Source organism: Anolis carolinensis, chromosome 1, assembly GCF_035594765.1.
Source record: "Anolis carolinensis isolate JA03-04 chromosome 1, rAnoCar3.1.pri, whole genome shotgun sequence".
Lineage (NCBI taxonomy): Eukaryota > Metazoa > Chordata > Lepidosauria > Squamata > Dactyloidae > Anolis > Anolis carolinensis.
In genome coordinates, this window is record NC_085841.1 from 34,861,143 (window position 1) to 35,000,655 (window position 139,513).

A 139,513-nucleotide genomic window follows, 5' to 3' on the forward strand; every position below is an offset into this window, starting at 1 on the left:
TATCTACATTTATGCATTCAAAATGTTTCCCAACTTTTTAATTTGATAGGTATATTGAAACATCAAACATCATCAAAGAATAACAGAATAATAATAATAATAATAATAATAATAATAATAATAATAATAATAATTTATTTTTCTATTCCACCACCATCTCCCCGAAGGGACTCAGGGTGGCTAACATGGGGCCAAGCCCAAAACAAGAACAAAATATGACAGTTAAAACCAATATAAGTAAATAAAAACAATATCAGCATAACCTTCAGATATAATAGACAAATTAAAAACACAAAATACAAAAAACACCATAATGACCAAATAGGGAAGGAAGTAAAAATGAACATCACCATCAATGGATAAAATGGGGGCAATCAAGTCAAATCAGGTGTGATTTCAAGAACGTTAGTAGAGTGCCTGGACAAATGTCAGAGCATTTCCTGAGATAATTTGGGTAGGATAGGCAGGAGGGGAAATAAAGTGCGAAGAAACAGTACATCAATGAGAGGAGTCTAACATATCATTGATTGTTCAAATGCACATTTGAAAAACCATGTTTTAGCTGTTTAATAAAGGCAGACAGGTTTGGGGCAAGTCTAATCTCCCTAGGAAGGGAATTCCAGAGCCATGGGGCAACCACAGAGAAGGCCCTCTCTCTCGTTCCAACAAGTCAGGCCTGTGATAGTGGAGGGAACGAGAGGAGAGCCTCCTCAGAGGATCGAAGAGATTGTGCAGACTCATAGGGGGAGAGGCAGTCGTGAAAGTAGACGGGTCCCGAACCGTTCAGGGCTTTGTAGGTGATCACCTGCACTTTGAATTGGGACCGGAAAGTGAATGGTAGCCAATGGAGCTCCTTAAACAGGGGGGTTTAAGGTATTGGTTATCAATAGTCATGAAGGCCCAGGATTTTTATGAGAAATTTTTAAAAAATATATAGATTAAGAAGAAAGATCAGAAGACCAAGGAGAAAGAGAACATCCAAGAATGCAAAAAAAAAAAAAAGATGGCAACCCCAAGAGATCCTGGATAAGAAAGACATTCACCAACAGCAATAGGCCACTCCATATGATGAAGAAGAATGGGAGGACAAAAAAGGGAAAAAAGAATAATGAGATGATCATGCAGTATCTCAAGAAAGAGGACCCAAAGATACTTTTAAAAAATATAAATTGATTGAATTCCCCACAGAAGAAGAGAAGAGCTTTTTGTTATTAGCAATTACTGGAAACAAGAAGAAATTCCCATCCAAGATTTACAAATTACAAAAATGATGGATCTGGCAGAAATTGAGAAATTAATCAGGTTTATACAATTGCTAGACACTCCCAAATTAGAAGAAGTAATCTACTACTGTAATAGCTAGAGATAGACAAACTGACTAGGCTTATATAATCACCAGATCCATCCAAATTTGAAGACGAATGGTAGCCTTTTGTTGACTATTTAAAATAAGAAAAGAAAATTAAAATATTGGGTTTTCTATAGTATCAAGGAAAATTAGTAGTCCAGGGACGTAGGTATAACAAGAAAAGAAAAAAGAGAGAATTTAGTGACATGAATAACAGGATCCCCAATGATATCCTACGGATTCTGGAAAGTTAATATACCAGAGATAAGACATTTTATGACATTATGATATTATGAAGCAAAGACAGGGTTGTAGGGGCTTTCTATTTTCAATTTCTCAACTTTTCTATCTCCTTTGTTTCAAAACACTGTACACCCACTTTTCTATCCTTCTGTTTCAGATTAGAAAAGAACTGTTCTTTTTCCCCTCTTATCTTTTTTTTTAACATCATAGAAGCATTTTTTCTATTAGATAACAGTAAAAGAAAACAAAGATGTAAGATGTAAAAAATTCCCCTGTTCTATATCCACTCTTGTACCCTTCCCCATTCCTCATATATTTGCAATACAAATTATATGGGGGTGGGGCACTCTTATTTGTAAGTACATTTTACTAAAATGTATTATATCACATATTTCCATTTAATGAAATATCTAAGCAAGTAAATCTATATGGAATAACAAAATGTTGGATTGAGGTGTGAATTGGATGAGTCAGAGCTGGACTACAAAGTGTCAATACTTCGTTAAACTTTGGTCTTCATTTCCACATGGTAAAACTTATGCTTATTGATCAAGATAAATCAGTATAGATATAGGCCAAAATAATGAGGGAAAGAGATTTGCTTTTGAAATTGGGACTTCTTTTTCAGTTTCTTGAGGAATGAATCTAAAGGGTTTAGTTCAAACCATATGTCTGGCTCCACTCAGCATTGTCATTTTAATCAACATAACAAACTTTAACTAAATGGAAATGTACTACAGGGACATGGCTTCAACACAGCTCACTTTGCAACTGAAATACAGACTTTTTTCATGAGGAAAAAGACTAATTAATTATCCGAGTTATTAAAGTCATTGTGGAAGGATAATATGCGAGAGAGCAGATGAAATTTTCCTAAATCAGTCATCTATTATTGATTAGCATAATCTACCTGTAATAGATTAACTGATTAATCAATTACTAATATGTTATTAATAATAGATTACTAAATCTGTTATTAATAATATATTGCTAAATCTATTATTAATAAGAGATTACATTTATTATTATTAACAGATTAATACATCTGTTACTATATGTTTAAAGCAATTGGATCACCTTTTTCCAAATTAACAATGATAAACAAACTTTCCAAATCGGTCAACATGGGTAACAATAGTAAAGAATGGAATAATAAAAGCATAGTATAAATTAACCAAAGCATTAAAATAGCCACAGAAAATGGCCTAGATCAGATGAAAAAGTGCTCTGAAAACATAAGAAAATACTTCTGTTATAATGCCTACTGTTCAGAATCAATTAGTATATTGGAAAATATAGTACTTTCAGACAGATGTGAATCATGTGCCTGGTTTTCATTTTTGTGTCCTTCCAAACCATCCAAGAGTCCTGGCAAACACACACCTGTTAAATTAACACTTAACTTTGAAAGGTTTTTTCTCTTTTGATAAAGCACTTATATCCTATGCAGTAAGCACCTTTTTTACTGCTCAATTGGATCTCCGAATTTCTAGGACTTAGAACTGCTAACTGCCTTTAGGTAAAGTTCATGATGTGTGTGTACTAACCATGTGTGATTCATTAAAATGGTTCTAAAGTACTTACAAAACTAGGGGGCACTGGTGCTTAGTTTCTAAATGTTTCTGAATTTTTGGTGGTAAAACTTTGGAACTCTAACAAAACTTACAAAATTTCATAATTTGTTAATGGCGGTTGCAATTGCGCAATAGGGGAAACATCACGATCAGTAGGGAAACATGAGGGGGCTCATTTTTGAGTTATCATGATGAAACTTACTGGCGCAGGCTGTTGAGCAACCAGCTGCAGCCAGCTGCAATGAATCACTCTGACCAGGAGGTCATGAGTTCGAGGCCAGCTCGGAGCCCCGTGTTTGTCATGTCTTTGTTCTATGTTAAGGCATTGAATGTTTACCTTATATGTGTAATGTGATCCGCCCTGAGTCCCCTTCGGGGTGAGAAGGGCGGAATATAAATACTGTAAATAAATAAATAAATAAATAAATAAATTGATACAAAATATTCCCCACTCTTAGACCACCAAATTTTAGAACATTTGATGATCCACTGTTTTTAGGGAATTTTTAAAATTTATATGAAAAATATTTTTTTTAAAAAAAAAATACAAGATCTACCTCCTTGAATTTTCTAGAGAATGACACAAGGTAACCCCCAACTTTCAGCAATATTCATACATCTACCGATTTATGGTATTTTTTTAAAGTTTTAACAAAAACTTTTTTAAAGGCATATCATTTAATGTCTCTCATATTAACCAATAGAAGAAACCAATATCAATCTATTCCTCATTTTCATAGAATCCTACAGTTGGAGAGGACTCTCTAGGCCCATCTAGTCCAACTCCCTTCTTTCAGGTAGAAGGGCACCATCAAAATGATGCTATGGCATGTTGCCTCTAAACTAAGAAATAAATTATTAACATGCCTCTAAATTTATTAATTGGATCATCAACAGATTCATTCCAGAAACATGATGGTACTACTCTATCTCTTCTAATTGAAGATTACTACAAACAGTAATATGACAGACCAAAATCAATCCATACTTTTGAGCCAGCTGAAAATGAAGAGTAGGAGAACATTTGACTGGCCTTGTATTGGTTGAGAGAGTGTTACTTTTTAGACCAGTGGTTCTCAACCTGTGAGCCCCCAGGTGTTTTGGCCTACAAATCTCAGAAATCCCAGCCAGTTTACCAGCTGTTAGGATTTCTGGGAGTTGAAGGCCAAAACATCTGGGGACCCACAGGTTGAGAACCACTGTTTTAGGCAGAGGTCACAGAGATTGATCATACTGATAGTTTAGTATGTCAAACTCTATGAAAAACAACAAGCTTTTTAAAAGGGCTTTGTATTGGTTGAGAGTGTGTTACTTTTTAGACAGACAGAAGTCACTAAGATGTTGAGATGTATAATACTGATAAAATAGTACAGTAGAGTCTCACTTATCCAACACTCGCTTATCCAACGTTCTGGATTATCCAACGCATTTTTGTAGTCAATGTTTTCAATATATCGTGATATTTTGGTGCTAAATTCATAAATACAGTAATTACTACATAGCATTACTGCATATTGAACTACTTTTTCTGCCAAATTTGTTGTCTAACATGATGTTTTGGTGCTTAATTTGTAAAATCATAACCTAATTTGATGTTTAATAGGCTTTTCCTTAATGCCTCCTTATTATCCAACATATTGGCTTATCCAACATTCTGCCGGCCCGTTTATGTTGGATAAATGAGACTCTACTGTATATCAAACTCCTTGAAAAACAACATGCTTTTGAAAAAGGTCTTTGTATTGGTTAGTTGGTTTGTTGGGTTGAGAGTGTTACTTTTAAGACTTTTAAATTGTGGCTTCTTGATTCTCCACTAGTTCTAGTATGCACGCACTCACACGCACACACAAACAGGTCACTCTTGCATTTTTAATAATAATGACTGAGAAAATAGACTAACTCCTTGCAAACGCTTTTAATTACAATTAAAATATAACAAAAACATAGAACTAGACAAAAATGAAATATAGTTCAATTTAAAATGTTAAAGAAGCTTTCAACTAGCAGCAGCTAATAACATTTTTCAAAAGAATTTGGGACAGCATAGCCAGCCAGGGGCAGCTTGCTAATCTGAAAATTTAAACTATTAAACTTTAAACTAAATTGTAATTCAAATAAAAACTATTTCCAAGCCTTTTCTGCCCGCCCCAGAGGAGGACAATTTTTCCTCTCCTTTCTTCCCAGCTTCGCTTGGCTTTTCTGACTACTTTCTTTTCTCTCTCTCTCTCTCTCTCTCTCTCTCTCTCTCTCTCTTTCTCTCTCCTTCTCTCTCTCTCTCTCTCTCTCTCTCGCTCACTCTCTTTTGTTTCATCTTTCTTTCTCCCTTCTCCTTCTCCCTTGATGTTCTCTTCCTCCTTGCCTTGCCAGCTCGCTACCCTCCACCCTCCTCAGTCCCTTTCCCAGCAAGAATGAGGCTTGCTGCGGTGTGCTCTGCAATTTAAAGGGTAATGGTGGCTGCTCTGCAAATGCCTCCCTCCCTCCTAAGGTAAAGGTAAAGGTTTTCCCCTGACGTTAAGTCCAGTCATATCTGACTCTGGGGGTTGGTGCTCATCTCCATTTCTAAGCCGAAGAACCGGAGTTGTCCATAGACACCTCCAAGGTCATGTGGCCGGCATGACTGCATGGAGCGCCATTACCTTCCCGCCAGAGCGGTACCTATTGATCTACTCACATTGGCATGTTTTTGAACTTTTTTATTTTGTGTCAAAAAAAAAAGCATTGCATAACAAATACATTTTAAAATGATGAAAAAAAGGAAATCACAAGCAACTAAATAGTTTTAGACCAAAAGTGGGCAACAGCAAGCACATTGTCCGTAGCTTTAAACAACTCCTCCTCCATACATGAGGCAGGACATTGTGGGCAAGCATTGTCTTTAGATCTGCCCACTCTGCTTCTGAGTCTGTTCAGGGACTTCCAAGTTTTTGAACTGCTAGGTTGGCAGGAGCTGGAGCTAACAGTGGCCGCTCACGCTGCTCCCGGGGTTGGAACTTGGGACCTTTTGGTCTCCAGCTCAGTGCTTTAACGCACTTCGCCACCGGGGCTCCTATGTAACCCTGATTGGCTGAGAGGCAAGCCCACAGTTAGGCTTCACCTCTCAGCAGGGCTTGGTTGCCATGTGAATTTTAACTGCATCACAGCTACATCCGAAAAGATCTGAGGCATAGGAATTGAAGGCTTCCTATGGTTCAAATTCTTAATGTTGGGGGGGGGCAGCATGCAGGCACATCTGAATTCCCTTCAGAAGTGCTGCACATTCGGATAACTTACGAGTCCTGAAGATATTCGCACCATATGCACAAGCCTAGTGTGTACTTTATCTTGGGGGAAAGGATCTTCCAAATGCTGAGTTTTTCCAATGCCTTTCCCAACAACAAGAAGGGCAGGGGCAACAGTCTTCTCCTCCTGAGTTGTCTTTAAGGGCAGTAATCAAGGCTGGAATTCACAAAGGGTGGGATCCGCACAGCAATGATCGAAAATGGGTATGAAGAACCGAACACAGATGGGAAATGTACTCCTTAAAAAGAAGCAGTGTTGGATCCAAAAGTAACCTAAAATATTAACCAGAACAGATAAGGCCAAGTAGAAGAACATGCATTTGTTAGAGACAAACCCTTCGCCTTCAGGCTATAGCCATCCTTATTTGTCTGATTTCAATTTCAAATAAATATATTACAAAATTAGGAAAAAATGCAACTATGAATACTCAGAGCCTTATGAAGAGATACTTTGGTACAGGGACACTGGCAGAGTCTGGGATATTATTTACTGTTTAACACTACATTCCCCAGAATTTCTCAATGAGCATTGCCAGTCAGCCAAAACCCTAACATTTCCAAGCAGTCTTAAAGTGACATCTACACTTATTTAGTTGATGTTTAAAGCAGCTTTCATAATAACTTTTCCATGTGTCCAGAGACTGGCATGGAAAAGTGCATGCTTTCAGATATGAGCTGGGAGGTTTGAATAATGTTGTTAATTGTGGTTGAAGAAAGGTTGTCTTATTCTTCCATACCATTTCAACAACAAAATGCCCCCAAGACTGTTGGCCTTTTCATCAGTCACCCAATTCTAGTGACTGTATCTTCAAAATATTTAAGGGGGTTGATTCCTTAAATCACTTGGGTAAATATTTTGCTTTCTAAACATTTAAACCACAAAGGCCTCTTTGTTTTGGTCAGCTTGGCATTAGTCAACAGACTTTTGTTGCAAGTCATGCCAAGTGAAGCTTAGAGACAAATGAAACAAGTCTTTTGTATAGCTTAGTGATGTGTATGATGGTAGCCTAAATACCCCAAGGAATCAGATTCTGTCTGATCTTGAAAGCTAACTAAAGCCAGACCTGATTAATTTTGTATTGGACACTGCCAATGAAGGTCAGATTATATTCAGAGGAAGAAAGTGTTAAAACTACCCACCATTCCTTCCCTTAAAAAGTCCTATGAACTTCATGCAGCTGTATGCACTTTCAAATTGACAGGCAACTTGAAAGCACATACACATAGAATATGATGATATGCTTAACTGTCCACAACCAAACAGCATGTGAGTCTTAGATCAAGATCACCCTACAGTTAGATTAAAGGTGGCAAATGCTAATGGGCAGCAGATGCACACTCTAGGCATTCAGTCCTCTTGGATGAAAAGTGGTATATCCTACAATATGTAAGTATGAGATACTTTTAATTCTGTCCCATTGTAAAGGTTGACATAAGGTTCAAGAAGCTTTTGCCCATGCAATAGAGAAGGCACCATATTGCATTTGTGTTTATCAGCAAAATGTGTTGAGTCTGCCCTTTCTACTTAGAAGTATGAGACACATTAATATGAAAGTTCTTTCAAAGTAACAATCAAAATAGATTGGGTGGGATAATGGACAACGTAGTAGGAAGCCCCTTGTTTCATAAATATAATTGTCCTTGGAGATATTCACAGTCTCTAAAGAGTCTGACACCTTAGAGGTCATATCTCTAATAGGGTGTAGAGGTGCCTTATTTTGGCTTTTATATCAGTGAATATGATTAAACTCCTGCTGTTGTGCTAAATTTCAAAGATTATAAAAAATCAAGGGAATTAAAAAGGTCACTGCAGTATTTCATTTCAATAGCAAATCTTGAGAAATAATGTACACTTTCAAAGGAGACTGCATTGAATAAGTTCTTTGAAAGAGACCCTGCCATGATTTCCATTTAGGGAACTCCACTTTGGTCTATCAAAATGAGCAGATCTCTTTTCTGTACCCTCCTCCCACTCTGAGGAAATGGGAAGTTCTCCTGCTGTCACCTATTCTGTGGGAGAGTTTTCTTCTCCATCATATCAGAAGAGAAAAGATAGAGAGTTCAGAATCTCCCTCCAAATGTAGTGTGAGAGAGATCAAACTGGAATTTGAAAATATTACCTTTTTTGTACATTTCCCAAACTTCACAGTTAGCATGCTCCAGTAGTCAAGATGGCTAGGGGATTCTGGAAAGTGTAGTCCCCAAAAGTAATATTGCCATGTATCACTTTCCAGAGGCGGCCCTAGGTAATTTTGGGGGGTAGGCGAACCAAATCTTGGCAGCCCCCCTCGTATTTGGCGCCCCCCCACAAACCAATACCTGAGGCTGAGAGCTGGAGAACGGCCGATCAAGGAAGACCAGGCTCCAGGAAGGCCTAGCTCTTCTAGAGAGATCTCATGAGGTCTCGTTAAGTCTTGCAAGGTCTCCCTAGAACAGCTATGTAATGCTCCTAGGCAGCGCGAACACTGGGAACCAACATGGAGGCCAATAAACAATCTAATATCTTTATTAAAGCAATAAAAGTTTCAAACAAAAACAAGTTGAATAGATAGTCAAGCAGTCGACCTTTTAGGAAAGATCAAAGTTAGTCCAAAAAATGAAAGTCTTATGTCCAATATTAGAGTCCAAAGTCCAAAATCCAATAACCGAAACACACTCAAACTTAATGGAAGTTTGAGTGGGGAAAGAAGCAAAGTTCCTCAGGAAAATACTTGAAGTAATAGTCCAGAGCAAAGTTTCAAGGCAAGGCTAGGGCTGTTCGTGATGGATCTGAAACGCAGTCCAAACTTGGCAAGGGATGGGACGCAACGCCCGGTCTACTCAAGAGTAAGCACGCCAGCAGGCTGCTTGGAAATTCAGGATCAAGAGACGATGTATTCTTCCTTCAGAAGTTCAGTTGACACCGCAACAGAGATTCTCTGCACAGAACTTTTATTGAAGTCCAAGAGCTCCCCCAAGCAGGTGCTTGACTCCCCAAATCTTCCCAAGAGAAACGAGCTGCTAACAATGAGGCGCCAGATGCCTGCCTCCCCAATTCTTCCCAAGAGAACTGGCTTAGCCACAATCGCCTAGCTCTGCTAATCTCACACTTCTCCTTAAACTTTGTCTTTGAGAGCAATCTGTTTTGAAAGTAGCCCTTCTATCAAACTCCAAACTCTCTGGAGATCCGGGAAGAGCTGGCAACATCTCAAGGGCATTCCTAATTGGCTCTGGCACGGCAATGTCAACAGGAGACATCTGGAAAGGGATTGAATCTTGCTGCGGTGGGAAAAACCCAAATCCTCTTCAATTTGATCAGCAATGGCTGTGGGATCAGGGGCCAAAGGTGCCTGAAACATCACAAGCTAGGCCTTCCTGGAGCCTGGCCTTCCTCGTTCGGCCATTTGGCAGTGATGGTCCCCAGCGGCGGCGGCGGCAGGGACCATCGCTCGCCAAACAGCAGAACGAGGAAGGCCAGGCTCTTCTCAGGAGACCTTGCGAGACCTCGCAGGTCTCCTGAGAAGAGCGAGGCCTTCCTGTTCGGTGGCGAGCGAGCCGATGGTCCCCACCGGGGGGGGGGGGGGGCCTCGGCGGCACCCCCGGGGACCATGCGCTGCAAACGGGGGCATAATTGGCTTCCATGGTGGACCAGCTCTGTCACTTTCAAAAATACTCCCTACACTGTTCATTGGATCAAGGCCTTCTCACATCCTAGTTCACTCCCAATGTGATACTGAATGGGGAATACAGTATAGGGTGGGGAGGAATACTTCTGGAGGACAACATTTTGGGAAAGGCAGCTATAGATCACTTTTTAAACCCTGAATAGTTATGGAAAATAGTAATGTGGAAAGGATTCAGCAAGTCCATGTCTAGCAGAATAGCCCTCCACATTTGCAGGTTTAGCTTTTGCAGAATATTTAAATATTTTGATTAATCTCTTCTAGTGGAAGTTGACAATAAAATCATACTGGAAGACCTGGAGATTCATATAGGGCAGTGTAGTCCAACCCGCAGCCCGCGGGCTGCATGCTACCCACCAATTCATTTTTGTTGGCCCTTAATGGAATAATATTTTAATTTAGCATTTGGAAAAAATCGTTTATCCTTCTTACTGCTTTAAGTTTTTAAGAAACGGCCATATATCAGCCATATTGAAACTTCACTCTTTGACCGTTATAATCCGTGGCATGCCTACTTGGCCCTCGGGTAACTAAAGGTTGGACCACACTGATGTAGGGAACACCTTTCTAGGTCATTCATTGGGATTTTATGGTTAACTTCTACAAGTCGCATGATTCTCATGTTTGACCTAGGGAATTGCATAATTTTCTTTGAAGATTTTCAATTTGTTTTGCCTGGTATTCATCTTGTAAACCCCAAGTTGTTGCTGCATAAGAAAGATAATACATAATCAGGTTTTGTTTCTGTTTTGGAAAAGTAAAATGGTTTTGTGCATGGCATTTCATCATCATTCATCATAGTTCTTTGCTGGGAGTTTTTCAGTTTAACATATTTTATAATGATCAGAGAAACACACCCACATGACATGAAATGACACATGGGATGAGGAAGGAAGTGAAGCCACAATAGTCATCATTATAAATGTTTATAGGCATACCTGACGTCTTATCTAAAGTTAATCCTGTTAAAGGACATGTTTTATGCTGTACACCTCTTCAAATATCAATCTAATAAGCACCAAATGAAGCTGAAGACAATGCTGTTATTTTTTTTAAATAGAGAAAAATTATTAGAATATGATAATTATACTGACAGTTTATATGCTCAGTCTAATCAACTGAGCTTCCAATTTGTCATAATGTACACTCGCTCATATATTATTGCTTAAATATAGCAACACTTCTGCTTCGAGAGGCTGTCAATCATGCCGGTGCCCATCATTTTTCTTGATTTGCATTTAAAAGACATATTTTAACTCTGATTGAAAGCTCACTATATTATACTGACCAGAACTCTGTTGATGTGTCACGCTGGGGTATTGGTATGTTGTCATACTGTAGTGTATTTTTTAAGTTTGCTGTGACAAGAAGGCAGAAAAAGCCATTTCTGTTGCCATGCAAAGAGAAATTTGTCAGCTCCCAAGCATCCTAAGTGGGTCCTCAATGCTAAAAGCCCCCTGAGAGGTCTATCTTGGAAAATCACCCATCCTAGTGTGCCTTGAAAAACTCATCTGGAAGATTGGCACTGCTGGGAAACCAGCACCTTTCTCTCTGAATGCCAATGACAAGGTAGCTTTCCTTAACTCCCCTTTGCTGATATTGCATCAACAAACCACCCCCTTCTTTTACTTCCATAGGTGTGCTGCTATTGAGGATGTTGGTCATGGAGTAAAGTTTTATTGAATTTGAGACTACCATTTGATTTATGTCAGTGCCAACTTGACCATATAATCATGCTGGAGATCCTAGAAATGCTAGGTAGGTCTCTCTTTAAACATTTTCTCCAATGCAATTCTACAGTATGCTAGTGGGAGTGCACAAACTTTTCAGGCCCAACAGCTGTATTTGATGTTGACTTGGAAAATAGAGACAAGAACTGTGCATATACATATCATCATCATCATCATCATCATCATTTAATTACTTATTAATCGCCCTCCATCCAAGATGCTCTAGGCGATTTACAAGATAAAATTGTAAAGGATAAAAATACATACATACAAATATTGATAAAATTAACATAGATTAAAAGCTCTAGTAAAGAGCCAGGTCTTGAGTGCTAGGGTAAAAGGCCCTAACTTATGCATGGCTCTCATATAGGGCGGCAAGGCATTCCATAAGGCAGGGGCAGAAATAGAAAAAGCTCTGTGTCTGGTCCTTTCCAAGTGCACTTCTCTAGGACCCGGTATATAAAGTAAGTCACGTTGGGATGGTCGTTGCAACCTCTGATGATGGCAGAAGAAGAGACGATCCCTAAGGTACGATGGGCCCTGGTTGTAAAGAGTTTTAAAGGTCAGAACTTGCAACTTATATAGACCACGGTAATCAGTTGGAAGCCAATGCAAATGCTGCAGCACTGGTGTTATATGGCATTTCATGGGTGTTCTTGTGGGTAGCCTGGCTGCCTCATTCTGAACAATACGGAGCTTTCAGGTCGTAGACATTGGAAGGCCAACATACAGTTACAATAGTCCAGCCTAGACGTGACCGTGGCATGGATGACTGTTGCCAGAGTCTCATCAGATAGATAAGGTGCCAGTTGCCTCGCTTGTCATAGATGGAAAAAGGCCTGTTTGCTAGCAGCAGCAACCTAAGCTTCCATTGTCAGCAGCGAATCCAAAACGACACCCAAGCTCTTAATGGTAGGTGAAGGAGATAGGGCAGCACCATCGAAGGTGGGTAGCAAATGGGTCAGACCAATCAAGCGGCCATGCCAAAGAATCTCAGTCTTCGCCGGGGTCTACTAGCACATAGCCAGTTCGACAGAACCTCTAGACATAAGGTGAAATTGTCTGGTATTGACGTTGCTCCAGGCTCCAAGTGCAGAAGGAGTTGGGTATCGTCCGCATATTGATAGCAATTTAGGCCGAAACTCTGAGCCAAACTAGCAAGGGGTCTAACGTAGATGTTGAAGAGAAGACCACCCCTAGAATACTAACAATAATCCCATTTTCCCCCACTTCAGCCCAGCCGATGCACTACATTTTGAGAAAAAAATGGAGTACTGTCCCATTGACTTTATGGAGGGGACAGTGCTAAGGGAATACCTGAGGGCTTCCTGCAGTCCTACAACTATAGATTGTGCACTTCAATGGTAGTGAGGAACAACTGGTTTACCTATGTTGTTGTATGCCTGCATCATTTCTGAGTTATGGCAATGCTAAAATGGCTGAGACTGAGCAGCTTCTGTGGCCGAGCAGATATTCAGCATCATAGCCCAATGCTTTAACCTGTGCACCATGCTGACTGTACTTCATAGGAATTTCTTTGTGAAGTACCAATTTCTTTGTCAAGCACAACCCAGATAAGATGGAGAGGTTCATGATGAGTGATCCAAATAAGGATAAGCCTGGAGCCCTTTTAAAATGCTGGAAACAAAGCAGAATTAGTGCATGATAAAAGCCTAGACTGGAACATCTTATACCAATATTGCCAGCGACTTCCAAAGCACCCAAGTTATAGATCAGTTCTGGGGTTTACTCTGAACTCTAGAGAAGTTAGCCGAGGTGCCTAAATACACTCCTGAAATAGGTCCAGCAGCTTGAATAATTCCTTTAAAGTTTAGATGCAAATCTAGAGGATGTTTAACACTTTACTGACATGGAAGTATTATTTGACTTGGGGGAGATGTACATATAGTTATGGTTTCAATAGATGATGAACACATGCAAGTATATTTCAAGAAGGACAAATTGTTTTTTCATGGAGTACCATCTCGATCCCACCAACAGCAGAGGCTGAGCCAACAATTCTGAGAGAATAGCAAGCTAGAGCTGAAACTTGCAGATAGATAGCAAGAAGCTCCATCACTATTGCTGTCTTGTGAATCCATGTACGTATTTGACTTAATACTAATTATCTTGATACTGGTAGTGAACCATAACTAATGTTACAAATTTGCAAAAATTAAAAGAACATCACCTAAAATATCAATGAGTCCTATGATCAAGGTCATTGCAAATGATATAGATCTTGTCTAAGCACTTAGATAATTTAGGTATAATTGAAGGAACTCTTTTCATCAAGCATCAGCTTCTAACCCAGGATTTTCTTCCTCTTGGACAAGCTACAGCAGTGCATTGACTATTTTAGAATATCAGCTTAAACTAGTCATCTCTTCTACTTGAACAAATGAAATTTACTTTATTTCTGATAAACAATTTCTCAGTAGATTGTTCCTTTTAACCAAGCAAATAAAGAACTACTTCTGATAGACCACAAGAGCTAGCATGATATAGAGATTTGAGTGTAGGACTGCGACTCCACAGATAAAGTTTAAATCCCCACCCAGACACGGAAACAAGTCACACTCTCATCCTCAGAGGAGGGCAAAGGCAACCACCCTCCAAATGAGTCTCCAGGATAGTTGTAAATCTCACACCCGGATGCTGTTTTTGTACAACACCACAGGCTTCAGAGGGGAAGAGAGTTGAAGAAAGTCTAGCCATGCTAAAAGATAGTCATGACCACAGCACTGCTTTTTTCGCCTGCATCTTTTTTCTGATGTCAATCAGTTCAGAATATCAATCATATAAAGTAGAATGCATCAGTTAGGCTATACTCCTGACACTGGAGGTGGACACAAATACTCATGCAACTAGTTTCTGAATAGACATTGTACTGTGAATCAGGCTTGCAAGTGTGTGTGTTGCTTCTGCTCTCTGTAAAATGATTGCCTGGAACTAGAGAAACCAAAGAACCAAGTCACAAATAGGAAAGGTGGAAGCATAAACAGGAAGCCAATGTGTTTAAACATACTGTACACCAATAAGAAAATGAGTTGAGGATGGTTTGCTTTAGTTTGGTTTCAAGAGAGCTCAAAGGTATCTGGATGGAGCCTGCTGGTGAAAGTGGTCAATTTTTTCACCTTCACATTTACTCTCGCATCTTCTCTCAGTAGATCATTCCCTGGGCTGAAAGAAATAGGAGGCAAACGTGGTGCAGCGGTGCATGTCTGCTCAGCTTATTAAAATGGGAAGAAGGCAATATTTCACCCCACCCCCAGAAATAAAAAAAGGAAAGGAAAAGACAGACAAGTAAGAGAGACTAATCCATCTGATGAAATTAGCAGGCAGAGTATGTAGCTGTTTGAAATGATGAACGAGGTTGAAATAGCTACACAGGCTAACATCTAGTGGGATAATTACTCCAAGCTCTCGGGCTAAAATCTGTCTTGGAGGAACTGGGAGGCTTTGATGACTCAATTTCTACAGGCATGCTTATGAAATACATAGTAAAAGCTATTAAAACAGAATTGTTCTTGGGTGGTATTCTGAGACTGGGCTACTGACCCCATCAGGCTGTTTTTAATAAGCTGCATGCAAGCGTTGCTCCCAGAAGTGGCAGCAACGTTGGCTGCCCACCTGCTGTGCTTTAACCACCTCCTCGCCTTACACCCTATTGTGAGCAATTATTATGTTTCTAGAATGCATCCTGTTTTTCCTCCATATAAAATTATATCAGAAACTCTCCATTAAGCCTCGACTGCTGCCTTATCTGTTCTTCCAATTTTAGTTTTAGTCTGCATGTTATTAACCTGTGCATCCTGTTAAGGGGATAACATGCTTTAGCGGCAATCGTCTCTAGTAGCCTTCATTATCTAAAAAACCTACTGCAGAAATGAAATCATTTGGAAACAAAAATATTCCGCAACATTGGCTATATGAAAATGTTTCACATACTGTTGCCCCTTAATAAACATTAAATTGCAGTCATAGCTCTATTTTGTAGTGATCCAAGGGCTTGAATGTCCCCCCCCCCCCCAAAGTTCTCATCAACCCCAGCCATCTGGTAATTGGGGAGATATGGGATTGCCAGTTCAGGATCATCCCAGGTCATGAGGTTTCTGAACCCGAGACCTATAGTGATGCCATTAAGCACTATGCATGTACCAGTTCACAACATATCACACAAAATATACATTTGGCCATCCACATTTGTGGGTTCGACTTTTGCAAATTTGATTATTTGTGGATTTAAATCCTCCATTGTACTTTGATGGCCAACTTCCACTGAAAGTTAACCATAAAGTCACACTGGATGGCCTAGAGCAGGGGTCCCCAAACTTTTTAAACAGGGGCCAGTTCACGGTCCCTCAGACTATTGGAGGGCCGGACTATAGTTTGTTTGTTTTTGTTTTTTTAAAAAAACTGTGAACAAATTTCTATGCACACTGCACATATCTTATTTTGAAGTAAAAAAAACAAAATGGGAACAAATTTATTTATTTATTTATTTATTTATTTATTTATTTCCAGCATTTATACCCCGCCCTTCTCACCTGGGGGACTCAGGGCGGCTTATTTATTTATTTATTTATTTATTACATCACTTCTACCCCGCCCTTCTCACCCATCAGGGGACTCAGGGCGGCTTACAGTATAACCATACACATTAAAAACAGTTTTCATCAAATTTAAAAATCCATCAAGATTAAAAATTACAATAAAATTAAGAATAGCCATTAAAATATACATAATTATACATTTAAATATACATTTAAGGCGCTTTCCATGTTCATGTGGGGTCTGTCAGTAGGTCATATATTCTTATCTCATTTTTGCTGCTACTCATGCTCAAATGCCTGGTCCCATAACCACGTTTTTGTCCTCTTTCGGAAAGACAGGAGGGAGGGAGCCTGCCTGACTTCAATGGGGAGGGCGTTCCATAGGCGGGGAGCCACCACTGAAAAGGCCCTGTCTCTCGTCCCCTCCAGCCGCACCTGTGAGGCTGACGGGACCGCGAGCAGAGCCTCATCTGACGATCTTAAGCTTCGAGGTGGGTCGTAGCAGGAGACACGTTCGGACAGATAAGCTGGGCCGGAACCGTTTAGAGCTTTATAGGCTAAAGCCAGCACCTTGAATTGTGCTCGGTAGCTAATTGGCAGCCAGTGGAGCTGGCGTAACAGAGGAGTAGTACGCTCCCTGTACGCCGCCCCAGTTATTAACCTGGCAGCCTCCCGTTGGACTAATTGAAGCTTCCGAACAGTCTTCAAAGGCAGCCCCACGTAGAGTGCGTTGCAGTAGTCTAAACGAGATGTAACAAGGGCGTGGACCACCGTGGCCAAGTCCGGCTTCCCAAGGTACGGTCGCAGCTGGCGCACAAGTTTTAATTGTGCGAAGGCTCCCCTAGCCACTGCTGAGACCTGGGGCTCCAGGCTCAACGATGAGTCCAGGATCACCCCCAGACCGGCTTACAACAGTTGGCAACATTTAATGCCAAGAACATAATAATAGAACAAAAACAGTACATAGAATCAATCAAAACTATAAAAATACATCATTAAAATACATTATAACAATTAAAAGATATGTAAATTAGATCCATTTGTCTAAAAACCTTCAGCTTTCAATCGGACCATGTCAACGTTATCGTATTACTCGTTAAAAGCTTGTGCACACAGCCATGTTTTCACAGCCTTTCTGAAACCCAGAAGAGTTGGGGCTTGTCGGATATTTGTGGGGAGGGTGTTCCACAGCCTCAATGTTAATTATTATTATTATCATCATCATCATCATCATCATCATCATCATCATCATCATCATCATGAAAATAATAAAGAGGGTTGGAAAAGATCTCTCGGGCCATTTAGTCCAGCCCCCTCCTGCCTTTGTCTTCTACAAGCAAAGCACCCCTGGCAGATGGCCACCCAGCCTCAATGTTAGTAATAATAACAATAAAAATAATATCAAGGGTTGGAAGAGACCCCCTGGGCCATTTTGTCCAGCCTTCTTCTGCCTTTGTGCACCATAAATTAAATAATAATTAAAATACCTTTGTAAACACAAGCAAAGCTCCAACTCCAGGCAGGCACAGGGCAAGGAAGGAGGTGGGAAAGGCTTGTGCAGGGAGAGGGAGGAGCCAGGAATGGCTGCAAATGCTTTTGCAGGGAGAGGTCAGAAAGGGCTGCAAAGGCTTGTGCAGGGAAAGGACGGAGCGGCGGCATGCACCTTCCTGGGGGGTGGGGAGGAGGAAGCCACTGCCGTAGGGGCCGGATAGATGCCTTCCAGGGGCCCGCGGGCCTTAGTTTGAGGACCCCTGGCCTAGAGATTCGTAGAAATAACATTTTTCTAGAATCTCTTGGTTCCCCTTGTGATTTAATGCAATTACCCACTTAGTAGGTTATGACAAATGGAGCACTCATTAATCAGAGGTGGTGAGACAGTCAGGTGATTAAATAGGAAATCTGGTTTAAACCACAGAAAACAGCTGCTTTTTAAATTTGTTTTTATAAATATTTTTATGACAGTTTGAGCCCTCACTCACATTTTGGGCAAAGGGTTACAGCCTGTCTCAGCTGTTTCTAATATTTCCCTATATGAGGGTGATGATATTTTAAGATTTGCAGGGAGGACTTTCTGATGACACCACCACAATCACAGACACCGAAACTTTCTTGGTGGCTTCTCCCACTCTCAGGGGTGGCTTGGTTTATGGTTGCCAGAGTGAAAACTGTAGAATTCAGAGTTTCAGCAACTGTTGCTTTTTGTAAAGAACAACACCTGCTTACATTCTTTCTTCTCCGGTATAATTAAAGGTATAGGAACCCTTTCCAGTTTACAATCTGGCAACCTCAATTGATTGGCCCATTCTCCTTTCTTTCTGCTGTCAGGCAATTACTTTTTTACTTTGGCATTTCCTTGGCTCATATTTTGTTGTGACAGAATAAATATAAGAATAATTTAAAGTATGATAGAAAAGATAAAAGCACAGCACACCCCATGAAAAACTTTCATGGGGTGTGCTGTGCTTTTATCTTTTTTATTATACTTTAAATTTGTTTTAAACCATTTAACTTCATATTATTAATAGAATGATTTTTTTTTCATTTGGTAACTCATAATATTTAGTTTCAATTTTTTGCAAGCTGTTTTCAGTCCTCTGCTGTGAGAATAACAGGGTATGAATAAAATAAGATTTAAAAACTATTTGTAAAAATTATTTCAAGTTTTGGGGGACATGGGTTCTCTAAAGTTTCTTTGAAAATTGCCAAAAAACTATCAGGGGACTCATGCAATCCATGAGTGACATTTTCCTTACCCATGGAAAGAAAAACTGTGGACTTTTAATCCAAAAGCCTTGATGATATTCTGGTGAGTAATATCATGGTTAAGAACCATTACAAGGTCTGCCATCCCTGAATTAGTCGAATCCTCTTTAAAGCATTCTCTGTGTTATGAAATATCATGATCACTTCTTGCAAAGAATTCAATGCAATCATTTTGCAACCATCATTATTACTGAATGCTTCAAAATACATTTTAACCGAAATAAAACACTTTCATTGAATTACCAGATTTTGCTGCTTTTAGACTACAATCCATCAACTCCACTAATCATTATAGATAACTTCAGTGTGGCTCAGACCACTTTTCTACTTCATTCAATATAGTATATTATGAGTGCCATGGTTCTGCATGCAATTTTGAAGTTCTTTTCAGAGGAGACGTTTGTCCATTGAAGTTAGTCACATTAGATAGAAAATGGGACATTGTAAAAATAACTGAAAAAGTGTGCTGTCAGAGAATTAATTGAGACTGTCCTGCCAAATTGATACAGTAAAACAAGTAGTGAGGAACCTCAAATGCAACAAAATTTTTAGTCACATATAGACACACAGGAAGTATGTTTGTCCATTTGAGAGTCATTAGGGGTCAAAGGAGACAGCAGTTGTGTCCCTCTGAGGCCATAGTGGTGATTTGGCTCTCAAATCACTGAAAGTTGTCCACAGTTTGTTCCAGTTCTATGGAGTGACTAGCAGTGTTTACAGCTTGGAAGTACCTTTATATTCCTTTCTTTTTTTTCTGAAGTAAAAAATAAAGGACGAAATATATTCTAACAACCTTAAAGCTAGTGCATCCACTTTGCCCATTCCTTGAGATGTCTAGTTTTGCCATGATGGCATAGACTTTCATTACATCCCATTTGGATTACTGTAACATGCACTATATAGGGCTGCCTTTGAAGAGTGTTCAGAAACTACTCTTGGTACAAAGAACTTGCAGCCAGAGTACTATGTGGGGCAGATTACAGGGACTGTGTGACTCTCTTCTCCATCAGATCCACTAGCTGCCATTTGTCTGTAAGTACAATTTAAAATGGGAGCCCCTGATGGATTAAGGTACTGAGCTGCTGAACTTGCTGACCGAAAGGTTGGCAGTTTGAATCTGCGGAGCGGGGGGAGCTCCCGCTGTTAGCTCCAGCTTCTGCCAACCTAGCAGTTCAAAACATGCAAATGTGAGTAGATCAATAGGTACTGCTCTGGCAGAAAGGTAACGGCGCTCCATGCAGTCATGCTGACCACATAACCTTGGAGGTGTCTACGGACAATGCTGGCTCTTCGGCTTAGATATGAAGATGAGCACCAACCACCAGAGTCGGACACAACTAGACTTAATGTCAGGGAAAACCCTTTACCTTTTAAAATTCAAAATGCAGGTTATGATTAAAACCCTGTGTAGCTTATGTCCAGGCTGCTTGACAGACATCTCCCCATATGTTCCTCAAAGTGAGGTAGATATTTCATCGTCATCATCCTCACCTCCACCATCAACATGTCACAGATGAAAACAGGGGAACACTGGCCAAACAACATCACTGTGATCCAGGTGGCAAAACTTAATGATTTAATCCTGTCCTCTCCTTCTTGTTGAGTTAATTGAGTGCCTATGGCTTCTTCACTTTAATTTCAGTTTGCAGCCATTGAAGTAAATTCAGAATAAAGGAGGAAAGTGGGATGAGGAAAAAGAAATTGGGGCATTTTGAAAGCAACTAAAAAAGTGGGATGACAGAATATTAACCAGATTGTCCTTGCCAAATCAGAATATTTAGAGAATATGACTTTGTCATCATCTTCATCATGGTGATGATGATCATAATCATCAGCATCTCTAGTGCAATGGATTAAAACTAGCAAGAGTCAGCATAAATGAGATGCAGTGTGAAATGATTTTGAACTTTACCATAAGGTCACATTTTCTTGGGGATATGGCACCAAGCCTATATGTTTCTGATTAGATCGCCTGTCATGAGTTCTTCCTTGCATAGTTGTTTCAGTAACCCATCGTTATCCTTCTGATTGTTCTAACCCATTATCTACTTAGTCTTGTCTCATGCACGTGCCACAGCAAGAATGTAACAGAAAGGTTGAATCAGAGGCAGAGCTTTTAATAATAAACAGATTAGCACCTTTCTCAAATATGTACAAATAAGCAAGCAATTTGACATCATCCACCGCAGAAGTTGTATAGGAGGAGAACATACTACAGGGGTCAAAAGAGGTTCATAAGCGAATTTCACTTCCAGGACATTGAAGAATCCCTTGCTTTGCTTTTAATTCAGTCCTGGATACATTCTGTACTTTTTTTTGAAAAAAAAAAAGAATTAATTTATGATCTAAAATCTGTAAGAATATAACATTTGAAGAAGTTTTTACTGCCAGAGAGGAAGTCTATTTCTTCATTCCCCTTAGAGGAGCTAACCAGTTGAATACTTGCAGTGGAACTGCATCCTCCACTCCTGAGAGTATCACCTGTTCCTAGTTTAAGGGAACAGGAAATGTCATGCAGCACATACAGATCTGTCCTCCGACAGATGGAAATAGCTGTAGGGAGCTACTTCACTGCATTGTGTAGGTCCAAGTTACAATATTTATTTATTTGTGCAAGAGATTATTGAGAGATGATAATTCGCTATCTTCAAATATCTGAAGGGCCATTAGCATGGAAGATATAATAGGCTTGTCTTTTGCTGCCCAACAGGGTAGGACCCACACCAATCAATCCAAATTACAAAAAAGGAGATGTTGACTAAACACAGGGTGAAGAAAATCCAGTGGTGAGTGCTGTTTACCAATGGAATGGACTAGAAGAATACTAATCTCTTCAGGCTCTGCAATTCTAGTGCTTTTTCTGTCTCAGAAATTCTATGACTTTTGATTCATATGCTTCATGCACTGATTTGCTGTATGTGCCCATATTTTGGGCATATCAGTTGCCACATATTTTTGTCATTAGCTGACCAGGATTCCTAGTTTTCATTTAAAAAGAGAAAAGAAACCAATAGTGCTTTCAAACAAGAGTTTTTTCCAGTGTAGTCACCTGCTTTCATGTACGGAATGTTATTATCTGGAAAGGATTCTGGTTGTTGCACCCCCCAATTGCACCCACACTTACTGCAGTAAGGAGGCCTTCCTGTTGACTGCTATATTGCTAAGGCGTCCACATGATTCAGAACACCTGTCATAAATAGTTCAAAAAACAAACAAATCTGTTTTGTTAGTGTTTGTTCTTTAAGTGTGGATTCCCACAGAGAAAACAATGAAGGAGGTACCCAACTTCTGTGCAGGTTTATTTAATGTGGCTGCATCCTTACGCATGTGCTCCATTCCTCCAATTGTTATAATGCCTGAGCAGGTCTCTAATGCACACACAACTAGTGTGAGTAGTTATCAATTTAAGAGGGAATCTTCATACCAACAATGCATGCACGTGTATCTTCTGTGCTGGATTGCTCTATCATTTATGAGTGGAATTTTCACAAGGGGAAACAAATCATGCTCTGACTACGTACAGTATTACTTTGCCAAACATCTGAAACTGCTAAGAAGTTTGATGTTATAAATGCAGAGCATAGAAAAGGATCAACCCTGTTGTTAGACAGAGTGAGGTGCTGATGGTTGGTGACAATTAACTTGGAAATGAGTTTGAGAAGACAATGGTGATTGTTGATTGTGATGTCAGAAAGACATTTTCTTATTGGTCGAAGTTGTAGCATATTGTTGAGTTGTTTTACATTGAAAAGCTGAAAACCAACTGCGAGCTTTTTCTTAGATAAAATATTTCATGTTCTGCAAACAAGATTATTAACTCTATCCCCCCGCCCCTTTCACATGTGTCTTTCCCACTGGCATACCCAATGTGGTTCAATAAGAGGAGGCAGGCAGATACAATCACAATGTCTATGACCTTGGAACCTTTCACAATACACAATTATAGTGCTATGGTTCCATTTTAATCCATGGCAACATCCTATGGAATTCCAGGATTCCAAAAAATGTTCCCTTGAACATTAATGTGGAATCACAGTACTGCAAATATGTAATATGATATAGTCCATGTACATACAAACTTCATTGTGCACATTCTGGGAGTATATCTGTTTATTTAGATCAAGTAAAATAACATGTGCTTAATTAGTATATTTTTCCCCAGAAATTAATGAGACAGTGGCAGAAGATCCTCATAGTTAATTTATTTCACTCCATAGTCTAGCATATGGAAATGGAGAACATGAAAAAGGAGATCTGAAAGGCACCTTTATGAAAAACAATTGATTTGCTTCATTTCATTGAAATGGCTGGTGCTTTGATGGTTCATATTTACAATAGCTTGTCCTGTTCTTCGGTGGAGTTGATATGTTGAAGTCCTTAGAACCATAAACTTGATCAGAACTTCCTGGGTAATAAACAGCGAATTGAAGATGTTGGCCCCCTCCTCACAATGTTACTGCAAGCCCAGCTGCGTGCCAATTTGTAGCTAAAGACATCAAGAAATGTGTTCTTCATGCTCAAATGCCCTTGGAAGTTGAAAATAGTTCCTGGAAGCTCAATATGCAAACTGGATTCAGAGGCTGAAAGAATTTAGAGATGAAAAAACTTACACACATACACAAAAACATAACACCCTGACCTTCCCTGACAAAGGGTAAAGCTTGGACAAATCCATTACTATTACAGACAATGGGGGAGCTTTTCAGAGCTCAAAGTGCAATGCTTATTCAGTCTCTTTCACTTCCTTGGCAGAAAGTTCAAAGAGTAAGACTGGAGGACACTAATTGCGCATACACTTTTCCTTTCAGATGAGAAAAACAAATATGCACATGCAGATTTAATAAGACTAGGGTGGAAATGTTCAGAAGCTGTGGGAGCAGAAAAGAAAACTGGAAGCAACATGAAGTAGAAAAAAAAGTAATTCTCTCTCTGTTGGTCTCACTGCATCTGAATCTTGCATTAGATTTTTAGGATTAGGTAATACCAAGTAAAATTGTTTCATATTTTATTTTCTATACTATGGAATATATTTTTGTTTTTCAGAAGAACAAGTATCATCCCAATGCTGTTATGGTCATATTTTTGCTGAATTTCTCCTTTTCCAATTAAGTTAATAGAAGGTGTAACTTACCTTTCATCCACACTGCAGAATTTTAGCAGTTTGGCACCACGTTAGCTGCCATAATTCCATCCTATGGAATCCTGGGATTTGTAGTCTGAGGTGGTTCCTGAGCTCAGACAGAGAAGGGTAAGTATCTCACAAAACTACAAATCACAACTTCAAAAGCACTAAGCCATGCTAGTTATGTAATGTGGTGTCAAACTGCTATAATTCTGCAGTGGGGATACAACTGTAGAGAATATGAATCCCATCAATTCTGTAAAAGAGGATCCAAAAAGTCCATTTTATAACTATCTTTTACATTGAAACCTTTTATATTTCCCAGCAGTGCATTATAAGATTTTTTTAAAAATAATTATAGCAAGAATAGGGACCATGTTGCTACACAACTCCTTTGCCTTTTAGCATGCATCTAATTAATAGGAGTCCAACAGCACTTGGCATAAATGTTCATATATCACAAGAAACATATTGTATTGGGTCAATGTCTCTTCTTATTGTTATATTTATTATATCCTGCCTTTTTCACAGGTCAGGACTTTAGATGGCTTTACAATAATAAAAGCAAAATAACTAAAAATTCATCTCATACAAAAGTTAACCTTCAATAAAATTAAAACCAGTTGAGATTCATTCTTTAAGAAGAAAACAACAAATAGACAATATGGCACATCTGCTGTGAGTTGGTTCCTAGTTGATGTTGTTTATTCCACCAGCCCACACCAGAGCTACCTGTCAACCATCACCATCCCCAGCTCCTTCAAGGTCAAGCCAGTCACTTCAAGGATACCATCCATCCATCTTGCCCTTGGTCAGGCGCTCTTCTTTTTTCCTTCCATTTCTCCCAGCATCATTATCTTCTCCAAACTTTCCTGTCTTCGCATTATGAACTTCATCTTTGCCTCTAATATCCTTCCCTCCAGTGAGCAGTTGGGCATTATTTCCTGGAGTATGGACTGGTTTGAATTTCTTGCGGTCCAAGGGACTCTTAGAATTTTCCTCACCACAGTTCAAAAGCATCTATCTACCTTCACTAAGCTTTCCTTATGGTCCAGCTCTTGCATCCATAGGTTACTACGGGGAATACAATTGCTTTAACTATGTGAACCTTCATTGCCAGTGTGATGTCTCTTCACTATTTTATCGAGGTTGGTTCCAGGAGCCCCCATAAATACCAAAATCTGTGGATACTCAAGTCTTCCTATATGTGTAGTATGCTTTATATAAAATGTAAAATCAAGGATAATCTTTGAATTTTTAAAAATATATATTTAAGCTGTGGGTGGTTGAATTGTGAATGCAGAATCTGTGAATATGGAGGGCCCTCAATTCCCTTTCTCATGTTGCTTTGCAAACGTTAACTCCTGGGAATGCACTACAGTTCCCTAGCAAAGAATTCTAAGTATCTCATCAAACGATGCTTCTACACACTATCCACCCCCGGGGCCTATGATACTCTGAAGTACAAGTCTTTACCTATCTTTTAATTGATTATGTCTACCTTGCAGCCCTGATTACTGTATTGGACCCCTCCATGTTAATTGGTTCATTTTTGATTTGAACTTTTTTTACTGCTATTTTATGATATTGTTTTTATTATGTTTATTTGTTCATGCCGTTATATGTTGTATTGACAACTGACTGCTTTGTACATGCTGGAAACTGCCCTGAGTCCTCTCAAAGGAGATGGGGCAGTATATAAATAAAGGTTTATTATTATTATTATTATTATTATTATTATTATTATTATTATTATTAATAATAATAATAATTACAGATTCCATACGATGGAGCCCTGCTAATTATACTGGTATCAAATTGATAGCACTTCATCTTGCATATACATCTTAACTGAACATCCTTAAATGAATAAGAGCATGGTACTTTACTGTATTTGTATGTGTATGAAATTCACTTATCTGTATTATGCCTTTAATGTCTATAAGCGACCTTTGAAATGATCCCATGGGTGCATATATAATTATGGAAATTTACTACAGGTGTGGTTATCCATGTACCTCTTCCAGGGGGAAAAACAATAAACCAATATCCAGATTTCTCCCAGAGCCATCTCACAGACACAACATAACAATATATTCTGCATAACTTTTATACATTTATTATATCCCTACAGAATAGTTACTGGGAGCAAGGGGAATCATATCATAGTATGACAGAAGAGGCCTTTTGTCTTAAGGGCATGTTTATATATTTATAGTAATAGATCACAATCATTTTCTAACAATGTCATTTGTCACTGTAGCATTTTTGGCAAGACATTTCATTCTGGATACTTTTTAAATGAAGAATTTTAATGGTATTTATTCTAGAGAGACTATGAGCTTGTGACTTTCACCAGCACTAATTGTTGCAAAATCATGACAGATTTCGAAAAAGTATCTAAGTGAAGTAATTTAGGTTGGTGGGGTTGGTAAAGGTTAAAAGTACAGAGGGAACTCAGGACACTGAGATGACTTTGGAAACACAGATCAAAAACAAAGAGACTGGAAGTATAATTAACTCCATTACTGCTCAGTCAAATGAAAACATCCATGACACCCTTTCTTATTTATGACAGCAGCAAATAGCTCTATTCTCTGGCTGGTTATTACTGTAGGACAGCATTGGTTCAACGGAAGATGAAATGGAAACAAGGCTGCTAATATATATGTCACTAAGATCAGGTTATAGATACAAGATTTATGCAAAAGTTGTATTTTAAAAATCCCCAGTAGCTTTTTTATGTCTTCATTTCACAAACCTTTTCTAATAGTAAACAAAATAGCTTTAGATCCAATTTTGCATATAATATTATGGAATTATAGATGCTTTCTCTAGCTGACTGCCACTGCATTTCTATTATAGGAATATTTGGCCAACCTCTATAATCTAACCTCCTTCTTTGACTCACACCTGGATTTAAAATGAGCTACTTATATTTATTGTTACATTTATAATTTAGTAGGCAAATGGCTTCTAAATTAGTAGGTGCTGAATTTTTTTTAATACATTGGAGCACACAGCATACAAAGACCAATTTTTAGTAACATTCCATGAAAAGGAGTGTAAAAATTAAAAAGTCCACTATAGAGGTCTGCTTTATTGCCATGAGCAGTACTGATCTGGATTTTAAAAGCATCTGTAAGCTTTAAATGTTTGTTAAAAAACGACAGTTCTGAAACTTGATCCTAGAAAGTAACTTGTTTGCACTACTTCTCCCAGAATCTCCCACTGGCCATACTGTTTGAGAAAGGTATAGGAATTATAGTCCCAAAAGGTAACTTTTGCAAGTGATGCCTGAGAGGTGTAACATTATTTTTCTCTCAAACATGGACTATTGGATAGTGTGTTCACACTAAGGACTTCATCCCATGAGTGGCGGGAAAGCAGAGGGAACTGTCTTACTCTGCTCCCTCTTATCTTTCCCTGTCTACTGGGATGGCCAGTCATCCTTTCTACACCTTTCTATACCTTTCCTCACTATCTTTGTGACTTCTGCAGTTTTGAGTTGGGTAGAACCTGTCTCCTGAAAACAGAGTCTTCCCCTTGCTTCCCTGTGCTGTCACCACACAGTCTCACAGAGTCCTTCTGGAAGTTGCTTTGCATCATGTGATCGCTCCTATGGGACTCTGAATCAGCAGTACAGGGAAAGAAAGAGAAAACAGTCTCAAGCCAGCATGGGATGAAGTACTAAGTAATGGTCACCAGGATTTTGACACTACAAATAGAGGAGGTAATGTAAATAGTGGTTAAGAACTGTAAGCCAATATGTATTGAAACCAAATGTTGTGTGTGCCATGAACTCACTAGGAACCTCATCACACTAGAGCTTGGATCCACTTTAAATCCACTTTAGGGAGCAGGCTTTAAACAGCTCAGTCAGACAGCTCATGGGCCTCACCAAACTTGGACTACTGCAACGCACTCTACATGGGGCTGCCTTTGAAGATGGCTCAGAAGCTTCAACTAGTACAACGGGCGGCAGCCAGACTAATAACAGGAGCGGCTTACAGGGAACGTACTACTTCCATGTTGAGTCAGCTCCCACTGGCTGCCGATATGCTACCGAGCCCAATTCAAAGTGCTGGTTTTGACCTACAAAGCCCTAAATGGTTCTGGCCCATCTTACCTGTCCGAACGTATCTCCCCCTATGAGCCTTCTAGAACTCTTAGATCATCAGGGGAGGCCCTGCTCTCGGTCCCACCAGCCTCGCAGGTAAGGCTGGTGGGAACGAGGGACAGGGCCTTCTCGGTGGTGGCTCCTCGGCTGTGGAACACCCTCCCCAGCAACATACAGCAGATACCAACTCTCCTAGGCTTCAGGAAAGCCTTAAAGACATGGTTGTGCACGCAAGCTTTTAATGAATGAGAACATGGACTTTACATGACCTGTATGAAGACTTGAGGATTCTGGATGAATGGATGTTGTTTTTACATTGTTTTTAGGCACTGAATTTTTGCCTATTTACTGTAAGCCGCTTTGAGTCTCCTCGGAGAGAAAGGTGGGGTAAAAGTGATGTAAATAAAAAATAAAATAAATATAAATCCCAGAATTCTGCAGGAGGCAGAAACCAGATTTAAAGTGGATTCATGCTCTAGTGTGATGAGGCAGTAGGTAGCCACTAAAAAACTCAACCTTCATCTCACATTACTAGGGATGATATTACCAATGCAGCTTACTGTAAGTAATAGAGCAGGTCAATTGAACCTGTTCACACTTTGGAATGATATGGGAAAGGATTTTCTGGTTGGACTACATGGTTGTCTTCCTTTACCCCAATAATATGTATGCCATGCCTGTATCAAGACCTGCAGGCATTTATAGGCATATAGAAGTTGCTCTGGGGAAAAGTTCTGGTTAGTTTAGGATTGGCCCAGATTGTCTTTCTGTGTAAAATGCCTCATTATGGCTCTGTCGAACATGTAGCTGACAATATTTATCTATCATCTATCATGTTTATCTCCTACATAAAGGTAAAGGTTTTCCCCTGATGTTAAGTCCAGTCAGGACCGACTCTGGGGGTTGGTGCTCATCTCCATTTCTAAGCCGAAGAGTGGGCGTTGTCCGTAGACACCTCCAAGGTCATGTGGCTGGCATGACTGCATGGAGCGCCGTTACATATCTGCCTACTTTTCACTGGTAGTCAGACATGAATAGACTGGTTCATATGGATAGTAGCCAACAACCCTATTGTTGTGTCATGACTATTTACTTGTGAAGTTTGGTTGTTGATAGCAGATTCTCCTCATAAGAGTGGAGGATAATGCATGATGGTCCAAAATTTCAATGCAGGTCACAGAGCTCTTATTTAGTGGACGGAAAGCCCTTATTTAGTGGACGGAAAGCCCTCATTTGCACCCCCTTCATAGCTACACCTCTATAGACAAACCAGTACACTGTGGCGCAGCTGGCTAGTAACCAGCTGCTATAAATCACTACTGACCGAGAGGTCATGAGTTCGAAGCCCGGGTCGGGTTAAGCCTCCGACCATAAAAAAAAAAATAGCCCCGGCTTGCTGTTGACCTAGCAGCCCCGAAAGACAGTTGCATCTGTCAAGTAGGGAAAATTTAGGTACGCTTTATGCGGGAGGCTAATTTAACTAATCTACAACACCATAAAAACTGCTCACGAGGAAGAGAAGAGGAAGAACAGCCACCAATGCACGGTGAAGCAACAGCTCCCCCTGTGGCCGGAAACCATGAAGCTGGAAAGATGTTAAAAATGCCTCTGTGTCTGTCTAAAACTGAATGTTGTTTGTCTGTTGGCATTGAATGTTTGCCATATATGTGTTCATTGTAATCCGCCCTGAGTCCCCTTCGGGGTGAGAAGGGCGGAATATAAATACTGTAAATACACATCTGCTGAGCTGTTTGGCTTGGCAAATCATTTTTCACCCATGTCACACTACCACAAACAAGTAGATGCAGACACTTTTAAAATTCCTTATTAATACTCTCATTACAGCTTTATGAGGTAACTATGCCGACAGAGGAGGGCTGGGCATAAATTGGAAGAGAGTGTCTGTGCCTTTAATTAATTGTATAGAAAAGAGGGATTTATCGTTGTTCCTTCATTATTGTATGCCAAGCTGCGGCTGGTGCTCATGTTCTCTCTGCTACACAGCTATTCACAGCACAGGCAGGCAGGCTCTTTTCTTTTGCACTGGTTTCCATATGGATTTATGGTAAAAATACAGAGCTCTGTTGTCTTGTGATAGTATACAGACATGCTGACATTAGCAAGAGAAAAGCAGCTTTCATTGACAATCTCTATTACTTGGTTATTTATGTTACTGCCAGGGACTACACTGTTCACCATTGTGAATGCAACAGTAATTAAAATGATGCAATGTGTACATAATGAGTATGTGGTTTACTGCACTTGAGGGGTTATGTTTATGCATATCCAGAAAATATTTTAACTCCCCCAGGTACACACATACACACACATCTAGATTTAGCTATTTTTTCAAGCAAAATCATATAGGCAGATTCTAGTGAAGTGTGATCTAAGTGTGTGCAAACACATGCAGAGACCCCCCAATGTCATAAAACCTCTAAAAGGGGGATTTCATGGAGACCTGATAATTTATAATACTCCTGCAGGTTTCAATTATTCAGACATTCATACCCCAACAAATTGAATAATGAATGGAGTAATGAATTGAACCCTGACAAGATGATAACAGAAAATATTATGTGTAGTCACCACACAATGGAGCCCACATATGGAGCAGGAAAGAGAGAGAAATATGCCTCTATGAAAGAACTTCTGCCAAATCCAAACAGTATGCGAGATGGGGATGGGTTTAGAACTTAACCAACCAATATTAGAGACACAAGCTACAGCATATTTGATGGTGTCTAATAATAAAAATCTTAGACAAGTTAGTCTGTGTTTTATCAGGATGTCTGTTAAGCATTTCATTGCACTGGCCATGGTGAGAGAGAGGAAGGAAAAAAGCTATATAAATCTTTAAAACACTGTTGCTTCAGGCTTAGCCTTGGTGGCCTGTTGAGATTGCAGCAATGCTAAAATGCTCATGGTCTTAACAATATTTAATACCTTTCCCTCGACAGAGTAAGGCTTTGTTTTATTTTATTTTTTTTAAAAAAAAACCTCTGATAAACATCCTTTGCAAGAAAGTAAGATAAACAACACATAGGTGTATCTCTAAGCCAGAAATTTAAAAGCTGAAGGTTAGGCTCACATAATCAGCAGAGTTTGTATTCAGAACTGAATGTTAGAACTATCCTGCTCTTGACATGAAGAAATAATATATTATCTCCATATTAAAAATAGGCTGCATGTGGACATGCTTTTGATTATTCTCTGAGCCATAGAGTTTTGTATGTTTGACAGGGACAAACCACTGGGAAAAGGAATGTACAATATTAATACAGTTTCAACAATTAGCATAGTTTCAACTCATAAACTGGCTTGGTTAGTTTTCATCATCATATAGATTACGACTATTCAAGAGGCTTTTTTCCTGATAAAAAACCCCTGATTTTTAAAAAAGAACAAGTCTTTTATAAAAAAAAAATACACAAATGTTATTTTGCATTTTCTGTGGACAGGAATTTGCTTTCAGAATAAACTATTTTCTGTTCCTTACCTGTTACAATGGACTCTAACGTTTCTCTGCTACGTTAGTCTCACATTCTCTTAAAGGAACCCATGTTTTTCTAGAATTTCTAATGCACTTGTTGGATTTGCAAATGGAACAGGGTGTCATGATAAATTATGAGATGAGATTAACAATGAATTCATGTAACAAAACAGATGTGGTGATGTGTATGCACAAAACTAGAGAGAAGGACTATTTGTTAAAATACACACAACACACTGCGGCATTGCATCAAATGGCAAACACAGAGTTCCTATCCTTATGTCTGTTTTGTAACCTTAATGGCCATTTGTAGGGGGAGAGATGTCAAGTGAGAAGAGGGTGTTCATCTTTCCCAGCGTACATAATTTGTTTACTATTTATTTACGATATTTATATCCCACTCTCTCTCACCTCAAAGGGAACTCAGAGCGGCTCACAATTATCCTCCTCAACAACATTAAGCCCATTTCTTCCTAGCTGGAAATAAAGGTTTCCAGAGAGAAGTAGAGTTTCACTTTATTAAACTCTCAGTTACTACTCTCTTATATATACCTCTCATGCCTGCTTTCACATCATCTCTATAAACATACATTAGGCATCACATGTTTACTACAATATAGACCCTAAATTACTTTGGGCCAAGATATCTTGAAGACTCCCATATAAAGCTGCCAGAATTTTTTAGAGGAGACCCTGTTGCATGTTTGAACACTTATTAAGTTAACTTGATGAGTACATATATCAGGGCTTTCCAGGGCCCTTCTACACATGCATTAAAACCCAAGAGGAAGTGGGTTAAAAGGGGATGTTGCTAAATGATAGTCATCAAAGTGCAGGAGGAATCAGGAGGAATTGGGTTAAGGGCTGGAAGACATGTGTTTAAAAGGTGCCCTTTAAATCCAATTCTTCCTGAGAAACAGGCACCTTTCCATGCCTGTGTATCCTAGCAGGCATGGGAAACGTGTGCTTTCCTTCACTCCCCCCGTGTGGACTCCTCCACAGCACGTGCATTTCTGAAAAGCCTAAAACAGCTGATCAGCTGTCAAACAGAGACACAGGTGGCTCAGGGAAGCACAAATGGAAAGCAAATACAACTCTCTCAAATTCTGTCTTTTGCAATCTGTAATGTTAAACAGAGCTTGAATTAACAATTGGGGGAATCCAAGGGAGGTTTTTTTTAATTGCGCAGTTATAGGTTGGAACTCATATACACATATGCACATCTCTGGAGTGATTTTTTTTTTTAAAAAAAAACTTCCACCAGATGTCCTTTTTCTACCACCTTAATCCACTTCAAAAAATCGTTGTGAGGATGGCGGGGGACTATACAGCAGGACTGACAGGTCTGTGTTTGGACTCACTTTGAGGTCCCGCATTTTAAAAGTTGACTTCCTTGTCCTGCATTTTGGTACTGTCTGGAAGTGCCCTCTGTTGTCAGATTCCTTACCCAAAGAAGTTACATCAATCCCATCTCCTTTAAGCTTCCAATTGGCAGTCAAAACAATGCTGTTCTTCATGGCATACAATGTTTGAAATTACTCTTTTAACTATTTCAAAACTGGAATCTAGGGTTGTTTTTAGACTGCTTTTAGGAGTTTTAAAGGAGTATTTTAATGTGTTCTTATCTCTATGTTGCTTGAATTGGTTTTTATTTGTTCATTGCCTCAGGAGCCCTTCTGGGCTGCAAGGCAATGCAGAAATTGTTTCAGTATATAAATATATTGAATAATAATGTAGAGTTTTGCAATTAGTGAGCATACTCTCCAACATTTTGCAGATGGAAACCAGGACATGTGATCAAGATGGCAAATGTTATTAATGACGGGAAACACACAAGCTAAAAGAAGCAGCAGAAGTTTGCTTCTGCCTGAACCTTCTGTGAAGAGCAACTTTCCACTCCTGTCCTCTCCTTTAGCTAAGTTAATAGAGGGCAATTTTCTTTTGCATTTTGAACTCAGTTTGCAACAACTAAAATGAACATAAGACAAAGGGGAGAATCAGAGGAGAGAATTACTGCTGAGTTTTAAGTGGGACTGTTGGAGGGTATGAGATGGTGAGAATACTTAAGAAAAATCATTTTTGAAGGGTTAGGGTTGCTGCAATTATCTGTTTCACTGTACACCATGCATTTTGAAGCCCCTTTAACTACCCTTTAACTACCACATAGAATCCTGGGATTTATAGACTGGTGAGAAGCAAAACCTCTCTGGCAATGAATTCTAATTACAGATTGAATATTCTTTATCCAAAATGCTTGGGACCAGAAGTATTTGGGGTTTTGTTTGTTTTATTTTTTATGGAATAATTATACTTACATCTATATATATAAAAGAGTGACGGCATCAGGGCAGCGGACAAAACAACAAAACTACAAGCCCCCCAACCTCCAAATTTGACAACACAACCCATCATCCACGGCTCTAGGTTGATACAACAAAAAGAAAAGAAAAATAAAGTCCCAATTAGAGAGAGAGGAATAATTGTTTTTATCCAATTGCTGCCAGTTACAAGGCTAAGTTCCGCCCACTTGGTCTCCTAGCAACCTACTCAGCCAGGACAGGCACAGTTGGGCCTCACTTAGGCCTCTTCCACCGATTATCTAATTTGCACTGGATTATATGGCAGTGTAGACACATCGAATCATAGCATCAGACAGTTAGAAGACACCCCTAAAGGCCATCCAGCCCAACCCAATTCTGCCATGCAGGACACAATCCAAGCACTCCTGACAGATGGCCATCCAGCCTCTACATAATAATGATGATGATGATGAAGATGATGATGATGATGATGATGATGATGATGATAATAATAATAATAATAGAAGCATAGAATCCAAGAGTTTGGAGAGACCCCTAAGGGCCATCCAGCCCAACCCTTTCTACTATGCAGCAGGACACAATCCAAGCATTCACAACACATGGACAACGTATAAATACTATACAATACTACACAGGGACATAGACCCCCTCTACCCTCACCACTTTCACAGTACACAAACAACCAAATGCATACTAAACATAAAGGCAATCATACAACAGACATTCAATACCACCACTACCTCAACAATTTCTCACCAACACAACCAGACAACGCCACAGCAACGCATGGCCGGGCACAGCTAGTGTACTACAAAATGAGATATCTTAGAGATGGGACCCAAGTGAAAAAATAAAATTCATTTATATTTCATTTACCCCTTATATGCATATTCTGAAGGTAATTTTAGACACAAAATTACTCCCTTTTGTGCTGTTTCTCCAGCAGGCATGGTGAAACGGTTTCCCCATCATACAGGGGAAACAGCACCCCAAAAAGGGCAGAAGCATGCTGGCTATCATGTTGTGGGGAATGATGCTTTCATCCTGGTTGGGGGCAGAGCACAGTTGGAAGTCGCATGACAACGTGTGATGGCTGCCATGGAGCTCCGTCCCTGGAGAAGGCTCTAGGTGTCCTAGGACGCTTATTTTCTGCAATGTGATGTGGTCAAAAGTTTGTGTACAGTGAACCATCAGAAATCAGAGATATTACTATCTCAACCATGTTTTGAAATATTTTGCATTTGGGAATTCCAGATAAGGGATTCTCAATTAAGCTGATAATTGCACCAATCTAACCTCTAGTTTTTGGAAAAGGAGATCTGCCTGGTTTTTCTGCTCTCGTGTCTGTGCCTGAGCAAATCTCCCCACAAAATACAGAAAGTATTTGTAATTTGGCCATTATTTTTCACACACAGCTTGAATGTACAGCTTATGACCAAAAGGCTGGTTCCGACTGCTTAATGGGAACAAATATCCACAAAAGGAAGAATATGGCTTTCAGCCGATGTCCTTATGCACTGCCTGCTGTGGTAATTGCAAGCGGTTCTCACTGTCGTTCTTCAGATCTTGTCACAGATTGTTCAGAGGAGGCTTGCTGCGCTCTGATAAATGTTCAGCATGGCGCTGAAGTGATTCCCCTGCCCATGGTAACTCTCCAAAGCTGTGAAGTACTTTGAGATCTGGTGAGATGAAAAGACTCCCCACCCTACCAGCTCTGAATTTCAGCTTATTATGTTATTTCAGATACCCTTTGGAGCTTCAATCCTCCTGTTTCCAGAAGAGACAGTTCATTCTCACAAGGCATGGACGCTTGGAGGATTGGACTCATGTGATTCCTATCTGACCCCAAATGTAAAGATAACAACCCAAGTGTCAAAAGCAGAAGAGAGCTCAAGGGAAAGAGTACTTGGAGGAGGTAAAGATGCTTTCATTGCTTCTTGGGGAGCTTCTCTCTTGCCTCAAGATAGTGTTAAATCATCACTGTCAGGGATGACTTTTATCCCAAGGGCTAATAAAAATTATCTCAAGAGGATTTATCTTTTAGTTCTCGCCTTCTTGGGTGCTCAAGTCTTCACAGTCTGTCTGTTCTACCTTTACCTCTCCCAAGGCCACTGTGTAAATCAAAAAGCAACAAGGGTGCTCAAATGAGGGGAAAACCTTGCTCCTTCAGAAATCATAAATATCGATTTCTATGGCCTAAGCATGCCAACTAACACTTCAGTAACTTTGGACATGCAGCACTTATTAGATTATAATTAAAAACATGTAAAAAAATGACAGACACAAAAGTTCCACCTTCCAGAGCAACAAATTCTGATCATAAAGCTTCAGACTTGCTAATTTGATTATGAATTCATTCAAGGCATTTATTTATTGCCTCTTCATGCCCTACCCCAAACCAATAAACACTCAATAAACTCTAAATCCATCAAATAGTTAAAAAAAAATTAGAGACAATCCAAAATCTTATTTAAAAAAAAAAGACAATAGGTTTTAAAAAGTTAGACACCACAAATCCTATGTGCACTTCCCTAGGAGTTAATCCCACTGAACATTGTGGGGTTTCCATCTGAGTAAAGATGTAGAGTGCTTCTCTATGAGTGTCATATTTGTGAGGTGCAGTTGTGGAACTGCAGAATACACCCATTATCCTGTCTGGACAACCAAAAGGGTAAAAACTGTCACAGAAAAAAAAAGAATACCGATAACTTGAGCCCATCTCTACTGTAAGGGTACATGAATGTCAGAGATCCAAAAAACTTTCAGCCTTGGCTGCATTCATTTAAATGTATCTACATTTTCTTCCTGCCATTTTTCATATCTAACTTTTATTTTTGCATGAAACTTGGGGCAGATTGCCCTTTGCGCTTTCTCTGAAGTAGGCCTTTTTAATGCATTTTTATTGTGCATACATTTAAAAGGTATATCTATATTAGTGTAATTTTCTTGTAGACTAAAGGATCTTTGTGCACATATTTCAAAGATACAAAATTTTAGTTTCACACATTTATGCAACTAAATGGGAGAAAAGTCTGCAACCTCAACAGATTTCTCCCAGTAACCGGAAACTAAAAGATGCACAGGCTGATAATTGGATGAATTTGTTTTTAAAAAGAAAAGGAGAAGAAAGAGATAAATTAGCATTTCTTTATCATTTTTAATAAGTGTATTAATGTAGAGGTTATGCTGTGGAGCAATAAAAGTGACAGGCCATCAGAATTGGATTGTATCTGCATACTGCTTTTCAGCCTCTATAAAGTTAAACAAAGGTGGTTAATACTATGTTTCAATTTCCTTTCCGTTTGCAATACAGGCAGTCCCCAAGTTATGAATAAGATAGGTTTTGAAATTTTGGTTCGTGGAATTGGTGATAAGTTGAGATACCTTTTCCCCAAGTGAATTTCCTTTCTGAGGGATAGATTTCTCTCAGTTCCTGCTATCAGCAGCTGTCTCATCCTCATTCTTAACTATGAGCCAATTCTAAGTCAGATGTTTGTAACTCAGGGACTGCCTGTATTCAGGACAAAATATCCCTAATAATTTGGAAGAAAAGATTTTTCTTATGAAATGGAGCTGCATCCACACATCACAATATGCCACACATGCATCCATTCACGTCTCCTTCTGCGTTTTGGAAGATTCTAGTTTCTTTATCTGTTTAAAGTGGCCATGGCTATTGGTGCATCTGGTCCAGGTTTCTTCTTCTTCTTCTTCTTCTTCTTCTTCTTCTTATTATTATTATTATTATTATTATTATTATTATTATTATTATAAAATTTATTTCTACCCCACCACCATCTCCCAAAAGTGACTCGGGGTGGCTTACAACAAGCACTCATAATGTAACAATATATAAGGTGCAATAAACACAGATAAATCAATATCAAAGGAAAACATAATTTACATAATCAATACATAAATCAATACCACAATAAAATTAATCAACCCTAAAATGTTACAGTAATGAATGACAACTAACCAGTCATATAAAGTGCTTTCAGTGAAAACCAATGGGTCTACAATTAAAGCTTTTTGGGCTCTATACCTATTGGAAAGCTTGGTTAAAAAGCCAAGTTTTTAGGTTGGACCGAGAACATTGGAGGGTGAGGGCTAGCCTAATTTCCCTGGGGAGGGCATTCCAGAGCTGGGGGACCACCACCGAGAAGCCCTCTCTCTCGTCCCCACCAACCATACTTATGAAGGCAGTGAGACTGAGAGGAGGGCCTCCCCAGTGGACCTCAGAGTCCGGGCTGGTTCATAAAAAGAGATGCGGTTGCAAAGATAGGCTGGTCCCGAACCATATAAGGCTTTGTAGATAATAACCTGCATTTTGAATTGGGCCTGGAAACTTGTCAGCAGTCAGTGGAGCTGTTTCAATAGAGGCATAGTATGCTCCCTATAAGCAGACACAGTTAGCAATCTGTCTTTAGTCAGAATGTTAATGAAATTATCCGAGGCGCAGAGCTCTAACCCTAAAACAAGTTCAGTGCCTTGGATAATTCCTTTAATGTTAATGCTTGAACAGGGAGCTGATTAAATGGTATATTTTACATAAAGAATTAAATCTTCATTGAATATTTGATACTGCAGGACATAGAGTATCTTCAACATTGTTATGAGATGCTGGCATGCTTGGTTTGCAGCCTCAAGTGACACAATATAGTCTGTTGACTCTCCTTTTTTCTCTGGGATTTATATAAATGTCTAAAACGGCCACTAGGTTTTAGACATTTTTTTGTTACCCCAGCATTCAGTTTGAAGATCTCAAATGGGGTTGTGACCCACAGTTTTAAAAGCTTTGATATATACTATGGCCAGTGCATTTTGTCTATGGGCTTAAAGGGGGGATTAAATATTTTATACTCTCTGGTTACAGCATTTACTCAAGAAAATGCTTTCCCCAAACCATAATATATGATGAGATGGCAAACTAGGCTGGTAGTATTGCTACCATATCAGTACAGACTGAGTCACTTGCTAAAAGACGGTGGCTTGTCTAACACTATCCAGAGATTTTATAGAAGATTTGGTAGTTGCATTGAAGACTTTGAGGCTCACAGCCCAACATTTTCTAGAATAACGCCTACAGTTTCCATTTTGCAAACTATCGTTTAGTGCATTTTTCTACGTTCTGTTATATCAGCAGAGGTTGAGTTGCCTTGGAGGACCAAAAGGTTCCTAAAGAGAACCTACTGGGATGCAGCCATAGCACAGCCGGTTAAACCTCCAGCTACAAAGATCTTGCCGACCAAAAGATTGACAATTCAAGCCTTGGGCGGGGTGAGGTCCCGCTGTTAGCCTAGCTTCTGCCTACCCTAGCAGTTCAAAAACAGCTGTGAGAAGATAAATAGTGAGGAATAACATGCCGGCGGTTTGATTGACAGACTCCTCAGTGTGGAAAATGGAACAAAAGCACCTCCCCATGGCCGAGTCGAGCACAGCCTCCAAATGCCAGAAATGAAAGAGGGAAGCCTGCATCTGTCTGTCTCTGTCAATTGTATAATGGCATTGAATGTTTGCCATATACAGTAGAGTCTCACTTATCCAAGCCTCGCTTATCCAAGCCTCTGGATTATCCAAGCCATTTTTGTAGTCAATGTTTTCAATACATCGTGATATTTTGGTGCTAAATTCGTAAATACAGTAATTACAACATAACATTACTGCGTATTGAACTACCTTTTCTGTGAAATTTGTTGTATAACATGATGTTTTGGTGCTTAATTTGTAAAATCATAACCTAATTTGATGTTTAATAGCCTTTTCCTTAATCTCTCCTTATCCAAGCTTCTGCCGGCCCGTTTAGCTTGGATAAGTGAGACTCTACTGTATATGTATCTGTAATCTGCTCTGAGTCCCCTCAGGGAGATAAAGTGGAATATAAATAAAGTGTATTATTGAAGTATATTATGCTGAATAAGCAAATAATCAAATCTGTCAGAGTTTAAATCTGTAAATGTTAGAGCCAACTGTAGCTGACAAATAATGCAAATTTAACTCTTACAATGAATACAATCAGCAAGTTGACTGGTTTCATATCAGCAGTATAAACAGAAAAACCAGAGATAAAAACATATCTTGTGATCATTAGGGCAGATCTACTTGCTGGCACATTATAGAAAATGAGTCGCTTTTTAGAAAGGGCTTTTAATTGCTTAATCTAAAAAATGTGGACAATGGCATACGTGTTTTATTTTAGGGTCTATCTAGCTCACTCAGAAAATATAATGGAGCTAATTTTCATTTAGTATAGGTCTGTGCAGTTCCTAAAACATCTAAATGGCTATTAATTTAATCAGGTAATTTAACTATACCTCAGAAAAGGCCACTAGCTAGTTGTCACGCAATGATTATGAGGATGACATTTCTATCCCATGATGCCAGAGGCAGACTTTGATACATCATTTTCTTTTTGAAGGTTAAACTCAGATAACCTGCCTTTGGCATTTAATTAGCTACATATTAAACACTCTTTTAATAATAAAATGATTAAAAATTTTATTGCTTCTCAAATGAGGCCCTTTTAGATAGATTTAATGACTTGGTTCGAGCGCTGTAGTTTGTGAACCAAACCTTAGGCCAGGATGTGTTCTAATGATATGCTCTACAGCTTGCAAAATCTGTATTTTATTCAAATGGCTGTCATAATCATTTTGGGTAAAACTTATAATGCTATCTTCTGTATTTTTAAGTCGAACTGCTAAATGTCATTGAAAAAGAACACAGAACCTACTGAATCCAATTTCTTTTATTTTAAAATGGATGAAGTCCATTCTTAAAAAAAGATGGAAGAATAGTGAGATTTTTAAGTGGGATGCTAGCAACACTTATCATTCTGGAACAATCTTCACACACACACACCTTTTTTTTCTTTTCTTTTTTGCAAACTACCAGCAATGAAAAACCATGCATTATCTGGCAATTCGTATTCCTTATTTAACATAGAACTACTAGAATTTTAATGAAAATCTGCAGATGAAAAGCCATGGATTTTCACTAGATTGGCATAATATAAGTCATATGAAAGAAACAGATCAACTGTGGCAAAATGGAATATAATTGGTAGTAATTGATGACTGCAGCCCATGATCAAAATTTCTATATTGGTTGAAAAGTAACTGCTTTCCTGCTGCAAATAATTTTGGATGACTGATGGTCTCCAAAAGGGGATGTGGAGTCCCTCACAGTTTGAGTCATGTACATACAACGAACAATGGTCATCCAAGCCCATAACTGTCAACACATATGCACACACAGACTGTACAACTGTCTCACATTACACCTAGCTTGTCAACAGTACATGAGTCATATTAGATATCAAGCTGAACATGAGTCAACCATTTGATGCAATAGGTAAAAATCCCAGTGTGATTCTAGACTACATCAATATCAGTATTGTCTTGATCGAGGAAAGTATAGTATCACAAAAAGCCAACATGATTCTAGGATGCATTCAATAGTGTTGAAATCAAGGGAAATCATAGTCCCACTTCATTCTGTTTCAGTCAGACCTCATCTGAAATACTGTGTCCAGTTTTGGGCATGGCAATTCAAGAAGGATATTGATAAGCTGAAATGGTGTCCAGAGAAAAGTGAGCAAAAGGATCAAAGATTTGGGAATCAAGCCCTATGGGGAACGACTGAAAGATGTAGATATGTTTAGCTTGGAGAAAATAAAGCTGAGAGGGAACATAATAACCCTGTTTAAATATATGAAATGATGTCATATTGAAGAGAGGGCAAGGTTGTTTTCTGCTGCTCTGGAGATTGTTGGTTAGGATCAAATATAAAAAGCGGACCCCCCTTATTTTTTTCCACCTTCTGGACCATGAAATTGTCTGAAAGCTAAGTGAGGAATTTGTATCCTGATATTCTTCCAACAAATATCAGGATACTTGAAATCTCACATTACTACTACATGTCTCTTTTCTGAATACTTGGTCATCTCTTCCAAGAAGGCATTATCGAAAATTCTCAGTTTGACTAAAGTAAATCCTGTTTTGCTTCCCCCCCCCCCCAATGTTTACCCCGATACTCTCAACAAGGCTTCCAAGATTTACATCATGGATCTCCTTAAAGGTGTAAGCATTTTTTTTTACAAATGATGTTATTTCTCATCATTTCCAGTTTGGTCTGTTTCTCTGACATAGGTTATGCTCTCCTAATACTACAATCTAATCATGAGACTCATCCCACCAGTGATGTCTATTGTATTATATTTGCTTTGTTGTGTTAAGAATTCAAGTTCATCTTGTTTATTTCCCATGCTTAGTTCATTAGTTTAGACTCTAGAGACACCAAAGACCCTTAGCTGCTTGTTTAAAGCTTATTCCCTTCCCACTACTGAATTATACTTCTTGCCTATTGTGTCCTGATGAAATTCTGTTTTTTAGAATATTGTCTTCATCCCAACATAGTTCAGTTTAAAGCCCTTCTGATCAGGTTTGAAAGAGTCATAGGAAAAAACATTTCTGTCCACCATTGAGAGGTGCAACCATTCTTTGCCAGAAATCAAACTTCATTAAACCATCATCCAAGAAGCCAAATTGTTCCTGCCCGTACCATCTGCAAAGCCAGTTATTCACTTCCATTAGTCTTCTTTCCCTTCCTGGGCCGTATTCTTGAACTGGGAGGCGAGATGAAATGTTGACCTGTGCCATCAAGGTCCTTCAACTTCCTACCCATAGACTTGTAATTCCTTGTTATTACTGTACTTGAAAGCTACACCTTAATTTCCACATGGCCCAAAAGGAAGAGGTGATGTCAGCGGGTTTGACAAACCTTGTCAGCCTCTCTGTTACATCACAAATTTTTGCTCCAGGAAGATGCAGTATGTTGCATTTTCTGCATTATTCAACTCAGAATATACTGTTAACTGGCATGCTATTTATCTGTAGAGTTTCACATAGAGTTCTCTGTTTTTACCTGTCAACTTAAGAAAAGCATCAAGCAGTACTGTGTGCATATATAGAACCTGCATGAAAAAACTGTATGTTAAGCAAAGCCAGCAGTGAAATCTGTGGAATGTGAAAAGTACGAGGGTTGAATGAAAAGTAATGCCTCCACCTTCGTAACTCCTCGACAGATGGCAGTACTGGTATGCAGCAGGTACTGGCTTGTTCAGTAGACTCTCCTCTACAGTTTCATTTGGTGGGAAGCCTTAGCATTGAACGGTTGTGTTGTTAAAGTGTGAAGTATGGAACCCTGCACAGATGGTCAGTCAATGTCACTTAAGCAATGTGCAGTCATTGAATTCTTGACAGCAGAAGGTGTCATCCCAAAGGAGATTCATCAGAGAATGTAAGCTGTTTATGGTGATTGTGTTGATGTGAATACTGTGCGTTGTTGGGCAAGTAAGTTTAAAGATGCTGAGGTGGGAACATTTGACTTGTGTGACAAACAAAGAATTGGACGTTCTGTGACAGCAACCACCGAGTTTCACAAGCAAAACATTGACAGATTGATCCAGGATAATCGTTGTATTACTCAGAGAGAAATTTCAAGCATAATCGGCATTTCACGAGAATGTGTAGGTCACATTATTCTTTGCTTGGCTTTTGGAAGATCTGTGCACGATGGGTACTGTGAGATGCTGGTTGCGGAAACAGAGTGTCAACTTGTTCTGTGACGGCTTCAGAAAACTTGTTCATCATTGGCAGAAATGTATCCAATTGTCTGGTGATAATGTGGAAAAGTGAATAGTGGCAGTTAAAGAGCACATTTTAAGGATTATTTCTGCGTTTGATTTATTAAAATATTCCCATCCAAACCCAAGTAACAAAGGTGGAGGCATTACTTTTCATTCAACCCTCGTACATGGAGAGGGAAAGCAGGTCTGAGAAAGGTCCTAGAATGCTGCTAATTTATGCTGGAACTGTAAAATCTCATTAAATATGGAAAGCCTGCAGGAAGAGTTACAGAGGCACCCTCCAATCACTGAAAAGTATTACATTTGCACAAGATATCAGCTGTTCCCGAGTGGAAAAAAGTAGATTTGTTTATGTTTTGTTCTTCCCAGCATGTAATGCAGACAGCAAATTGCAAGTGACCAGAGTTTCCACTTTATCATAGGCCTCCTGTGATAGTAAAAGAATTGAATTTGGTCAAGCGATCTCTCTCCCCCCCCCCCCCCCAACCATACAACTGTTTTAACAACATATTGGTACTGAAATCTAACCAAATAAAGTTTCCTAAACCCTACTTTGGACTGAAAAACATAAACTTTTCCTAGCAATATCTGAAATTTTTACAACACTGAGTATCATAAAATATCCCAGTCAGGCACTGTGATAGGAGAGTTATAGTAGAAAGAGTTTGAAAGCCAGAGGGAAAGAAAGGGGGAAGGAAAGTACTGAGTGCACTTAGGAGAAATGGTAGTAGAAAGAAAAAAATGAGAGAGGAAAAGAGTTCTTGAGGAGGAGAGAGAAGACATAGGTAAGCCAAGATAATTTGTGAAAATAATAATAATAATAATAATATCCTCAGCTGCTGTAAGAAAATCGCACAGACAGACTACAAACAGAGGCACAACTATGTGGCCCAAATGATTCATTGGAACTTATGCCACAAGTACCACCTCCCAGCAGTAAAGAACTGGTGGGATCACAAACCTGCAAAAGTATTGGAAAATGAGCACACAAAGATACTGTGGGACTTCCGAATCCAGACTGACAAAGTTCTGGAACACAACACACCAGACATCACAGTTGTGGAAAAGAAAAAGGTTTGGATCATTGATGTTGCCATCCTAGGTGACAGTCGCATTGACAAAAAACAACAGGAAAAACTCAGCCGCTATCAGGAGCTCAAGATTGAACTTCAAAGACTCCGGCAGAAACCAGTGCAGGTGGTCCCGGTGGTGATGGGCACACTGGGTGCCATGCCAAAGGATCTCAGCCGGCATTTGGAAACAATAGACATTGACAAAATTATGATCTGTCAACTGCAAAAGGCCACCCTACTGGGATCTGCACGCATCATTCGAAAATACATCACACAGTCCTAGACATTTGGGAAGTCTTCGACTTGTGATTTTGTGAAACGAAATCCAGCATATCTATCTTGTTTGCTGTGTCATACAATAAAATAATAATAATAATAATAATAATAATAATAATAATAATAATAATAATAATAATAATAATTTATTTATATCCCGCCCCCTCCACTTGAGGACTCGGGGTGGCTTACAACAAAAAATAATATACATAGTATCAATCACACTTACAATCCAAAAGGTAAAATCATAGCAAACGGATCAAAAGAACCAATCAAAATACATAGAGAAAATAATCCCAATAAAACATATCAATTATAGTTCATAATGGAAAAGGAACCAGAAAAGGATGGCAAAGATGAATACAACTAAGAATTGTGAGGAGGGTGGAGAAACAGAATTAGAAAAAGAAAAACAGGAAAAAAAGGAGAAGACATGTTGCCAATAATTGCATGTGAGGAGGAAAAGGGAAAGGGGGGAATGGGATAAGGAGGAAGAAGATTTTATTTATTTATCGTGTTAGAAGCGAATTCAGGGTACAGTTATAATGTATTTAAAAACACATGAGAGAAGCCTCCCCGCAGGATCATAACACATCCAGGCATCCCCTGGGCAACGTCTTTGAAGATGGCTGATTCTCTCACACCAGAAGCAACTTGCAGGAGGAAGAAGATGACAGAAAACAACAAAAGGGAGGGATTCAGGGATGGAAGAAAAGATATAAATATAGCAAGGCATTGTAAGGGCTACAGCAGGGAAGAATGAGGATGAGAGAAAAAGGATGGGAAAGGGAACAGAGGTGGAGGATATGAAAAACAAAGGTGAAACCAAGGAGAGAAAGGAATTAAATGTCTGATTGTTGAAAAAGAGTGACATTCATAGCAATGTTGTGGATGGGGTGCAGCCCACATGCATTTTAGATGAAGAAAGGAAATTGTACTGTGGATTTAAAAGAGTAGAAAAACAATGTTAACATTGGACCTCATCAGGTGGGTTTAGGGCTCTGTTCATGCACTTCGGAAATGGAGCTCCCTAACTGGGAGTCCCACACAGGCCATCACATGACTTAAGGGCACTTCCGGTGGGGCTCTGTTTCTGCAGCACATAGAAATGGAGCCCAGAGTCCATCTTCAGGAGTGCTACCTGACTCTAAATGGTTTGAAATGACAAAAGACAGAGAAGACGGGGAAAGGACATGGGATGACTGGCCATCCCAGAAAACAGGGAAAGATGGTGGGGAACAAAGTAAGACTATTCCCTCTGCTTTTGCCCACTTTCCCCCTGCATGTGGGATAAAGGCCAAAGAGGCAGGAAAAACCACAAAGCAACAATTCTGTAGTATATTCAGTGACTCCTAAGGTAGTAATTCTGTGATAAGGTCAGCATTTTCCCATGCTGACTGAGCAGACGTGTTGCCCTTGGATAGAAAAACTCTGATAGGGGAGAAGAGGGGTGAGGAAACAGCCATGTGTGCTCAGAAGCCATCCTAAAGGGAGAGAAAAAGAAGGGATGTAGCAGCACTTTGAAATAAACCCACTTCTTAGCATGTGTAAATCAGTGCTCAGGTATAACACACATTTGCCCAGTACTGTGAGTGGGATGAAACATATCCAGACAGATGCAAATCATGATCCTTAATCTACATTTTCAAAGAGCTGCATAATATGATACAAATATTTCAGATCTTATATTGGTTAGTTGTTATGTGAAAGCAATAAATCTGCTTATGTAAAATCAAATTCCCAGGGTTCAAAACTCTCTGAGAAGTTTCTTTTTGTTTTATGTAGTGAGAATTCTTGTATGAATAGTACCTTTGCCCGGCCATGCATTGCTGTGGCTTATGGGAATCATTTGTTGACCAGGTGGAATAGCAGTGAATAGCCTTGCAGACTAAAAACCTGGCCGTTTTCTGGAGTAGCTGGAGTAGTATCCTCATCAAAGAGCCGCTTTGAAGCCTGGCTACTTCCTTTGTAGGGGAATCCTTGTTTGGCCAGATTGAATTGCACTGAATAGTCTTGCAGATTAAAGACCTGGCTGCTTTCTACATAGGGAATCCTTGCTAGGCCAGGTTGAATGGGACGGAGTAGCCTTGTGGCTTCAAAGCCTGTGGATTTTTCACCTAGGGGAAATTTCGGTTGACCAGGTTGAAAAGTACTGAATAGCCTTGCTGCTTGCAAGCCTGGCCGCTTTCTACCTTGCGGAACCCTTGGTTGGCCAGTTTGAATAGCAATTAATAGTCTCGGTGTGGTGGGGTGAATGCTGCAGTTAGGCATCTTGATTAGCATTTAATGGCCTTGCAGCTTCAAAGCCTGGCTGCTTCCTGCCTGGGGAATCCTTTGTTGGGAAGTGCTAGCTGGCCCTGATTGTTTCCTTTCTGGGATTTCTAATTTCCCTGCTTTCAGAGTGTTGCTCTTTATTTACTGTCCTGGTTTTAGAGATTATATTGTGCCGTATTATACCACAGTAATTATTTCATATTATATTTATAATCTTATACTATCTGCTTAGAAGTGGATTATATGAGGCCCCTTCTACACAGCTGTATAAAATCCACACTGAACTCTAGCTAATCCAGTTCAAAGGAGATACTGTGGATTATCCTGCCTTGGCATTCTGGGTAATATAGCTGTGTGGAAGAGCCTTGAGTCTACACTGCCAGATAATCCAGTTCAAATCAGATAATCTGTATTTTATAGGCTGTGTCGAAGAGGCCTAACTGCTAGTGCTCTGAGTGCCATCTTGGCTGAGGGAGTTGCTAGAATATGAAGGGGGCGGGGCCTAAAGACAGTGCGGGGGGGGGGGGGGGCTAAAGGCAGCAGAGCCTACTTTTGTAACTGGCAGTTAAGGGGAGAAAAGCTCTTCCTCATCCTCTGTAATTTGGACTATTTTTCTAGGGGTTTTTTTATTGAAAGACATATTTTGGATGACTATGTCTTTTGTGGCCAAATTTGGTGTGATTGGGTTTAGTGGTTTTGCTGTTTATTCCATAGTAAAACGAACATTACATTTATATATATATAGACTAGCTGAGCCCTGCCACGCGTTGCTGTGGTGCAGTATGGTGGTATGGGAAATAAAGTATTGAGGAATTGGTGGTAGTTAAGGTAAAGGGTAAAGGTTTTCCCCTGACATTATAAATGGGTTAAATAGCTGTGTGGAAGGTCCTTGAGTCTACACTGCCATATAATCCAGTTAAAATCAGATAATCTGTATTTTATAGGCAGTGTAGAAGAAGCCTAAGTGAGGCCTAACTCTGCCTGTCCTCTGGGCTGAGTGGGATGCTAGGAGACCAAGTGGGCGGAGCTTAGCTTTCTAACTGGCAGCAACTGGACAAAAACAATTATTCCTCTCCCTCGAATTAGGACTTTCTTTTTCTTTTCTTTTTGTTGTATGAACGTAGAGGCATGGATGAGGGGTTGTGCTGCCAAGTTTAGTGTTTCTGGGATGTGTAGTTTTGTTGTTTTGTCCTAGGCCGAAATTTCATTACTCTTTTATATATATAGATATGCAGTGTGCCCTGAAACTGTTGTCTTTGTACATACCTCTGCTAATGGATTGGAATGTAATTCAATTCAGCAATTTCCCTTTCTAGTCTTCCTTTGTAATTTACTTGTTCAAGGACTGTGACATGTAAATCGTGCACTGTATATCCAGGAAAGCTGAAATGTTTGCAACTCGTTTTTGGGTTTATACATTTGTATCAATTAATCCTCTTGTGTAGTGAATGAATGTCTTGTCTGTCCAATATCGAGTACTGTATAGAGGGGATAGGATGGCATATATCATATAGGAAGAAGTGTAAATAAATGTATCTCTGATGTTGTGAGTGATGTTATTGGCCCTGAAATATCACTCAAAGAGTAGATATGGGGACAGAAATGCATCTCGATTTGTGGCAGGGTCTTGTCCCTACATGACCATCTTATGTTACGTGTCCTGTTTTAATGAGCAGAATAGATTTGGATGCTATCTGTAGTCCAATAAAAGCCTCCGTCCCACAGTGGCATAGTGAATTAAACTGCTGAGCTGCTGAACTTGCTGACTGAAAGGTCAGCCGTTCGAATCCAGGGAGCGGAATGAGCCTCCGCTATTAGCCCCAGCTTCTGCCAACCTAGCAGTTCGAAAACATGCAAATGTGAGTAGATCAGTAGGTATCACTTCTGCGGGAAGGTAACGGCGCTCCATGCAGTCATGCCGGCCACATGATCTTAGTGCTGTCTACAGACAACGCCAGCTCTTTGGCTTAGAAATGCAGATGAGCATCAACACCCAGAATCGGACACGACTAGACTTAATGTCAGGGGAAAACTTAAACCTAAAACCCATAGTTTGTGAGAGGGCTGTGTTCTTCTCCAGAATTGGTTGTAGTGCATTGATGATTCATTTGAGTAGTGTCAGGTGGGTCATATTGCATTATATCCCACTCCCACAACAGTATGATTTGTACCCGAAGCTTTAATATCACTCAAAGCAGGATTTGAAGAAGTGGGATGTATTGATTGATTGATATATTGATAGTACCACTTTTCCTGCAAGATTGAAATCCAAGGCAGCTTTCAATTAAAAAACCAGTACAATTAAAAGTACAAAAAGTAAATATTAAAATAGAATTAAACCTTTTACAATATTTAAACAATGCGGCTCTGAATAAAAGGATAAAATGCAATCAAAAAGATTAAATGCTCTTAAAAACAGATCAGTTAAAATAATGCTCCTGGTTTAAATGCTCATGCTAAAATAAAACAGAGTTAATCTTAAAGGTGTTGTTATATTTCTTTTTTCTTCTTCTCTTCCTTCTATTTCTATTCCAGCTATTTCTTTGAAAACAACATATGGAATTGGTACCTTGTTGGAAAGCAAAATCCAGGAATCCTTAGGACACATTGTGCTTTACCCATAGAAAACAGTGTCATTATTCCTTAAAGCTTTGCTTTTTCCGTCTGGCAAGTCAAGTTTTTTTGGTGAATTTTTGAGTGATAATTCGATAGGATTAAATTACACTCATGTGTCAGCTGAACCTCACTAATGAGGCACAATTTCAGTAAACTGTTGACAGAACTGTCTGGAAGGCTTCTTTAATTTACCAACACAAAACAACATGGGAAAAGCATTAGTCAGGTAGATGAAGATGAATAAGCAGTGGGGTCTGGGGGGCATTTTGCATTAACACATGACAACCTCAAAGTGTTTTTGTCATTTGCGCTACTTAGCCCGAGGCCGTTGCAGGAAAAAAAACTGGTACCTGTTAGTGTGATTGACTTACCAAAGCAACAGAAGGGAGATCTATGTAGAAAAACATGTTGGGGCAGAAGGGGAAGCACAGCCTTTCTTCTTAGGGAAAGATGGGATTTGTGAGAGGATGCCTTAAAGAATAGAAAAGTGTAAAGAACTTTTAAAAATATATCATTCGTCTTCAATCAATCTCACAGATAGGGGCTTTCATTTTCAAAGTTTCTGAAGATTGTTTGCATGAAATACTTGTCCATGCTGCATTTAGAGGGAAGTTTGGTAGGGAAATGTAATCTTTTGGTGTTCTGAAATGAAGAAGAGGAAAAGGAAGGGCCTTCGTGTCCTCTCATAAATTCTGACTCTATCAAGTTAACAATAAACTAAATCCCAAAGAGTAACTAGGTTCAGAAACCAGCAACAAAACGAAGGTTATTCATGAGGTACTCTACCAAAAATGAAAGAAGATAATATGTGGGAGATTCGTTTAAAATAAGGAGGGGGGAAGATCTACAAAAACATACATTTTCACATTATGTTTACATGCAAGTATATGAACCATTTGGAGATTAAGATCATCTGGGGAGGCCCTGCTCTTGGTCCTGCCTGCTTTGCAAGCGTGACTGGTGGGGACGAGAGACAGCGCCTTCTCAGTGGTGGCCCCTCAGCTGTGGAACTCCCTCCCTGGTGACATTAGATCAGTCTCCTCCCTCATAGCCTTCAGAGGGAAATTAAAAACTTGGCTTTGGGATCAGGCTTTTGGATAATAGCTTAGTGCAATAATGGATTTGGCACATGTGCAATGATTACAGCCTCAGACTACGAATTTTGGATGACGTGATTTTAATATTGAATGTAATGTTTTTGAATGTTAATATGTATTAATTTTAATCGATCTATTTTAAGCTTATTTTGTATGTGTTAAGGTATAGAATAATTGCCATATGTAAGCCGCCTTGAGTCACCTTTGGGGTATAAATAGGGTAAATAAAGAAATAAATGATTGAATAAAACATCTCTACAATTTTCTCTCAATTGCAGGAGGAAATTAAGATTTTGTGCAGTTCTCAGGATGTATTTGCACTCTGTGAGATCTTTCAGGGAATTATCTTACATGGAAACATACATGGCTTTTTCTGCCAAAAGAATAGTGGATTTTGCACAGAACGTATGAAGACTGGCCTAAATCCTATTGATAGTTCCAACTAAGAGTAAACCTATTGAATCAGAGGGATTTACTTTCCAGTTGATCCATAATTCAACAATTGGTTCAGTGGGTTTCCTCCAGATGGGAATAACCAATTAGATTCTGATCAGTTTCTTGTGCAGGAAATATATTTTCTGAGTGAGAAATATACATACCCTTCATTTGGAGGAGACAGTCTTGATTGATCTTCTGTCATCCCACCTTTTCAGGTGCTTTCAAAATGCCCCATTTTTCTCCTTCTCCTCCTCTCAATTTCCCTCTTTGTCATCAGTTTACTTCAGTTGCTGAAAACTAAGTTCAAAGTGCAAGAGTAGCAAGAGGGTGGAAAAGAGCAGGCAAACTCCTGCCCTTCCCAGAAGGTTCAGGCAAAAACAAATAACTGTACCTGCTTCTAGTTGGTGTTCTCTTCCTTATTAATAATGTTTGCCATCTTGGCCACACTCTGATATTGCTTGGCCACATATATCCTGATTTTCATTTATAAAATGCTGAAAGGGATTAAAGAAATGCAGCTAAGGAAAAAAAATAAGATTGCTATATGTCAGAAATGACTTGAAGGTACACAACAACAGCAACAACACAAGAACAATAATAACAACAAAAATGATACAATGACTTTCATAAACATTTTTCTGATGCCCCATTCTATTACCATTTTTTTTCTAATTCTCCCTACGGAAGCTATGGGGAAAGACAGCACTTTGATGCATTGAATCTGAATGCCAAACACAGAAATGTCTCAAATGAGGAATAACCTGCAAGGTGTAGCAAGAAAAAAAAAGAAGTGAATGCTTGACATGGGAAAGCTCTTTCCAAATTGTTTCTGAGGACCCCCATCTGCACCTTGGACTCCTGGTGACAGCTGATTGAAGGCACCAATGCACTGCAGTGACATCAACAACAAAAGAGAAAAATTGAGCCATGTGTCTCGGGTAATGTATCTTGTTTAACAGCCTTGCAGACTTGCACAGAAGAAGAGTGGTATACATTGTTTTGGACTCATCCAGTTTTATTTCTTATGTGGATGCAAATCCCTTCATGGTGCAAACCATTAAATTATTATACTGAACAAACAAATGAGAGCACAGGTTGATTTGTGACATGGCACTTTTTGAAAACTTTACCCTTCTAGAGCTTCCCCCAGTGGCTTTGGAACTACAAATCCCACAATCCAAGAGCAACTAAAGTTCAAACCTTAACATAGATTTTAGGCAACAAATCAAAATGTGAAGTGGGGGAGAGAAAGAAGAAAAGTTTTTTTGCTCCAAATAATTTCAATGTAAGCATATGTCATTTTTCCCTTGTTCTTTTCTGGGGTTTTTGATAATATGTGAGGTTCAGAATCAAAACTGATTTGAGAGATAGATATTGATTGCAGGTCACCAAGACGGTTCAAAAGCATCAGAACTTGTAAATGTTGCTTTTGTTGGAACATAATAGTGCCTAGGACATTCTGGGAACTATAGCCAAAAAGTACCTTTTCTATGTTATGGAATGCATGTTTCATGATCAGGGAGTTTACCCACCACAAACAGCTTGCAACTCTTTCTAGGGAGAAATATATAATGCATTTCTAGTCATCACCTGTCAATAACTTTCTGCCAAGATATCCCTTCACTGCATATACCAAAGTAAATTATTGAAAAGTCCTGTTTCCAAATGGCCTAAAACATGATCATAGAATCATAGAATAATAGAGTTGGAAGAGACCACATGCGCCATTCAACCCCCTGCCTTGCAGGAAAAACACAATTAAATCACCCCTAACAGATGGCTACCCAGCCTCTGTTGAAAACTTCCAAGGAAAGCGCTTCCACCACATGGGCAGTGAACAGATAAAGGCAGAAATTGGGTGTCCTATTTATTACATCTCATTTACATAGCACATGTACTGTCAAGGACAGAACGCCACAAGATTCAAAGTAACAGAGTTTATTAGATTACAGAACTCAAAAATGACCGTAAAACACAAGGGCCAGGCAGTTTTTGCCTTTAGGAGCAAAAAGGGGCAAAAGTAAATGTTCAAAAGATAAACCGGATTAAACCGGAGTTTAATCCGGGTAAAAACAAACTGCTTGCGTCAGCCTGGGTATAAACGAAACGAAAGCCAAGGAACAAAAGATACAAAGAATGCAACTAATTGGCAGCAGATTCCTCTCTGCTGCCAACACTGTGCTTAGAGTAACTTGCGTCGCTCCCCCACACACACAGCAGACAGGATCTCCAACACGAGTAAAACAGCCAAGGATTGTAGCAGTTGAGTAGACCAGTTCCGTTCCGTAGATCAAAGCCAGAAGCAGACGTTTGTAGTTTTTCCAAGTCCAAGAAGGGGGGAAGACAAGCCGTGGTCAGTTCAGTCCGAGTTCTTAAAGCAGGAGATGGCGTCCGTCAAGAAGACGACGGAGGGTCAAGCTAATAAGAGTAAGCACAGGTTTGCACAAACAAATGCCCACACAATCCCTCCCGCCGTCTGACCCTGGATTCCAATCAACTTACGTCACAGCACAGGAAAGCACACAAGTCTTCAGGGAAGCGTCCCACACACACACGGATCCCAAGCGTTTGCCCAGATTACCTTGCCCAACGCAATTTGCAATTGCTCTCAAGCCCCATTTTATGCCAGTTACAAATCTTCATCACTGTCAGCTGTCCTCCTTAACCCGGGCGTTTCCTCATCACTTTCCTCGTCAGAGCTGGAACACCTCTGACTACGCCCAACAGCATCTCCAGCTGTGGATCCCGTCCCATCCCTCCAGCTAAACCATGGGTCTAATCCTGAAGGTCCCCATTCATCTTCTGTCCCATCATGGCCAGTGGCACCCACTTCCTCCCTTACCCGAGTCCAATCCATCTCATCCTCCTCTGAGCTAACCAGCCCCTCCTCCATTCTCTCCGTAAACCCTTCGAAAGACTCCTCGTCAGATGGTGCTGCAAATATGTCTCGCAGTCTTTTTCTCTCTCGCTCCTCGAGAGTATCTGACTCTCGAGGAGTCTTACGCCCACGTCTGTCAGTAACAGAGCCATGAGGCTCAATCATAACATGTACAGAAAACTTTTTGGAAGCAAAACCCTTTGCAGTCAACTCTTCTCATTCCCTGGGCTTAGGATCCCCACAATATTTTCTATCTACATGAACACCTCTCCAGAAATCTTAACCCTTTAGCATAACTCTATTGTCGTCTACACCACCAGAATACCACAAGACCTCACCGGAAGAAATGTCTGACAATGAATGCAATCCTACATCATGCTTATGAATTGTATTGCTCCCGAGATATACTATTATAAAGCTTCTCTTCCATGGGGCTACTCACTAACAACAACAACAACAACAACAACAAAACAACATTGCATGGAAAGTTCCTTGACAAAATTGAAGGAAAAGCTGATAAGGAGAAGACCTGGCTATGGCTCACGAATGGGACACTGAAGAAGGAGACAGAAGGCCTGATCCTTGCAGCCCAGGAGCAAGCCATCAGAACAAATGCAATTAAGGCCAAGATCGAAAAATCAGCTGATGACCCAAAATGCAGACTGTGCAAGGAAACCGACGAAACCATTGATCATCTCCTCAGCTGCTGTAAGAAAATTGCACAGACAGACTACAAAAAGAGGCACAACTACGTGGCCCAAATGATTCATTGGAACTTATGCCTCAAGTACCACCTTCCAGCAGCAAAGAACTGGTGGGATCACAAACCTGCAAAAGTATTGGAAAACGAACATGCAAAGATACTGTGGGACTTCCGAATCCAGACTGACAAAGTTCTGGAACACAACACACCAGACATCACAGTTGTGGAAAAGAAAAAGGTTTGGATCATTGATGTTGCCATCCCAGGTGACAGTCGCATTGACGAAAAACAACAGGAAAAACTCAGCCGCTATCAGGACCTCAAGATTGAACTTCAAAGACTCTGGCAGAAACCAGTGCAGGTGGTCCCGGTGGTGATCGGCACACTGGGTGCCATGCCAAAATATTTCAGCCGGCATTTGGAAACAATAGACATTGACAAAATTACGATCTGCCAACTGCAAAAGGCCACCCTGCTGGGATCTGCGCGCATCATCCGAAAATACATCACACAGTCTTAGACACTTGGGAAGTGTACGACTTGTGATTTTGTGTTACGAAATCCAGCATATCTATCTTGTTTGCTGTGTCGTACAATGTTGTTGTGTCAATAATAATAATAATAATATAAGTTTATTTTTATACCCCGCCTCAATCTCCCCCGAAGGGGACTCGGGGCGGCTTACATGGGCCAAGCCCGAATAAAAACAATAATAATATAAAATACACCCATAGACAAAAAAACTACACAATTATAAAATTAAACATTAACCTACAAAGATAAAAAACAAACTTAATAAAACATGAAATTAAAAAAAACTTTACCCTTCACATAGATCCTGTGACCATTTAGTGGCTGGGAATGGGAGGGGACACCAGAGTAGCAGCAGTCTGCAACTGTGTTGTTGTAAGAAAAGAAAAGATGTTGCTGAGAGAAAATACCAGCGGATGATGCCTGGTCTCTTGGCTATTTTTTCCTGGCTACAGTACTTCACTGGATGTTGTCTGAGTATGTACTGCCACTAAATAGCTATGGGGATAAAATAGTAGTAAAATGCTTCATGTATTTCAAGGATTATGGCTCTTTGCTACTTGTAGCACTATCTGGATTTACCTCTAGTCATCTTCTTCTAACCAGTGAACCACAGTATTGCCCAGATAAGCAGATTAACATCACACCCAAGGATACTACTTTAGCCTTATGGACTGGAGGTCCAGGAAAATTAAATTGTGGGAATGAGCATGCTATTATGCTCATTCCCACAATTTGTGTCCTGTTTCTTGGCCTGTAAGTAAGTGTAAAGTATGTGCCTTGAAAGAAACTCAGCTTATGGTGACCTGATAAATTCTGCTTGGTTTTCGTAGGCAAGGAATACTCAGAGGTGGTTTCAGTTATTCTCCTTCTTCTGCAATTATTTGTTCTGTTATGTATTTTAGTTTTGTATTTTGTATTGTGTTTTAATTATATGTTGAACTTCTTGTTCTCTGGCTTTCTCCCCATGTAAGCCAGTGGGCAGATTGATGCGGGTTATAAGAAATTTATTATTATTATTATTATTATTATTATTATTATTATTATTATTATTATTATTATTATCAACACAACGACGTTGTATGGCACAGCAAACAAGATAGACATGCTGGATTTCGTTTCGCAAAACCACAAGTCGAACACTTCCCAAGTGTCTAGGACTGTGTGATGTATTTTCTGATGATGTGTGCAGATCCCAGTAGGGTGGCCTTTTGCAGTTGGCAGATGGTGATTTTGTCAATGTCTATTGTTTCCAAATGCTGGCTGAGATCTTTTGGCACAGCACCCAGTGTGCCCATCACCACCGGGACCACCTGTACTGGTTTCTGCCAGAGTCTTTGAAGTTCAATCTTGAGGTCCTGATAGCGGCTGAGTTTTTCCTGTTGTTTTCCATCTATGCGACTGTCACCTGGGATGGCAACATCAATGATCCAAACCTTGTTCTTTTCCACAACTGTGATGTCTGGTGTGTTGTGTTCCAGAACTTTGTCAGTCTGGATTCGGAAGTCCCACAGTATCTTTGCGTGCTCATTTTCCAATACTTTTGCAGGTTTGTGATCCCACCAGTTCTTTGCTGCTGGGAGGTGGTACTTGAGGCATAAGTTCCAATGAATCATTTGGGCCACATAGTTGTGCCTCTGTTTGTAGTCTGTCTGTGCGATTTTCTTACAGCAGCTGAGGATATGATCAATGGTTTCGTCGGTTTCCTTGCACAGTCTGCATTTTGGGTCATCAGCTGATTTTTCAATCTTGGCCTTAATTGCATTTGTTCTGATGGCTTGCTCCTGGGCTGCAAGGATCAGGCCTTCTGTCTCCTTCTTCAGGGTCCCATTCGTGAGCCAGAGCCAGGTCTTCTCCTTATCAGCTTTTCCTTCAATTTTGTCAAGGAACTTTCCATGCAGTGTTTTGTTGTGCCAGCTGTCAGCTCTAGTTTGTAGTGCGGTTTTCTTGTACTGGTTTTTTGTCTGCTGTGTTTTGAGGAGTTTCTGATTTTTGACTTCAATCAAAGCAGGTTCTTCACTTTGCTTGACATATTCTGCCAGGGCATGTTCTTCTTCTTTGACTGCTTGCTTTACTTGTAAGAGTCCTCTGCCCCCTGATCTTCTAGGCAGATATAGCCGGTCAACATCACTGCGAGGGTGCAGTGAATGATGAATGGTCATGAGTTTTCTTGTTTTTCTGTCCAAATTGTCCAGTTCCACCTGTGTCCAATTTATAATGCCAGCAGTATATCTTATGACAGGTATGGCCCAGGTGTTTATGGCCTTGATGGTGTTGCCTCCATTGAGCTTGCTTTTGAGAATTTTTCTGACCCTTTGTGTGTATTCTTTGCTGACCACAGTTTTCACATGTTCATGCTTGATGTTGTCCAGCTGTAGTATGCCCAGATATTTATAGGCCTCTGGCTGGTGACACTTTATTGTTTGGCCATTGGGCATATTTATGCCCTCACTTTCAATGATTTTTCCCTTCTTCAATGCCACTGTCGAACATTTGTCCAAACCAAACTCCGTGTTGATATCAGTGCTAAAAATTCGGACAGTGTTGGTCAGAGACTGGATTTCAGTTTCCGTTTTCCCATATAGCTTCAGGTCATCCATGTACATCAAATGTGAAATTTTGTGAGAATTCTTAGATATTTGATAGCCGAGATTTGTTTTTTGTAAGATTGTTGACAGAGGGATCATGGCAATAATGAAAAGCAGAGGGGACAATGAATCTCCCTGGAAAATTCCTCTCCTGATGTTGACAAGTCCATAGCTTTCATTTCCAACAAACAGTTCAGTTTTCCAGTGCTCCATCATGTTTTCAATGAAGGTGCCAACGGTTTTACAAATCCCGATGGCGTCCAGGCACTTGATGATCCAGCTGTGTGGGAGTGAGTCAAAGGCCTTTTTGTAGTCAATCCACGTCATGTGAAGATTAGCTTTTCGGCTCTTACAGTTCTCCAGAATCATTTTGTCAATCAATAACTGGTCTTTTGTGCCCCTGCTTTTCCGTTTGTTGCCTTTCTGTTCATCTGGCAAGATGTTTTTTTCTTCAAGATAGTCTTGAATTCTGTCAGCTATGATGCCAGTCAGTAGTTTAAACATAGTGGGCAGACACGTTATTGGCCTGTAGTTTCCTGGTGCTGCTCCTTTTGCTGGATCCTTTTGTATCAGGTATGTTCTTCCAGTTGTTAGCCATTCACTGATACTTCCTTTCTGCAGCATCTCATTGAATTGTTGGGCCATTTTTCCATGTAAACTAATCAGATGTTTGAGCCAAAATCCATGAAGTTGATCACTACCAGGCGATGTCCAGTTCTTGACTTTTTGCACTCGTTTGCTGATCATTTCAGTTGTTATTTCCATCTGTTCCATTTTGTTCTGTGAGAATTTTCCTTCAAACTCCTTTATCCACCCAGCGTTTTTGTTGTAGTTTTTATTATTTTCCCAAAGTTCTTTCCAGAACTTTGTTGTTGCAGTTTTCTCTGGCTTTATGGTTACTGTATCTGTTGTTTGGTTCAGACTCTGGTAGAACCGTCTTTGGTCTGATTGAAACAGTTGATTTTGTCTGTACTGGATGATTCTGGCTTCATACCTTTCAATTTTTCTGGCTGTTGCTGTAATTTGTTCTTTCACGATTTCCAAAGCTTCTTCAATTTTTCTGGTGTTCAGCCAGTACTTTCGGATCAGGTATTGCTTGATTTTGTCATTCTTCAGTTTCCTCTCTTTCATATTTTTCAGGTTACTTGCATCTGATCTAAGCTTTTTGATTTTCAACTCCAGCCTGACCTTCCACTTTGGTTTTCCAGTCGATTTTCTTTGGGGCTGCCTTGGTTGTAGGAGCCCAAGCTCTTCTGTTACTATCACTGCTGCACTGTAGGCAAACTGGTTTGTTTGTTCAATTGATGTTATTTGGACAGTGGAGAGTGCTGCATTCACATCTTTCATGAGAGGCGCCAGGTGTCTCTTGGGCACTGTTTTTAGAGTTGGGAGCCGCTGTCTTATTGCATTTGCTGCAGCATGAGCCATGATCTTATCCTTGAGCTCTTGTTGTCTTGCTGTCAAGGTTCCTGGTGGTTCAACAGATGTTTCAAGTGCTGGTTCATGAAATTCTTGCAAAAGCGCCACACTTTCTTCTGGTTCAATCTGTTCCACCATTCCAAGTGTTGCTGGAGTCTCTGCTGCTGTCTGTGCTGTGGTCTGATGGTAATCTACTTTGCAAATTTTCTGGATTTCTTCGAGTTCAACTTCACTGAACACTTTGTTTCTGATTATGAATCTTCGTTGGTCAGCCAGTCGGGGTTCTGTTATCTGTGAGTCAGGGTACTCTTGTTTCCATAGCTGATGCATCCTTTTTTGGTAGCCACGCCTTTGAGGTTCAGATTTGTAGTAGCATTTCATAATTGTGCGGTTTTCTGGCATTGTATATTTTTGCCGCTTCTGTGACTGTTCATTTGGGTTTTGATGATTCCGTAGCCCACTTGTCGATGGATGTCCAGAATCAGCAGCATCCACCGCGGTCCTTTTTATCCTGGGCGACGACCGAGCCAGTATAGACTTCGTTTGGGTTTGATTCTCCATAATGCTAATGGGTTAGGTGCTCTTGGTTGTGCTCCTCAGCTGAGGCCTCTCTGGCTTGGTTGGACCTGCCGGTAGTTACACTACCGCCAGCACAGCCCTCAGTCATCATTGGAGCAGCTAAGCCCCCCCACCACGTCAAGGTGGCACCTGCGGGGGGGTTATTATTATTATTATTATTATTATTATTATTATTATTATTATTATTTAACTAATAGCACCTGATATTGATTAATAGTCCCCAAGCACTAATCAACCCTGCTTAGCTGCCAAGATCAGATAGGATCCGATGTCTTTAGAGTTTTTTGGCTCTCTGTTTATTAGTCTACATGGCAGTAAGGTACATATCTACCTTTTTTGGAGAATCCTTCATATTACATAGACTTCTCTTAGTATAAACTCATTGCTTCCATGTGCTTTTAGTAGAGGTCCATCACAAGATATTGACATTTCCTATCTAACACTGGATCACTTTCTACAGACTTTACATAGTCCAGGCAGTTTGCTCAGACAGACACTGCAGGGTCATAATAAGAACTTTATTCTTATATTCCAGCACCATCTCCCCAAAGGCACTCAGGGCAGCTTACAAGGGGACCAAGTGCAGCATAAACAAGAATTACATAATTAAAATATATAACAAATAAACAATAAAATTAAAACTATTAAAACCAGAAAAATAAAAATATCATAAAATACATCATAGACAATGTATAATACATATTATCTGCTATAAGGAACATTTTGCGAACTCATAAGACACAAGAAAATCTTCACTTTAAGCTAAAAATAACTTGAAATAACACAACTATGCATTGGACATCAACTTTTACAATATCAACTTCTATTCATCTTTTGAATAAATATATATATAATTTTAACAGGATTTTGGGGGGCATTAACAATGTTCACAAAGTTTTTGCAATATATTTCAATAATTCAACTTCATTATTGTTAGAAAGAGTAAACTCTGCCTATCATACCAAAACATATGAAGGCAGCTGTCTCATGAATTCTAGGGATTGACTTGAAAGCAATACATGTAAAAGTATCTAAGGGTCTTAATAGGCCATGGGTCAAGCTGTAGCTGCATCATCAGGAGTATCATCCAGGTCAAGGGAAGTACTAGCCCCACTCTATTCTGCTTTCCTCTTTTGTACATGGGAGAAGATTTAGGGTTGTAGGCACAGTGTTGCAACTTTCTAAATGATAATTTCTGTTAATCTATCCAAATGTTTCTTTTAATCTTCAAAAATTGCAGTTATTATACACCCACCCACACACATATATGCATATCCATATATATATATATTAGACAGACACTCAAATACATCCAAAGAAAGATGGGAACCTAATTTGTTGTATCAAGAAACTATGCACAGAACTACAAGAAATAAAGTCATGAAATCTCTTCAATGTTTCCCACTTTACAAGTCATAGGAATTCCAGTCTGAACAAACCACCATGAAAACTAAACAAAGAATGTACAGTCAGAATAGTGTAATAGCCACATTAGGTGTTCTTGCTGATACTATGTTGGGTGTGCGCTAATTAGCACCTCCTTTGGTACATTAGCAACAGCAGCATTTCACAACATAAAATATATTATATATATATATATATATATATATATATATATATATATATATATATATATCTAGTACCACCCTCTTCTCCATCACCACCATTGTCCCACACATGTGAGGTGTCTGAAACAAAGAACCTCCTCTGTTCCTGGAGGATCATCACATGAACAGCAACTGTGAGATAGCATCGTTGCCCCTCATGTCAAAACTTTCCAAGGGTAGGATAGAGCTCTTCCTGAGACAATTATCCCACACATACTGAGTAGACAGAACCAAGGATGGGCTGGATAGAATTAACATGCTGCTCATACTTCCATGATGAGTACACATTTTGTCAATTGGGAAGCATCTGACTGATATCTCTAGTGTGAGGGAAAATTGGGTCATTATTATTATTATTATTATTATTATTATTATTAAACTGCATTTCTATCCAACTCTTCTCACCCCACAGGGGACTCAGAGCAGCATACAACATAAATTTAGGCGAAAATTCAATACCTCATTATACAAAGCAAATAAAACATAACATAAAATCAGTAGAAACAATTGACATATAAATACAATTTAAAACCATTAACATTAAGATATTAAAACATAAAAACAGTATTTAGATACATACAGATACATACATACACATATATACACACACACCCCATCATGATCTTCTTTGGCTGTCTTGGATGGTGCTGTGTGACTGGGCCCCCACCAGCATCCTCCTTTTATGCCCCAGCCTCTGGAGGCAGCAGGTGTTTCTGCTGGGCCTTGCTTCAGCCAGGCAGTCAGGGGCAGGGTCTGCAAGGAGCCAGTCACCAGGAGCTGAGGTCAAAGGCAGCCTGCAGCAGACAAACACTGCCCCTTCCTCCAAGCTTCCTGCTGTTGATGTTCCATGGCTGTCTTGGATGGTGCTAATTCCTGCTTCTGGTTGTCATGTTAGCTATCACTCACAGGAGAAGGTGGAAATGTTAGTTGCTTCCTGAATTAGCAGGAGAACAGACCCTTGTTGATTGCAGTGGTTGCTGTCTAGAAAGTGGGGATTGGGAGAGTCAACTATATAATTATATTGGTTATGTGGCAACATAGCTGACAGAGAATTCCGGCCTATATTTTAATGGCCTTTTTATATTTTAAAATTAATATTTAAAATCACAATCTAATTTTAAAATCAATAGCATTTGTTTATTAAAACTTTTGTGACACTAACTAATTTACAGAAGTTCATTTAACAGTGTTTATTGCTGACACATGGTAGCTAGCCACCAGTCTATGATTCTTCAAAACATGAAGTTGAAGCTGATAAAATATAATTTATAATTACCATGAAAAGGTAAAATTACATATTAAGGGAAATATACATTCTCTATGTTTAATCTGTTATTCTTCTCACAATGAGATTTCCTCAGAGATACATACTTCAGCAATCAGACGTGCAAGTTAAGCCCACACAAAGCTAAGAAGAACCACAGACATCTTTCACCACTTGGGGGAGCAGACCTGCAAAAACATAATAAAGAATCCTAAAGAATCAGCAACCTTTTCAAGAAGTATCTTTGCTGGCAAACCACCATGTCATAGTCTATTCTGCTGGTCTGATTTCAGCTGGAATACTGAGTCCAGTTCTGGCACCACAGTTCAAGAAGGATATTGACAAGATGGAACATGTTTAAAAGCAGTCAACCAGGATAGTAAATGGGCCAAAAAAACAAGCCTTATAAGAAATGGCTTTGGGATCTGGGTTTTATTTACTTGTGACCCCTTTCTGTCTGAGAAATTTTTACGTGACCCCAGGTATATAGGTATATAAAACAGACATAAAAAACTAAACATGTTCTGATAATTAATTCATATTTCCAAGGCTTGCTAAATAGGCTGATTTTTTAATGAAAAAGCTGAAGCATTTCTGCTGCAGAGTCCACTGTAAACACTGCACCTTGTTAACAGGTTTAAGTAAATGTCTAAAACAGCCACTAGGTGGCATTCAGAAACCTTTTACTGTTAGTACATCTTTTGCAACCAACATTTTCTCTTATGGGACTGCATTTGTCATAACCTGCAGTTTATTAAGCAGTGGACTAGAATACAGACCTAAGGACTCAAATTACAAGAAAAAGATTCCATTTAAACATTAAAGCAATTGCCTTGACTGTAAGAGCTATAGACTAGACCAGGGGTCCCCAAACTAAGGCCCGGGGGCCAGATGCGGCCCTCCGAGGTCATTTACCTGGCCCCCGCCCTCAGTTTTATAATATAATATATTGTATATACATATAATATTGATAATAATATTATAATGTAGTACAATATAACACTAATAATAATACCATATAATAATATTAATTATATATTCTATATTACATATAATATTACTAATAATATTACAGTATAGTGGTATAGTTCAATATAGTAATATATAATGCTAATATTGTGCTATGCTAATAATATTATATATTGTATGTACATATAATTTGTAAGCCACTCTGAGTCCCCTTTGGGGTGAGAAGGGTGTGATACAAATGTAGTAAATAAATGCAGTAAATAAATAAATAATAAATAAATACATTTTAGACTTAGGCTCGCCCAAAGTCTGAAATGACTTGAAGGCACACAACAACAACAACCCTAATTAACTTGACTATCTCATTGGCCAGAAGCAGGACTACACTGCCCATTGAAATCCTGATAAATGTATGTTGGTTAAAAATTTTATTTTTAAATATTGTATTGTTCTTTCATTGTTCTTGTTCTTGTTGTTGTTGTTGTTGTTGTTTTTGCACTACAAATAAGACGTGCAATGTGCATCGGAATTTGTTTGTATTTTTTTTTCAAATGATAATCTGGCCCCTCAACAGTCTGAAGGATTGTGGACTGGCCCTTGGCTTAAAAAGTTTGAGGACCCCTGGACTAGACTGTCTCGGGTGATGAACTCACTTTTTTAGTGAATTTTCTATAGAGACTGGGTGACCTCCTTTCAGGGGTGAGTATTCTTATCTGGTAGAGGATGGGACTATTAGTCCTTGTGGTCCCCTCCAGTCCTATAATTTTAAGCATGATGAAATGTTCTGCTTGTTTTTCATTTTTCACTCAGTTCTTCCACTGGGCTTATATCAAGGCCCTTACTGCATGTATTTGGTTATATCACCGATCTTCTATAGGTCTCAACTGGATGTTTTGCCTATCAGTTAGGGAGTCAAATGTCCTGGACAAGGTTTCAAGACTCTATTTGGAGTATTCCTCTGTCATACAGAAATGTAATTTTGTTTACTATTGGGAATGTTTATTACATATTTTAATCAAACCCAAGGATGTGAAATTTGAAAAGTAAAAAATCTAGCCGACAATACAATAGGTTTACACATCTAGTCAGAATGCTGCATTGACTGGAGAGATAAGGTTTTGCAGAAGGAGGTACTGAATATTTACTTCACCCATTCCAAAAGTTATGCATGTGTTACTTCCAGTAATACCAAGTCATGACAATATTATTCTAGATACAAGGGTTCTAACAGATTGTTTATGTTTTTGCTTGTCATATTGTTTTATTATTTTTGAAGTCTATGTTCCATTTTGAGTATTGTTTGTCACTGAGAATCATAGTGCAAAGATTCTAAAAATAAATGCTAGCATCCCATCTGGCATGAACAACAGAATGACACACTCAGAACAATTTAGAAAGCAGAGTGAGACAGAAAATAGGAAAGTAGAAAGAAAGAAGCTGAACATGTTCTTCCATATTTATATGAACTTATTACTCGTATGTAAATTTTTTATTGATGTGGGAAACCTAAGCTACATTCTTTGGTTCGCTAATCTTGAACTAAATGCATGCATTCATTTACATAGGATACATGCAATTTTCCTGTATGAAACAGAATTCTTTTGCATAATTTCAGATCTTGCATCATGCATGTATCTAGGTACTATATAATTTTTACTAGTGCTAAATTTGTAGAGGTTTTCTAGAGGTGTATCAGACTCCGACTATACAATGTCAGTGATGCCATTTTTTATTTTGACATCTCTTTTCACACTGCTCCTGTGAAGTGGCATTGCAGGTATATGGTTGGTTGGTTGGTTCTCACCCACCCAGGCTGCTGGGCTAAAGCAGTTGGCTCTACATCTGCATGATCCATCACGTCCAGCCTCCAGCATATAAATCATCTCACGGGGTTTCCGCTCTTGTGCTTAGACAGTGACAGATCTAGTTTCATCTGGGTCCTGCAACCTCATCGGCTTCCCCTTTCCCCTACGGGTAAGAAGTAGCAGCAGGGACAAGGAAGAGCATTTAGGCTGCAGAGACTCAGAGTCCCATTCCCACAGCCATCATGCCCTCCATAAATGGAGCATATAGGGAGTAAGCCATAGCCCTATAGTCTTTTCTTCGCTTTCATTTATGCTTCACTGAATACAGGGCCTAATCATTGCCCTATATGGTCCGTATGAGGAACTATAGCAACATTCAGAAAAGTTATAAGCTTGTCTGAATTGTTATCTATAATTGTTAAGAACCAAACTACATGTTACATGCAGAGATGGAAATTTTCCTGCCTCTGTAAAAAGGAAAAGGCAGTAGAGAACTGACTGAGAGAAGCACTACTTGGATGGAACTAGTTCCACATAATTAAAAACTTGAAATTACTTATCTCCTAACAGGTAGGATATATCTAATGTATCTTAAAAAGTATAAAGTTGCTTTTGTGTAGAAATATGTTTTAACTATATTGTGTTTATTTTCATTAGTAAGCCTTGCCTTGAGATCTGGTTTGAGGGTAAAGATGAAAAATACATAAAGTGAAGAATTACTCCTATTACTATATTAAATTAAATTGTAATTAAATAAATGATGATGTTACTCCTTTGTAATGGAGCTATTATTTGGAATTATTCTGCAGTTACAAGGTGTGGCCTCAATAAAAGGTAAAAGCATGAATATGAGAAAGTTCAAGGGCTGCTACTTGCTGCTGATTTATGCAGGTGTGTATTTCATTATATCCTGCTTTACTTTCACATGGCGTTCACTGTGAATGTTAAAGCAACAAGATACCTAAAACAATCTGTAATGTGTGTGAATTATACAACAAGCAGCATACAATATTAATTTAGAATAGTTAGAACATACTCTGTTTTGCATGTTCAGGTCACATCAAGCTAGCAGTGCCTCTTACTCACTACCACCTCAAGTCCAGTGTTGTTGCACCCATAGGCTGCGTAGGCACCTCAAAACCACATTGGAGCCCCAGAATATAAGCAAGCAAGCTGTTTATTGAAGATTATATGCAAGCAATAGCAAATTAAAGTTCAGAGTCAATAAAATGGGTTTAAATCCACAAAAACAAAGTACTTGAAAATCTTGAAGCAAGAGTCTATAAAAATCACTCAAAGAACATAGTCCAAACTGGATATCAAAGTAAGTCCCACAAAAATATCATGAATAGTCCAAACAAGATTTCAAGGATTAATCCAAAGCATGAATCAAGCTGGAAACACAGAAAGCAATGCTGGAATGCAAGAACAAAACTTCAAGTTTAGTCCAAGGTACAGAGTGCAAGCTGGAACACAAGGCAAGGGTCTTGGCTGGAACAAAAATCCAAATTGCAAAATACTGGAGCATTCAACTGGAAACACAGGAACAAGCAAGGCGGGAACTTGAATCAAGATACAAGGCTGCAGAAATACACACAAAGCAAAGATCTTCCTTCTTGGATTTGCAACGTTACCACCTCTGACTGTGTCAGAGAAAGCACCCCTTCTTATAAGGGAAATTCAAGGTCCCATCCCATGAGAAGGTTATTCATTATTTCATTTCAAAAGCAAACGCCTACTCCTCCTAACATGCTCCTTTTCTTTTACTCAACTGAGTTATCGCTCTCCTCCTGTCAAGCTCATTATCACTCCCCACCTTATCAATTCCAACATCCAAACTAGAATGTCCATCTGGCACCAGGAGATTCGACCTTGACTGCTTTGAGGAATGAGGTTCAAACTGCCTACTTGCAACCATTCTCTGGTCCCAGAATCCACTAGGACAAACTCTGGCTGCATCTCAGGCCTAAACCCAGAGTCCTCTGGCAAGGCAGGTGCAGGGACAAACTTTGGCTGCACCTCTGACAACGCGGGTACAGGGACAATAATAGGCTGAATGGGCCCAACCTCAGGCTCACCTGACTGCTCAGATGGAGGCTGGGCTACAACAAGTGTCTTGTGACAATCTGATTTCTTTTTAAAAATAACTAAAAGTAAAGATTTGGACATTGTGGCTAAGGTACTTATGAAACTTGAAATGTGAAACTAATTGTACTTTCATAGTAATATTGCAAGCTCAGGAGAGAAAGGCTATCTAGACTTCGTTCTTGGGTGGATTTTCCCCTTTAAATGGTGAGGAATGGCAGACACAGGCTGAGATCTTTAACAGAATAAATGCCACATGCCACATAACCCTTATTTTGAATGGTATCATGAAATAACTGACTGCATAAATGGAGACCCTTTTAAACTGCACATTAATAGCATTATATTATTATCATTACATACCACTTTTTGTCTCTTAAATGAGACTTAGAGTGGCTAACAAAGCTCAAAACAATACAATGTACATATAAACACTAAGAGGACCTCAGGGCTCAGCCAGTTCATACTGGGATATGTAATCTGCCAAATAACTCGGGCCTGAGCAATATAGTGCTTTATAAGTCATAATGCCACATTAATTGCCATGTCTGCATCCTACAGAATGCTGGGATTTGTAGTTTGAGCAGGCACTAGAACAATCTGACAGTCCTATAATTTCATCAGCTTAGATTGTGTGTTCCTGAATGGCAGGGGGGTTGGATGGTCCTTGTGGTCACTTCTAACTCTATGATTCTCTGAGAAGGGCCACAGTTCACTAACACAGTATAAGCCAAGTAGTAACAGCCCAAGTTATAAATTATTTCTAAATTACTTACTTCATTCTCTAGTTTACAATTTTCACTCCATGCACTTTTGGCCCAATTCGCTTTTATGAGTTTGCTCAGGTTTTTTTAACTATGTGTGTTAATGTAGACATGTTTGTTATTTTACTATGTTCAACAGGTAGAAGTGTATTTTACTTGGATGTGTTTTATTTACAAATGATTGTAATCACCTGGGGTTGGCCCCATGTAAGCTGCCCCTAGTCCCTTTGGGGAGATTGAGGCGGGGTATAAAAATAACGTAGTAGTAGTAGTAGTAGTAGTTGTTGTTGTTGTTGTTAAATATTAGATAAGTGTCTGTGTGGCAATGAACTTTCTCTAGCCTCTACTCAAAAGTTGAATAAACTATCCAAGAACTGACTCTGGTTCCTCAAAATAAGTTCAGCACTCTGGATAGTTCCTTCAAGACTTAGGTTCATTTCCCCATAACCATGAAAACCATTAGCTACCACTATGTACATGAGTCATTCAGGCATCTGGCAAAACCAATATTTTCCTCTCTCTCTAGCAACCCCTGGATAAGGAAGAAGAGAGAAAAGGGTCTGGATTGTCTGCTAGCGAGCGCTAGTGTTGTTGTTGAAAGGAAGTGAGCTAAAGCAATGCTGCTCAAGCTATCTGATGTGAGGACCAGTAAATAGCAACAACAACAACAACAACAACTTTATTTTTATATCCCGCCTCCATCTCCCCGAAGAGACTCAGGGCAGCTTACATGAGGATCAAGCCCATGTAATTATTTTCACCAAGGCTCCAAGGCCCATGCTCGCATCCATTGGCTGCAATTGTTTCTTTCTTTGCCACAAGCATGACAGGGACCAGCAGCTGATGTCTCAGGGTCAATGGATCATTATTCTGAATAGCACTGAGGTATTAGAGAATTCCAAGCCCCAAGTTCTGGGATATCAGAGGCTGGAGCCTGAGCAGTTAAATTGGTGTCAACCTATCTGTTATAACTATCATATGGACATACTCTCTGTGTGCCTAAGAATTGCACATCATTATATCTGTATAATTATAGTTCATGATTTTTCAAATCTTGGCTCAATCATTAGCTAGAATGGTGATTGAAGTCAAGAAATCGGCAGACTAGGATTTAGAATAATCTTTTTGAAGGAACTAATCAAAATGTATAATTGAACACTAAAGTTAGGATTGTTCATGCCATTGTATTTCCCATTTATTGACAGTGAAGAAAGCAGATAAAAAGTGGGGAAAAAGTACTATAGAAACCATAGCCTGCGAGAAAGACCAGGAAATTGGTCCTAGAACAAATGAAGCCTAAACACTCCCTAGAAGCCAAAATGACTAAACTGAGTGTCATACTTTGGCCATATCATGGGAAGACATGAATCACCAGAAAAAACAACAGTCCTTGGTATGGTAAAAGGCAGAAAGAAAAGAGGAAGTGCATGATAGGTGGATAGACTCAATCAAGGAAGTCTGCCAGACCTCAGCAAGGTGGTTGATGATAGGATGACCTGGAGGTCTCTTATTCATAGAGTCAACATAACTCAAAGCATATTTGACAACAGTTAATAAAATTATGCATTGTGTATGTATTGTTTGGTTTATTTCAAAGTAAACACATCCAGGTCTATACTGTAAAAATTCTAATTCATTTCCTACCAGAGGTGTCTTAGCAAACTTCTCATAATGTCATCAGGATGGGTAAAGTTATGGGACTTGCAAGATGTGGCTATTATGCTAAGTCTTGGTTGTTCAAAGGAGAAAAAAATAAGATTATGACATGTGGGGTAAAGTATCAGGTTGTGTTTATTTTTAAAACTGCATTGAAGCATTTCCTCTGAATGATCCTTTCCTTGTAAGAAAAGCTTGGAATTCTGAGACAGGCATCTTTGCTTTCTGTATCAGTCAGCTGCCAGGAGAACTATTTTATACTGAAGACACTGTGTTCCTCTGGATACCAATAAACTATAACTCCCACCAGGCATCACTATTGGTCAGAGTGGCAGAGTGGGATTTAGAAATACAGAGCTCAGCATCATTTGGAAGTTACCCAGAGCTGAGTTAAACATGTCTACCAGTTATTTCTTTCTAAAACATGGCCCAGCTACAAGTTGGATGGCATTTAGTATTTTGTATTTGCTCTAATTAAGAGAGAAGGAACAAATGAAAATACTTTTGTTACTGGAAAAGGGAACGAAGGAGAAGTTGGCAGGAGTGGGGGGAGTTAGAAATCCTATCATAAATTTTGAGTTCCCATAAATTTCTGATAAAGAAATTAAGTAGGCTCAAGTTTAATCACACCACCCGTAAATCAAATATCAAATTTAAACCAACGAATTACAGAGAGTCTTCCCACAGTCACTTAGCATTGATAAATTAGTAATGTAATATTAAATTATTCATACCCTTTCTCCCCCCTCCCCCTCCTCCTTAGGACTATAATGATATACTGTACACAGCAGTGATAATTTACTTAGGCTGAGTCCATTCATTTAATTATGCTGCTAAACTTGGTAGGCCAATTGGTCATCATGAGAGTTTCCAGGCAAGCTAATCACAAATATATAGAACATGTCCCTTATTGTCCCCAGCGGCTAAGTGCTAAAATGCTATTTAGTACTCAGAAGGTTAATGTCCTGCTTATGTAAATTGTCCAATTTAACATTCAGAAGCAGTATCATAAATTCTGGCTGCAGGATTTCATTAAACGTATGTTCAAACTAGTTGACCTTAAAGGTTAACAAGCACAAGTTAAACAGGACAATTATTTAACTCGCTTCTTATCAAGAGACTGAAGCACTCTAGCCATTTAATAGTTCTGCATACTTCACAATTAGAATTCTTAAAAGGTCTCCGATAAAGCAGCAGGTCATGAATTTTCATAAGGATGTCAGATAATAACTATTTATCTGTGCTTGTTTTTCCTCTCTTATAAACTTAAACTTTGATCTTAACATTCAATTAGAAACAATTCCACGGAGAAGGACTAGGTGACTCAAGGATCTTGCCTTGCTATTAATTTTATCCTGAATTATGTCTAAGAAATGTGGTGTCGGCGTTGTCTCCTGCTGAAAATTGGTTTGGAAGTGAGAGGAAGTTATCCCTGTGCAAATAAAAATACACTCTACTTCTTCTCTTGAAGCTGGGCTCATTACTAAAATTGCTGGCTGAACGGCTGCATCCAGTCTTTATTATGGCTGGCAGCATTATCTGATTCACTGGTGTAATTAATTGATTTGACTAAACTAGAGGTTTAAAACATGGATTTTAAGCAGGCTTTAATCAAATCTGCCTCTTTGCTCACTTGACTTGGAAATGTTGCAAACCAGTGGCCTCTAAAATTTGTTCTATGTCAGTGGCAAAAAAGAGCCCTTGATGGCACAGCGGATTAAACTGTTGAGCTTCTGAACTTGCTGACTGAAAGATCGGCGGTTCGATTCCAGGGAGTGGGGTGAGCGACCGCTGTTAGCCCCAGCTTCTGCCAACCTTACATGCAAATGTAAGATCAATTGGTATTGCTCTGGCGGGAAGGTAATGGCACTCAATGCAGTCATGCCAGCCACATGACCTTGGAGGTGTCTACGGACAGCGGCAGTTCTTCGGCTTAGAAATGGAGATGAGAACCAACCCTTTTAGTGGCTATGAAAAGCTATGTTGTAACCCACCTCCAAACATGAGGAGCTGTCGTTCACCCTGCATCAAGTCAGAGGACTGTGACTCCTACTGGGGAATTTAGGAGTTGTAGTTCACCTACACCCAGAACGCTATGAACCCAAACAATGATAGTTGTGGACTAAATTTGCCATGCATACCCACATATGCCCAGATTTCAATACTGGTGAGTTTTGAGGGGAATTGGCCTGGATGTTTGGGAGTAGTAGGTACTGGGATTTATAGTTCGCCTGCAATTGAACCCCACCCATATTGGACAAGTTTGGGGGAGGATGCACCAAGGATTATGGGATTTGCAGTACTTTCAAACACTTTGTCTCCAACAGACCACTGTTACTCTAACTAATGACGGATCAGGACTACACTTGGCACACATAACCCCCACGACCCATTCTATGTCCTGGTGCCATTTGGGGCAGGCTGGACAACGGATGATGGGATTTTCAGTACTTTCAAACGCTTTGTCTCCCACAGACCACTGTTACTCTATCCAATGATGCATCAGGACCAAACTTGGCACACATATCTCCCATGACCCACTTTACGTCCTCCTGTGGTTTGGGGGACAACAGACCAAGAATGATGGGATTTACAGTACCTTCACTCACTTCCTGAAAACACGTCAACCCACACCAATGACTGATCAAGACCAAACTTGACACACAGACCTCCTATGACCCACTCTACATCCTGGTGCTGTTTGGAGGGGGATGGACCATGGATGATAGGACTTGCAATACCTTCATTCACTTCTGACACCACTGCGACTCCCACCAATGACTGATCAAGATCAAACTTTGTACATAGAGCCACCATGACCCATTCTACATCCTGGGCCTGTTTGCAGGGGGAGGGTCCATCGACGATGGGAGTTGTAGTTCACCCGCACCCACTGAACCCAGTTGACATTGGATCTAGACTACACTTGGAATACATGTAAACAATGCCTTTTTCAAATGACCCGGGCACTGCTGGATCCCCAAGCTAGTGCTAAATAAAGTGGAAGGCTATAGGAAAAGAGGGACACAACATCACAGGGGGTAGACAGCTTTGAGTTTGCAAGACCTGAGCAGTGCAGTTGATGACCACAGCTCTTGAAGGTCTCTCACTCATATTTGATAGCAATTAACAACAACAAAAAGCAAATATAATTTCACACTCCATTTGAAGGATCTGCACCAAGTAACTTTTGCAGGACCAAAAGAATCCACAGAGTTGTGCTGATACAATAGGGGGGGGGGGGTGGAGGGGGGGCTCTTGATTTGGGGAATGCATTAAAAGTACATTTCAAAACAAAATCTGATTTATCAAAAATTTCTTTAGTGGTGTTGCTCCTTTCACTTTCAACCTTTGTTACTGCACAAAATTGTGCGCTGGCAAAATGGGCAAGTGTGGGATAATTTAGTCTCAGCCGTAATTGTGATTTTTGGTTAAGGGAGAGTGTAATGAAATATTAGGACAACTCTATGTATGTGTACATGTGCATATGCACACACACATACTTCACACTATACTCAATTAACGATTGGCTTAGAAATTATCAGTAGAGGCAATGATTCAAGGATCTTTATTTTTTTAAAGGACTTATAAGCATGGAGTCTCCCCCTCCCTTCCTCTTTCAGTGTCCTATTTTCCTTGCTGTCTGCCCTTAGGTTCTGTGAAATATGAACAGCTACAGCTCCTGGAAGCAAGCGCCTGCCTCATCCATCGCCCACTACCTGTGGCGGGAGTGATACATTGAGACCAGCCTCTCCACTGACATTTCAAATCCCAGCTTTGCCACGTCTATATGCAACAGGATCAAGCGATAGCTTCAGGGGGTGCATTAAAACAGTAAACAGGTATATGGGATTTCCAGCGCAGATGCTAACTAGCTACTCCGGGAAAGTCATACGAAACATCTTTTGTCTTTCAAGCTTAACTTCACAACATATATGTTCTTTATTATCAGATAAAATAGCAACAACCGCAAGCAAGCCATTTTAAATTCATAAATCATTCATGCTGTCCCTTAGCATTTAAAAGATGGAACAGTAAGTAGTACTTGCAGATTTCTTAGCTTTCCAAGACTGTTCACATTATCAGGTGGGGGTGATTTTAGGGATATTCCTTTTATAAATAGACATTAGACAGACATTGTGCTGCATTTTACTCTTAAACAGTGATGAGCAATTTGCAGTTCTTCACATATTTCTAAAAGTCCTCTGAAAATGAATAATTCCAACTTTTGGCAAATGTCATGTACCCCCCCCCCCCAATTGGAGAGACAGAGAAACGGATTGTGTCAGAAAAGAGAAAGGGAAGGAGAGAAGAGTGTGTGTGTAGGAGTGAACATGTCTAAACCTTACTTGTATAAAGACTGTGGCTCTAAACAAATCATAGAATCTTAGAATTGGAAAGTGCCACCAAGTCCAATCTCCTGCCATGAAACTAAAAAACTATTAAAAGAAGCCAATGCAATTTCTATTTAAAGACCTCCAAAGAAGGGAAGCTCAACATGCTCTGAGGTAATCTATCCCACTGTGAAACTGTAGTTGCAATAGAGATATCTTTGTAATATTTAAGTGGAATCTTGTTTCTTGGAATTTGGATCCATTGGTTCATGTTCTAGTCTCTGCAGGATCAGAAAACAAGCTAACTCCGTCTTCCATGCGACTTTTCTTCAGTTATTATGGATAGCGTGTCAGCTCTGTCTGCTGTTCTCCACGCTGAATGTACCGTAGGCTCTTGGTATCCAGTGGGGTTTGGTTCCAAGAACGCCTGTGAATACCAAAATCTGTGGATGCTCAGGTCCCACAATATACAGTGACCTAGCAAAATGTGTCCCTTATATAAAATTGGTGTTTTTTGGAACTTTCTGAATATTTTAAGCCAGTGGTTCTCAATATGTGGGTCCCCAGATCTTTTGGCCTTCAACTCCCAGAAATCCTAACTGCTGAGCGGGATTTCTGGGAATATGGCTATGTCTTTATTTAAAGACATATGCTGCGGCAATAGATCCTGCATCCAATATTGAGTCCACAAAGAACCGTCCGGTGGAGCTGTTCGGAGTAATCAGAGGTTTGTTAAACCCCATCTCCCATGACGGGGTCCCTGACAACTCAGCAGCCCGCTGTGAAGCATTTGCTTTGTTCTTTGCAGATAAAGTTGCTCTGATCCATTCTGACTTGGACACCACATTAATGGCAGTCTCTGAGGATGTGACACGAGCACCGACTTGTCCAGTTTTGATGGATTCATTTCATTTGATGCAGCCCGAGGATGTGGACAAGATCCCTGCCCATCCTGGCTTGTAAAGCAAGCCAGAGGGGGTTTGGCAGAGTGGGTGAAGGTGGTGGTTAATGCCTCCCTTCAGGAAGGCAAGATTCCAGCTATCCTAAAACAGGCTATAATAAAACCGCTATTGAAAAACCCATCACTGGATCCCACTCCATTCAACAACTTTTTCAATATCCCCTTTTTCCCCATTTTCAATATCCCCTTTTTGGGCAAGGTCCTGGAACATGTGGTTGCCTCACAACTCCAGGTATTCTTGGAATACATGGATTATCTGGATCCAGCGCAGTCTGGCTTTAGGCTGGGACATGGTACCGAAACAGCCTTGGTTGCCTTAGTGGATGATCTATGCCGGGAACTAGACAGGAGAGTGTATCCCTGTTGGTTCTGCTGGACCTTTCAGTGGCCTTCAATACCGTTGACCACGGTATCCTTCTGGGACATCTTGTGGGTATGAGCTTGGGAGGCACAGTTTTGCAGTGGCTCTGGTCCTTCCTGAAGACCGTTCCCAAAAGGTGTTGTTGAGAGACACTTGCTAGGCCCGCAGCCATTGTCCTGTGGGGTCCCACAGGGTTCGATACATTTTAAAGTGTAACTCCAGCCTAATATATAGAACCTATACTTAAGAGTGTTTTGAGTTAAAAGCAGGGCTGCTCCCTTGAAGTTCTAAAGCCCTGTACTCTGGCACCAGTGCACTCTCTGGCACTAACTCTTAACTCAAAATGCTGCTCTCATGTCAAAGCAAAACTGCTTTTAACTCAAAACACTCTTAAGTATAGGTTCTATATATTAGGCTGGAGTTACACTTTAAAACGTATCTGTTCTGACTTACATATAAATTCAACTTATGAACAAACCTACATAAAGTATGTTGTTTGTAGCTTTGGGACTGCCTGTACTCCATTAATGAAGTTTTTCCTTTAATATGTGCACATGAAATTAGCTTACCTTTAATTATTTACCTTGATCTCAAGAAATATTGGGGTAAAAATTAACATTGAGTGAGCAGAAGGCAATCTACAGCTCCCTGTATGCATTAGAGGCCCCTTCTATGCTGCTGTATAAAATCAAAATTATCTGCTTTGAAGTGGATTATATAACAGTGTAGACTCAGATAATCCAGTTCAAAGCGGATAATGTGGATTATCTGCTTTGATAATCTGGGTTATATGGCAGTGCAGAGTTTTGCTAGAAGAACCGAGTAACAGTTAAACAATATCAGCTGGAGGATGAGGGTGGCCAAAAATAGGGGGGTTTGTATGAGTGGTGTAATTCCCAATGTGCATTTATACAGAGAAATAATTGCAGTTTGACACTACTACACCTTCTCAATGCTAAGGAATCATGGGAGCTGTGGTTTTTACTTTTGTTAACTTTTTTTTAGTCTGCTAAAGAATATAGGTAGTTCAACCAAACTACAAGCCACTGTCATCCCAGTGTCTGCTTGCAACCTGGTAAAACCAGAGCCTGGAAATATATTTTTTGATTACTATTCCCAGAATTCCTCAGATGGTGTCCATGCTGATTGAGGAACTATTGGAGCTAAAGTCCACAAAAATTCACAGGCTCAACGGTGTTTCACAGGCTCTCTCATCTTTTGAGGAGAGAAAGCTATAAAAAAGGAAGGAAAAAGGACATGTTGGTTGTAAAAGGTATCTTTCATCATCATCATCATCATCATCATCATCATCATTTTACTCCTTTTTCACAAAAATGGGAGTCAAGGCTGGGTACCATTTAAAAACACAGCTCCAACTAATGCTAGTTTTCACAGTTTCCATTTACAACACCACAGAAAACAAGGAAGAGAGGAGTGTTAATACTCCATCTTCTCTCCAAATAGGTTATTTTCACTGGTTGGAAGAAAAATTTAAAAGAGTTTTCTTACATAAAGAATATGTCAGTGTTTTATATCTTACTGTGCTGCTCCTCTTCCAAATTTCATCCTTTGAATAACTGGCTCCAAACTCTGTCGGAAAGAGGACATAAATAAAGCAGAATGGCTAATGGACTAAAAACACTTATGATCGGGTTTTCATAACTAACAATATTGATAGCTTCCTTTGAACATACACTCCCATGCAGTGCAATTTTCTTTTCTAAAGCAAGATTTAGAACCCTATTTGCAATAAAAAGGCTCACACATGCAAATAAAAGAAAGGAGAAACTCCATTACGTAGTTACATGCTATAGGGACTTGTATAGCAAAGACAAAGGAAACAACAAAGGAGCATTTTCCAAGTTCTATCAGGGGTTCTCTCACACACCTCTTATAATTAATTTCTTTTGAAAGGATCTGGAGAGTATTTTCCTATCTGTTACAGTCCTAAAAGCAGAGCACTGACTTTCCCAGCTGCATTTGGGAAGGAGATCAGAAATCCTATGTTATAATATCTATTTCCTGGTACAGAGTCTCAGTAATGTGAAGCGGCTGCTTCTGATAGCAAATCTGGGGTGTCATGAAAACGCAGAAAATTGTTCAGGATTTAGTTTGTTGTTTGTTCTTATTTTACTGACTTGGATTGTTGCTCCATTTCAGGCAGTGATAGATCTTTGATAATCTTGTGTGTGTGTGTGTGTGTGTGTGTCAGGAGCAACCTGAGTTGCTTCTGGTGTTAGAGAATTGGCCGTCTCCAAGGACGTTGCCCAGGGGGTGCCCGGATGTTTTTTGTTTTTGTTTTTTTTTAATGTTTTACCATCCTTGTGGGAGGCTTCTCTTATTTATTTATTTATTTATTTATTTATTTATTTATTTATTTTTCAAACTTATATGCCGCCACTCCCCTAGGGCTCGGGGCGGCTTACAAGAACCGGCTAAAATCAACAATTTAAAAACATCTTAAAAACATCTTTAAAAAAACATCTTAAAAACATCCTAAAAGCATGTCCCCGCATGGAGCTGGAGCTGATAGAGGGAGCTCATTCGCGCTCTCCCCGGGTGGAATTCGAACCTGGCAGCCTTGAGGTCAGCAACCCAACCTTCAAGTCATCTTGATCATCTTGGGGTGCATCTACAACAGTGGTCCTCAAACTTTTAAAGCAGAGGGCCGGTCCACAGTCCCTCAGAGTGCTGGGGGCTGGATTATAGTTTGAAAAAAAAAATGAACAAATCCCTATGCACACTGCACATGTCTTATTTGTAGTGCAAAAAAATAATAGAAAGAACAATACAATATTTAAAAATATGAACCATTTTAACCAACATAAACCTACCAGGATTTCAATGGAAAGTGTGGGCCTGCTTCTTGCTGATGAGATAGTCAAGATAATTAGGATTGTTATTATTGCTGTGTGCCTTCAAGTCATTTCAGACTTAGGGTGAGCCTAAAACTGAGGGCGGGGGCCAGATAAATGACCCACGGGCTTTAGCTTGGAGACCCGTGATTTACACTGTAGAATTAATGCAGCTTGACACCACATTAACTGTCATGGCTCAATGCTATGTAATAATGTCAGCTTTACAAGTTTTTAATTTTCCCTGCCAAAGTGCTGCGCCTCTCCAAACTACAACTCCCAAATTACAACTCTCTGCAAAGGAGAAGCACCAGCATTTGCAAACATTGAACACGTTTTGAAAGAGAAATATAGAATGGACTATGATCTAAAACAGGCTTTATATTTTGGAGTATGGTGCCCACCCAGTATTCTTCGGAATTTTATTAATGGACACCTCTTGAAGATTTATAATTGAGTTTTCACGAGTCTCCTCTGGTCTGCTTAGAGGACACACCATAGTCCCATCCAATAAAGCCTATAGGTGAAGCCAATGATGACATAAACATCTTCAGGAATTTTTTCCTGATGTCTAGATAGAATCTCTTTTCCTGCAATTTGAATTCATTGTTCTGTGTCCTAGTCTCTAAAATAGCAGAAAACAAGCTTTTCCCTTTTTCAATGTCACATCCTTTAAAAAAAAGTAGTACTCAGAGCAATGGTTTCAGATAACAGGAAAGGAAATTTCATGTGAACAGTTGGAAGAACTTCTTGATTGTACGAGCTGTTCAGCAGTGGAACTCTCTGTCTCCAAGTGCGGTGAAAGCTCCTTCCTTGGAAGCTTTTAAACAGAGGCTGGATGGCCATCTGTTGGGGTGCTTTGATTATGCTTTTTCTGCATGGCAGGGGGTTGGACTAGGTGGCCCATGTAGTCCCTTCCAACTCTATTATTTTATGATTCTATGAAATAGTTAAACATGGCCTTCTCAGTCTTCCTTTCTCCAGGCTTAGTAGCATCATAGAAATGATTTTCTAGTTAGTGATTCCTAAACTCGAATCCTCAAGGTGTTTTGGACCTCAACTCCCAGGCATCTCAGATGCTTTGATTTGCCTTGATGAGGAGTTGTGGGAGCTGGAGTCCAAAAACCTGTAAGATCAGATTCTAAGAAACACTACTCTGCTTCAGAAATTTATAGCTACAGAATCTCATCAGAACTGATGACTTTGAAAATAAACCAATTGGATGTGTGTGCAGAACTGCACAAACAAGCTCAATTTCTAATATATGCTTTCTCTTTTAGAGGTCCCTGTATCCCTGATGTTTGTGTAGGGAGCTTTCTTTCTCAGCTGAATGGAGAAAGCTGCCACAGCACACAGTTGTATATATAGGAGCTTTTTTTCGCATCTTGAAATCAAAACACATTGGACAGGGTGCTAGAACTGCAGCTTGGAAAAAGCCTTTTTGGGATCCAAGCTTGGCAGTGTAGCTGGCAGTGTAGTTTAAGGAAGCAGCACTGGCTTCAACAAGGGAATAAAAACTAGTTCAGCACAGCTCTTCAATAATAATATGGATTGGATTGATTCATATCAATTTGTACCAGCTCCAGCTTGAAACAGATTGCCCAAATTCAGTTCCAGAATGGCATGCTTTGAGCATCAAACATAACTGAGATATAGTCAGACAGTGTGCCTCTATCACAGTCATATAAAAGAAATAGTAATGTGATGCCCCTCATGGTGAGAGGTAATTTGAAGACACACACACATACAATTATTGCTGCAGAGGGTCTAGAGTGCCTCCCTGAATCTCTTATTTCATATAGATCTGACAAGCTGGGCACTCATGCAAAAAATCCACCTTTCTTTGGGACATGATCATATTTCTTATTATCTATTTACTGATACTGATTTACATTAGCTTCACACATGGCAACAAGGGAGCTCTTTTATTCTTGCGAGAATATTTATGATGGAAGCAAAAGAAGTCACAATATTCAGAACAGTGTGTGAAGGCATAGATTAAATTGTAAATCTTTGTATTGTGAAGTGGATGCAGTAAATGTTTTATTTGTCCTTTTATTGATTTTCTGAGTGAGTTGCAAACAGGGAATAATCTCAATATCTCATTCTTTGAAAAGTAATGGATTCTTTTAGACTGAACCAGGTCTAATGTGGGGCTTAGGTGTATTCTGGGTGTAAATACATAGAATACAATTGATTTACTCTAGAGATGAACAGCACTTAGTAATATATTCAAATTGACAGGCAGTATTTTTGCAATATGTAGTACATTCAATTCATCCTTGGCAAAACAGCCATTTTTAAATACATGTGGAATATAACACAATATCTTCTTTGTATAAGATTGTTCCTTCTTTATATTGCCTCCCATGGGAATAAAGAAACATTATTTTTAAAACAACCTGGTAAGTTTATTAGTATCTCTGGAATGCATAACCAACAGATTAGATTTCGATTCCAATTTCCATCAGCCTCAGCACTGATCAGAGACTATGGGAGTTGTCATCCATAAATGCCTGAAGGCTCCGCTTCTGGAACATCCTTGGCCCAGGAGAAAAGGCAGATAGCCTTGCTTTATGGAAGAGAGTAATTATTCTAAAGTAAACAAAAAAATGTTATGGCTGAAAAGGGATTTAAAGTTGAAACTTCCCCTTTTTTTGGCTGATGATGTAATCAAGGAATGGACAACACTTGGCCTAATTTCAGAGTCTCAGCAAACATTCCGTTCAAATATGTGGCAACAGTGATATTGCCAGGTGAGTATTTCTTTATTTCTTTATTTATCTATCGTGTCAGAAGTGAATTGATATAAATAGTTATAATGTATTTTTAAAACACATAAAGTTAAAAACTTGAAATTATACTAATTTCCTTTGACCAGAAGCTGGCCACTTGGAATGCCTCTGGTGTCACTGTGAGAAGGTTCACCATTGTGCATGTGGCAGGGCTCAGGTTGCATTGTAATACATGGTCTGTGTTTTGCTCTTTGTCACACTTGCATGCCATGGATTCTACTTTGTAATCCCATTTCTTAAGATTAGCTCTGCATCTCATGGTGCCACAGTGCAGTGTGTTCAGCACCTTCCAAGTTTCCCAGTCTTCTATGTGCCCAGGAGGGAGTTTCTCATATGGTATCAGTCATGAGTTCTGGGTTTTAACCTGCCACTTCTGGATGTTTGCTTGCTGAGGTGTTCTAGTGAGTGTCTCTGTAGATCAGGGTTCCTAAAACTTTTAAAGAAGAGGCCCGGTCCATGGTCCCTCAGATTGTTGGGGGGCCGGACCATAGTTTGAAAAAAACAAAACAAAAAAATTCCTATGCACACTGTACATGTGTTATTTGTAGTGCAAAAAAACCCAATGAAAGAACAATTCAATATTTAAAAATAAAAACAATTTTAACCAACATAAACCAACCAGGATTTCAATGGAAAGTGTGGGCCTGCTTCTTGCTGATGAGATAATTAAGTTAATTAGCATTGTTGTGGTTGTTGTGTGCCTTCAAGTCTTTTCAGACTTAGGGTGAGCCTAAGTCTAAAGCTGAGGGTGGGTGGGTGGGGGCAGATAAATGACCTTGGAGGGCCGCATCCGGCCCATGGGCCTTAGTTTGGGGACCCCTGCTGTAGATCTTAAGAAGCTATTTCTTAATTTAAGGTGTTGGCTTGCTGGCTGTGAGAAGCCTCCCTGCAGGATCATAACACATACAGGTGTCCCCTGGGCAACGTCTTTGTAGATGGCTGATTCTCTGACACCAGAAGCTACTTACAGTAGGCCAAATGGGTGAAGCAGAAGGATACAGAATAACAATAGAAGGCAAAAAAGAGGGGAGTGAAAGAATGGCCCTAAGTACTTCTTTGACCAATATTTCTTCTCTGCTTCCCTTTAAATTAAGGATTGGTCATTTCATTCCCATGTTTTACTTTCAGAGCACAAGGATCTCAAGAGCCATCTACTCCAGAGCTTCGTAAAGTTTTATCTGACCCCGGGTATATGCTATGATTTTGAAGAGGCATGAATAAAGAATGAAAGGGAGAAACGTGCCAAAAGGAACTTGCATCAAGCAAATCCTTGTTGGGACCGCCTTCCATCTAGAAATGTATGTCCTCACCGCAAAAGACCATGCAGATTCAGAATAGATCTCCACAGCCACTTATGGACCAATCGCCAAGGCTCTACCCTTGGAAGACAATCACACTCGGCCACGAGTGATCGCCAATGACAATGATATAAGTATATAAAATAGGCATAAAATCAAACATTTACTGATAACGATCATTTGCAAGGCTTGCTAAACAGGGTGGTTTCCCTTTTTTATGAAGTACAGCTGAAGCAACTTTCTATAGAGTCCACTGTTAACACTGCACAACAAATTTGTGTTATTGTCTAAAATAGCCACTAGGTGAGTAATTGATTACTCCCAGAATTATATGGTCCTTTGCATTTGTGAGAAGGGCAGTGGAATAATTTTCCACAGAGAGATACATGGCAGCACTGCATATCACTCAGTAGAGAAGCTGACTGGAAGATAGCAAACTGAGACTTTGATAGCAATTTTGCAGTTTCTCCAGAAGATGACACTTACTTGATATTTTCCCTTTCCCCTGGTATGGGATCCAAGGCAACATACACACCTGTGCTACTACAGTATGACCTCTGTATCCATGAGGGGTACATTCTAAGACACACATATATGGGTACCTGAAACTGCAGATAATAGCTAGCCATATTCTGACTCTATGGCAGACCCGTCTCAAGAGCGGTTGATGGGGACAAGAGAGAGGGCCTTCTCAGTGGTGGCTCCCCAGCCAAAAGAGATTAGGTTAGCCCCCACCCTTCAATCCTTCTGATCCAGCCTAAAAACATAGATTTTTTAAAATGCCTTTGACCTCTAGTAGGCTGTAATGGGCCCATATGAGGTTGATACTCTGCCACTTTAGTTTGTGAATTGATGGCAGCTGTTTTATCTACAGATGTTCTGTGTTTTAAAAATTGAGCTATTTTATTTTATGTTATACTAGCTTGGAGACCTGGCAGTGCCCGGGTTATTAGAATAAATCATTATTTGTTTTCAGATGTTAAGTAATATCACTGAAATTTGGTTCAGATCCATCATTGGCTGGGTTCAGGGCTCTCTGGATCAGGGGGAACTACAACTCCTAGATCCGAGGTCAATCACCCTCCAAAGCAGGAGCTCCCAGATGGCGTAGTGGACTAAGTGACTTGAAGGTTGGGTTGCTGACCTGAAAGCTGCCAGGTTCGAATCCCACCCGGGGAGAATGCGGATGAGCTCCCTCTATCAGCTCCAGCTCCATGCGGGGACATGAGAGAAGCCTCCCACAAGGATGGTAAAAACATCAAAACATCCGGGCGTCGCCTGGGCAACATCCTTGCAGACGGCCAATTCCCTGACTCCAGAAGCGACTCAAGTTGCTCCTGACACGTTAAAAAAAAACAAAAACCCAAAGCAAGCCTGTATGGGTCTATGTGCCATGTTTGGTCCAGATCTGACATCAGCTGGATTCAGTGCTTCCTGGACTCCCAAAATCAAGGTCCATTCCCACTAACCCTTGCAGTATGTTCAGTTGGTCATGGGGCTTCTCTGTGCCAAGTTTGATCCCAGTCCATTGTTGGTGCGGTTCACAGTATCAGTGAAGGTACTGCAAGTCCCATTATCTCTGGCAAGTTTGATCCAGATTAATCATTGGTTGGGTTAACAGTGCTCTCTGGATGTAAATCAAGTACAACTCCTGTAAAGCACGGTGAGTATTCCCCAAACCTTTTGTTCAGTTGCTGATCAATTCCTCTGTTAACTGTATGCCATGAGAAAGGATAGGAAAGGGTTAAGGTAGAGACAGTGGGCAGGGTCATGCAAATTAAGGAAACCTGGGATATCCATTCTGGAGGAAAATCAGAACATCTTGGGGGAAATTGTCCCCACATGAAAGCCTTCACTTGGGTGGGGGGCAGAATGATGTTTGTGGAGGACACTGGTTTGGGATACATGTTCATGGCACTCAGTATAACCTGCATATCAGTGGAGGGAGGGCCATTGGTGTCTCCTGCTCAGTGGGAAGTATAGTTGTTTGTGGAGGCGGGAGGTTGTTGGTGTAAGTGGACACCTCCTCCACATACACACATACACATTTTTCACTTTTATTATGTGTATAGATAGATAGATGTGTTAATAGTGGTTGTTATAATTTTATGTGATATTGTTTTATACTTATGTACAGTTTTATCTTGTATGCTGCACTCTGGAGTGCCATTGTAGGCCATCCTTAGTCCCTTCGGGGAGATGGTGGTGGGATATAAATAAGGTTATTTATTTATTTATTCATTCATTCATTTCTGGTGAGCTTTTCCAGGATCCCTCTTGAATACCAACATGGAGTCCCATTATAGATAACTGAGTAGTAAAATGGCATCCATTATATAAAATAGTAAAATCTGAACTTGCTTTTTGGCATTTCTTTTTTGGAAAACTTTCAAGCCATCTACTGTATCAAAGATAGTTAAAACGTTAGATATGGAAGATTGACTATACTTGGGCTGGAGGAATACCATGAAATAACATTGGAGGACCTAGAGAGGCTCACTTCCGAGGGGATTTTTTTTTTTTACAGTATGAATAAGTGAAACCATGGCTATCAAATCCAGGTATAAAGGAAGAACATTAAACTTGGAATTAAAACTGCTGTTTTCGTGGTAGATAACACTAGCTAACACACATTTTGGTGCCTCAAATGTTAGACCTGTTTCTAGGTATATTTGACCTGCTGATTCCTAAAATTGAACCAGTTTTCCCCCCATCCACTCGAGTTTTTGTGATACAGAACATAGGCCAGTTGTTATCTGCTCGCTCATAAGGAATCATGATAACCACGTTTAAGGAACTAGAGCCAATGTGGCCTATCCAATGCAATTTCCTGAACCAGCGTCCCAAATAGAAATTAAAAATATGGGCAAACTTCGGCCCTCCAGGTGTTTTGGACTACAACTCCCACAATTCCTAACAGCCATTAGTCCAAAACAGCTGGAGGGCCCATACCTGAGATAAGGAATACTCAACATGGCACAATGCAAATGCCGTCTACGTTATACATGTTTAAAAATTTATGTCAAACGTACAGCTGTAATAAAAAAGATTGGGTTGCTGTGAATTTTCCGGCCTGTATGGACATATTCCAGAAGCATTCTCTCCTGACGTTTCGTCCATATCTATGGCAGGCATCCTCAGAGGTTGTGAGGTCTGTTGGAAACTAGGCAAGTGGGGTTCATATATCTGCGGAAGGTCCAGGGTGGGAGAAAGAACTCTTGTCTGTTGGAGGCCAGTCTGAATGTTGCAATTGGCCAGCTTGATTAGCACTGAATAGCCTTGCAGCTTCAAAGCCTGGCTGCTTCTGGCCTGGGGGTAATCCTTTGTTGGGAGGAGTTAGCTGGCCCTGATTGTTTCTAGTCTGGATTTCCCCTGTCTCCCGAGTTCTTTCCCTGGGCATTATTCTACAGATATATAAACCCCACTTGCCTAGTTTCCAACAGACCTCACAACCTCTGGGGATGCCTGCCACAGATGTGGCCGAAACGTCAGGAGAGAGTGCTTCTGGAACATAGCCATTACAGCCCGGAAAACTCACAGCAACCCAGTGATTCCAGCCATGAAAGCCTCCGACAACATACACACCAAGATTGTTAGTACTACTGACCGACCACTCATACACAAAAGCAAATCAACGTTATGGCATAACAGAAAGAAAAAACTTCCCTCAGCCTCTCAGCCAATCAGAACAGACCTGCAGGCCTTGAGTCAATGCTAAAAGAAGTCACGTGAGAGGAGAGCCTTCCGCGAGACTCCGGGTGGTGGAGGAGGAGGATTCTCGCGAGATCTTCCAGAAAGGGTCAGCGGCCCATGTGGGACCGAAGTTTACGCTGAAAGCGTGCAAACGGGAACAACGAGGGTCGCCATGGAAGCCGCGTTGGCAGCCGACGAAGGTCTCGATTTCGGTAGGTAAGGAGCCGGGCCCTCTGTGGGGGGAGAGTAGCTGTGCTTTTCACTCAAGGACATCTACACAGTAGAATTAATGCACGTTGACGCCCCTTTATCTGCCATGATTCAATGCTGTGGAGTCCCGAGAGTTGTAGTTTGGAGGGAGGAGGGGAGAATCTGGCAGAGAGGCCTAAAGACCTTGTCAAACCAACCCCCAGGATTCTATAGCATTACACCAGGGAAGTTAAAGTGTCAAACTACATTCACTATACAGTGTAGATCAGGCCTGGGCAAACTTGGGCCTTCCCTCCAGGTGTTTTGCACTTCAACTCCCACCATTCCTAACAGCCTCAGGCCCTTTCCTTTTCTTCCTCAGCTGCTTAAGTCCAAAACACCTGAAGGGAAGGCCCAAGTTTGCCCAAGCCTGTTCTACACTGTGGAATTAGTCCAGTTTGACAAACGTTATAAACTTTCATTTCATGCACAATAGTTTTCAGGCTATGTTTATAAACTGTATGTGAAGCATAAGAACATTTCATATGTAGGCTTCAGTCCCATCTCCAAGATGTCTTATTGTGTACATATATGCAGGTACAGTGTTCCATTTTTTTAATGACATACAGAACACATCTTGCTCTAAGCACTTTGAGTAAAGGATAATAATAATAATTTTATTTCTTACCCGCCTCTCCCCATGGCTTGAAGTGGGTTATATAATAATAATAATAATAATAATAAACTTTATTTTATAATAATAATAATCTCCCAACAGAGGATTCCCCCAGGCAGGAAGCAGCCAGACTTTGAAGCTGCGAGGCCATTCAGTGCTAATCAAGCTGGCCAATTATTATTATTATTATTATTATTATATTACCCACCTCTCCTCTTGGCTCGAAGCGGGCTACATAATAATAATAATGAATTTTATTTTCTAATAGTAATAATAAACTCCCAACAGAGGATTCCCCCAGGCATGAAGCAGCCAGACTTTGAAGCCACAAGGCTATTCAGTGCTAATCAAGGTGGCTAATAATAATAATAATTTTATTTTTTACCTGTCTGTCCTCATGGTTTGAAGCAGGTTACATATAATAATAATAATGAACTTTATTTTATAACAGTAATCTCCCAACAGAGGATTCCCCCAGGCAGGAAGTAATCAGACTCTGAAGCTGCAAGGCCATTCAGTGCTAATCAAGGTGACCAATTGCAACATTTACACTTGTTTCCAACAGACAAGAGTCTTTCTTCCACCCTGGACATTCCACAGATATATAAACCCCTCTTGCCTAGTTTCCAGCAGACCTCACAACCTCTGAGGATGCCTGCCATACGTGTGGGTGAAACATCAGGTGAAAATGCTTCTGGAACATGTCCATACAGCCCGGAAAACCCACAGCAACCCAAGTTTATTTATATCCCTTTCCCTCTCCACAAGGACTTGGGGGCGGCTCACAACAAAATCAAATCACAATACATACATAAGCAAAAACCAAAACAAAAACCCAAGACATTTTTTATAACCAATAATCATAAACAAAATTTAAAAACGATATCACAATATATAAATACACAGGTTAACATTGTACTAGGTTTAAAACATATTTCACTGTGGAGACAAGACCAGTTAAAACCAATAGGTATTGATAAGGCTAAAAGACCACCATCATATTAAAAGTAGTCAACTGTTATCAAAAGTCAGCTTCCACATGCAGGTTTTTCATTCTTTCCTAAAATTAGCTAGAGATGGTGTCTGTCTTTCTTTAGGGAGATCATTCCAAAGCCAAGGGGCCTCTGCCGAGAAGGCCCTTTCTCTCGTTCCTATCAGACTTTCTCTCGTTCTTGTGAGGGTGGTGGGACTGTGATAAGGGCCCTCCCTTAGGACCTTAAGTTACAAAACAATTAAATACAGCAAAAACACTACAAATACACACACTAAAATGTACCAGCATAAAACTTAGCCACCAAAACTTATCTCTATGAAATACATATTAAAACAGACTAAACTGAGATTAAATGAAGGACATACATTAAAATTCATTTTTGTATTTAAAGACTGTCTGGGTAGGCCTGCTGGAAGAGACAAGTCTTCACTTCTGTCTTAAATTCTAACAGCTAATTTAGCTGTCTGAGCTTTGCTGGCAGCGGATGGAAAGGTCCTCAAGGTAGTGGTTGCCAGCCGAGTTCTGGCTGGTTGGAGCAGCCATCCCACAGAAGACTAGAGTGTGTGGGGTGGATTGTATGGGAGAAGGTGATCCTTTAGGTAACCTAAATTCTCAACTTGTTAGAATCTTTCATCTTCTTAGTGATGTACATACATTTTGGGGAGGAAAAATCCCAAATTGTAAACTGTTAAACATGTATACACTGAGAGCAAGGCATGGATTTCACCCAAAATTTCTGTTGGAAGATGTTAGTGGCCTTATTAAACTTAATACTGTTATCATTTGTCCTCATTCCGCTGAAAATTGAAATTCATCAAAACCAATTGATAGGTTGGTTGTCTTACCTAAATGTGTGACTTTCAGAAACTCTGTGGTTCATTAGAAAATGTATCTGTCTTTCAGTAGGTTGGAGCAGGGTTATTTCCTTGTCTGCCATTAACACATAAATACTCATAGCTAAATCCCAATAACTGATTGTTTATACCTGTGAGAAGTACCAGCGCAGGAGTAATGACTGAGACAGAGACCAAGAATGTCTTCTGGAATTAGCCACCAAAAGTAGCTTTTATCAAATTGGAACAATGGTGCAATTGGCATTTACGTGTTAGAATGTGTCATTCTGCTTTTTCAATCCACCTTCCTTTTGTGATTTCAACACTAGATGTCAGTGTTGCAATTTTAATCTTCCTTTAAAGCCAGAGTTATTTTTTTCCTAAGATGAGATGCACCTACTGTAAATATTATGTAATAAATTACTGAGCTTCGTTCCTCTCTCATCATATCTTTTACACCCTTTGTTCCAGGGAAAAATATTTGCACAAAATGTATCTCGATAACTTCCTTCAGTTGATACTGTGCTGCACATGACATTCAATACGGAAGAAAGGAAAACAAGTCATTGAATTTTAGTAATTTTCCCATTAAGTTGAGATAGGGTGCAGTGCCAGTAGAAAGGAACTGAACTTACTGTTTTTCTCTCAGACTCGGGCTCAGATCTTCCAGAGGACAGCTTCTCATCTGGAGGGGAAGATCTGGATGGCGATGATGAAGATGAGCCTGCAATTCTGGATACTGACGTTCAGAATGCAGCAGATTACAAAGACACGGAAAATGCTGGCTGGGCTGATGCCATGGCTAAAGTGCTTAATAAAAAGATTCCCAAGAGTAAAGCCACCATATTGGTTAAGAACAAGAAACGGGATACAGAACGAGAAAAGGATAAACAAGAGAGGCTGGAAAGACAAAGACAGGTGAGGAAGCAGGTGTAATACTTCTAAGTATTTTCACCGAGCACTATCAGTATTACAGACATGGCTACATCAAAAGCATTAGTTCATTCAGTAAAAGAGTTACTCTCCTTTTCTGTTTAATCTTCACTTCCAATAGCACTGCTGCTAATTGATTAGGACTGGAATTGTACCTACACACTCTGGTAAGGAACCTACCTCCTCCCTCGTGTTAAATGTAAACTTGCAAAACAAAGAACAATTTGTTTACTTTATATGGGCAGGGATAACTCTGTTTAGAAACTTCGTTATACTCCCCCAGCCTACCTTTTCCTCCTCATCTTCTTTGTAACTGGAGGTTTTTTAGCACATTGGCACTGGGAGAATTGTGAAAGAGGACTGCTGTCTTTTGTTTGGAACAAAATTTGCAACAAAATTTTCTGTTAAAGTTCTAATATCTAGAAGTACGTTTGCTTTGTTAATTGAAGCATTCATGTAATGTGCAAGTGTATGTATACATAATTTTAGCAAGTTGATATGCATAAGAGGTAGCTCATGGGACACTTGCAATTTTCTAGACATCAACACTTTATCAACTGCTGCTTCTTGTACCCTCTAGGACAAACATGAGCAAACTTAAGTCCCAGGGGGCCAGATGCAGCCTCCTGTGTGCTTACCTCTGGCCCTCCTCATTTTCTCTGTCTTCTCAGCATAAGGATAGGGGAGGAAGGCACGCATCAGCTGAGAGCCCTCTGGAGCTCTCTCAGCCACCGTGTCTCACCCTCCTCTCAGCATAATGACAAGAGGACAGCTCAAGGATCAGGGCAGTCGCCACATGTCTCCTTTTTCATTCCGCCATAAGGATGGGGCAACTAGCCCCGTCCTTATACCAGGAGGACAACCTGTGTATGATCTTGCCCCCTCTCAGCCCTGCCCATCCCAGGCTTGTTCCACCCAGTGTGTGCCCAGCCACTCTCCCTCCTGGCTCAGCCTTCCTGGCTGGGCCCACAATGTGGCCCCAAGGTAAAAAAGTTTGCCCATGCCTGCTCTAAGATCATTCATTCTTGCAAGGTACAGTGGGCTCTGATGAGTTTTCAAAACTAGCAATTAACTTCCATACAGTTCTTGTTTAAATTTGAAAAGCTTACAGATTTTATTTAATTAACAAAGTAAATGTGTCCCTGATCTTTACTACTACACTAGAAAATTTTATACTGGACTAATATGGTCTAGTATAATGATAGATTTATATAGCACAGAAAAGAAAAGCAGTTCAATAAGTTTCAGTGATTTTTAAAATTCAGAAATATCAATAATACAGCGTTCCCTCACTTATCGCGGGTGTTATGTTCCATAAGTGGAAATCCGTGAAGTTGGGGCACTATTTTAATTTTAATATTTATAATAATAATAATAATAAAACTTTATTTATATACCGCCCTATCTCCCTTATTATTATTTGCCCCATTGCTGCTACTTCTCCTCGTCAGGGCTGCCCCCTTGCTTCGGCCCTGCCATGTGGCTCTGGCTGCCTCTGCCAGGGAAGAAGGAACACTGCTCCGCTTGGTGAGTGATCAAGGGAGGGCGGGCGACAGCAATGGCAGAAGAGCCTGGAAGAGGCGGCCAGACTCCTCTTCCGCCACCACTGCAGCTGGCCATGCTGGGAAACGTGGAGAACTCGGAAGAGGGAGGCATGAATCATGGAGGACTCCGCCCCCTCTTCCGAGTCTCCACGTTTCCCGGCATGGCTGGCTGGGGCGGCGGCAGAAGAGGAGTTTGCCCGCCTCTTCCAGGCTCTTCTGCCACTGCAGCTGCCACCGTCCCTCCCTCGCTCACTCCCGGAGTGGAGTGATGTTCCTTCTTCCCTGGCAGAGGCAGCCAGAGCCACATGGCAGGGCCAAAGCAAGGGGGCAGCCCTGAGGAGGAGAAGCAGCAGCAATGGGATAAATAAATAATTTTCCTGCGAAACAGCAAGTCCGTGATAAGTGATCCGCGAAGAAGTGAGGGAACACTGTATACACATAGGGAATGAAGCAGCTAGATCAGCTCATGCTTTCATAAATAAATAAAAGCTTTTTGAATTTTTAGAGATCAGTTGAAAGCTTTTTATTGTAAAGTACATTGAGGGATTTTATTTTTCCTTTCACCAGCCTCCACTTTTCTTATGATTTCCATTTGATGGCCAAACCGATAGATTCATGCTTGTTAAAACATTAGTTTAAACCAGCTTAAAATATGTTTAAATCATACTAAAGATAAAAAGTTATTACTGTATACCCCATTAACAGCTTCATCTCTTCAAATCAATGAAAAACAAAACACCTGTCTAAATAAAATAGTCTTTGCTTGCAGGCCAAAAGAGAGCAGTTACCTAGTCTTCTGAGGTAGTGAATTCTACAGTGGAAGCTGTCTTCTGTCTTCTCACTACGCATGCCTTTGATGGTGGTGAGAATAAGGCAAAGCCTTTCCACGAAAGATCTTCAGCCAAGCTCATGTAGTTATTGCACTTAGTTGATGCATCCTCATTGCCATTACAGAAACGTTTGGTTAAAAAACGATTGACAGCACAGAATGGCCTGAAAAAAATAATGTTTCTGCTCCCAACATCTGTCAGGCTAGGAAGTTGGATTTCTAAATAGACGTTGAGCATCAAGAATGTCAAGTTGGAAAAAAAATCTCAGATAGCTATAGTCCAATACGGATTTTGAGAAGCCTCTAACTTTGCTGGAAAGAGTCGTATTGCCTGTGGTGGCCCTGGGAATAGTAGAAAATGGCCATAGACCCTTGGAAGTGGCCTAACTTGGTTTTTGAGCTATATCATTTATATATAGTTCAACTCTAGTATTCATGGGATTCATTCTAAGACTCCCCTGTATACCTAAAGCCACGGATAATAGCTAACTCTGTTTTGCCTATGTATGGACCAGAAGCATGCCATAGAATTGCGCAATTGACCTACAGAGGTGATGGTGGGGATATTTTTTCACTTCACCATTGATATCAAATACGTAGGTAAGGGAGTGCTATTGTGTATGCAACCTGTTATCAATCCTAGACCACACCATTGGGAAGACAGTCATTGCATCCTGAGAACTTAAGTACTCAGTACATTTGATGCTTGCTAGTATCAAAAGCAAGGTGACTGGCAATACCTAGGACATGAAACAGTCTCCCTTTTTAGGTCCAGCAGTATAATTATCTTGGATACTATATGTAATCTTAGCATTCTTATCTTAACACTTGTTAAAAAATGACATTCAAAGCAAAAGTATGGATAACCTGGCAGTGGTTTATTTGAGATGACTACAAGTTTCAAGACTTGGAAATACTTCCAGTGCAAGAATAAGCCAATCATGAAAGATAAAAATTATGAAAGCATGTCTAGATATAGAGCCCAAAGATTGTAATTCCTGTTTGCTTTGCCTTGGGCGGTAATGCACGACTAGAACTAAATTAAGCAACACTGAAAACATGGTAATATACTATAAGTGTAATTGCCATATATCAAGCATTAAATACCTTTATTAAACCCATAAGAGAGTTGATGAGTCCTTCCCTTCCATGATACAAAAGTTCATTTTGATAGTTCAGCATGATTCTTATTGTCAAGTAAGTGGTTGCTGTCAAAACTGCTGGCCAGATAATCATTGGTCATCTCTATCTCACTGGCTGAATCTACACTGTCATATAATGCAGTTTAAACTGTATTATATGGTCAGTGTAGACCAGTGGTTCTCAATCTGGGGTCCCCAGATGTTTTTGGTCCTCAACTCCCAGAAATCCTAATAGCCGGTAAACTAGCTGGGATTTCTGGGAGTTGTAGACCAAAAACATCTGGGGACTCCAAGTTGTGAACCACTGGTGTAGACCCATTTAATACACTTCAAATTGCATTTTATGGCAGTGTTTATCCAGTCCATCTATTCAATAATTTACATTCCTTTTAAGGAGGAGAAGGCTTAAGCTCCTGTGGAGCAGACTAGGTGTATCAACCTTTTGAAAATTAACTTGTCCAGAACTAACTACAGTAACTTGTCTTGAACTAAATGTCATACTGTGAATGGATGGGGAGTTCTTTGCTCAAAATAATTTCTTGTCAAGGTGGACAGCTCATTTTCTAGTTAAGAAAGTATTGTTTCTGTGCCTAGCGGACTTGTGTATCCCAGTCTAAGAAATTTGTTTGAAGGACTGTTTTACTAAACCAGTTGGAAAGATTCACTGGTGAGCCCATTTTGACCTTCAGACATTATGCTTAACCTACAGAAATATGATTTTTTAAGCATAGGTATATTCTTTCCATACTTTCCTAATTCTATCCTGTGTGATTTATCAACTTTACTCTCTTAAGAAACATTCTATATAAATATGCTGCATTTTTAAAATGCCTAATATGCTTTCACGTAACAATATTTATGATGCAGCTAGATAAAAAGCGGGAGTGGGAAATGATGTGCAGAGTGAAGCCAGATGTTACCAAAGACAGAGAAATGGAGAGAAACCTTCAGAGAATTGCCACGAGGTAAGACTGCGTGTTTGTGCTTTTGAAAACAGATCTAAAGGCATGCCCGAGTAATCTGCTTCTAATCAAATCAAACTCTTAAGAAGTGACTCATGGGAGTCAAATGATTTATTCTTGGTTCTGTCTCGTACAGTATCAAGTTCAACAAAAGATTTCAGAAGTCTTATGAAAGCATAAAATCTGGACAAGAATATAATGTGTTAAGTGTTTGCCCAGCAAGAGTTCTGAGCCTTAGCTCATCGTTTTGTTAATTCCATATTTTAAAAAATATACAGATCAATCATTACCCCCTCTCTTTGTAATTCTCTGTAGTGCATTCGCTAAAGCTGGCTGTTCTTTAGGTCAGATTACTGTCTTACATTAACCTAGTGTAGTACTGCATGGCTGTAGTCCAGCATATAACCAGTATGTTATCTTGATCCTATCATTGGGCTTTTGTTGACATCCAACCTCAGAGAGGGTGCTTAATAAACTTGCCTCTGAACTTGTCTTATGTGGGTGTGCTATGCGCTGCAACCTTGTGCCAACATTTCGGTTTTAGTGGGCCATATTAATCAAGAATGGAAATTGTGTAGCCCTCCAGATGTTGCAATACAGTGCCAAGCATTCCTTTCCCTTGGCTTTGCGGTTCAGGCCAGTTGGGAGTTGTAGTCCAGCTACATATGGAGGGAGATTTAATTCCCACCTCCATAGATAACATGGCTCATACAAGCAGGTATTTATTTGTTTCTTTATGTTGATGAATTTGAGTCCATGATTGTGTAGAGCAATGTTTCTCAAACTGAGCTCTTCCAAGTGTTTTGAACTTCAGCTCCCAGAAATTCCAGCCAGTTTACCAGCTGTTAGGAATTGTGGGTGCTGAAGTCCAAAACATCTGGAGGAGCACAGTTTAAGAAACTGGTGTAGAGAGACACATCAGCATGGAGCGGCTACAATTTTGCAGAAGGGACAGTTACCAAGGTGGAGCTTATTAGTACAACATATGTTATGTTTCTCCATACGTGTTTATTAAAGTATTAGAATTCCTTATAGTAATCCTGTTAAAACTAGTGGAATTAAAAAGAACAATACAATGGATTAAGGTATCGTAATGTGTGGAAATCAATGTCATAAGGCTTCAAGTTACATACCCACATGTCTGTATACAGCTCTTTACTCAAATGAATGTTTGTCAGACTGGATTCTTTGGAGTCCTTCCTTCTCTGCTTTTGTGTGTTTTGACGCAGTTAGAATAACTGCTCCTTGTGTGTCTTTGAGAAAAATATCGAACACACCTGGCAAGCTAATAGCATAGACACAAAATTGCACAATTACCCAGCAGTATTTGTGCACGCCCTTTGGGTGTTAAATCTGTTTGCTGAATCCATGTCCTATAAGCATTCAAGTTCTGCAGTGTGAGAGCAGACTTTTCTTTTGTTTATTTATTTATATGTGGCAATGGTATGAAGAGTTGGCCAGCAGTGAGAAGACAAAACTGAAGTTCATGATACTGAAGTCCTGATTATTTTAAATTAGGTACCTCATAGTATCAACATTCCCACTGTATCAACATTCCTTACACGGCATTAAAGGACTATTTAGTTCTTAACCTGTCACAAATTGTGAGTCAGAATTGTTTTATCTCCTGTTTGGGGTGAAGGCTATACATTGTGTTCCCTGCGCTTTAGAAGGACACAAAGAAAATGGTTAAATTTGATCAGGTTTGATATAATGACAATTGAAGGACTGCTTTCACAAGCGTACTTTTACTTTGATCATGTATGTAAATTTATTTTATATGACATTTTGGAACCCACATTTCCTCTTAAGCATTATGGTGAACATTTACCTTAAGCAACAATATTCTAGAACTTCTTTTAAACATTACAATAGTTACAGTATACCATTTGTATTACTCTTTCCACCCTTGTATCTGCAATGCATTGTGTTTGAAGAATAACTCCAATAATATTGTTCCTGTAGTGATATGTGTGTGTCTATATCTCACTACTTCTTTGATCTTCAGGGGAGTTGTTCAATTATTCAACGCAGTCCGGAAGCATCAGAAAAATGTTGATGAGAAGATGAGAGAAGCAGGGAGTTCTGAAAGAAAGCGGGCTAAATTGATCTCGTCAGTTTCAAAAAGAGACTTCATTGATGTACTGAGAGGAATGGAAGGCACAGAAACTGAGCAAAACGCTGCCAGGAAGTCCATAAAAAGCAATCAGGTAGGCAATGCTCCTAGGAGCAACTTTTTTTTCATGGCAAAGTCAGCAATTTGGTTTGCATTTCCTCATTATTTGGCTCCTTGGAAACATACATTAATTGCTGTTATTAAACTAGAGATTCTGAGCCCACATGATTGAATGGTCCCAAGTGTGTTTCGTTAAATGTATGTGTGGAGCACATGAGGCACCTGTTGTCTTTCAACATAATATGCAACACCATTGGAAGAATTGTATCAACTAGTATTAAGACACCGTTTATGAGCTCCAGTACAATATTGCACTCCAGCTATGACTGTAAGCAAACATCAAAATATGGTTTTATTTCACTTCTGGTTAAATGGTCCCAAACTATGGTTTACAAGCAAACTCAAGTTCAATTTTTATGTATTCAGATAACCTTGGTATTCTGGGCAATCCTAGTTTATCATTAAGCAACATACTAGCATTCCCTTCTCCTTGACACTTTCTGCAAACAGGAGGGACTGAACAAGCCATGTATCGCTTGTCCATCAGTTGCTTTATTCTGACGTCTGAATATGTTCTTTCAAAACAAGACAATACAAAACAGTCTCATAAGCAAAAACAAACTATAGCTGAGATAGGCTTCAGAGAAAAAATAATATGAACCAAGTGCAGATCATTTGTTATTGTGCTCCAGCATGTAGTTTGTTACCACAAAGCCAGGTTTCTGGTGAATCCTGGCTTGTTTTGACACTCAAATGTAGGTAATTCATGCAAAATGTGGTTTTATATTATCTAAATGTCCTACCTGTAATAGATGTGTGTTATCCCTTCTCTGATTATGGATAGTTTAGTGCTGATACATTGATTCAGTCCAGTAGGACTGCACGAAATTGAAATGACAAGTTGGTATGGTAATTGTGCTCTGAAACTTGATCTTTCCTACTCTTCATTTGGCACTTACCCACCTGGCACTTACTTTGTCTTTGGTGGAATTCTGGATAGCATGGCTTTGGGGCTGACCCCAGAAAGATAATTGGTTACACTGCCTTGATTTGGGTGGAGGCTCTGTCTGCGGTGCCTCATTTGTTTTCGTTAAAAGCTGTATGGATCTATTTTTCTTCTCATTACCTGTTTTGGGCTAGTTGCAGAGTGGTTGCTGACAATCCTTGCCAAGAGAAATGTCTGTTTTAAAAAGTCATGTGAGGACAAAATATGTTGGACCAGGAGGAGTCTAAAGGGAGCAGGACCCAGGGTTTGAGAATCTAGAATTTCAGAAGCTGCATGTTTATAATGCATATTTGCATTCATGCTTGAACTTTGTACTCAGTGGTGGGTGGAATACTTCTCTTGGCCCCATGCCATTGGAGTTAACTAAGAGCTTTCTTGTGCCAGCAAGAAATACTTTAATCAGTTGGGAGACAACAGTTTGTCATGTGTTCTTTGTTTAGTGTGCTTTTGGGAAGCATGCCGAAACACTCCGTGACATGAAGAGCCCTCTGAATTTCACTCAAGTGTACGATTAAAGTATTTTAAAAATTCATTGGCTAATAAGAATAACTTAGACTGTCGCCAAGTGTTCCATTTTTTCTAAAATTTGTCAACTTTGCTTGATTTCAAAGGCAGAAAGATTACAATTATAATAGTACTATAATAGGAATTCCTTACTAGAAATGCTGCTGTTAAGAATCATCATTCATATGTATAAACTAAACACCAACTTACAGGCAATTTGCATAGCCAGCATTGTGGTCAAATTTAATTATTCGGCTGCCATCTAGTGCTGCTGAAAATTTGTAAGGCTGTCTAGGATAGCCAGCCTGGGGCAGTATGGAAATATGGAAAGATGTTGCCGGTGTGGTAATGGCAGAATTTTAACAAAGTGCCATTGTTATACTTGCTATAAATCTTTGTGTTACATAAGGGGCTTGACACCCTTTAGCCTTCAACTTAGAGCACCACAGAATGAGAACCAAACATACTTTCTGACAACCTTTTAAAGCAGGTTGATCAAGATTGTTGTGGTTCTTCAGCACCTTCCCTATTTTTTGGTTGCCACAACTTTTTAAACCCAGCACATTGCCCACTATTCACTTTGGTCAACACTTTTTGGAGCTTTTGCTGTATTGCTATATATCAAGACTAATTTAGTTCTCCTCCTATCCTTCATTTTTTTTTTGTAAAATAACAAATTCAATTTAGAAACCAAGGGGCTCGGCATCAGATATGAGCTTCATTTCTGAACACAAAAACTTCATAAAAGAAATTTGCATCTATTTATAGGCAGCTTTCCTATAGTAAATTCTGTCTGTAGTAGTCACAGGAGTCATGAATTGTATTGGAACACATAAATCCTTTTCTGTTCGTATGTTGTAAAATATATTATTGAATTAAATGAAAGCCAAATCAACTGATTTGGTAAGTATAGAATCAATTCACTATAAGTGAAGCAAGCCAAAATTTGTTCTGTATTATTTATATATGAACTGAAGCCCTTCCCCAGGTGTTCAGACTATTCATGCGTGTCTTCCTGGAATGTTCATAGTAAAATCCATAATGAGGAAATGCTTTTAAGTTTACTACAGCATTTATGGGAGAAGTAGTTAATATAGCAATCTTTGAGTTGAACTATGGAAGATAGAATTCATGTGAATACCTCCCAGGGAAAATTATTTTTCATTTGAGAGATACTGCTGCAATGTGCTGATATGGGGAAAGTTTTATAAAGTTGGATTGTGGCCATAGATTGGAAATTGGCCTCCAGAGAGATCTCATGAAAAGGCGGTCTCCCCTCTTACCATGGAGAGCAAGTAGAACAGATATCACAATTGTCTTATTTTTTTTCTTTGCAGAGCCACCTTGTGTTTTTGTTTAATGTGGTGATGCTTGAGAACCTACGCATCCACTTTGAACTTGCTTATCTTTCTCCATTTTTAAAGTACAATACCTAAAAATTATGGTCAATAAATTTTAAAAGTGTGTTTAAGCAGAAACAGAAATGAAGCCCCGATCTTCCATGTGCAGTCTAATATACTGTCTCTATATAGGATTGCTATATAGGATTCAGTACCCACAGAATAAGCTACAGCCAACTAGTAAGACCTTCTCTCCCTGTCTCGTCACCTTTTTGTGCTATCTAGCCCTGCAGAACCGCTTTGAGAGGGCATGATAAACTATACTCTCCCTGTCAGGTTGGAACCTGTCATGCCACCAGCAGAATGTCTTCATTTGACACTACCCCAAAATTCAATAGACCGTAATTGCAAATGGTAGCAAACAAGGTGCCACATTGAGAAGAGCTGAAGTTGATAGAGAAAAGAAATACTTTATTTCATCGTGACCCATGGGTTTCCTGTAATCGGAGACAGATTTTAAAAGCCATGGTATAAAAACTGATTATTCCTCCCTTGTGAATCTGAAATATTGACACTTACAATTTGGTACATTTTACTTGTATTTTAGGTGTTTGGGGGAAGGCTTTGAGAGCTACAAAATTGGGGCCATCTACATACCACATGTTCCCAATTCCAGTATAAGTTTTCACAAATCAAGGTTTTGAAACAGTAGGTCAAGTTCTGGGAAGTTGTGACCAATGTTCTGTGCCCATGACTCATTATGAGACTCCCCTGGGTGGTGTTTGTTTTGTTTTTTGTTTAAGTTAAACTAGAAATATACTTCAGAAAGATGTAGGATGAGCTGCACCATGCATTAAAATAAATCTCTGATTCTGGAGATAATTCCATTGTTTCAATGAAAATATTTTTAGGGATGTACTGAATAGGACTGTGGTCTGCAGACGTGGTTGGGCAGCAGGAGGGAATATGTGCAGCTTATAGGCCACATTATTCTTATCTCTGGTATGGCAGCACCTCTACAGCCCAGGAAATTTGAAGGGAGTAGACTGTAATGCTACAGAAAAGTGTTTCTTAGATGATCACATGAAATTTTCATGTTCTGACGAGTTTTCTATGCTATTAATTTTTCAAATATAACCCAGATTCTTCAGCTGTTTAGGAATAAAGCATGAATTCCAGATTTTGTTGGACCATAGCTTTCAGGGGCTATAATCAATCTAATCAATGGTGAAGAATGTTGCAGTTCAACAACACCTAGAGTGCCCCAAATTGACCAGGTGTTAAGCCATTTGCTGCAGAATGAGGTGATAAAATCATGATGTTTAAAATAGACCATTCCTCTGATAATTCAGTGTATTCCTATAGCAGGGATGGATAGGCTTTGACTCTTCAAATATTGTTGGACTGTATCTTTCATCAGCAATTGTTCTGGTTATGTCTAATTGGAGTTAGAATTCAGGTAAATCCAGAGTGTCTCAACTTACCTATCCTATACTTCAGTAACTTTCTTCCTAAAATAGAAAACCAGCATTTTGACAAGGGAGCAGCTTCCTCTATGTTAACCACACTCCAGCCCCAGTACACACAGTTGATGTAGCCATAGATCTAGTCCTACCATGCTGGCTTCTGGTTACTAGGGGAGTGAGTTTCCCCATTGGTCGCCTTCCTGACTGCTGCATTGTAGCTCAATAATCTATTCTTTAAATACTGATTTATTCTGCTTAAAAACTGTAGCCTCTCCTGCATGTTTCATGTGCTCAGATGGGAGTAATTACACTTTTGAATTGGATCCATGGGCTTTGCCTTTCATATCATTAATGGGTCATCAGAGTATTTCTTAATCCTTTCTGAATGTGCCAACTTCTGTAACATCCTCCTCAAGGTACACAATGCTTGCTTCTGGTTAGGATCTTGTGGTCTCTCCCTTTTCTCATCTCTCTTATCTGAAAAGCCTCCTAGGAGGAGAATGCTGAAATCATTTCAGTAATGCTATTTAGGGTGGGGTAATGATGAGCACTGGGAGATTTTGAACATTCATATTCTCAGAGCAGGTTGAGCCTAGTTTTCTGGAGCATGGCATCAGCAGTAGACTGAAATATAATGCTAACATTACGTTTTCACTCCAGTTATTCTTCTCATCCTGCATATAGCAAAAGTGTGTGTAATATGAACTATTTAGTCATAATAGCATAAGATTGGCTTGCCAAGAATACCTGTCCTGCCCTGGAGATCGAGCTTGTGGAGTTCTAAGATCCCAGCTCTTGGGAGAGTAGAGATGGGAGCCGGAAGATTCTTTGAGAGTGCAAGCACTTGGCAAAGAAAAAAAATAGGACAGGCTGAGCATGGACCAATGTAAAGGATCATGTTGGTGACCCAAATATACTTTCCTCTTTATGCCTTTTCAACTAAGGTCAGATACTAAGAGAGTCCCCTTCATTGTAACCCTGAATCTTTCACACATGCATTGCAGACAATCCCCTTGCAGCTTAAGACAGTTTAATTTATTGCTGTATTTTTGCCGCTAGGTCAGGACTCTCTGACCTAGTGGGTAAATCTAATCCTCTGAAGGCAGCAATCTGGCACTCGCAACCTCCCCAGGTGATATTGTCCCCTTCTACACTGTTTCATTGTTGTTGATTTCCTAAGAAAGGCTTAGTCCCCATTGTAAAAGACTGAAGTAAGTCTGAAGTAAGTCTCTGTTACTAGCCTTTTGCCCCCAGCCACAGTTCAATCAGGGTATATATGAACAGAGAGAATACTCCATGCTTTATTTTCTTTTGGGGAGTAGTGGATGAACCAGAAATGTTCAGGTAATTAATTTGCAAATGTGGAAACCACATACCTTCAAGTAAATTTCTAATGCATCTTTATCTCTGCTATAAGTACTTATTTGCATATTGATCTCCCCCACTGATCTTAGAATATATGACTTATGGTGGAACTTGGAATTGCTTTAGTAGTCTGGAAAGCAGGATTACACTGTAGACATATGTAACCATAACAGCAGGGGTCCCCAAACTTTTTAAACAGGGGGCCAATTCACGATCCTTTGGACCATTGGAGGGCCAGACTATAGTTGGCTACCGAACAATAATAATAATAATAATAATAATAATAATAATAATAATAATAATAATAATAATAATAATAACAACAACAACAACAACAATAGACATTGACAAAATTACGATCTGCCAACTACAAAAGGCCACCCTGCTGGGATCTGCACGCATCATCCGAAAATACATCATCCCTAGACACTTGGGAAGAGTTCGACTTGTGGTTTTGTGAAACGAAATCCAGCATATCTATCTTGTTTGCTGTGTCATACAACGTCGTTGTGTCAATAATAATAACAACAATAATAATAAATAAGAGGGTTGGAAGAGACCCTTTGGGCCATCGAGTCCAATCCCCCTTTGCCTTTGTGCACCGAAAGCACAAGCAAAGCACCCCTGACAGATGGCCACCCAGAATCAATGATAATAATAATAATAATAATAATAATAATAATAATAATAATAATAAAGAGGGTTGGAAGAGACCTCTTGGGCCATTTAGTCCAAACCCCTTCTGCCTCTGTGCACCATAAGCACAAGCAAAGCATCCCTGACAGATGGCCACCCAGCCTCAATGTTAATAATAATAATAATAATAATAATAATAATAATAATAATAATAATAATAATAATGGTTGTAAGAGAAGAAGGGACCTCTTGGGTCATTTAGCCCAACCCCTTTCCGGCCTTGTGCGGTGGGGGCCGGATAAATGGGTTCGATGGGCCGCATCCGGCCCCCGGGCCTTAGTTTGGGGATCCCTGCATAACAGCATGAATATCAACTACCAAATAATTTGCATTTGCACATGTGTGTGTGTGTGTGTGTGTGTGTGTGTGTATTACAAACGTAAATTAATAACTAGCACTTGGGTTAAAATATTTTAATGAGAAATTCTGGTTGTTACGTTAATTCCCCCCCCCCCCCCCCCAATATTCTTGCTAATCTAGTTCTGAACAAATCAACATCTGACTAGGTAAGGCGTACTGTAGAACAATTTGTGATACACATCTTTCGCTCTTGTAGGTGTATTATGTACAGGCATCAAAAATAGCTACTCCCATTAAGACTGCTGTATTGAGTTGTAGAAAAAGAGTAGTAATATTCTACCTGGAATATTCACTCAATGTTAAACTAGAAGTTTTAAATGTGATCATGGTTGTTTTGAAACTTCTCATTTCTTTCTCTCAAGTTTTTTCCCATTGAAGATGGAAAAATGACAAGACCAGTGGTCTGAAACATTCAGGTCTTCAGCTTGTCTAATTGTTGCAGACTAATGTCACTTTACTAAATTATTTATACAGGAATTAGTGAATTCATAGACTTGACTAGTTATTTTTTTCTGATGCCAAATTGGTTTTTACTGATGACATCTGAATTGGGTCATTACCTAATTTTCTTTCCTAATTTCAAATATCAAATTACTTTGGTATCAAGGAAACACAAAGTATGTTGAATGATATAGGGTAGAAGACTTAATTAACAAGTATGAAAATAATAAGTATGAAAATAATTAACAAGTATGACAATCTATAGCTTTATGTTATGGAGAAAGACATAGACTAGGCCTGCACAACCTGTAACCCTCCAGGTGTTTGGGACTTCAACTCCTAGAAGGCATAGCCCGCTTGTCCAATGGTTATGAAATCTGAAATCTGAAGCTGGAGGGCCTCAGATTATGCAGGTCTGATATATATAGACCTTCAACATGTGTGTGCTTTTCTCTTTCTTTGGAGTGGCTGTAACTGAGAAGCTTATTGGATAACTCTCCTTCCCAGAGGAAAAAAGTGGAGAATTCTTGGAATAAAGTGCAAAAGAATAAGAAAGAAAAATCTTTGTTAAGCCCCCAGATCCTTTTTTTACTAACTATAGTTCTTGTTAGGACTAATTGTAGTTAAAGAAAGGACAAAATGCTAAACTGGCATTATTTAAAAATGGATATGGAACCTCAATAGGCTGTGCTAAATATTTGTGCTGGATCCTATTATAACTTACTGCATAAAGATCTTATTACATTTTTACTTCTGGCTGCCAGGCAATAAATTTCCAAGCTGTGGAAAACAGTTCTCATATCAGTCAGTTGACATACAATAGTATGGAACCTTACTTCAGTGTAGAAATTAAAATTAAATATTTACATAGAAATCTTGATAAAGAGCATGGTCCTCCTTGAATTTGTTTCAGAAAACACTTTCTTAATTAAGCTTGAAAAGATTCCTCATCTCGGATTAGAATGAATCTTCTGAAGATGAATTTGTCTCTTTCCATCCCTTTTTTGGGGTTCAATTATATATGTCAGCCTTTCTGACATACTACACCTATTATCTTGGCTCTAGTGCAGTAGCCAGACACTCGGTGAACCAAGATGCCTCTTTGTACCACATCTTCAGTCTAGTAAAGGATCCACCAATAGGTAATGCACACTGGGAAACATTTTATCTCTCTCTTTCCTTTTAAAAAAAATGCTTTGTTGAACTAATAACTTAATCCCAACCTGGAAAGATCAGAGAACATTGGAATTTGTTGGCAAAGCGAAATCTCCCCAAGCCTTGTATATGGCCCATATCACAAATTGTTTCATTTAGGAAGCAGTACAGAACGGCCAGGATTTGGCAGGCGCTTCTCTAGGGAGGCCAAGGGCTAAGCTAGCATAAAAATGGATTCTTTCCGATAGACGGCCTGATCTTTCCAGGTCAGGATTAAGATGTTCAACAAAGCATTATGGCTTCATTAACCCTACCTGGCTCATGAACAGAGAATTTAGACCCTAGTACTGCCAGTCTCTTTTGGCTCTGCAAACATTCCCCTCATGAGGAGTACATTATTTTTTAAAAAGAGTACTGCACAGAATCTTAAGGCTGTATAAAAAATCTCAAGTTTAATGATGCTCTTGTAATGAGTTCCCTTCTTGAAACAATGAAGCTCTGCTCTCCTGGTACTAATCTAATGTCTGTTTCTCTGACCGTTATGTGATAGTACATGTTTGATCAAAGAGTCAGCAAACACATGGGACCAAAATGATGACATAAGATTTAAAACTTTGCCCATGCCTTGGGTACCTCAAAAAAGCCCTTGGATCTCTATATTTTTGGCTCAAAAATCCACATTTATTTATTTAATTTTTATTCCATCTTTCTCACAGTCCAAAAGCTGCACATCACAAGTGTTGAATCTGACTCAGCACATAGAAAATGGGTTTGAAAGGCAGCAGATTACAGGAGCTGTCTTCATAGATCTGTCAGCAGCTTATGACACTGTAAACCAGGGGTCCCCAAACTTTTTAAACGGGGCCAGTTCACGATCCCTCAGACCATTGGAGGGCAGGACTATAGTTTTTTTTAAAAAACTATAAACAAATTCCTATGCACACTGCATATACCTTATTTTGAAGAAGAAAAAAACCAAACGGGAACAAATACAGCCTCATTGTTAATCATAATCATAATAAAACTAATAAAGAGGGTTGGAAGAGATCCCTTGGGCCATTTAGACCAACCCCCTTCTGCTTTTGTGCACCAAAAGCACAAGCAAAGTACCCCTGACAGATGGTTACCCAGCCTCAATGTTGTTGTTCATAACAATAACAACAACAACAATAATAATACTAATACATCACACAGTCCTAAACGCTTGGGAAGTGTTTAACTTGTGATTTTGTTATACGAAATCCAGCATATATATCTCATTTGCTGAATTATACTGTGTCTTTGTGTCAATAATAATAATAATAATAATAATAATAATAAAGATTGGAAGAGACCCCTTCGACCATTTAGTCCAACCCCCTTCTGCCTTTGTGCATGCAAAGCACCCCTTAATAATTAATTATTAATTAAATAATAATTAAAATACCATTATAAACAAGCAAAGCTTTGGAAGGCACGCACCAGGTGAGGGAGGAGGTGGGAAAGGCGTGCGCCTTTCCCTCCCTCACTCTGCACGCGCCTTTCTCAGTGGAGGAGGAGGGAGCTGCCGCTGCAGGGACCAGATAAATGGCTTCGATGGGCCGCATGTGGCCCCCGAGCCTTAGTTTGGGGACCCCTGCTATAAACCATCACCTTCTCCTGGTGATAGTATCACAAAGAACTTCCACCCGCTTCATAGGAAATCTGCTACAAAACAGGAGCTTTTTTGTTGAATTCCGGGGTCAGAGAAGCAGGGTCAGAGAAAACAGAAGAATGGCCTCTCTCAGGGAAGCGTGCTTGCTCCATCAGTGTTTAATATTTACACAAATGACCAGCCACTGCCAGAAGGGACAGAGAGTTTCATCTATGCTGATGATCGTGCCATCACCACCCAAGTAGGGAGCTTTGAAATGGTTGAATAGAAGCGCTCCGAAGGTTTAGGTGCTCTTATTGCCTATTACAGGGAAAACCAGCTGATTCCTAATCCATCTAAAACACAGACGTGTGCTTTCCACCTTAAGAACAGACAAGCATCTCGAGCTTTGAGGATTACCTAGGAAGGAATCCCACTCCAGCATTGCAGCACACCAAAATACTTGGGAGTTACCCTGGACCGTACTCTGACTTACCAGAAGCACTGCTTTACTATCAAGCAAAAAGTGGGCACTAGAAATAACATTGTACGAAAGCTGACTTATACAACCTGGGGATCACATCCTGACACAGTGAAGACATCTGCCCTTGCACTTTGCTACTCTGCTGCTAAATACGCATGCCCAGTGTGGAATACATTTCACCGCGTTAAAACAGTGGATGTGGCTCTTAATGAGACATGCCGCATTATCACAGGATGTCTATGTCCTACACCACTGGAGAAATTATACTGCTTAGCCGGCATTGCACCACCTGACATCCGCCGGGAAGTAGCAGCCAGCAATCAAAGGACCAAGGCATTGACATCTCCGGCCCAGGAACATCTCAGCAAGCGAGAGTTCAAAAGTGGCAGGCTAAAACCTGGAACCTTAATCAGTGGCTGACACCGGATGAGAGACTCCCCCCTGGGCATACAGAAGACTGGGCAACTTGGAAGGCGCTGAACAGACTGCGCTCTGGCACCCCGAGATGCAGAGCCAACCTAAAGAAATGGGGCTACAAAGTGGAGTCTGCAACATGTGAGTGTGGAGAAGAGCAAACCACAGACCACTTACTGCAATGCATTCTGAGCCCTGCTACATGCACAATGGAGGACCTTCTAACAGCAACACCAGAGGCACTCTGGTGGCCAGCTACTGGGCAAAGGACATTTAGTATTAATGCCAAGTTTTTTTTCCTTTAAAAAATCTCTGTTGTTTGCAAATCCATTACAACTTGTACCCTCGGTTCGCTTCTGACATGAGAAATGAATACAATCCAGGATTCAAAGTAGCTTACAGCTGTTTAAAACATAGTATGAACGTGTGTGTGCGTGCGCGCGCGTGTATCAGACTTGATATTTAATCTAGGTTGACATCCAAGGCATTTTTATATTGGTTCAAGATTAATCAGCAAACTTGGATGGGTTGGTGTATTTCAAATGTGCTTGCTTTTTGCTTTGCATGATGCACACCCCTTTCCTCCTTGGTGTGCTTGAAGAACCACAGTCCTCCTCCTCAGCCTGTAACTGGGGAAGGGAGCTGAGGATTATCCCCGACTTCACACTGGATTTCTTAGACCCCCTTCTACACTGCCATATAATTCAGATTGTCAAATCAGATACTTCACATTATCTGTGTTGAACTGGATTATATGAGTCTATACAGCCATATAATCCAGTTCAAAGAAGAAAATCTGGATTTTATATGGCAGTGTAGATTGGCCCTTTAGACATTCAGGATTTCCTGGGAAAATTCAAAAATCAGCTCTCTCCCCTGAGAAGGAAGATGAACCAGTACTCGCAGATGTTGTTTGCTTACTAAAATCAAGACTCTGATAAATGGACTAGATATACAATAGAACATGCAACCTCTTTTGTCCTTCCTAACTTGTTAATACACAGATTACAGGCAAGAAATAAATGTGCTTTGTTAAATGACTCTAACCTTCTGTCTCTAGCGTAGCCACCCCAATGCCTTTAATTATAAGTTTGGTGATCAGGATCTTCTTGAATTGGGTAGGTTAGGTGCATGACTTCTTATGTGGAGGGTGATGGTGAAGTTTGCTCCAGTGTCTATTTTAGATAGTGGTTCCTCTGAATAAAACAAGCATCGCTTACATATGTATGATGGTTACTAACTGCAGACCTGCTTCTTATTACCTAGTATTCCTTGAAAGAATTTCCAGGCCCAGGCATTTATTCTACAGGCAGGAAGGCCTATAGGAGCTGACACAAGAGGGTGTGTTAGAGATAGAGTGGGGATGAGAGAGAGATGAGAAAACAGTACAGGAAAAATTATACAGTAGAGTTTCGGTTATCTGAGATATAGGGGCGGGTCCAATCTCGGGTAACCGAACTGCTCGGATAATAGGGAGGCCCTATTATCCCTCCCGGCAATCCGGTTTAGGGAAGCGCCCCACAGTCACTGCTGCCTAACAACGCTCGCGGGGTGCTTTCCAAGGGGCAACGGCTCACCGAGGAACGGGGCTCGCCCCACGGGAAGCACCCCACGAGCGTTGCTAGGCAGCAGCGATCACGGGGCGCTTCCTCCCTCTCCTTCTCTCGAACTCGAGAGGAGAGGGAGAGGGAGGGGCGCCCCCAGTGGCGCCTTGAATAATACAGAGTCTCAGTTAACCAGTTAACAGTCTACTGTACATGTTTTTTATGTCAGTTTTTACCTATACTACAGTTATGTATTTTGTATGGTAATTCCTTTCAGAATATTCAGAGATAGGTTACATTAGAAAACGTAATCTTCCATTCTTAAATGCATTTTAGTTCTTCTGCAGTTGTGGAAGTGACTATTTGGTTGAGTAGATTAATCAGGGATCTACCTGGATGTTTGTATTGAGGCTAACCTGATCCACCGACTCCTCAAACAGGAGCAGAAAATGTTTATAACATTCTCTTAGGCTGCACAGATTTGAGAATGTGTAACAGAAGGATAGAAATGTCATGAATGAGTAACTACAATGTATGCAGTATATTTTGAAACTGAGGTGTTACGTGGTTCATCTTAAATCAGTGGGTCATCTCAAACAAGTTTGATGGAACTTCCAGTCAGGTGTGTGTAGAAATGTAAACAAGGCATGAGGTATTATTTAGTTTCTTTTGTGAGAAGGTCATAAGGTGTTAATTTAAGAAATCAAGGTAAACCTGAATTTACATGAATTTAATCCTTTGTGGAATGACAATGTCAACCTGAAGTACAAATTCATTTACCCATCAGTTGCTGCAAAAGCGGGTGGTAAAATATTGGGTTCCTTCCTTGGGTGGTCCACCCAGCAAAGCTCAACATGGAAACCTGTGTTTGTCCGAACTTAATTAGGACCACAGCAATGGAATTACACTTGGCATGTGTGCTGACAACGAAGTTATCCAGGATGGATAGGCTGGAGACCAGGTGCTGTAAACAGTACTTTGTAATATTTTCTTCCCAGCAGCTGCAGCAGAACTTTTTGATTAAAGAATGCCTGTGAAACTGCAGATGATCATTGGTCTATATCCTATCTCATATTTTTGTCTGAAGCCCCGTGTATCTTGTCATACCCCTTCTACTTAGAAATTGCTTTGTTTGGAGCAACAGTGGGATTTTCCCTTCCCAACTGATCCTAAGATTCGTTTTTAGCTGTATGCTAATTGAAGGCATTTTAATAGGCTGAATTTGTCCTTCATTAAGTCTAAGCAAATTTGCATATTTATGTTTAGTACTTTGTAGGAATGATTTCTCCTATATAGGGCATCTTAAAATTTAATAGACCACACAAAAATATTTATATTCTAATATTCCCTCTTAATTCTATAGTCTTGAATATAAGATGATCCTTTCTAGTGATAACACTGAAGTCAATCTCAGCATAAACAAGGCATACTCAAGTTCTACTAATATTAAAGAACACTCAAAGTAATATTAACATTGACTGCCATAGACCATAGTTAGCTTCACTGATTGTTTTTCATTCCTAATTTGTAAAAAAATGTTATAGACATGTGCAGATGGCAAGGAAGCTACATTTTAAATTGTCTTTAAATCATCCCCTGCTGCTTAGAGCAGCTGCCTGCTAGGTCTGTGTAGAAAACAATGCTGTTTTCAGTCTCACCATCATTTGAGCAAGATGTTGCAACCCTTTTCTGCATATTTAATGCTGTATTCTCTCACATCCTAGCTGCTGTTTCACCCAGAAAAAGCAAGAAGTTTTAATACATTCACATCCATTCATGCGATAGGGAATTAAAGAAAAATAATGGGTGGAGGCGCCTGTGTTATATGGCCTGGAAACCTCAGTGACAGCACTTAGACCTCCTAGGTAAATTTTCAGTTTAGCATTTGGCTGCAATCCCGTACAAGGCAGTATAAAGACTTTTTACTTAAACTGGACATGTCACAAGGGGCTTTCCTAACATTGGGTGAAGGTTTGGACCCATTCCCATGACTTACATTTAGCTACCCAGTAAAAACTGTTATGTCTCAGCTGGGCTGATTTTATTGTCTGCAGTGGGATGCCTTGGCTTTATTTTTATTTTCTTAATTCAGCTCAGAGTGCCAAGTATGTTTCTAGTAAATTGAAATGGCTGTACAGTGGTAAATGAGTCCTCGGAGTAATGAGCAAAAGGCCCGTAGCACTTCAGTCCAAAAGATGTTTACTTGTTCATCTCATAGTAGAAGAGCTTAAACAACTGTGTTTAGGTTTGAAATTCTGAGAATTATTTTCAATGTATGCATTGGTTTGGTTCAAATGTAACAGCATAGCATGACTTTCACCTCTAAATCGATCCAGTGTGTGAATGAAGAAGACTTAAAGCTTGAGTCTATGGAGAAAGTAGGTTCTTACTACTGTATAAACAAAGCAGTGAAAGTTGAATACAGTTTAGAGTTTTGATGTTTTTAAAAGAGGAGCAGACATTTTCTGGAACAACATTGATTCCCTAGAACCAATGTCTGTGTCACTGCTGAAATTTGAAGTTTGTAACTCATTCTTAATTTTTTTTTATTACATTACACCTGAGGTTTAGTGGAGGTACATCTTTCTGGTTTCTCAGGAATGTGCTGTGTTGTAAGGCACGGAATGCAAACCTTGGGTTAATCAGGTAGAATTTAAGCTGCCTTTGGTTGCAGGTGCCAGCAATAAGTTTGTTTGTTTTTAACTACAGGAAGTTAGAATCTGGCAGCAGATAAGACATTTTTGCAGGGAGAGGGCGAATGTGACCTAATTGCCAATCATGCAGACAATGTGCTACGTGCTTTTTAGGACCTTATTTTTTCCCCAGTGAATTCTTTTTCTAAAGAATGCTAGGGCATTTTGTGTGTTGTTTTTTTCCTACACAGAAAGCATGACCTTATGGTTAAGCCAGCACCACGATAAAACAGGTGGTGGCTTTTGATGAACATAAAAGTATGTAAGGATATAATTTTCCTCACTGAATTTCAGTCAAATGTTCATCTTGCACATGAGCAGATACATTTTCTAGACAGCAGTTATTTTAAAATAGGAAGTCCATGTTATTATTTATTTTTCTCCTTTATTCTAGAAATGAGACCCATTCATTTTGCCTCCCAGATCTATTTGGTTTGGCCCGTCCTATAATAGCTTTTCCTTTCACTAATATAGTCTTGAAGTAGGTAGTCAGCTAAATAGTTATACCAAATTTTTGTATCCCATTTCTTTTGGTCCTTCCAACCTAGGGCAATTGAAGTGTTAATTGCATCTAACATGTGTTTTATTATTTCGTACCATTCTTTAAGTTCCCCATTGCCTTCCATTTTTTGAACAAATAGTTGTGTTTTATTCCAGTCTATTTTTGTCCCCAATAGCTCTTCCATTTCCTTCTTAATTATATTATAGAATCTTTGGTTTTTTTCACATTCCCACCACATGTGGGTGTATGTTCCAGTTTTCCTCCAATTATGCCAGCATTGTTTTGGGCAGGTTCCCGCTTATATAAGCCAATTGCACAGGAGTTCTGTACCATTTGTAAGTATTTTCCATTGCATTTCCTTAATCTTTAAATGTTTGATTTTATTAATTGATTTTATCCAATTGTCTATTTCTCGTTGCAATTTAATTCCTCCTTCCAGACTTCTATCAGGGTATATTTTGTGTTATATTGTTTTTCTGTAATTATTTTGTATATGAATCTCATGATTCCTTTCTCCTTCTCTACTTTCCATTTTATTATTTTATCAAGATCTGTTTCTGGAGTTTCCTTACTCTTCCATTCTTTTTTTTAAAAATAATATTTTTATTAGTGCTTTCCAAGAAGATTATAATACACAAAAACAATATAGACACACGGTAAGACTTTACAAAAGAAAAAACAAACAAACAGACAAAAACAAAAAACAAAACAAAACCAACACCCTTGTGAGTCCCCCAGTGAAAGAAAGAAGGGGGAGAAGAGAAGAAAAGATAGAAGAGGGAGAAGAAGGAAGCAAAACAAAATAAAAATAAAATAAGAATTAAAAAAGGGGGGAAATGGAAAAGGATATACATAAAATAAGATAATATCGAATTACCTATAACATTATTCTCCCTCACAGATATGCATGTATATATAAACATATATACACACATATAAATGCATCTATGCATATATATACACATACGCACACATATATGTTGCATCATTCACAAAAACAAAATCCAAACTTCAGACCAGTTGTGTAAACATAAAAATAAAAACATGACATCCATCAAATGTCTGATGTCGTTATAGTTTGTACCTTCCCTAATTGATCATCTTATAATAATAGACCGGACTCGTCTTCTCCCTCTATTTGGCATGAGTATCAGGTCAATTAAATCATTATCTTAACATTAGCATTGTTCAAGTACATCTTAATTTGCTCCCAATTTGTTTGTCTTTTTGGTCTGCCATAATTATTTGTTAATAAATTTGTTAATCTGTCCATATTCATAATTTCAAGAATTTTGTTATACCAACTCATTGTTTCTGGGATTTCTTTTTCCTTCCAAAGCTTAGCATACACCATTCTTGCGGCCGTTGCTAAATAGAAAAAAAAGTGTTTCTTTGTTTTTTTCCTCCTCTATATCTAGCAGACCTATAAATAATATTTGGGGTCCAGCTTTATATTAATTTGTAACATCTTTTGTATTTTATTATGTATCTTTGTCCAATAGGCCTTAGCTTTTTTACAGGTCCACCAGCAATGGTAAAACGTGCCCTCTTTCTCACCACATTTCCAGCACCTGTTGGAAATTCTTTTGTCAAATTTGGATAATCTTTGAGGGGTCATGTACCATTCCATGTACTCTTCCATTCTATTAGCTTTTTAGACAACCCTCCCCATAGTAGACAATTACCATGCTCGCATTTATTTTTTATCTCCTCTGACTGTTTAATCAGATTTCAGTAAGTCCTCAGTCTTTGTTATACCATTCAGGATTCTGATCCTGTTTCTGTCACCTTTTCCTTCTCATCTGCCCATAACTCCTTGAAGAACTTCATCATTGAGTTTTTTCTGTGATTTTTGGCTCCAGATCTTAACCTGTGACTCCTAGCATGTCCTGTTTTGGTATGTAATTGATTTTCTCCTGAACATAAAGTGTTCCAGCTTTTTCCATCTCTGTCTCTATAGTTGAAACATGAATTCAGCTTAATGTTCTGTAAATAGTAATACCAATAACATTGCATGGAATACCTAAGTCAGATTTTACATTGTAACCCAAATGACTTTGCGCCATTATGTCTCACTATTAATGCTACCTTATTCATTTTTAGAATGCCACTTTTAGCATAAACATTTTCTAATTATCTGAAAAAATCCCATTCTTATTTAATACACACCAAATATTGTAGAAGTCAACATATGACTTAAAGTCGCATACACATACTTTGCTATGTTTCATTTCTTGGTTCAAAATGTTTAGCTTTTGGATGTTTATAAGGCTTTCACGGTACAAATTTTCATAAGGCATTTATATTGTCACCTCTTTGCACAGTGCTAAGAAGAGTTAACTAAAATGTCATTGCAGCTATCTCTGAGAAGTCCTCGGCCAATGTCTTTCCCCTACCTAGTTTTAAAGCTAAATTTAGTCTTAAGGATCTCAGAGTGAATTAGAATGTCATTATAACCACAAATACTATATGATAAGAGACAAAGCATGATTGATTTTTATACAGACAATATGGTGCTGAATTGATTGAAAGAAAAAATGCAGTATCTGGTCCTAAAAATGTTGGGTAAACATTATGAAACAATGGGACACACATTTTATACACGGATACTGGGTGTACTTCAAAATGGTTGAAAGAATGGGTTTGAACTAACAAGTGTCCACTAAATGGAATAATAACAATGTATTAAATATCATTAAACATTGTATTATACATAATAAACAAATATAAATTTCAGATAAATGATTACAAAAGCCAATCAAACTGTTGCATTCACAGTATGAGGAATGGTAATCAACTTTCTTGGTTATTTTCTTGTTTCTTCAAAGATGAGTAGACCCCTGATCCACAACTGGTTTCGACTACTTCTAGTCTTCATCTGGTGGTAGGGTCTGCAAGTATTGGGTAACATTAATACAATTGTACAAAGTGTTTTCTGGCTTAGTAAAATTAACAACTATTAATACATACTACTTACTTTTGTTATTTAGTTCCAACAATTCAAGCATGTACAAAATAAACCATACAGTCTTTCATAGATACCGTGGAACCTATTGGGAACATACAGTGGCTTACAAGTTGTTCTCTTGATACATTAAACACAGAATGGATAAAAATAAAATAAAGAAAAGATATTATGTCTATACTTACAAAGCGTTCTGTTTCAGATCAAAGATACTCTGCATTCAGGTTTTATTCTACTGCGAGTATGAACCTAAATGGCTCAACCTGTTGTTTAAATAGCCAAGAATCTCACACAGGTATTCTACAAAGCAGTGTGTGACATTGAACTCATGAGTCACATTTAAAGAAATACAACAGATTTATAAAAAACAGTCATAAGAGTTGGTATCATTCAAACCTTTAGGGAATTCTGTCTGGAGAGTGAAAATCCAAAATGATTCACGTTGTAATAATTTGGTCTGAAAATCAATACCCTTAGAAGGAGTAACAACTTCTAGAATCTGGACCCGAAGTGACTCAAGGCTATGGTTCAAATCTTCAAAATGCTTGTAAAAATAGAATCAATTGAATAATTTCTGATCTTACTTTTATGTTCTGTAATTCGGAGTTTGATTTCCCTGCCTGTCTGACCGATATACATTAGCGGACATGAAAAAGTGATAGCATAAATAACCCCTTCAATGGTACAGGTAGCAAAATGATGTATTTTATATTCAAAATTGGTGTTATGATTCTTGAAGAACTTGGACTGTACAAATTGTGGACATACGGAGCAGTGTCAACATGCAAAGTTACCCACCAGATTGGATTTTATGGAATGTTTCGGGTCTATATCAGAATGTATTAAAATATCTCTAATATTCTGTGTTCTCCTGTGGGCAATAAGAGGGGGATTCTCACATCCTGGTACGTCACTCACCAAGTTCCAATATTTTCTCACTATTTTTATTGCATGTTTAGATAGATTGGTCAGTGTAAGGGGCCATACTATTCTGTTATGTCAGTAGCAAAATGGATTCTACATCCATGAATTCAACCATTCATGTCTTGAAACTATTCCAAAAAGCATATATTGATTTTGCCATTTTATAGAAGGAATACCATTTTACTATGCTACTGTATATAATAGAAATTTAGCATCAGTAGAGTTTGGTATCCATGGAGGGTCCCCAAACCAAAACCCAATGGATACCGAGGGCCCACTGTACTACAGTCTCATAAGCTTATTGAATTCCATAATCCCACTCTCATGGAAAGTAGTGACAAAGAGATGGAGCGTTTGGTCCATGAAAGAACAAAAGGGATGGTGGTTGTTTTAATAAAAAGGATGATAGAAGAAATGGCTATATGGCAATCTGGAAAAGACTGAGACATTTTTATGGCAATCTGGAAAAGGACCAAATGAAGTTTACAGACATGATTTTAAGTACTTAAAAGAAGGAAGAGCAAAATAAGTTCTAGATTAAAATTTTAAAAATCTTGGGAAAAGAAGCAGTATTATTTCTTCATTTTTGGTATTTCTGCCTCATAAGAGAGATAAGCTGGTTAGCATAAGTAAAATCAAACAGTTAAAAGAAATAATGAATGGGAAAGTGGTTAGTAGAAAGCTGTTGTCCTCCCCACACACACACACAGTGTAGAAGAGCTAAGCATGGAGGGGAATTCCTCTTTAGCTTTTAGTGAGACCAGGCAGATTTCTCCCCCAGATCTCTTGAGCAGGTAAAGGAGGCAGCAGTAGAAAGTAGGTCTATGTCATGTTGCTTAAATGATGGCCACTGAGTGGCGCTGTTGCACTGTATAAAGTAGTTCCTTGTTTCTTCAGTCTTGGAAGAAATGGCAACAGGTCAATCTGCAAAAGTTGAGTTAAACCAAGTTCCTTGTCACCTCTTCTTATCCTTTCCAGCTAAACAGTATAAGTTGCTACCTGTTTGTCCAAGAAACGAATTTCTGGGTCTTTTCTTCTTAGCCAGGCGGATTTATTTTATGTTATTTTGTTTTATGTTATTTTCCTGAAATTGGTACCACATAATTGCCAAAGTGGTAAAGTCTGCCATAAGAGGATTTGAGTAACCAGCCTTCGGCTATGCTAACCTTTTAAGATACCATGTCTCAGGAAACATCTCTACAAACAGTATCTTGATAGTAATAAATGTGACTAGGCAGTTTTGATCTCCGAAAAGAAGATATTTCCTGGTATAACTGTAAATTATACCATGTGTGTTACTCCGTCATTATATCTGGCTACTTTAAATTTGATGTTTTATTGCTTAAGGCTTCAACCCATTGTCTATCTATATATACCCTGTTAACAGAAAGGCAGCAGAGTTGCATGGCCAAATTGTCAGTGTGCAATGAACTAGAATTCGGCTCATTTTATTCTTAAAGACTGGTTTTGTTTTCATTTAGCAGTCATAAACCAATAATTGCAAAGATGATTTCTCTATCTCCCAACTCTGCTCTAAACCCAATGCTTTCATGTCGATCCTGTTGTAATGTTCAACTATAAATCATTAAGCACTGAAAGATTAAGTGATATATGTGTATGTATGAATCAGCTGTCAGGTTACAGCTAAATCTCTGCATTTCTTACAGAGGTCAAAATAAGCTACAACATGTCTGATATAAAAGTGCTCTGAAACCAAAGAATGCAATCTATAATTAAGCCTAACAACCTAAGACATCTCTAGTTAAAGATTCTTAGGGTGTGAAGATGAAAAGTGCCTTTGTAGCATTGGAAAGCTTGAATATGCGAATATCAGGCATTTCCATGCACCCTTGCCTGACACTGAGTTTCTAGAGCCATATCAGTTAAGATTTAGACCTGGTCCTGGCACAGAGACTGCCTTAAGTTATCGTGGTGGGCAACCTGTGTCAGGAGAAGGATGTGGGAAAATCATTCTTTTGCGTTTCCTGGATCCTTTTGGTAACTTTCAAAATAATTGACCGTGGTATGCATATTTGGCCGAAAGTTAGAGCCCATCATTGGCTTCTGGAATGGGCCAGGTGGGTAGAACCAGAACTCTTTTAAGATGATACCTCTGCTTCCATAACATTTATGAAAATCTCTTACATTTCAAGTTCAATTACAGTAGAGTCTCACTTATCCAACATTCGCTTATCCAACGTTCTGGATTATCCAACGCATTTTTGTAGTCAATGTTTTCAATACATCATGGTATTTTGGTGCTAAATTTGTAAATACAGTAATTACTACTTAGAATTACTGCGTATTGAACTACTTTTTCCGTCAGATTTGTTGTATAACATGATGTTTTGTTGCTTTATTTTGTAAAATCATAGCCTAATTTGATGTGTAATTGGCTTTTCCTTAATCCCTCCTTTTTATCCAACATATTCGCTTATCCAACGTTCTGCCGGCCCGTTTATGTTGGATAAGTGAGACTCTACTGTATTTAGATTGTCCATCCTGTCTTTGTTAAACATGTTTATTGTACTTCATATCTATGTTGTTTGTTGTTGTGTGCCTTCAACTTGTTTTTGTTTTTCTATTTATGGCAACCATAAACCGAATCCATCATAGAGTTTTCTCGGCAAGATTTCTTCAGAGGATATTTGCCATTGCCTTTCTCTGTGGCATTGAGAATGTGCCTTGTCCAAGGTCAACTCAGCATATTCCCATCAGCAAACAGAGATTCAAACCCTGTTTCCCAGAATCATAAAAGCTTAAGTCATTACACCATTTGGCTCTCTCTATATATATTGTATACAACATTAGTGGTATGGTAGAAATGTGTGCAATTACTGTCAGGCCTGAAAACATTACCTTTGTGTCAGAATTACATCTTTGTCATTAACTACAGTATTTTTCTCTGTCAAGTCACTGGAGTTTCTATGAAAAGTTGACTGAAGGCTGTTTGACTACTTTCATGGACAGACCTACCAACACTCCATCCAGATAATTTAAAGACCCTGGACTTTTGATATTAGATATAAGAATGGACACTATTTCAGTAAGTCCAAGTGTCCACCTATTATAGCCAAGTGTAATCTTAAATCTGATGATATTTGATGGTTCTCAGTAGGATAAAGGTTCCATAATACCCCCCCCCCCCCAGTTTTGACTGGAAATGGACATATGAGTCTTTTTCAAGTCCAAGTCAAATTTATAAGTGTTTTTCCAAAAGTCTGTTCTCTCTATTCTGTTAATTTATATTTTTAGAAGCAAGGCTGCATGGTTAAATATTTTTTCAACATGTTTTCCTTATAAATATTCTAAGTAAAAACACTTTTGCTCTGAGCTGAGCCCTGCACCACAAAATTTGAAGAATTGCAAAATCTGAGATGTGGCTCTATTCCAATCTGCACATTATCTCCAAGAGTTGTATCTCTGAGAGTCAATTGATGTTGAGAGTTGATCAGTTCATATTTTAATTCGCAAAGATTCAATGTTTTAAGCTTTTTTAGGTGTGGCTAAAAGTAGAGGGAGCCTTACCATGAGACATCTTGTTCTAGCTATGAATTTGGGGTACTCTTAGAATGCCTGTGTAGGAAATGAGTGGCTCTTAACTCGTAAGGTCACAAGCTTAATGCATGGAATGAAGGGTCACCCCACAATAGCAAAATAGTGTTCCTTTTACATATTGTATTTCTGTTAATGATGTTCCTAATTTGTCACTTGACATAGACTGTCTTTATCATGTGTTACCTCCTTCAGCATTGAAGAGGTTCTTCTGGTTGAATTAATGGAGGATACGATGCCATACAGGTTTGCCTTTGAACCAAAATTACTTAGACGAGTCTTGACTGGTAGTTTACCATTAGGTAATTCTCCCAGAGCTTATCTTCTTCATCCTGGCCTGAAGTTTGGAATTGCTTTCAGTTTTTCAATCTTTTCCCCCACATCTCTCAAGCCATTCAATATCACACCCCAGTTTTCTTCCTCCTTCTCCAGTGATGAATTCTCAGGTTTGTTTCACTGGTCTTGCCACACATGCTCAGCAGTAGCTAGCCACGGGAAAGATGTGAGTTGGGCATAGCTCCCATTATTTAATTGCTTTGTGTATAGTGTTAAAAGGTCAGACTGCTTGTGATTCACTTCTCTCAAAGCTTCCTACAAACTGTCTTCTGTTTTGGCTAGGAATCCTTTTTTGAGATATGGGAAATGGATTAGAAGAAGAATCAATTCTATTATATCTAAGGCACAATAGTCCATACTGCAGTAGCATACTGAGCTTTTAGCAGCCTTTCATAGCTGATATGTTAGAGGAGTGTGGGGCAGGCTGCAAAAAATGTTTGCCTCTCTGTGCACATTCCTGCCCCCATTTTGCTGGTGAAAATGTGGTCAACAAAAACACCCTGCTTCCTCCATATTCTCATGGGTATAGTATTTGGAAGTGTATCACTAAATCTTGGATGCATTAGATCAAAGAAAACAATATGATGCTTTATGTGTTTTACTCATCTTTCCTTTACTTACTCCCTTCCTTTTCCCAATTCTCAGGGTGAATCTAAATTGGAAGAAGGGCCAACATGGAGTATATTGCGAGATGACTTCATGATGGGAGCTTCAATGAAAGACTGGGATAAAGAGAGTGATGGGGAGAATGGTGCTGGACAAGAGGATGACATTAAACAGGAGAGTGAAAGTGACTCAGACCGATGAAGTCCAAAGCGATTCGGAAAATCTGTGTGTATTTTTATTGACTATCAGTAGAATTTTTATTCAAACAAGAACCCCTTTTTATACAAAAGGAAATATCTCTATAAAAATGGAAAAAATTGAATCTGTCAGAATATTATGATCACTTGTATTTTCCCTCAAGTAAATTATAATTATCTGTTTATTGTAAAACGTTTTTAAAAGTCAAAGCAGTGGTACTAGCCTGATTCGAAAGAGAGGGTTTTGTTCAAATATTAATTTAACACTGATGGACCATTGTGCTTTCCTTCCCACCTCATTATTTCTAACTTAGCTAAGTATTTATTAGTTCCCAAAATAAAACAATGAAATTTATTTTGTTGTGTTAAAATTATTTATTCCTTTGATTTAGCTTAGAAAGTAGTAATGTGGTAATGTCCTTACATTTTAAAAAGGTACAGGAAAAGTGAGACTATATAACTCTACTGTGGTGTGAGCGTTGGTTTGAGAAAGAAGGGAAGAGGGGCTTTGAATCTTAATGTGTAAAGTTTGTATCCTAGAATTTGTAATGAAATCCAAAGAACTCCTCAAGGCAAAATTGGACTTTATTATCATGGGGCTTCTTTTGAAACTGAGTAGTGTTCTAAGTTTGTGGAATAAGATAGAATGCAGTGCTCATTTTTAACCAAAATTTCATGCATTCGGTTAAAAAAGGTGGGATAACCCAGGGCTAACTGGGTCTATCACTACTAAATCAGAACAGGGTATGCTTTCAGGAATGACAAACCCCATTTCCTAATATTTTTTCATTCCTGTTCTTTTGGTGGGCATACTTAATTGTGTTTCTCCTCTTTTTAAAAAAATGCATTTGTGTGTGTGTGTGTGTGTGTATGCCTGCACATGCTATGAAATCAGGTAATTTTGAACTTGAATAGTTGTGTCAACTATCTTCAAATTAGGAAAACTTATTCCCCTATTTTGTTGAAACATTATGAATCAATCTGTGTTTGCACTATCCCTCATGTTTTGTCTGTGCATGTCTTTGAGTGTACGTACATGTACTGCAGTTTTCTGACCTGTTTTGCTGAGTCAGTGATTCGTAGCCGTTGTAATAGGTTCAGGGTTAAAGTGTGAGTTATATGCAAGGCACGCACCCACTCTAACGCCAAACCATGGCAGATTTTCTTTTTACTTACCTGAGGAGGCAATTCACTACTCATAGTCACCTTTGAATGTCATCTTTCTGCTTCTTGGCAGGGGCTTGGACTGGACGGCCCGTGAGGTCTCTTCCAATTCTATGATTCTATTATTTGTTGCTGCATGCTACTGTATTTATGGCAGTGCTGGAAGCTAAGGGAGGATTTTGTGACTTTTCTCCCTACATCACTCTCAACTGATTTGTGGAAAAATGTTCAATGTATTCTGTGATTGGTAGGGCACTCATCTTTTATGTAGCTTTTCCTTACTTTGTAGTTGAGGTGTTATAAACAAAAAAAATTGAGATTTTTCCTTGCAGGTGACACAATCTCATGTATCCAGGAATTCCAATAATAAGGAAAGGTAACTTGTGACCCTGGGACTTAGCCCTGCCTGCAATGACTTCCCACCTGACCTTCCCCCTCTCCCAGCACAATTCTTCAAGTTAGATAGCCCCCTTCCTTTGCACCTGTCTTGCTCTGACTAAATAATCATGCGGACAAGTATAAGTAGTAATAGAGGCACTTTCTGAAATTTCTGTTTCCTGGGCTTCTTCTACCCTCCTTTACCTGTCCTTTGATCCATGCTGAGGATTGAGCAAGTGAAATGCTACAGGCAGTAGTAGGCAAGATGGTGCCCTCTAGATATTGAACTGCAAGCCTGCTTTTGAATTCCATGAAATGACCAATTGTACCTCTTAAAATCCTTGTTTGATGTACCCAATGTTGGTAGAGGTGCGGTTAATCTCCCTCTCTAAAAGGGCACCTAAAGAAAATTACATTTGGCATCTGGCTGATGGTTAGTTGTCAGGTATTCCAGCATGTGTCTTCTATACCAGATGCCGACTCCTTTAAAAAATGTTTTATACATACACATACACATATTTAACAAAGGGCTTAGGGCAGGTTCCACCAGTTCTTACAAGCAAAAGATTAAACAGAAACATCTGAAATATAAAACATCAAGAGTGAAACCTCACACAATGTCAATACCAGAATCCCAGATACCAGCCTCAGCTTGACCACCCTAGGGCAACCTAAATGATGTCTTGTAGCAATTTTCACCATGCTTCTGTTGGGAGTTTTCAAAAGGAAGGGCTGCTTTAGTCACACCTCTACGGGCTTAGCACATGGATGTCATGGACAAAAATGAACGCTGAGATGCAATGATCAAGGAAATGGGTTGCTGCTATTATTGTCATAATTATCATAATTTATTTATAATGCCATCATTGTATATGGTGTTTTACAAACAAAAGAACAAAAGAATATTTCTCTGCCCTCAGGCTTACAATCTAATTAAGACAACATAAAAGAAAAAGGGGATGGCAGTGAAGGATGGAATTATGTCTTGTCTCTTCTTTCCCTCTGAAGGCACAGTAATAGTATGGAGGGCTGGGCTTAGGCATGTAGGAGTTGTGCCTGCCTCTTCTTCCCTGCCTCTTCAGGCAGTGGTAGTTGGGTTGAGGGGGGGGGGGGGGTCATCTGCTTCTTAACTTAGATATGGTGGTTCTGTGCCTGCCTCTTCTCTCTCCAAGATCAGTAAAATTGCCATTTGTAAGGCAAATCGTTAATTTACATTAGTGGTTAGTAGGGAAAGGGAACTTGGTATATTCTAGTTGTTAAGATTACAATTTTTATAAGTCCCAGCCAGCTAGTTTGGCCAGGGATGATGGGATCCTTGGTCAGGCACACATGGAAACAGATGGAACAGGCGTGTTTTCTTCTGCTCCAGACTAGGACACAAAGCAATGGATTCAAAAGAGATCCCATCTAAACATTAAAGGTAAAGGTTTTCCCCTGACCAGTTTTGACCGACTCTGGGAGTTGGTGCTCATCTCCAAAGACACCTCCAAGGTCATGTGGCTGACATGACTGCATGGAGCACCGTTACCTTCCCGCCGGAACGGTACCTATTGATCTACTCACATTTTCATGTTTTCGAACTGCTAGGTTGGCAGGAGCTGGGGCTAACAGTGGGCACTCATTCCGCTCCCAGGATTTGAACCTGGGACGTTTTGGTCTGCAAGTTCAGCATCTCAGTGCTTTGACACACTGTGCCAACATTAGGAAGAACTTATTGATTGTAAGAGCTTCTTCAACAGTGAAATATGATCTCTTGGAGTGTGGTGGAGTCTTTTTTTCCGGAGAGCTTTAGATAGAGGCTGGACTGACATCAGGAGCTCTTTTATTGTGTTTCTCCTGCATTGCAGGAAATTTAGCTATATGGCCCTTTTGGTCTCTTCCAACTCTATGATTCTAGGTCTAGTTATTCTAAGTAAAAAGGAGAATATTATATATCATATTTTTGTTATTCTGTCCTTTCTGTCAGCTCCAATTTAATACTGACCCTTGGGAAGATTTATCCAGAAGAGGTTTATCATTGTTTTCATCTAAGGCTGAGAGATCTCATCATTTGCATGAGGGTACTCACATTTGAACCCCGTTCTCCTGGTGTCTTAGTCCAAGGATGATCCCACAGTCAAGCATGATCCTACAGTTTGGCAATTATCAACAATAGCCTGACCCATGCCCACTTTCTGCTACTTTCTAGGTGACTTATTGTTTCACTTGGATTAGGTGAGTGCAATTAGCATTCTTCCCGTCATCAGTGGTTTACCTGAGACAAATATGGGAAATACAAATTTAATAGAAGATGTGTATATTAGCAATCCATCAATAACTTCAGAAGAGCTCAAAAACTAGCTCCTTGAAACATTCTGGTCAAAATACTGCATTTAATTTTTACTTATAAACTGGATTACTCAGGCCTACTAACATTCTGAATTCTTTCTTTTACATATTACCACTTGGGGTATTTTTCTTTAAAGAAAAACCTCCCACTGTTAGCAATTTGGTTCTAGAAAAGGGGAACAAATCACTTGTGACACAGGATCCATCTGAGTTAGCTTTTGCATTTTCTAGACACTCATATGAAAAATGTGCTTGGGTTTAAAGGCCAGTATTCAGGTCTTGAGTTTCATTTGGTTTCTAGCATGCACACAAAATAAAAAATGGCATGCCAACAGTATAGTAGTTCTAGAAGTGATCATACATTGATTCCTTCCACATAAATGGATTATCCATTCACATTGACTGCAAAAAAAGTAGCTGTAGTTTAAACTACGGCAATGTTTTCTTCCATTTACTTTCAGCAATTCTTGAAAAAGAAAAAGTTAAAAGTATTAGTGTTTCAAAATATGTACATTTAAGGATTGATAGATATGTTCTGCCTATCTACTAGATCTGTGAGATCAATGAAAAAATGTTTCAATACCAAATAAATTAGTGGGGGTCATTTCTAAAGTGTTTCTAAAATGTTGTTAGGGGTCTATATCTTAACTATAATGATATAATGACATTTTTTGTTGAAGGCTTTCATGGCTGGAATCACAGGGTTGTTGTGTGTTTTCCGGGCTGTATGGCCATGTTCCAGAAATATTCTGTCCTGATGTTTCGCCTACATCCTATGGCAGGCATCCTCAGAGGTTGTGAGGTAGACAATTTTTTGTATTGGTCAGTCCCACCATGTATGCTATCTCAGGTCTTCCTTTCTGCATTACTGGTGGTTGCCTGGGACATTTTGTTAAATCCAATTCAACTTTCAGTGTTGGCTGGCACCATGATGATGATGATGATGATGATGATGATGATAATAATAATAACAACTTTATTTATACCCGCCACCATCTCCCCAACGGGGACTTGGGACGGCTTACATGGGGCCATGCCCAGAACAATACAATATAACAGAATATAAAAAGAACAACAAATTATAACACATTGAACAATACAATAAATGAAAATATACATTACAACGCAAAATCAGAAGGACAATAAAAACAAGGGCGGGCCACATGAACACTAAGTTAAAACTCGTGGTGAGAAAGAAATAAGAATAAAAACCACAAAGAACAGGGTCATAAAATAGTGGTGCAATCTAGAGGATAGATATTGGAGGGGAGCAACAGAGAAGATGTATGTAGTAATTACTCTCCAAAAGCACAACGGAAGAGCCATGTTTTCAGGTCTTTCTTAAAGGCTACTAATGTGGGGGCTTGCCTAATCTCAACGGGCAGTGAGTTCCACAATCGGGGGGCCACAGCAGAGAAGGCCCTCTCCCTTGTTCCCACAAGGCGGGCCTGAGATATCGGCAGTGGCGACAGGAGAGCCTCCCCTGACGATCGAAGGGATCGGGCAGGTTTATGATGGGAGATACGGTCACGAAGGTAGGTGGGTCCCAAACCGTTTAGGGCTTTATAGGTGATGGTCTGCACCTTGAATTGGGACCGGAAAATAAACGGCAACCAGTGGAGCTCCTTGAACAAGGGAGTGGATCTTACCCTGTAACTCGCCCCTGTTATTAATCTGGCAGCCGAGCGCTGGACCAATTGTAATTTCCGGGCCGTCTTCAAGGGAAGCCCCACGTAGAGCGCATTACAGTAGTCCAGTCTAGAGGTAACTAAGGCATGGACCACCATGGTCAAGTCAGACTTCACGAGGTATGGTCGCAGTTGGCACACAAGTTTGAGTTGTGCGAAGGCCCTCCCGGCCACTGCCGACACCTGCGCCTCAAGCATCAACGCTGAGTCCAGGAGGACCCCCAAACTGCAGACCTGTGATTTCAGGGGGAGTGCAACCCCGTCCAGCACAGGTTGCCACCCAATACCCCGATCCAACGAGCGACTGACCAGGAGGACCTCTGTCTTGTCAGGATTGATCCTCAGCTTGTTCCTCCTCATCCAGTCCGCCACAGCGGCCAGGCACTGGTTCAGCATCCGAGGGGCTTTCTTGGAGTCAGATGGAAATGAGTAGTGGATTTGCATGTCATCTGCGTAGAGATGGCAACGCTCTCCAAAACTCCCGATGACCTCTCCCAACGGTTTCATGTAGATGTTGAATAGCATGGGGGATAAGATAGACCCTTGCGGGACCCCACAGGTCAATGGCCAGGGGTCCAAGCAGGTATGTTTGTTTTATGCATGAATGTTTTATGCAGTGATGGACAATTTTGCAAACCACCAACCATTGCCAACATAATAAGGATGGGATGGTCAGTCCAATAAGATGTTCAGGACCACAAGTTATCCACTCCATTTTTAAAGAAATCCTTTGTTAATTGAACAGTCTGATAGTTTCACGTTTCTATTTCAAAAACTCATTATTTTCATTGTACTATATTATGTTATGCCCAGGAGTACCATGCTCATTAGATCATGGAAGCTAGTCACAGTAAGGTCTAGTTAGTATTTGGAAGGAGGACAACCAAATAATACTAGACGCTATAGGCTATGTTTCAAAGACAACAGTGGCAAACCACTTCTGAATATTCCTGGGTTAAGGAAACGTATTACATTCATGGGATCACTATAAGTCTATACATACACATTTCTTCGTACGTGAGTCTATACATACATATGGGCTTTTTAGTGCATCGTTTGTGTAACTTTGGCCTGTGATTATTACTGATGTTTTTATTACTGTATGGAAGTTGTATTTTATATGATATGCATTTCTGTTTTATTCCAGTTTTAAAATGATTTATTTCTGTATTGTAAGTCATTTTTAGTCTTTCTTGGAAAAGATGCCTAAGAAATTATTATTAACTGCAACAACAGCATTTGATCTAGGGATGGTTGAAGGCCAACTACAACATTGTGGTTGGCGGGTCCATGTTATTGCCCCAAGGTGTGAGCTCTTAGACCTAATGCTAACAGGAGCAACCCCCTTCCTCCTACTGCAAATTTAAACATAGGGGCACTTGGAGGCTTGTTTTGGCTTTGCACTAGCCACACAAATCACCATTTTGGGCAATGCAGAGCCAAGCAGAGATGTTGCATTCCCTTTCCAGTTCAAATGAGAAAATTGGGTGCAGGTGGGAGAGAGTCTTACTTTGGCTCATTGGTTGAGTGCTCCAAATGCCAAGCTTGTCTTGACATGAAGTCATTCTGTTACTTCGTAAGGCTCACTATAACTAACAGAAATGTTATTGCCATTTTCCAGACAGAGAACTGAGTTTGGTGCAGCCTTCATGGCTGAGAACTTGAACTCAAGTCTTCTATGTCCAATGTAGAAAGGTGAATAGTTTTGTTTTATCTCAAATGTGTCACACTGATAACACCATAAAAGTAGTCCTAAATGTTCTCATGTTTTGTGCTTAGCCAATTTGACATTGGTTTTCTAAGAAGTAATAATAGATGCTTTGGATTACTTTTAAACTTCTAAAAAGCCATGAATAAATCTCAATTATTTTTCTACCTTTAGCCATTTTTTACAAAAAAAGAGAGAGTACCGTATAATTGATGAAATCATATGAATTCCAGACCATTCATCTCCCTTCCTCTCCCTAATTAACCTGCTTTCATCATTCTAATATAGTTTTCCAAATGGCAATATAGTGTATAATTTAGATTAATTTATTTCTCCCTGAAAGACATGTTATTAAAATAGTTAGATTTCTCGGCAAGATAGTGTGTGCAGTTGGTGACAGTAAATGTGAACTTTATGTCAACACCAGGAAGCAAGGGAATAGAAGGATAACTAAATAAATACTATAAAGGCCAGAGTTTGAGTACAGTGAATACAGATGAACATTTTCTATAAAAGAGATATGTGGGAACTTGTGCTTATCCTACAAAATTTCACAGATGAACATAAGAACACATGTAGCTAAGCAACACGAGAATGTGGTCAACATGGCAAGAGTTATTAATGAGGAAGAACATACATGCTAGGAGATGCTGCAGTAGTTTGCTTTTGCCAGAGGCTACTAGGAAGATCAAGAGTTATCTAAGTACAAACTACTTTTGTGCTTTCACCTTAGTTTGCAGCAGCTGAAGTAAGCTGAGGACTAAGTGGAAGAAGGAGAGAGAAACCAGAAAGCAGCTTAAAAAGTGAGACAATAACGTATCTGTCTGAACGTATCACTCCTTATGAACCATCTCGGAGGTTAAGATTGTCCAAGGAGGTCCTACTCTCAATCCCACCCCCCTCGCAGGCATGACTGGTGGGGATGAGAGACAGGGCCTTCTCTGTTGTGGCCCCTTCACTATGGAACTCCCTTCCCAGAGAAATTAGATCAGCTCCCTCCCTTCTGACCTTCAGGAAGAAATTGAAGACATGGTTGTGGGAACAAGCATTTGCACAATTATTCCGAGTGCAATATTGATCTCAGTGCAATGATGAATAATACAAGTGACAATCGGAATAGCTCCTGAAGTATGCTTTTGTTTTGAGTAATATGTTTTAATTATCTTACTTTAAAGTATTTGTTGTTTTATTTTTATATGTATTCAAGGCATCAAATTGTGCCTTTGTTGTGAGCCACCCTGAGTCCCCTTCAGATTGAGAAGGGTAAGATATAAATGCAATAAATAAATAAGAGGGGACTGATCAGATAATGCACTTCAAATTGGTATTCATGCCCCCCCCCCCCAACATTTTGCTGTATTGCAACTTGGAACTGGAGTGGATTTCATTGGCGCTGCTATCATTGTATATACAGAAGATACTCAACACTGTACCAGGAGAAAACTCAAAATCTAATAATAAAAAGTTAAAACACAAGTTATATTAAAATCCATGACATTTTTATAAGTGTACAAGTGTTTCTAAAGCATAACCATAAATCATAAACACTGCCAGGAAAAAGATTCCCTGCAACCATTTAATCACTGCAAACCTGTTTGAATAGTAATATCCTTACCTGGTGGTAAATGGAGAGCAGAGAAGGGCTTATCTTACAGAAAATAGGAATTTCTAGAAAACTGAAAATTAATTGGTTCCAATGAGTTTTCAGTTTGGCCTAGTGTGTATAGTAGGTAAAGGTTTTCTGCTGACGTTAACTCCAGTCGTGACCGACTCTGGGGGTTGGTACTCATCTCCATTTCTAAGCCAAAGAGCTGACATTGTCCATAGACACCTCCAAGGTCATGTGGCTGGCATGACTACATGGAGCGCCGTTGCCTTCCTGCCAGAGCGATACCTATTGATCTACTCACATTTGCATGTTTTCGAACTGCTAGGTTGGCAGGAGCTGGGGCTAACAGTGGGTGCTCATTCCGCTCCCGGGATTTGTACCTGGGACCTTTTGGTCCGCAAGTTCAGCAGCTCATCGTTTTAACACACTATGCCACCAGGGCCCCCATGTGTATAGTAGGGATATGAATTGTTTGGCCATCAAAATGCTGGAATGCAACTCCCAAGAACCCTGTCTAATATAGCCATGGAAGGATATGCTGGACATTTCTGCCCGAAAACATCTTGACTTTTTTTTATTATTATTTCGTGTCAAAAACATTGCATAATAAATAAATTTAAAAGTGATGAAATAAAGGAATCATAAGCAGCTAAATAGTTTTAGACCAAAAGTGGGCAACAGTGACCGCATTTTCCGTAGCTTTAAACAACTCCTCGGTACATGAGGCAGGACATTGTGGGCAAACATACATATGCGGAGTTGTTCTGCTCCACAGTCACACAAGGTGGAGGATTCCTCCAGGTAGTGCCATCTTGCCAAGTTGTCTTTTGATCTGCCCACTCCGCTTCTGAGTCTGTTCAGGGACTTCCAAGTTGCCCATTCTTGGTTTGCCCCTGGAGGCAGACCTTCATGGGGGGCCATCCAGTTGGAATTGCCTGGCTTAGCTGCCAGAGGGAGACTCTGGCTGTTGCTGGAGGAACATTAAGAGGAGTGGTGGTTTTCGTGAAGCTTTTCCTTGATTTGAGTCTAGTGGGAGGGGGCTGATAGTCACGCAGTGGATGGCTTTTGCAATGTTTGACCTTATTTCTCTCACAGTTAGCAGTAACTTCCCATTGCACATGGGGGGGGGGGGGGGCAATGCCAGCTAACTTGTAGAGTTTGTCAACAGGTGTAGGTTTAAGGCATCCTGTGATTATTCTGCATGTTTCATTCAGTGCTACGTCCACTTGCTTCGCATGGGCAGACATGTGCCAGACAGGACAGGCGTACTGGGCAGTTGAGTAAGACAAGGCCAGGGCTGATGTTCTTATTAATTGTGGGTCTGCACCCCATGCACTGCTAGTAAATTTTCGTAGGATGTTGTGTGCAGCTTCTTTGTGCTTGATGTTCATGCAGTGTTTCCTATATGTTAGTGTTCGATCTAAGGTGACATCAAGATATTTACCAGCCCTAACATGGAGGGAAGTACTAGGCCTTAAAAGGTCCAGATTTTTGTCGCTGTTGAGCTGTGGACACAAACATTGGCTTTAGTTCATGGAGGAAAGCTGAGTTATAAACTTAATAACAAGCAAAACTCCCTGTCACAGTATCGAAGTGTTGACTCTGCAAGAAAAAGGGTTTGATGAGGAAATGTGTCCCCTGAACCACTGGCATAAGTGCTGGCTATATTAATTTTGATTGATGAAACACGTTCTGTGGGCCAGGGCACATAGTCAAGAGCACTTTCATCCAATGTGACTTGCATTGTCATCAGTTCCGCATATGCTTGCAATCAAGCTGAAGTCTTAAGTTGTGCCCTGGCAATGCCTGCAATCCCAGTAGATTCTTAACAAAGTATTGCAGCCACAGGACCATCCGCAGGCTGAAGTGATATACGCCTGAATGTGCCAGACCGCACATTGCCCTTGATTACATTTTCTAGGATGGCTGAGAGGTGTCTTGCAGAAGTACTTTATTCACTCCTGCAAACAGGTTATGAGATAAGTTAAAAAGCACTCGGGGTGCTATAAAGGTGTATATTGTATTAAATGTGATTGGTTAAGCTTGTTCGATCTTTAATACTGCATTTTTGTAAACTTAACTTAGCTGAAGCATCTATTTCTTTTTCCAAATTACTCTATTTCCTTCATTAATTGAATTGATTTGTGCTTGTTTCTGCCTGTATTAATAATCTTCAAACACTTTTTCTTTAAGCTACTTTGTATATCTGAAATGAAAACAGGGATGCCTCTGGACTGGAACTCCCATGATTCTTCACTTTGGCTATGCTAAGAGGTTAGAGTTGTGCTCCAAAAGCATTTGGAGGGCCACATGTTCCTGATCCTTAAGGGAAAAGATAGCTCAGATTGATCCATTTGGAGGCATGTATTTTCCCTTTCTGTCTTTCTTTCTTTCTTTCTTTCTTTCTTTCTTTCTTTCTTTCTTTCTTTCTTTCTTTCTTTCTTTCTTTCTTTCTTTCGCACCTATTTACCCACCTTTGTTTATTTCCTACATTTTCCACAATTCTTATACCATATGGACTCTCAGGTAACTGGAACTAAAACAACCAGAACTCTCAAGCAACCAACAAAAAAAGAAGATACAATACTTTAAATAAAATTTGAAAATAAAATCAATGTTACAAGTGTGCAATTAAGTTAAGTTTGTCTTTCTTTTTCTTAATTTTCTGTTAATTATGGTATTTCAATATTAATATCAAGTCAATACAAAGTGTATAGTATGGTATAGTTTGGGGAACAGTATAAGGCCTATTTTCAATAGCAATCAGAAACTACATTTACTCAGCATCTACCAACCCCCATGAGAACCAGTTAACTGATAGTCTACTGTAGAATGACAGAACCATAACATTGAATGGGGTTCTAAGGGCCATCTAGTCCATCTCCCAATACCCCCTCGGAGCAGCTGTCTCCTGTTAAAATACCCCTGAGAGACAGAACCCAGGATGGAGTTTCCCAGAAATCATACTGGTAAGATCCAGGCCTGCTTAGCTTCAGCAACATTTTTGTATTGCAGCTGACACTCAGAGTAAAGAGTGGAGCCAAGGAGCTGCCCCAACAATGCTTCTTTCCCAAAGTATATTTTTGAAATACGGCAAAGCCAGCAGTAGAGAGGTCTGCTTGGACTATAACTTGAGCAGGGTGGTGGGAGTGGGAAATGTCTAGAGCCTATTAGATACAATTATAATTCTTTGTTGGTTTTGCTTAAACCTAAGGCAGAATGGAAACTATTTCATTTCCATACTATATAACCACAACAGCAGTATGACTTTGAAATGGAGTCCATTGATCAGCAGCATGCCTGTTTCTTCCATGAACTGTATCTGCTGTATGTTTTTGTAACTTCTAATAATTTCAAAAACCACTCCTACATGGTAGGATTTCCTGCTCATTTTCAGAGCCACCTTAATACGTTTAAGACATACAACAAAAGATTTAACAAAAGTCGCATAAACTCTTTATCTGAATCATTCAACAATGCAACCAATTGCTTAACCTCTTATTTGGAATGTTACTTTCAGTATATGGGATAAGCAAGTCTGAATGCAGCATAGTCCCCAACCACAGATGAGGAAAAATCTATTTGTTGTGCATTGCATTTCCAACATAAACCATGACACCTTGCTAGTTCCCCAAAGTAATCTAGCCATTGTTAAATAACAATGTATTTGCTGTGCTCTCTAAGAAGGCAGTCATTATTGCAAATCTTTGTAAATCTTCAGGCACATTTTTCCATAACTGACTTTCCTAAATCAGTACGGGATTATGCACCACAGAAATAATAGTTTCACCAAGGAAGTAATTTTCTCAAATTTATTTGTGGACCTGGTTCTTTGCAAAACTACGTGTTCATTCCCTCCAATTATCCCAGTTGTGTAGGTCATTCCTAATTAATCCTCTGTCACCCCAGTTTTTCAGCTTTTAAAATGTCTTAGCTTTCTGCTATATTAAAAATGCTTTTAAAATGTCTCTCTCCTCTCTGTACTTTCCCCTTTAGTTGTCCACTTACTTTAGTTCAGAATTTTCAGTGTGCAATTAATTCAGCAGAGGAGAGAAGGAGACTGAGGATAAAGTAAATCAGTCAGTAGCCTTTATTTCGGTCAATAAACCTTTGGCTGAAATCAAGTGGGAATAAAGAAATCATTACAACATTTGAATCATAAGTAATATCAAGTTCTGACTTATGGTTTAGCGATAACAGATATCTCCAATCTTTACAAGTTGAGTAACTGATTCAGGAAAAAGCAAACTCCTGTAGCCTGTCCTAGCTTATTTGGGCTTCCTCAATCACTTTTGCCATTTTGATCATACTGATGTCTTTTGGCCTCATGTGTCTCAGTTTCCATCTGCAAAATGTTGGAAAACATGTAAGCCAAAAAGGAAGCTTTAAAAATTTATGGGGGTGACCCAGAATGTGGCAGTGTGGCTAATAGCATCTCCAGAAGCTTTTGGCCATTTTGTAGGTTAAAGTCTTCCTGACCATTTGAGGTATGTGGAGGGTTGCAAGAACATGACCATAGGGACAGTACCTTGCACGACTCTATGTGGGTTTAAAGTAGAGTTCTCCAGTTGTATACTGACACTTGTTTAATTGAGGGTGGTGGAACCAGCTCTTTCTTCAAGGAGGCATTTATCCCTGAAGATTAAAGGTTATGTTGTGTGTATTCAAGTCATTTCTAATTTATGGTGAACCTATCACAATGATTTTTAAGCAAGATTTTTTTCAGAGAGGATTTGCCTTTGCCTTCCTCCAAGGCTGAGAGTTTTGCTACTTACGTAGTTCACCCAGTGTATTTCCATCACTGAGCAGGGATTCAAACACTGTTCTCCAGAGTCATAGTCCAAAGTTCAAGTCATTCCATGACATGGGTTCTCAATCCTCCAACCAGTGTGTTCATGTCATCAAGCTAAATGTCTTGAAATAAACCCATGATAGAATAATTAGATGCAAGTCTCCTTGCATCTATTCTTGACTCTTCTGAAAACATTTTGTAATGTAAAATTAATATGAATGACATCAAAAGCAAATAGAATGGCTTTTGGAGAGCTCCCCATGGTCTATAACAATAAGATCTTTCACTCCCTGAAAGAAGTGAGCAGACACAGTGGTGGTGGTGATCGCTTTACCATCATAATGAGATCGAAAAATGGATTCTTCGCTGTGTACAGTTCTATAAGGATGTGAATTCTTAAGGAGAGAATGGGAGCCACAGTAAAGCTCAACAGAATAAAAGTTAGCAACAAGCAATGCTTTAGATGTCTATACATTAATGCAGGGTTTGGTAACTAAACAAAATGACCTAGTAATCCTACAATTGGAGTGCAAATATGACTTTATAGGTGTAACGGAGATTTGGTGAGATGACTCCCATGATTGGAATATAACAACAGCGAGGTGTCATCAGTTTGAAAAGAATAGATGGAGAAGAAAAGGAGGAACAATAGCATTATATATCAAAAGATAAATTAACTTCTACAGAAATTCTTGCAAGTGATCGAACTGGACCAGTGAAGAATTTTTGGGTACAAATAAATGAAGAAATAACATTATGGCAGAATTTCACTACAGGCCACCAAACCGAGATGAGGTGTTGAATGAAGCTTTTCTAAACAAATTTCAGAAATCTCTTACAAAAGAAGTAAGAACTGATAGATGCCAATTTTGCTGATATCTACTGAGAGACTCGTGCTACTAAACACATGCTCACCAACAAATTTCTGACGTGCCTTTCACATAAATTCCTTTTTCAAAAGGTGGAGGAAAGAACAAAGGGATCAGTAATCATGGACTTGGTCTTAACCAATATTGAGAAATTGGTCACTGGAATCAAAGCATTTGTTACTTTCGAGGAGGGGGTGATTGTGTAATGTCGAAGAAGATTATCAAATACAAATCTTCGATTTCAAGAAAGCTGTTATCAAGTTTGGGGAAATACTGAACCCGCTGGCTAGAGATGCTAAGGGGATGGGATTTCATAAAGGAGCTACTAAAACCACTATCACTAACAATTCCATGGAAGAAGAAAAGTGGACAAAATGTTCTTATATTTTCCCATAAACCTGTGGTCCATGACAGAAAAAGGATACTAATACCATACCTCCCTTGAGGCTTTCAGAAATTGATATGGGCCAATATAATTACCTGCTCTTATGTGTAATTAAGGCACTTTCCAAAGTGAAGAATTATTACTTCCATTATATTGGTTGGCTTTTCTACAACATTCTTCCAAAGGGTGAATCCAGACACCTAAAGTGACCTGCTTCAGGGGACACAGTAGAGGTGTGTACTTGAGGACAGAAGAATGCAGACACTAATATCTCAACATACTTTTCAAACTGCTGGCACTCACAAGTTGATAGGGTACTGTGTGAGTTCTCTTTCAGGCAGTAGTGTGTCTACTAGATGCCATATTTCGAGCCCTGTTCCATTTTGAAGCAAATGGAGTTGTACTGCACCTGCTAGGCTGCATTCTCTTGTCCTCCTCATGCAACTGTTCTGCAAGGCATTTGAGTCCCTCTTCTGATGTCACGAAAACCCGAGTACATGTGAGCTCTTGAATATGGGCTAGCTGAGAGAGAACATTTATCTTGGGTGGCCCTTGCAGCTGTTTACTCATTATATTTAAAGGTGGATTAATTTGGAATGCTATAGAATAATCTCTTAAGAATTCTAAGGAGAATACATGGAACAGCTGGATGAAAATGAAAAGACTGCTTTATATGATGGCTTTTAAAAGGAATTGCATGTAGTGAAGTCTGCTCTGACTCTCTTAGATGACAGCCCTACCTCCCAGAAGGCACAGCAAGTGATGCTAGTAAAGGGAGCCATCCTGTTAAACCCTGGCAAAAGTGTATATAAAAATTATTCCAGTTCCCCCACCAAAATGGATACTTTCAGAGGGTCTGGGACATCTGAATTTCAGTGGAATTCCCCTGCTTATTTTTCCAAAACTAGAAATGCCAGATTATTATGGCTTTTAGAAGAAGACAGTTGCTTTGAGTCTAAAAAGCAATGTTTAAAATCATGTCAGAAGCAATTTGAGAACATATTGCAAGTTGCTTTTGGTGTGAGAGAATTGGCCATTACAGAAACATTACCCAGGGGACACCTGGATGTGTTACCATCCAGTTGGGAGGCTTCTCTCATGTCCCTGCAAGCTAGAGCTGATAGACAGGAGCTCACCCCATCTCACAGATTGGAACCAGCAACCTTTAGGTCAGCAATCCAACCTTCAGGTAAGCAGTTCAGCTGGCACAAGAGTTTAAGTCATTGCACCACCAGTGGGTTTTCATAGTCAGATTCGGATTGAAACCCTAGTCCCAATTCAGCATTCAAACCACCATACCATTCTGGCTTCATCATAGATTTACATCATGATTTTCTAGCATGAGGGGTTTGGTGATGAACTGGGGGACAGACAACACTTTGCTCACTTTTGCTTAGCCAATTTTTAGTGGACTGTTCTGGTGAGTAAAACGGCAGAACCAAAAATACAAGCAATGTGACTTAAAGTTCTTCTGCCATTTCAACCCTTTAAGAATGGGATGAAAACCACCAAACAATTGTACTGCTTCAAAGGAATTTGGAAAAATTATGTGGCCAGATTGGGACTGCAATGTCCAAACTTTCCCACCTCATTTTCCACTTTTGAATATTCTAACACTCGTTCACTTATCATGAAGGCCATTCCAAAATGCCAGCTTGACTATTACAACATCAATTTTGTTACAGTAAGACCCTTGTATCTGTGGGGATAGATTCCTAGCCGTCAACTGTTACCTAAAACAACAAATAAAATTGAGCACCATTAAATAACATCACTTAATGATCTGGCATACCTACAGTCTCCAGAACCTGTACATTTCATAGAGAATTTTACAGGTTTCAGAGGAAGTATATCCTAGAATTGCCTAGAAGACCTAGCAAATTCTTAGAGACCATTTCCCCCTCTATATGAGGTAAGTTAAAGCATGAAGTTACTGCATTCTAAAATATGTTATTACAGTCCTGACCTCCTATGAGTTATTTACTCATTATTTACTGTCTAACTGTCCTGATTTGGCAGAGAGAATCCTGATTTATCATTTGTCCCACTTTCTCTTTCCTTCCCCACTTCCCCCATTTAGCCTTGCTTACTTCTATTACTGTGGTGTTCGAATTGCCAAAGTAGTTTGCACCCCATTAACTCAGCAAATGGTAAAGGACAGGAGGGGAAGGAATCTCACCCTTTCAAGCAGATTGAGGCAAAAGCAAACTGCTGAAGCCTAGTTTGCTTTGTTCGTCCATATGAATACCTTATACCATTTTGAACACATTGTTTCATGGCCACATGTTTCCTAATTTTCATATGTGAAACACTGGAGGCTATGCAACTTTAGCTTTATAACCCTATGCAAAAAAGAAAGCAAATAAAAAGGTTGTTGAATAAGTCTGTGCATTTCAAAATCCTCTTTATACTGGAACCACCTTGCCTCAGAGAAGGGAAATTGTGCAATTCTCTGATGTTTGTCGTCATTGTGCAGCTTACGAAAATTACCTCTTAAATTCCAAAACATATTTCTCCTCCAACAATGGACTTTAGTGTATGAAACATGGCCAGCCTTATTATGTAATAATTTGGTTGTCAGCAAATGCAGGGTATTGCCTTTATAGTTTACACAGAGAATTTGCATTCAACAATAAAAAGAAAGCACATTTTTAAAGAAAACTTGATCGCATAATTTTCAAGTTAACAGGAAACAGAAGATGCTTACATTCAATGAAATGACTTTCCAGGTGTCTCCTTTTTATAATAAACAGTAAAAATGTTTTTAATATATCTATATATGTGAAAAAAGATGCCACTGTATTCAACTGAAGGCCTAGAAAATAATAGGGTTTTGTTCTTTCTTTGTATCGATGGTTAGGTGAGCAAATTGGCTTTGCATGAGAATGAATAATAGAAAATGGTTTATGTAATCCCAAATTTGTTTACATAGTGTAAAATGTCAGGGTGTGTGTAATGCCATGATTACTGCGAGAAGGAGTACAAGTCATACTAGCACTAATTTATTTTCCCTACTAGCTTCCCCAACTTCTTCTCCAAAAAAAAGTCAAGGTGGAGTATGTGGCTTTCTATCTGTCCCCAAGAGCCTTGTGAAGTAGATCAGCTTGAGAAAGAAAGCTAATGATCAGCCAATGAGTTTCATGGCTTAGTGGGGAATTCAGTCTGGATCTCATGATAGATAAAGTGGTATCAAACTGTATTCATTATAGCTCAACCTTTCACTAAACACACCCAACTTCCAGACCTTCAACCATACCATATAGTGGTTTCCAAACTTTGGGCTCCCACATATTTTGGACTTCAGCTCCCCAAAGTCCTAACTGTTGGTTGAGTTCAGCTGAACATAACATGTGCTTTAACCTTTGGGATTC

General features: G+C 39.5%; 1 protein-coding gene and 2 long non-coding RNA genes across 3 annotated transcripts; 1 reads left to right on the forward strand and 2 right to left on the reverse strand.

Moving 5' to 3' along the window:
* Positions 1-23,336: 23,336 nt before the first annotated feature.
* Positions 23,337-86,909, reverse strand: LOC103283035 (uncharacterized). Its single transcript, XR_001729836.2, has 6 exons — positions 86,780-86,909; positions 77,647-77,727; positions 52,025-52,151; positions 51,795-51,930; positions 50,470-50,569; positions 23,337-23,734 (listed from the first exon to the last, which is right to left on the reverse strand). It is a non-coding gene; the product is annotated as an uncharacterized LOC103283035 (long non-coding RNA).
* LOC134296692 (uncharacterized) lies at positions 60,836-74,668 on the reverse strand. Its single transcript, XR_010003521.1, has 2 exons — positions 63,310-74,668; positions 60,836-62,919 (listed from the first exon to the last, which is right to left on the reverse strand). It is a non-coding gene; the product is annotated as an uncharacterized LOC134296692 (long non-coding RNA).
* On the forward strand, positions 86,830-121,576 carry rrp15 (ribosomal RNA processing 15 homolog). Its single transcript, XM_003215985.4, has 5 exons — positions 86,830-86,990; positions 90,120-90,388; positions 94,786-94,883; positions 96,889-97,090; positions 121,064-121,576. Exons 1-5 carry the CDS (start codon positions 86,951-86,953, stop codon positions 121,223-121,225), a joined length of 771 nt encoding a protein of 256 aa, XP_003216033.1. The 5' UTR covers positions 86,830-86,950; the 3' UTR covers positions 121,226-121,576.
* Positions 121,577-139,513: the final 17,937 nt, after the last annotated feature.

What these genes read in the sequence shown, in the direction of transcription:
- rrp15 (XM_003215985.4), top strand. Translation starts at nt 86,951, where the DNA reads ATGGAAGCCGCGTTGGCAGCCGACGAAGGTCTCGATTTCG. An exon ending in CGACGAAGGTCTCGATTTCG is followed by an intron (nt 86,991 to 90,119) that starts GTAGGTAAGGAG and finishes TTTTTCTCTCAG; the next exon opens with ACTCGGGCTCAGATCTTCCA. An exon ending in AGTCCATAAAAAGCAATCAG is followed by an intron (nt 97,091 to 121,063) that starts GTAGGCAATGCT and finishes CCCAATTCTCAG; the next exon opens with GGTGAATCTAAATTGGAAGA.